Raw genomic sequence first — 114,455 nt, 5'->3', positions numbered from 1 at the left:
GCTCGGGGGTTTGAACTTGCAACCTTCCGGTTACTAGTCCAACTCTCTAACCACTAGGCTACCCTGCCGCCGGTCTGCACAGCACGACTCAAACCAGAGAAAATCGGACTTATTTTTCTCCATATCTCCGGATTACAACCGTAAATTCTGAACCTTTTCACCTGGATCATCGCAGCTAGTTGCTATCCGAGTGGCCACTCCTGGCTAACGTCTCTGTCCCGATGCAAGAACCAATTAGCCTGTAGCTAGCCTTTTCTAGGCCCATCTCCCGGCTAGCCCACTCCTTGGGCTACAATACCTATTTTGCCAATTGGCCTGGACCCCTTTTACTGCCGACACGGAGCCCCGCTGACCCATCACGACTGGACTACCGATTTAATTCGCCCGAGAGGGTTTTTCAACTGGCTCCTCCATCGCGACGTACCCTGAATGCCCATCTGCTAGCCTGCTAGCTGAAGAGGCCCATCAGACAAACTCTTTGGCCACTATACCTATTTTGCCAATTGGCCTGGACCCTTTTACTACACGGAGCCCTGCTGATCCATGATGACTGGTCTGCTGACTTAACAGCACGAGGGGGCTACAACAGACTTCTTCCATCACGACGTCCCTCTAAGGCCCTTGTGCTAGCTTGCTAGCCCCGGCCCGCTAGCTGTCTCCGGCCTCTCACTGTTGCTGCTTGCTATAGACTACCTTCTGCCCCCAGCTATGCCATATGTGAATTGATTGCCCCCATCTATCTTCAGAGCTCGTGCTGTTAGGTGACCTAAACTGGGACATGCTTAGCACCCCGGCCATCGTACAATCTAAGCTTGATGCCCTCAATCTCATACAAATTATCAATGAACCTACCAGATACAACCCCAAATCCGTAAACACGGGCACCCTCATAGATATCATCCTAACCAACCTGCCCTCCAAATACACCTCGACTGTCTTCAACCAGGATGTCAGCAATCGTAATGACCACCCCTCATCTCTGTCAAACGCTACCTAAAACACTTCAGCGAGCAGGCCTTTCTAATCGACCTGGCCGGGTATCCTGGAAATGATATTGACCTCATTCCATCAGTAGACGATGCCTGGTTATTCTTTAAAAGGGCTTTCCTCACCAACTTAAGCATGCCCCTTTTGAAAAATGTAGAACGAGAAACAGATATAGCCCGTGGTTCACTCCAGACCTGACTGCCCTTGACCAGCACAAAAACATCCTGTGGCGTACTGCATTACCATCGTATATCCCCCGCGATATGCAACTTTTCAGGGAAGTTAGGAACCAATATACACAGGCAGTTAGGAAAGCAAAGGCTAGCTTTTTCAAACAGATGTGCATCCTGTAGCACAAACTCCAAAAAGTTCTGGGACACTGTAAAGTCCATGGAGAATAAGAGCACCTCACCCCAGCTGCCCACTGCACTGAGGCTACGAAACACTGTCAACACTGATAAATCCACAATAATTGAGAATTTCAATAAGCATTTTTCTACGGCTGGACATGCTTTCCACCTGGCTACCCCTACCCCGGTCAACAGCCCTGCACCGCCACAGCAACTTGCCCAAACCTACCCCATTTCTCCTTCACCCAAATCCAAAGGGGGAGACACTCTAGACACAAACTGCTACAGACTACCCTGCCTTTCTAAGGTCTTCGAAAGCCAAGTTAACAAACAGATCACCGACCATTTCGAATCCCATCGTACCTTCTCCACTATGCAATCTGGTTTCTGAGCTGGCCATGGGTGCACCTCAGCCACGCTCAAGGTCCTAAACGATATCATAACCGCCATCAATAAGAGACAGTACTGTGCAGCTGTATTCATTGGCCTGGCCAAGGCTTTAGACTCTGTCAATCACCACATTCTTATTGGCAGACTCAACAGCCTTGGTTTCTCAAATGACTGCCTCGCCTGGTTCACCAACTACTTCTCAGACAAAGTTCAGTGTGTCAAATCGGAGGGCCTGTTGTCCGGACCTCTGGCAGTCTCTATGGGGGTGCCACAGGGTTCAATCCTCGGGCTGACTCTTTTCTCTGTATACATCAATGATCATCAATGATCACTCTCACTCAATCACTCTTGCTGCTGGTGATTCTCTGATCCACCTCTACGCAGACGACACCATTCTGTATGCTTCTGGCCCTTCTTTGGACACTGTGTTAACCAACCTCCAGACAAGCTTCAATGCCATACAACTCTCAAACTAAATACATGCTCTTCAACCGATTGCTGCCCGCACCTGCCCGCCCGTCCAGCATCACTACTCTGGACAGTTCTGACCTAGAATATGTAGACAACTACAAATACCTAGGTGTCTGGTTAGACTGCATTCTCTCCTTCCAGACTCACATTAAGCATCTCCAATCCAAAATGAAATCTAGAATCGGCTTCCTATTTCGCAACAAAGCCTCCTTCAGTCATGCTACCAAACATACCCTCATAAAACTGACCATCCTACCGATGCTTGACTTCGGCGATGTCTGTTACAAAATAGCCTCCAACACTCTACTCGGCAAATTGGATGCAGTCTATCACAGTGCCATCCGTTTTGTCACCAAAGCCCCATATACGGCAACTGCTCCGCCCTCAACCGTAAGGCTCTCCAGAGGGTAGTGAGGTCTGCACAACGCATCACCGGGGGCAAACTACCTTCCCTCCAGGACACCTACACCACCCGATGTTACAGGAAGGCCATAAAGATCATCAAGGACATCAACCACCCGAGCCACTGCCTGTTCACCCCGCTATCATCCAGAAGGCGAGGTCAGTACAGGTGCATCAAAGCTGGGACCGAGAGACTGAAAAACAGCTTCTATCTCAAGGCCATCAGACTTTTAAACAGCCACCACTAACATTGAGTGGCTGCTGCCAACACACTGACACTGACACTGACTCAACTCCAGCCACTTTAATAATGGGAATTGATGAGAAATTATGTAAATATATCACTAGCCACTTTAAACAATGCTACCTTATATAATGTTACTTACCCTACATTATTCATCTCATATGCATACGTATATACTGTACTCTATATCATTGACTGCATCCTTATGTAATACATGTATCACTAGCCACTTTAACTATGCCACTTTCTTTACATACTCATCTCATATGTAATACTGTACTCGATACCATCTACTGTATCTTGCCTATGCTGCTCTGTACCATCACTCATTCATATATCCTTATGTGCATATTCTTTATCCCCTTACACTGTGTATAAGACAGTAGTTTTGGAATTGTTAGTTAGATTACTTGTTGGTTATTACTGCATTGTCGGAACTAGAAGCACAAGCATTTCGCTACACTCGCATTAACATCTGCTAACCATGTGTATGTGACAAATAAAATTTGATTTGATTTGATATACGACCCACCACTGCGAGCCCTCGCTTCATATTCCTCGCCAAACCCACTGGCTCCAGGTCATCTATAAGTCTTTGTTAGGTAAAGCCCCGCCTTATCTCAGCTCACTGGTCACCATAGCAGCACCCACCCGTAGCACCCACTCCAGCAGGTATATTTCACTGGTCACCCCCAATGAAATTTCCTCCTTTGGCTGCCTTTCCTTCCAGTTCTATGCTTCCAATGACTGGAACGAACTGCAAAAATCACTGAGGCTGGAGACTCATATCTCCCTCACTAGCTTTAAGCACCAGCTGTCAGAGCAGCTCCCAGATCACTGCACCTGTACATAGACCATCTGTAAATAGCCCATCCAACTACCTCATCCCCATACTGTTATTAATTTATTTTTCTCCATTGCACCCCAGTTACTACTGCACATCTATCACTCCTGTGTTTAATTGCTATATTGTCATTTTTTCACCACTATGGCATATTTACTGCCTTACCTCCATTCTCCATCCTACTTCCATCCTACCTCATTTGCACATGCTGTATATAGATTTTTTCTATTGTATTATTGACTGTATGTTTGTTTGCTCCATGTGTAACTCTGTGTTGTTGTTTGTGTCTCACTGCTTTGCTTTATCTTGGCCAGGTCACAGTTGTAAATGAGAACTTGTTCTCAACTAGCCTACCTGGTTAAATAAAGGTGAAATAATCGTGCATTTTTTAATAAACGATGGAATCCCACCAGCGTAATGAATGAATAATAGATGTGAAAGGTTAGCCGTGAGGATGTGTACCTCTTACATGCTGTGACTGCTGATGTCACATCCAAGATGAGCTCTCCTCTCCTTTAACACGCTTTCAAGCTTACATATGTTTTGACAGGACCTCACTCTCACCTCGCTGTCCTCATCACAGGAAGTGGGGATGTCTGAGAAGGCATCATCTGTGTTGATTGAAGATTCAGGTCAAGGAGACCTGGGAGGAGGAGTTTTTGACATTATTGTGACCACAGAATGTGTAGTAAGAGTAATGCTTGGAATCAAATGGATATCAAAGTTCTAGATGAGCAATACAAGAATGTCATGAAAAAAGACAAGCTCAAACAAACTCAATTAATGTAAATGGAAATACTTTATTTCACTATTACACAATAACAAGCCTTGAAATAAATACAAAATGGAAAGTAATCCTACAGAGGACCACAAAATATAGACAACTTTCATCATGTGGCAAATTAAAATGAAGACTAAAACGATCACTACCTAGGATATCATTTAGAGATTAAAAGTTTAGAAATCAGCTAAATGTTTCTACGATGAGCACAGTCATGCCAGCATAATAGTATTTTACAGTGTCATGTTGCAGATGATTCGGGGGTGTTCCTCAATGCACATGGGTCACCCTGATTGGTGAGGCTGAACACAGAGAGGGGGCATGTGGGAAGGCCTACTGTAGTTCATCATCTGTGTTCTATGATACATGTTTTGTATTTGGTATAAAGAAGTTGGACAGGAGGGTGGAAAATGCAGGTTGTTTTTACATGGATAACAATGTACAGGGAGGTGCCTTCAGAGCTTCAGAAACTAAAGGCACATGGGGTCCACTGAGCAACAGATATGTCCATTCTGAAAGAGGCGGAGGAGAGAGAGTGAGTCACTGTTAGAATTCAACCACAATACAGTTCTTCTCTTTGAATTTTCTCTACTTCAGAATGAGCTATTTCTACTTTTCTCACTGAAAGGCAAATTTGGTCTGACATTTAGAACTTCGATTGAGTCATGGAGAGTTTGGTACCAACATGGAGGATAGTTGGCCGAAGTCTGCATAGATATAATAAATACCCATGGCTGTTACCTTGCACTGGCAGAGGGTGCATTCAGTGCCATGTTTGACCCAGGAGGAGCCGCTGAAGCGCTGGATGCCGTGCTCGTCCGTGCACGTCTTGGTGATGTCGTTGCGGATGGTGTCGGCCTGGCAGGGGTCGATGATGCAGCGGGCACAGCACTCGCCTTCAGGCACCACCGTGAACTCACAGTCCACTGGCGGGCACGACAAGGGCCAGCAGTCCACCTGACCCTGCTGTGGGAGGGAGAGACAGACAGATATACTGGAGTCATATCACTGGGACAGGGATAGACATTAATATATACAGTCAATTATCCCTACAATTTTATAGTTCCTGTCCCTTGTCAAATATTTCAGTATACTTATATACTACCTTGAGGCGACAGGAAATGATCATGTAAAGATAGAAATTTTGGACTCCCGACTTTCTTCTGGTTGCACATGTGACATGCTGGTAGAAATTAGGTGAAACAGATTTAAGTCTCCGGCCTCTAGGAGCGCCGCTTCTGGATGAGCCTTTTCTTGTTTGCTTATGGCCTTATACAGCTTGTTGAGTGCTGTCTTAGTGCCAGCATTGGTTTGTGGTGGTAAATAGACAGCTACGAATAATAAATACAAAATGAGTTACAAACAATGTGAAAAAACAAACTAAAATAGAAGCCTGTAAAATGTCAGCCATTCCCTCCGGCGCCATGACCAAATACACTATATATACAAAAGTATGTGGATACCCCTTCAAATTGGTGGATTCGGCTATTTTAGCTGCACCCGTTGCTGACACGTGTATGAAATCGAGCACACAGCCATACAATCTCCATAGACAAACATTGGCAGTAGAATTGCCTTACTGAAGAGCTCAGTGACCTTCAACATGTCACAGTCACAGGATGCCACCTTTCCAGCAAGTCAGTTAGTAAAATTTCTGCCATGCTAGAGCTGCCCCGGTCAAATGTAAGTGCTGTTATTGTGAAGTGGAAAGGTCTAGGAGCAACAACGGCTCAGCCAAGAAGTGGTAGGCCACACAAGCTCAGAGAAAGAGAGCACCGATTGCTGAAGCCCATAGCGCGCAAAAATAATTTGACCTCGGTTGCAACACTCACTCCCGAGTTCCAAACTGCCTCTGGAATCAACATCAGCACAAGAACCGTTCGTCGGCAGCTTCATAAAATGGGTTTCCATGGCCATCACCATGCGCATTGCCAAGCTTCACCTGGAGTGATGTAAAGCTTCCTGCCATTGAACTCTGGAGCAGTGGAAACGAGTTCTCTTGAGTGATGAATCACACTTCACCATCTGGCAGTCCGACGGACAAATCTGGGTTTGGCGGATGCCAGGAGTACGCTACTTGCCCCTACGCCATTCCAAGATGGCGTAGCAGTAAGTCGTCCTGTCCTGTCGTGTCCCTGTATTTATCGTTTCTTTTTCGTTTTTTTACATATTTTTACATATTTTCTCCACATATCTCTTTGAAAACATTTTGCTAAACCCTAAGCTTCCAAATACTCTCCTGCAACCCGACTCACCCAATGTAGCTATTTTTCCTAAATTCCTAAAGTATTATATTTACTTCGGGACCCCTCAACTGAAGCAAGCCAGCTAACCAGCGAGTATGCTAGCGGTCTTCAGCTAACCGGTCATCAGCTAACCTGTAGTTCGGAAAGCTCTCGCCTGTTCGTACAACGCGACTCTAACCAGAGCATAACGGACCTATTTATTTTTCATCCCCGGATTCATCCCCGGATTCCCACCGCAAACGGAACATCTTTCAGCTGGATTTTTCAGCAACTAGCTATCTAGCTAAACCGCAACCCCGGATTACTCCTGGCTAGCGTTTCCACCCACTTAGCTTGAAGCTAGCCCGGCCGTAGCACCTGTGCTACCACCGTAGCATACTCCTGAGCTACAATACCCGGGCCCACGACCGGTCTATCGATGTCATCGCATGAAGAGGAATAAACAGACTCACCCCATCGCGACGTCCCCCAAAGGCTAACTCTCTAGCCCTCACTATCTCCCTGCTTGCTAATTCGGCCTGCTAACTGCTAGCTTGTCCAGCTCCGGTCCGCTAACTGCTACCTTGTCTAGCCCGGGCCTACAAACTGTTAGCTTGTTAGCACAGGCCTGCTAACCGCCTGAATCGCCGCGTCCCAAACGCTCACCGGACCCATATTTACTTTCTCTCTTTTGACTTTTAATTTGTTTATACCTTCCGGAAACCTGCCTCACCCAATGTGATACGGAATCGCAATATTTTTATTTATTTTTAGAACACACTCAAGAACCTCCAGAAGCTAACCAGCTAACTAGCTACAAGCTATTTAGTCATTGTTAGTTTTTTTTTACCTGGATAACACTCGCCAGTCCAGCTTCCCTGCCCCATCCACCGCTGCCCCCTGGACACTGATCTCTTGGCTACATAGCTGATGCACGCTGGACTGTCCATTAATCACGGTACTCCATTCTGCTTGTTTGTTTTATCTGTTGGCCCCGTTGCCTAGTCTACGCCATTTTACCTGCTGTTGTTGTGCTAGCTGATTAGCTGTTGTCTCACCTACTGTTTTAGCTAGCTTTCCCAATTCAACACCTGTGATTACTGCATGCCTCGCTGTATGTTTCTCTCAAATGTCAATATGCCTTGTATACTGTTGTTCAGGTTAGTTATCATTGTTTTAGTTCACAATGGAGCCCCTAGTTCCACTCTTCATGCCCCTGATAACTCCTTTGTCCCACCTCCCACACATGCGGTGACCCCACCCATTACTACCAGCATGTCCAGAGATACAACCTCTCTCATCATCACCCAGTGCCTGGGCTTACCTCCGCTGTACCCGCACCCCACCATACCCCTGTCTGCGCATTATGCCCTGAATATATTCTACCATGCCCAGAAACCTGCTCCTCTTATTCTCTGTCCCCAACGCTCTAGGCGACCAGTTTTGATAGCCTTTAGCCGCACCCTCATACTACTCCTTCTCTGTTCCGCGGGTGATGTGGAGGTAAACCCAGGCCCTGCATGTCCCCAGGCACCCTCATTTGTTGACTTCTGTGATCGAAAAAGCCTTGGTTTCATGCATGTCAACATCAGAAGCCTCCTCCCTAAGTTTGTTTTACTCACTGCTTTAGCACACTCTGCTAACCCGGATGTCCTTGCTGTGTCTGAATCCTGGCTCAGGAAGGCCACCAAAAATTCAGAGATTTCCATACCCAACTATAACATCTTCCGTCAAGATAGAACTGCCAAAGGGGGAGGAGTTGCAGTTTACTGCAGAGATAGCCTGCAAAGTAATGTCATACTTTCCAGGTCCATACCCAAACAGTTCGAACTACTAATTTTGAAAATTACTCTCTCCAGAAATAAGTCTCTCACGGTTGCCGCCTGCTACCGACCCCCCTCAGCTCCCAGCTGTGCCCTGGACACCATTTGTGAATTGATCGCCCCCCATCTAGCTTCAGAGTTTGTTCTGTTAGGTGACCTAAACTGGGATATGCTTAACACCCCGCCAGTCCTACAATCTAAGCTAGATGCCCTCAATCTCACACAAATCATCAAGGAACCCACCAGGTACAACCCTAACTCTGTAAACAAGGGCACCCTCATAGACGTCATCCTGACCAACTGGCCCTCCAAATACACCTCCGCTGTCTTCAACCAGGATCTCAGCGATCACTGCCTCATTGCCTGTATCCGCTACGGAGCCGCAGTCAAACGACCACCCCTCATCACTGTCAAACGCTCCCTAAAACACTTCTGTGAGCAGGCCTTTCTAATCGACCTGGCCCGGGTATCCTGGAAGGACATTGACCTCATCCCGTCAGTTGAGGATGCCTGGTCATTCTTTAAAAGCAACTTCCTCACCATTTTAGATAAGCATGCTCCGTTCAAAAAATGCAGAACTAAGAACAGATACAGCCCTTGGTTCACCCCAGACCTGACTGCCCTCGACCAGCACAAAAACATCCTGTGGCGGACTGCAATAGCATCGAATAGTCCCCGTGATATGCAACTGTTCAGGGAAGTCCGGAACCAATACACGCAGTCAGTCAGGAAAGCTAAGGCCAGCTTCTTCAGGCAGAAGTTTGCATCCTGTAGCTCCAACTCCAAAAAGTTCTGGGACACCGTGAAGTCCATGGAGAACAAGAGCACCTCCTCCCAGCTGCCCACTGCTCTGAGGCTAGGTAACACGGTCACCACTGATAAATCCATGATTATCGAAAACTTCAATAAGCATTTCTCAACGGCTGGCCATGCCTTCCGCCTGGCTACTTCAACCTCGGCCAACAGCTCCGCCCCCCCCGCAGCTCCTCGCCCAAGCCTCTCCAGGTTCTCCTTTAACCAAATCCAGATAGCAGATGTTCTGAAAGAGCTGCAAAACCTGGACCCGTACAAATCAGCTGGGCTTGACAATCTGGACCCTCTATTTCTGAAACTATCTGCCACCATTGTCGCAACCCCTATTACCAGCCTGTTCAACCTCTCTTTCATATTGTCTGAGATCCCCAAGGATTGGAAAGCTGCCGCAGTCATCCCCCTCTTCAAAGGGGGAGACACCCTGGACCCAAACTGTTACAGACCTATATCCATCCTGCCCTGCCTATCTAAGGTCTTCGAAAGCCAAGTCAACAAACAGGTCACTGACCATCTCGAATCCCACCGTACCTTCTCCGCTGTGCAATCTGGTTTCCGAGCCGGTCATGGGTGCACCTCAGCCACACTCAAGGTACTCAACGATATCATAACCGCCATCGATAAAAGACAGTACTGTGCAGCCGTCTTTATCGACCTTGCCAGGTTTTTCGGATGACTGCCTTGCCTGGTTCACCAATTACTTTGCAGACAGAGTTCAGTGCGTCAAATCGGAGGGCATGCTGTCTGGTCCTCTGGCAGTCTCTATGGGGGTGCCACAGGGTTCAATTCTCGGGCCGACTCTTTTCTCTGTGTATATCAATGATGTTGCTCTTGCTGCGGGCGATTCCCTGATCCACCTCTACGCAGACGACACCATTCTATATACTTTCGGCCCGTCTTTGGACACTGTGCTATCTAACCTCCAAACAAGCTTCAATGCCATACAACACTCCTTCCGTGGCCTCCAACTGCTCTTAAACGCTAGTAAAACCAAATGCATGCTTTTCAACCGGTCGCTGCCTGCACCCGCATGCCCGACTAGCATCACCACCGTGGATGGTTCCGACCTAGAATATGTGGACGTCTATAAGTACCTAGGTGTCTGGCTAGACTGCAAACTCTCCTTCCAGACTCATATCAAACATCTCCAATCGAAAATCAAATCAAGAGTCGGCTTTCTATTCCGCAACAAAGCCTCCTTCACTCACGCCGCCAAGCTTACCCTAGTAAAACTGACTATCCTACCGATCCTCGACTTCGGCGATGTCATCTACAAAATGGCTTCCAACACTCTACTCAGCAAACTGGATGCAGTTTATCACAGTGCCATCCGTTTTGTCACTAAAGCACCTTATACCACCCACCACTGCGACTTGTATGCTCTAGTCGGCTGGCCCTCGCTACATATTCGTCGCCAGACCCACTGGCTCCAGGTCATCTACAAGTCCATGCTAGGTAAAGCTCCGCCTTATCTCAGCTCACTGGTCACGATGGCAACACCCATCCGTAGCACGCGCTCCAGCAGGTGTATCTCACTGATCATCCCTAAAGCCAACACCTCATTTGGCCGCCTTTCGTTGGAGACTTTTATCTCCCTCACCAACTTCAAACATCAGCTATCTGAGCAGCTAACCGATCGCTGCAGCTGTACATAGTCTATTGGTAAATAGCCCACCCTTTTTCACCTACCTCATCCCCATACTGTTTTTATTTATTTACTTTTCTGCTCTTTTGCACACCAATATCTCTACCTGTACATGACCATCTGATCATTCATCACTCCAGTGTTAATCTGCAAAATTTTAATTATTTGCCTACCTCCTCATGCCTTCTGCACACATTGTATATAGACTCCCCCTTTGTTCTCTACTGTGTTATTGACTTGTTAATTGTTTACTCCATGTGTAACTCTTTGTTGTCTGCTCACACTGCTATGCTTTATCTTGGCCAGGTCGCAGTTGCAAATGAGAACTGGTTCTCAACTAGCCTACCTGGTTAAATAAAGGTTAAATAAAAAAAATAAAAAAAATAAAAAATGAATAATGCCAACTGTACTGTTTGGTGGAGGAGGAATAATGGTCTGGGGTTGTTTTTCATGGTTCGTCCTATGCCCCTTAGATCCAGTGAAGGGAAATCACTGGATTTCAGCATACAATGACATTCTCAACGATTCTGTGCTTCCGACTTTGTGGCAACATTTTGGGGAAGGCTTTTTTCTGTTTCGGCATGACAATGCATAAAGCAAGGTCCTTACAGAAATGGTTTGTCAAGATCAGTGAGGAAGAACTTGACTAGCCTGAACAGAGCCCTGACCTCAACCCCATCAAACACCTTTGGGATGAATTGGAATGCCGACTGCGATCCAGGCCTAATCGCCCGACCTCATTGCCCGACCTCACTAATGCTCTTGTGGCTGAATGGAAGCAAGAGCCCGCAGCAATGTTCCAACATCTAGTGGAAATGTCACGCCCTGACCTTAGAGAGCCTTTTTATTTCTCTATTTGGTTAGGACAGGGTGTGATTTGGGTGGGCATTCTAGTTTTTCTATTTCTTCGTTGGGTATGGTTCCCAACCAGAGGCAGCTGTCTATCATTGTCTCTGATTGGGGATCATACTTAAGGCAGCCTTTTTTTCCACCTTTAGTTGTGGGATCTTGTTTGTGTGTAGTTGCTTTCAGCACGTAGAGTTACGTTCGTGTTTGTATTTTGTTGTTTTTCGGTGTCATTCTAATAAAAGTACAAATGTACGCCTACCACGCTGCACCTTGGTCCAATCCCTCTCTAAACGACCGTGACAGGAAAGCCTTCCCAGAGGAGTGGGGGCTGTTATAGCGGCAAAGAAGGGACCATCTACATATTAATGCCCATGATTTTGGAATGAGATGTTTGACAAGCAGGTCCACATACATTTGGTCATGTAGCGCATCTCTATATTGCGCGTGAGACCAATTTGGAACAGATTTCCAAAATTAAAATAGTAATAATAGTAATAACAGTAATAATAAAAAATATACTTTATTTTTTGCTCAGAAAACTTGGTGGGGGTCAAATGAAATCACCCACCAGTTGGGGAACCCTTATTGGATTTCTCCAGCAGCCGTTTCAATAAGCCAGTGAATACAGGTCATAATGTTGGCCACCTTTCTAGATATGATTCCGCATCACCCAGTTCTGATAACATTTTCATCCCTGAAGTGAGTGGTTTACACCTCTTTGGAAAATGTAAAAATCAGCATGCGCAAGAAAAACACACACACACAAACACACAGAAACTCAAAACTGCTTATGAGTTTAGTTTGCTGTAAGTCTCCCATCGGGTTATTTAATATCGCTAAAATCAGCTAGCTCTGCATTTTAGTGATATTGTAGTAAATTAGTGGGCTATAAAATACAGGGACATGCTGTGCTAATGTGTGCTCCCTGCCTTCATTTAGTGAGTAAACATTTTAAGTGTGATTCCCCTGAAGCAGAACTCTTTCCCCATTGCCAGAGGCAGTGGGTATAGCTTTAGACTATAGGTATTCATGACACAGTATGGGATGTCATTTAATCACCTTCACATGGGCCCTGGAAGGTGGGTCAGTAACTAAAACCTCTTTCTCTAGATCAGAAACTCATTTCTTCAATCTTTCCTTTTTTAGTTCAGAAACAGTATTATCAATCTCAGTACACGTCAGAGTCCGTCAAAAAAACGTCTGCGAGAATGACATTTACTGGTGACATTTGGTTTAGTGAGCCTTGTCAGAGATTTGCCTTGGCTAGACAACCTTGTGTCCTACTGCAACCATGTTTCATGTCTCCAGATCTATGGCTAAACGAGTATCCTATACCCATAGCATTCTACACCTATTGTAGCGAGTCAGAGATACACTATATGACCAAAAGTATGTGGACACCTGCTCGTTGAACGTATACTTCGATATACATATCACCAACTCCATATTAATGCCCAAAGTCATGGGCATTAATATGGAGTTGGTCACCCCTTTGCTGCTATAACAGCCTGCACTCTTCTGGGAAGGCTTTCCACTAGATGTTGGAACATTGCTGCAGGGATTTGCTTCGATTCAGCCACAAGAGCATGAGTGAGGTCAGGCACTGATGTTGGGCGATTAGGCCTGGCCGCAGTCGGCATTCCAATTCATCCCAAAGGTGAATTGGAACGTTGCTTTGTGAACGAGGGCATTGTCATGCTGAAACAGGAAAGGGCCTTCCCCAAACTGTTGCCACAAAGTTGGAAGCACAGAATCGTCTAGAATGTCACTGGAACTAAGAGGCGTAACCAGAATCATGAAAAACAGCCCCACACCATTATTCCTCCTCACCAAACTTTACAGTTGACACTATGCATTGGGGCAGGTAGCGTTCTCCTGGCATCTACCAAACACAGATTAGTCTGTCGGGCTGCCTGATGAAGAAAGCTTGATTCATCTTACCAGAGAACGCATTTCCACTGCTCCAGTCCAATGGCGGCGAGCTTTACACCACTCCAGCCGACGCTTGGCATTGTGCATAGTGATCTTAGGATTGTGTGTGGCTGCTCGGCCATAGAAACCCATTTCATGAAGCTCCCGACGAACAGCTATTGTGCTGATATTGCTTCCAGTGGCAGTTTGGAACTTGGTAGTGAGTGTTGCAACCAAGGTCAGACGATCTTAAGGCGCTATGCACTTCAGCACTCGGCGGTCCCGTTCAGTGAGCTTGTGTGGCCTACCACTTCGTGGCTGAGCCGTTGTTGCTCCTAGACATTTCCACTTCACAATAACAGCACTCACTTAGTTGATGGGGGCAGCTCTAGCAGGGCAAAGATTTGACATGCTGACTTGTTGGAAAGGTGGCATCCTATGATGGTGCCACGTTAAAAGTCAATGAGCTCTTCAGTAAGACCATTCTACTTCCAATGTTTGTCTATGGAGATTGCATGGCTGTGTGCTCGATTGTATACACCTGTCAGCAGTAGGTGTGGCTGAAATAGCCGAATCCACTAATTTGAAGGAGTGTCCACATACTTTTGTATATATAGTGTACATACGTCAAAGAACATATTCTGTCATTCGCTTGAGTGCACAAGTAAATGTAAAGTAAAAGGTGGCTTGTATCTTTGTCTAAGATTCTAAGCTTGTCCGTTTCCCTGGTGAGCGGAGCCCGTATGGTTGTGGCTCTGATAACTATGGAGGCATTCAGGGTCCATTTCACGTCCCTGTCATGCTACTGGATCCCAAGCTTATCTCTACGCACCATTCTCCTCCGCTCCTCTCTTTCAAGCGCTGCTGTTTATACCATTTTGACGTGTGTGTGTGTGTGTGTGTGTGTGTGTGTGTGTGTGTGTGTGTGTGTGTGTGTGTGTGTGTGTGTGTGTGTGTGTGTGTGTGTGTGTGTGTGTGTGTGTGTGTGTGTGTGTGTGTGTGTGTGTGTGTGTGTGTGTGTGTGTGAGTGCGTGGATATGAGTGCCTGCCTCGGGGAGGGAGAGAGGGAGCAGCCTACATCTACCTGCCTCTCCAACACTTTTCCAGCCCTATAATGGCCTGCTGTAAGTAATCCACCCAAGGCCCTTAAGGACAGCATCACAATGGGAGAAGGGAACAACATTATGCTGCCTGCTACTCTAGCTATGGATCTGACTTATGCTGTTTTTCGACTGTAACACCAGTGTATACACCCTTATGTTATATTAGGGAAATTGTGTTTCCATAGCTAGGGCTGACAGTGAGGATTTGTAATGAGCAGAATCATCAACCTCTGCATAATAAAAAACAGTTGTTTTGCGGGCAGGTATTAAGGTTACATAAATGACAGTTGAAAAGTACCAGTGGCGTGGTTTTGACCCCAAGTGAGAGCAGGTCCACCGCAGCTATGGCCCAGTGAGAGACGGGTGACGACCCGCGTAGATGGAAATAGAAAAGTCTGAGCCTTTTGGGTAAAACACAGGGTTAAATCCTGTATGGACCTGCACCATTTGTGTCCCTGTATTCATATGCTAATCACAGAAGGAGAGTGATGTGTCATGGCTGTCTGTGTGTCTGTTCTACAACACTCTGTTTGATCTGAGGGAGAAAATGACCAACGGTAATACCACTCTTCCGGAGGGGACTGGCGGGCGGCAGAGAGAGAGCGCTGACAGAACGATGATTTGTGGGTCGACGCAAAGGCATAGTGACACAAATGCAGCTAAGTGTTGCTTCTCTCTGGGAGCAGAATGGCCAGGGAGAATGCCAACCGTGACATTTGCATTTAATAAAAATATATCTGGTTGTAAAGTGCGTCTGAAAGGCGTATCGGAGGCGGTAGGTAGTGATGTTCTGTCAGATTTAGTGTGAAATCCTCATAAAAAAGCCTTCCTGTTGTTTGAGCAGCAGGGATGCGGGAACCTTAGAAAAGGTCGGCACAGTGGAGAGAGTCGATGCAAACAGTGCACATTTCTTCATGGGAGATTCAATAAAGAACGCTCTTGACACGTCATAATTCTGTTTTATATATTGCCAGGACAAGCTAACAAGCTTATCCACAACACTTCTCCGAGGCCACCCACTGTGTGGACACAGGGCCCTGCACATGCCCGTAAACACACACCTTTACTATTCCCCTGGCCACCACTCTGATGTCCAGTATCTCCCGTACATTCATTCCTAAACCGAAGTACAGTGTGTCCTATCTCTCTATAGGCTGTGTATTGTTGGTACTTACCAGACACTGGCACTGCTGGCAGTTCTCCACCCAGGACTCTCCACTGCCGTAGGTCAGCAGGCCGTTCTGGTGCAGACACTGGCTGCTGAGGCGAGGGTCACACTCTGGACAGCAGAACAGGTCAGCTGTGGGGTTCTCACAGTCACACACCATCCTCCTGCACATCACCTGGCCAGTCTGCACAGAGGGGTGGGCAGATGCATGGTCTATCAATCGACACACGACTCGAGTTCAGTCTCAAAGTACTGTCTTGAGCTCTATAACCCACAAACAATCTTTGCTAGTTGACCTTGGTTATTGGTTAATTACACACACTCAAAATTACCATTGCTCCCTACTAGCTGACCGTGACCACTCCAAAACAACAACATGTTTATGCTCTCTGTTCACTCAGCCGTTCAATACTGCTAATTTTGACAGGCAGGTTCTCAATTTTTCCAATCAATTAAAATGACTCGTTTCATTTAAGCTTAATTTCTGCCCTCCTCCTCTGTAATCAAATTAATAATGTGATGCTTGATCATTCAATACCCATACTAATCCTCTATAATCACCTGCTAACATTGCCAGACATTATCAAAAATGAAACACTAAATTACTAAACGTTTCAAGACTGTAGCCGTAGATTCATGAGGGAAAATATAGATATTAGTTTTCCAAACAACTAGTTGATGCATTTCCATGTTCAGACCTCTGGGCTAAACATATATCAAACTGAATTGATAACCAATCATCATATTGTTTAACATCAACTAATAGAACACCACTGATCTGACCATTGTTTGTGTTATACCCATGTCTCACCTGACAGGAGCAGACGGAGCACCTATCGTTGTCCAGCACCCAGATCTGCCTGTTGTGTTTGACTTTGTTGTCAAGGATACAGTCTCCAGTGCAGTTCCTCCCGTGGGGGCACCTGCAGTCATAGCCCCCCTCCAAGTTGAAGCACACTGTGTCATTGGCACAGGTGTTCCTCCCCATCTTGCATTCGTTGATATCTGTAGGGAGCAAGAGAGATGACTACACACATATGCTCAACGCAGTTCAAATACTGTAGCTTATGCATACATTCACACATCTTACTGCTTAAAAAAAGACAAATGATTCCAAACTAGAACTGAAAAGCTGTAAAAACGGATCACGTGACTCATGACGTGTCTTTGTGCTAGACCTGCTCCGTTGTCATAGAGCGATTGAGAAATCCGCAAATTGTGGATAAATTCTTTGTTTTATTGAAAGTGTATGGCCAAATGACTTACTTTTGTCAAAAGTACTATTGGTTTTGAGTCAGGAAATGTGTACTTTTCCACCTAAAACTATTGCGATTATTTGATATCATTATATTATGTGGCCGACTGCAACAACAGCGGACATGGGTAAAAACTGCGCTCTCGTGGGGCAACTCTGTGAGGTATATGCCGTTATTTGGAGCTTGATGTAACATGTGAGTTTTATAGGAGGGAGAAGGAGCAGGCGCAAAAGTTCAAAGATGTATCACAGGTAGCCTAAAGAGATCGGTCCCTGGCTGGACTTATGTAATAAATCTAGGAAAGAAGGCACATTTCACTGCTTTCCATTGAAAGATACAGACACATGCAGAAGATGGCTACTAGCGATACAAACAGGAAATACGATGTAAACTTCTACAGCCACCTGTGTGAAGCTAACCATAATAATAAATAAATAATTATATTTTGTTGGATTTAAATAACAACATTCCTACCTTGTTTAGCATTATCAAGTCCAAATATGACATGACTCCACTACTTGTATACGTTTTAAATCATTTTCAATGGAGATCATTTTCTGTACAGCACTTTGAGATATAAGCTGATGTACGAAGGGCTATATAAATACATTTGATTTGATTTGGAGGACATTTAAGGCGAACCGCAAATTCCCTTATGTGGCTCATCCTTATTGTGGCTAGCTTCACACACGTCCTCTGAGAAGAGAAAGCATCAAAGCGAGCGTGTGGACGTATGTATAGTCTAATCATTGCATTTTGAGTTGATCTTATTGTGTTGTAGTCTAGGTGTTCTACCAGTTAGCATATGTTGAGGAGCTAGACAGTAATTGTGTCATCTTACATTGTTATGGACAGTAATTCTTACTTTTTAACTCAACATTGTAGGGAAAGGGCTCCTAAGTTAGCATTTCATGCTAAAGTCTATACCTGAAGTATTCGGCGCATGTGACAAATACAATTTTATTTTATTGTGCCATTTTTCCCGAGTGGCGCAGCGGTCTAAGGCACTGCATCTCAGTGCAAGAGGCGTCACTACAGTCCCTGGTTCGATTCCAGGCTGTATCACATCTGGTCGTGATACAGCCTGGTGGGCGACGCACAATTGGCCCAGCGTCGTGGTTAGGTTAGGGTTAGGTCGTCATTGTAAATAAGAATGTGTTCTTAACTGACTTGCCTAGTTAAATAAAGGTTCAATAAAAAATCAATACATTGAAGAATAGACAGAATAGTGGCCATGAGTATCCTAACAATATAATTACTTTTAGCCCCATAGCCATAAAAAATGTATTACAGATTATAAGCATATGTTTGTAGGTTGCTGTTTTACTTCGTATAACTCATTTGTAATGCTTGGCTACTGTCTTCGCCTCTCCCCCAAAATAGAATCGGGGAAACTAGTTTCAATATATGGACTCACTTACGAAATGTTGGATTTTAGGTAAACTTCCCCTTTAATGTGCTCTTCCACTGGCTACACACTGAAACAACGTTGAATCAACGTGGAATAGACGTTGAATTGACGTCTGTGCCCAGTGGGCTGTGTCGATCAGGTAGACTTGACAGGTAAAATTAGGCTATATAGCAGGCAGACAGACAGAGCTGCAGCACTGTTACTGCTGAGGTGCACTGCTAGATTGAGGGTTTTCTTCCATTTTGACAAGCCCTTGACAGTTTGCTTTAGACTAGAGAATGTTTCAGAAAGATTCCATGAGCAGTAAAAAGCAGGCAGGGATTTGGAGGAAAATGAACCAGTAATGGTATGTCCAATAACACTATTACCTGCACCAGACAGCAAAAAAATGGCCAAAAGAAGGCCAAGGAAATTTCTATCTCTGCAATGGTTAGATATGCTGCTATAATCAATGTTAGAATACACTAGAATAATGGAAACACACAAACTAGTGTGCTAATATACTCTATGCATGGAATTTCAATAGGCATTATCATGTGACGAGCTGAATGAAGTTTGCCTACATCCACGGAGCTTCTTTTAGTATTGAGAGAAAAGGGGCGGGTCAACTCACCTATGCACGACTCCCCATTGGCCGAGAACAATCCATTGTCGTGGTAGCCATCACGACACTCGCAGTGGTACCAGCCGGGCAGGTTGACACAGATGGCTTTGTCATTACACTCCACGAACCCATCAGAACACTCATCAATGTCTATCAGGAGAGAGAGAGTGAGAGAGAGAAAGAGAGAGAGAGTGAGAGAGAGAATGAGAGAGAGAGCGACAGAAAGAGAGAGCGAGACAGAAAGAGAGAGCGACATGTATGAACATACCTCAATCTCCAATAGTTTTTTTTCTGAATCATGTCAGCAAGGAACCGCATACATAACTTAGCTTCATTCTTGCCTGATAGGATTTTCAACATTGACTGATCCATAATTGATACAAAAGCGTGTCCAGGATTTGATAGGATATGCACTCTGTATCGATCTGGCATGAAAACACAGCGAGAGATGGGTACATTCATCAATAGAAGAAATCAGTTTGTGAACATGGCAATTGTAATGAATCTTACATATTTACTTGATTTTGTTTCATTACAGCACAAAACAAATGTCCCCTGAAGAGGGGTGTTAAAAACCCTTGGAAGACCTTGGAAGCTTGTGAATCCATTCTTGCTGTAGGTCTCATTGACGGTAAAGAGCACAGGAACCAGGCCTCAACCTTGACTCTAATTATGCTCTCCACAATACAGCATTGGTCACATGCTCACAAGTCTTGTATCCCACCCTCTATCTCTCTCACTCTTCTCTTTTCTCATCACTAGCCTATTGTAAAACTATTTATTTCAACGAACAACGAAGGGAGCACCCATTTCTTACAAAGGAACGAGGTGTAAATACATTCAACATCTGAATCAACTGCACCGTATGAGAAAATGCCCTACTATTTAAACCCATATTTAATTAGATGAGAGATGCTAGTGAAAACGGGGTGGGGGCTAAAATATGAGGACCCAGGTTTTAGATTGATTAAATGTGTCTGTGTAGGCACTGATGGCTTCTTTATGATTGTGTGCATGTGTGATGCATTATCAGAGTTCCTCATTATGAAAATGGCCCTGCACTGTCAGTGACCTTCCCATTCGATTCCCCCAGACAAAACAGAACCCAGCAGGATCCCCTGGAGAGCACAGCTCAGGCCTCCTCTCCTCATCTTCCCCTCATTCTTTCCTCTCTTCTCTCTCTGGCCTCTCCCTTCTTCTTGTCCTCTTCTCCTCTCTAATCCTTCTCTCCTTTCCACCCCTCTCATCTCTCCTTCTCTCCTTTCCTCCCCTCTCCTTCTCATCTTTTAATTTTATCTTTATTTCACCTTTATTTAACCAGGTAGGTTAAATAAGTAAACTCTCATTTACAACTGTGACCTGGCTAACATTAACACAAAGCAGTGTGACAAAAACAACAACAACAGAGTTACACATAAACAACCGTACAGTCAATAACACAAAATAAAATAAAAATAGAAAAATCTATGTACAGTGTGTGCAAATATAGAAGAGTAGGGAGGTAGGCAATAAATAGGCCATAGAGGTGAAAATAATTACAATTTAGCATTAATACTGGAGTGATAGATGTGCAGATGATGATTTGCAAGTAGAGATGCTGGGGTGCAAGAGGGTAAGTAATAATATGGGGTTGAGGTAGTCCGGTGTGCCATTTACTGATTGGCTGTGTACAGGTACAGTGATCGGTAAGCTGCTCTGACAGCTGATGCTTAAAGTTAGAGAGGGAGATGTAAGACTTCAGCTTCAGAGATTTTTGCAATTCGTTCCAGTCATTGGCAGCAGAGAACTGGAAGGAAAGGCGGCCAAAGGAAGTGTTGGCTTCAGGGATGACCAGTGCAATATACCTGCTGGAGCGCATTCTACTGGTGGGTGTTGCTATGGTGACCAGTGAGCTGAGATAAGGCAGGGCTTTACCTAGCAAAGTCTTATAGATGACCTGGAGCCAGTGGGTTTGGCGACAGATATGTAGCGAGGACCAGCCAACGAGAGCATACAAGTTGCAGTGGTGGGTAGTATATGGGGCTTTGGTGATAAAACGGATGGCACTGTGATAGACTACATCCAGTTTGCTGAGTAGAGTGTTGGGGGCTATTTTGTAAATGACATCGCAGAAGTCAAGCATCGGTAGGGTAGTCAGTTTTACGAGGGTATGTTTGGCGGCATGAGTGAAGGAGGCTTTGTTGCGAAATAGGAAGCCGATTCTAGATTTAATTTTGGATTGGAGATGCTTAATGTGAGTCTGGAAGGAGAGTTTACAGTTTAACCAGACACCTAGGTATTTGTAGTTGTCCACATATTCTAGGTCAGAACCGTCCAGAGTAATGAAGCTCGTCTGGAGGTTTGTTAGCACAGTGTCCAATGAAGGGCCAGATGTATACAGAATGGTGTCGTCTGCGTAGAGGTGGATCAGAGAATCACCAGCAGCAAGAGCGACATCATTGATATATACAGAGAAAAGAGTCAGCCTGAGAATTGAACCCTGTGGCACCCCCATAGAGACTGCCAGAGATCCGGACAACAGGCCCTCCAATTTGACACACTGAACTCTATCTGAGAAGTAGTTGGTGAACCAGGCGAGGCAGTCACTTGAGAAGCAAAAGCTATTGAGTCTGCCGATAAGAATGCGGTGATTGACAGAGTCAAAAGCCTTGGCCAGGTCGATGAAGACGGCTGCACAGTACTGTCTTTTATCGATGGAAGTTATGATATCGTTTAGGACCTTGAGCGTGGCTGAGGTGCACCCATAACCAGCTCGGAAACCAGATTGCATAGTGGAGAAGGTATGGTGGGATTCGAAATGGTCGGTGATCTGTTTATTAACTTGGCTTTCGAAGATTTTAGAAAGGCAGGGCAGGATGGATATAGGTCTATAACAGTTTGGGTCTAGAGTGTCTCCCCCTTTGAAGAGGGGGATGATCTCGGCAGCTTTCCAATCTTTGGGGATCTCAGACGACATGAAAGAGAGGTTGAATAGGCTAGTAAAAGGGGTTGCAACAATTTTGGCGGATAATTTTAGAAAGAGAGGGTCCAGATTGTCTTGCCCAGCTGATTTGTAGGATCCAGATTTTGCATCTCTCCTCTCTCCTTTCCTTTCCTTTCCTCCCCTCTCATCTCTCCTTCTCTCCTTTCCTCCCCTATCATCTCTCCTCTCATCTTTCCTTTCCTTTCCTTTCCTCCCCTCTCATCTCTCCCCGTGTCTTCTCCCTCTGCCACAGCAGTAATAGGATTCAGATCTATCGGCTAATGAGCCTTCAACCCTTTAATAGAATTTCTCCAGCAGATTAACCATTGATCAAATGTCGTGGAGATTAGGCCCTTATCTATTTAAGAGATGTGAACGTTTGTCTAAGTCAAACACAGCAGGTTTTCTGTGCTCCTATACATGACAAATTTCAACATGGCTTTATGGGAACTATATGCATTCATGCTGGGACTCAAAAAGGTGGTTAAACGTTACATGTATACAGTCCTACAGCAGGTAGAGAGATGATGATGTTCTTCCTTCAGGAAATAAGTATTTTGGTCAACTGTGTTTTCTGGATAAAAGCATATAATTTGGTTACACCAAAAGGAATAACTATGCTTGAAATTAAGCATATTCTCTATTCTCTCAGTCATAGTGAAATCTCTCATGCTCTTTGTTGTCAGTGAATGTCAGTTGACAGAGCTTCACACGCTTTGAAATAGAGAAGCGGCATGTGGTCTCGAGCCAAGAAGGGGAAAAAAGCTGAATCTATTTAAAGGCCCAATGCAGCCGTTTTAAATCAATATCAAATCATTTCTCTGTAACAATTAAGTACCTTACTGTAATAGATTTCCATTAAAATGGGCAAAAATAGCTTTTTAGCAAAAAACTATTTCTCAAGCAAGAATTTTGCTAGGACTGGCAGGGAGTGGTCTGAGTGGGGAGGGGGAAACTGAAAACCAGCTGTTATTGGTAGAGAGGTTTGGAACTCTCTTTGTTATTGGCCTATTAACCAATTTACTGCATGGTGATGTCACCATGGAACGCTGAAACTCCCGCCCATACAAACCTGCACATTAGAAGGTCCTATGTAGATTGTATTTTCAACCAGCAACTATAAAGGAAATAACACTGCTAAAAAGCAGCTGTTGCCCCATATGATACAAAATACAGGAAAAACTGAATGTTTACTGCACTGGGCCTTTAAATCATAGTTTATCCAATCTGACTGCATGGAATTGTTCACAGAAAGACAGAGCGGTTAGTCACTACTTATAAACTAGAGGCAATGCAGTTCTAAATATACACAAATGGAACTATTTTCAGCGTATATTCATTAAAACTGTTCTGTTGTTAAGCTTACATGCCCAGGAGGTTACGTTTCCAATGAAACGTTTCACCCTCTACTTCCTTTATGTGACACAGCTGTTGATCACAATTACAGCAAAGTACTTCTGAGGCCTTTGGCAAATTGACAGTGGCTTTAAATATACCTTCTAAAACAGCAAACGCTTCTTCTTTAACTGCTTCCTGTCACATCTGAATTGAGATGTCATCACAAATGCAAGGCACGTATTCACAACTACATCTTTCAATTTTCTATTTACCATTAAGAGCAAAAACAACATGGTGGCTGTGTGTGTAAATTGAATGTACACTGAGTATACCAAACATTAGGAACATCTTCCTAATATTGAGTTGCACCCCCCCCCCCCTTTGCCCTCAGAACAGCCTCAATTCATCGGGGCATGGACTCTAAAAGGTACCGAAGCGTCCCACAGGGGACCATATTGACTCCAATGCTTCCCGCAGTTGTGCCAAGTTGGCTGGATGTCCTCTGGGTGGTGGAACATTCTTGATACACACAGGAAGTTGTTGAGCGTGAAAAACCCAGCAGCATTGCGATTCTTGACACAAACTGGTGCGCCTGGCACCTCCTACCTCCTACCATACCACGTTCAAAGGCACTTCAATATTTTGTCTTGCCCATTCACCCTCTGAATGGCACACACACACAATCCATGTCTCATTTGTCTTGAGGCTTAAAAATCCTTCTTTAAACTGTCTCCTCCCCTTCATCTACACTGATTGAAGTGGATTGAACAAATGACATAAATAAGGGATCATAGCTTTCACCTGGATTAACCTAGTCAGTCTACATACATGTATGTCATGGAAAGAGTAGGTTTTCTTAATGTTTTGTATACTCACTGTATAAGAAAGCGTGAGGAATTATGACTGTGAATCCCAATAAGCAGCCTGATTCCAGTCTAAAAATCACATTCTATTTCAGCTTGTCCGTGAATTGTATAATATGTTATTTTCAGTGAAAAACAGCAACACATAACAGAGAGCTGAGAGTTCCATCTCTCTCTCCAAGCAGGTCAAGGCCAAACACAGGTCTCCTTGGCTACTGAGAGAGAGATAGTGGTGGAGACAGAGAAACAGGGGGAGAGATGGGGATAAAGAAAGAGAGAGGAGAGAGAGGCAGGGAGAGAAAGAGCGAGAGGGATGAAGAAGCGAGAGAGAGAGGGGGAATAAAGAAAGAGAGCGGAAGGGAGGTGGAGAGGGCTGATTGGACAGACATGGTTATTTCGCTCGTTATGGTGAGCGACAGGCTGGAAATAAAGGCTCTATTAAAACTGCTCTCCAAGGACACTCAAATAGTGGGTTGACGTCTTCCCTTCCCTCCTTCTGCTTGTCCTCCTTCTCACCCTCCCTCTCCATCTCTCTCCCTCTCTTTCTTTCTCTCTCTCCTCTCTCTCTATTGCTCTCTTTTCTCACCATCTCTCTCTCTCTCTATATGTGCAGAGGCAGATACAGAGATAGAGGCTCTCTCCTCTCGTCTTGACTGACAGCAGTACCTCAGGGCCTGGACAGTCCTCTATAGGATTATATCACCCAGAGCACCAGCTGCAGACAGAAGATCTCACATACTGTTCAATATAATTACAATATTCTATTTTTCACAGGGAAATGAAGGATAATCCTGATCTGCTGAACTTGGAGTACATATTATTTGTTACACGTCACTTCCTAATCCCTTTTCAAATATGATTCTGCTGTCGTCTCCTGTTTTGGTGTTAAGTGGATTTCAAATTTGGTGTTGACTTGAAAGATTACTGATCCAGGCGAGGTGTCGGGAGAATAGAGTGGTGCGTTAAAGTAGTCTGTACGTACAACGCAACAACAGTAACATCCAGTGGAGGCTGGTGGGAGGGGCTATAGGAGGACGGGCTCATTACTCGGTAACAGGAAAAGCATGGCGAAGTGAAGTCTATAGATAGATTTCCAGTTCATTATCTGACTGAACACTAACTAGACTTTTTTTTTAAATGGTGAAATTGACCAACTTTAAAAAAATTCTGGTTCTGATTGTCTGAGTGCTATGACTGTGTCTGTGCTGAGAAATGATGCTAGGCTTATAGCACTGACAGATCAGCTGCTTCTGCAGAAGACAGTGCACTCGCGGTAAGGAGAAAAAATAAAAAGTCACACACTCTGACACAGATTTAGTCTGCTGCTGCCAGTTCATATTTTGGCTGTATATCATATGAAATAGTAGGCTAATTAACACTCGGGGGAACTCATATGACAGGAACTAACTTGCAATAGCCCAAAAATGATTTCGATCGGCTTTTATAACACATAAGCCAATAGCCATCTATTATTAGACATTAAATACAGTGCTACTGCTTTTTATTAAATTACAAGTCATGTATTACAATGAAACACTGAATTAATGCATAATAATTTCTAAGTAATCCTCTGTTAAAGGTCAATTTGGGGACTGTCTGTGTATTTGAATTGTTTTTATCAATGTTTATTCACTTCTAATTTCTAAATCTCAGTCTCTTTAGCCAGTCTTAGTTTATGAGCTGTAGTAACGAGTGACTCTGTTGTCGGATTACATTGCATAGCCACCGCCACTGGAGGCTGGAAAGCCCCGCCTATTTCATTCGCTGGAACAAGTTGGCACGCCACTGGATGGCCGCCGTTTTGCTCCGGCACAACTTTGCTGTTTTGTGATTATGTTGTTGTTTATTTTTACTCTATTTTCACAAAATGTATCCGCTATTATTTCTTACAACCGACAACAACTCTTGAACATCAGATCAGCTGTTACTTACCCCAATAACGGCTTTTACTTCAACTCATCTGCTCTGCTCTCTCTCTCTCTCTCTCTGTAATACCAACCCAATTTTTGGGCTACCCAAGAGGAAACGGCGGCGTTACAGAGGCAAGCGAGGGGTCATCCTGGTGAGATTAAGGCGAAGTGAAAACCGGCCACCTCTTTCCTCCATTCTACCGGCTGATGTACAATCACTTGATAATAAAATGGATGATCTCCGACCAACGGAGCCTTCGGAACTGCTATATTCTTTGCTTTTCTGAAACATGGCTCTCAGACAAGATACCCCCCACGGCTATCCAACTCAATGGATTCTCCGTTCACCGGGCGGACAGGACAGTGGAGTCGGGGATATCGATGGGGGGAGGGGTTTGCGTATTCATCAACTCCAACTGGTGTGCTAATTCCAGCGCGGTGGGAGTGTCAACCCACTGTTCACCTATCTTGAAATATCTATGGTCAAAAGCTGACCCTTCTACCTCCCAAAGAAGTTTTCAGCTGTTATCGTGACTAGGGCTGTGGCGGTCACAACATTTAGTCAGCCGGTGATCGTCAAGCAAGTAACTGTCGGTCTCACGGTAATTGACCGTTAATTAATTAGCATAAACACATTTAGCATCTCCTGGCTTCCACACATTTTAAAAAGTTGAATAAATCCATGTAATATAGCCTACACCTTCACAATAAATCCATATTTATTTTAGACAGGTCTAAAGAAGAATGATACGAAGAAAATGTAGTATATTTCAGAAGAAAAGAATAGCATACTCTGAGTTGTCCTTATGTTAGGTCCCGATGTGGTTATGCCAAATGGCTGTGGGCTACAATAGTTGCAGACAACATTTGCTTATAATTTCCGTGGCATTATTTTATATTATTTTATAGTATGAAGAATACAATTGAACAAAGCTGAATAAATATTTAATATAAATATTTTCACCAAACGATTTGAGGGAGTGCGCACATGTGGCTATTCTATGTTGAGCGGTTAAAGAAATAGGTACTCCTCGATAATTAATTTAGAATTATTAATGTAACTTTAGTTGTTCCATAAATGGTGGGCTATATGTTTTGATGTTTAATACATTATAAGGCTGCATGATGAGACTCCAATGATGATTTTAAAAAAGTTGCTTGAAAGGCATGAGCTCTGCTTAGTTTTTTTGCACAGGCTGTACACACTCCAATCGTCTCTCATTCACAATTTGACAAGCACTTGATACTGCCTCGACTTTTACAGCAGCATCCCCTTTGTGGTCGTAATGCACCCTAAAAATATCCATGCCTTTTTCGGCCTGGAGTGCTGCGTTGTGCCCTTCTTCCTGAGTGTGCTGCGCAATCCGAAGTGCGACCCACTCACATGGCTCTCATACACATGATCAAGTCTTTCTCACAGGCTACAAGTGAAGACAGACATGTTGGGGACGCAACTGCATGCATCCTAATCCAAGAACTGTCCAAATATACTTTTCGTCAGCCAAAAAGATTTGTAGGCCTAACGAACAGCAAAAGCACTAGCCTATGTCAATCTACTATCCCCGATAGTCCAAAAGACTATTAGACTATTTCTTCACATTATAAGCGCAGCAATGCGCACATGGTAGTAGGCTATAAGCGCAAATGCTCCATAAATGGAAAACACCATTCTCAAAAGTGACCGCAAATGCATTCATGAATGTAAATGCTTTTATTATAAAGGTGCATTTTTATGGTGAAAATGATCTTCCCCAAACTTGAAACTTATTAGTTGTGATACAAACCTTATTAAAACATATAGGCCTATAGGCTAGGCTACATGAGGTGTGCAACTATGATTAGGAAAAGTCACACAAAAAAAGGCATTTCTTCTTATGCTGGGCATCATTCACAAGTGATAATATATATTTCACAATTGATAGGCTAATATTGTCACCCATCAGACTATTCTTGATTTAATCTTGTCTTTACATGTACTAAATAATATATGCGTGACAGTTTTATTCATTTAGACTGACCCATTATAACGCACCTATATTGAAACAGGGGTAGCATCTCATCTATGCACTTAAATAGCGAATGGAGGACGCTTTTCCCGTGGTCTATTTTCATGCCAGCCAGGTAGGCTATATTCCTGTTGCAAATATAAGCCATGTGCTTAATATATAGAAAGCTGATGGGATCCTCCTCTTTTTATTAGTGGCCATCACTCTGTTTTCTCACTCAATAGCATAGTCTCTCAAGTGTTTGACTAGATTTTTGAATACATTTTCAGTGATGTCAGAGTGATTAGAGGGACAATGGAGTGCTGATTACCGGGCAGTTAGCATGTTTGGCAGGCTACTAATGACCATCAGCAGCATCAGAGCTTGGAGAAGCCTAATTATAGTGAGTATTTGACTGCCTTCATGACTCGTGACCGCCGGTGTGGCGGTAATACTGTCACCGCAACAGCCCTAATAGTGACTTCTCTATACATTCCACCTCAGGACAATAAAAATAAGAAACTGCCGCATAACAAACTGTACAATGCACTGTACAATGCTATTGTACAGTTTGTTATTCGCCAGATTATTATTTTTATTGTCCTGGAGTGTAATGTATAGAGCAGTTACAATTCGTTGTTGTCTATTGTTCCTTCCAATATGTTATCATCATTTCCAGTCACAACTTGTAGACTTGTTTACGTGCTTCTGTGCGGTGTGTTGCTTTGCTACCTGCCAACTTTACGGTTTTTACTTTTAAATTACCGTTTTATATATATATATATTTTTTCCCCTCGCTCAACTTTTTCACCCCGGACGCTTTACCTGGACATGGTTCTACACGACCTCCACCAACCGAAGCTAAGTAGTAACATTAACATTATGCCTTCTAATTGCAGGGCCTGTACTCATAATATACCGGAGAACATTTGCCTTATGGCGAGGATAGCTGTGCTGCAAGCCCAGCTTCAGACACAATCGTTAGTCGAGGGTAATTTAAGTTTAGGAAAGGATGAAACAGAGTCTGTGTCACCAATAAGTACAGATAGTGGTAGAAATCCTCTCACACAGTCCCTGTTGCCGGACAATTTTCTCATGGCTTCTGGAAGGAAATGCTGTAGGAATGCTCAACTGGTGTCGCTCATACAGCCGACAGAAACTTTCAACCGGTTCTCCCCATTAAGCAACGAGTCGGAGTCAGAGTCAGAGTCTTCTCTGGTCTCTCCTCCACCTGTTACAGGGTCATAGACGCCAAAACCTCCCACCATTAGCTCTGACAAATTGAACACCCCATGTCATTGGCGACCTCATTACCCGTAGTATTAGACTTTTAAAAAATCATTCAGCAATCATACACTGTTTACCAGAGGGTAGTGCTACCGACGTGAAGGCTAATCTGAAGATGGTGCTGGCTAAGGCTAAAATTGGGGACATTGTTATCCACGTCGGCACCAACGATGTTAGGATGAAACAGTCAGAGGTCACCAAGCGCAACATAGCTTCAGCATGTAAATCAGCTAGAAAGATGTGTCTGCATCGAGTAATTGTCTCTGGCCCCCTTCCAGTTAGGGGGAGTGATGAGCTCTACAGCAGAGTCTCACAACTCAATCGCTGGTTGAAAACTGTTGTTTTCTTCCCTTCCCAAAAGATAGAATTTGTAGATAATTGGCCCTCTTTCTAGGACTCACCCACAAACAGGACCAAGCCTGGCCTGCTGAGGAGTGACGGACTCCATCCTACCTGGAGGGGTGCTCTCATCTTATCTATGAACATAGACATGGCTCTAACTCCTCTAGCTCTACAATGAGATGGGGTGCAGGCCAACCAGCAGGCTGTTAGCCACCCTGCCAGTTTAGTGGAGTCTGCACTAGCATAATCAGTGTAGTCAGCTCAGCTATCCCCATTGAGACCGTGTCTGTGCCTCGATCTAGGTTGGGCAAAACTAAACATGGCAGTGTTCGCATTAGTAATCTCCCTGGAATAAAGACCTCCACCATTCCTGTCATTATTGACAGAGATTGTGATATTTCACATTTCAAAATAGGGCTACTTAATGTTAGATCCCTCACTTCCAAGGTAGTTATAGTCAATGAACGAATCACTGATAATAATCATGATGTGATTGACTTGACTGAAACATGGTTTAAGCCTGATGAATTTACTGTGTTAAATGAGCCCTCTCCTCCTGGTTACACTAGTGACCATATCCCCGTGCATCCCGCAAAGGTAGAGGTGTTCCTAACATTTACGATAGCATATTTCAATTTACAAAAAAATTGCTGTGTTGTCGTCTTTTAAGCTTCTAGTCATGAAATCTATGCAGCCTAGTCAATCACTTTTTATAGCTACTGTTTACAGGCCTTCTGGGCCGTATACAGCGTTCCTCACTGAGTTCCCTGAATTCCTATCGGACCTTGTAGTCATGGCAGATAATATTCACATTTTTGGTGACTTTAATATTCACATGGAAAAGTCCACAGAACCACTCCAAAAGGCTTTCGGAGCCATCATCGACTGAGTGGGTTTTGTCTAGCATGTCTCAGGAACTACTCACTGCCACAGTCATACTCTGGACCAAGTTTTGTCCTGTGGAATAAATATTGTGGATCTTAATGTTTTGCCTCATAATCCTGGACTATCGGACCACCATTTTATTACATTTGTAATCGCAACAAATAATCTGCTCTGACCCCAACCAAGGATCATCAAAAGCCGTGCTATAAATTCTTGGACAACCCTAATATTCCTAGATGCCCTTCCAGGCTCCCTCCACCTACCCAAGGACGTCAGAGGACAAAAATTGGTTAAACACCTAACTGAGGAATTAAATGTAACCTTGCGTAATACCCTAGATGCAGTCGCACCCCTAAAAACAAAAAACATTTGTCATAAGAAACTAGCTCCCTGGTATACAGAAAATACCAGAGCCCTGAAGCAAGCTTCCAGAAAATTGGAACGGAAATGGCGCCACACCAAACTGGATGTCTTCCGACTAGCTTGGAAAGACAGTACCATGCAGCTTCGTAGAGCCCTCACTGCTGCTCGATCATCCTATTTTTCCCATTTAATTGAGGAGAATAAGAACAATCCAAAATGTGTGTTTGATACTGTCGCAAAGCTAACTAAAAAGCAGCATTCCCCAAGAGAGGATGGCTTTCACTTCAGCAGTGATAAATTCATGAACTTAGAAAGCAAGTTACGGACTCCTCTTCAAATCTGCGTATTTCTCCAAAGCTCAGTTGTCCTGAGTCTGCACAACACTGCCAGGATCTAGGATCAAGGGAGATACTCAAGTTTTTTAATACTATATCTCTTGACACATTGATGAAAATAGTCTTGGCCTCTAAACCTTCAAGCTGCATACTGGATCCTATTCCAACTAAACTACGGAAAGAGCTGCTTCCTGTGCTTGGCCCTCCTACGTTGAACATAATAAACGGTTCCCTATCCACCGGATGTGTACCAAACTCACTAAAAGTGGCAGTAATAAAGCCTCTCTTGAAAAAGCCAAACCTTGACCCAGAAAATATAAAAAACTATTGGCCTATATCGAATCTACCATTCCTCTGAAAAATGTTGGAAAAAAACGCTTCAGTCTGGTTTTAGAGCTCATCATAGCACTGAGACTGCACTCGTGAAGGTGGTAAATTACCTTTTAATGGCGTCAGACCAAGGCTCTGCATCTGTCCTTGTGCTTCTGGACCTTAGTGCTGCTTTTGATATCATCGATCACCACATTCTTTTGGAGAGATTGGAAACCCAAATTGGTCTACACGGACAAGTTCTGGCCTGGTTTAGATCTTATCTGCCGGAAAGATATCAGTTTGTCTCTGTGGATTGTTTGTCTTCTGACATATCAACTGTACATTTCGGTGTTCCTCAAGGTTCCATTTTAGGACTACTATTGTTTTCACTATATATTTTACGTCTTGGTGATGTCATTCGGAAACATAATGTTAACTTCCATTGCTATGCGGACGATACACAGCTGTACATTTCGACGAAACATGGGGAAGCCACAAAATTGCCCGTCTTGGAAGCCTGTATTTCAGACATAAGGAAGTGGATGGCTGCAAATGTTTTACTTTTAAACTCAGACAAAACAGAGATGCTAGTTCTAGGTCCCAAGAAACAAAGAGATCTTTTGGATCTGCCAATTTATCTGGATGGTTGTACAGTCGTCTCAAATAAAACTGTGAAGGACCTCTGCGTTACTCTGGACCCTGATCTCTCTTTTGACGAACATATCAAGAATATTTAAAGGACAGCTGTTTTCCTTCTTCGTAACATTGCAAAAATAAAAAACTTTCTGTCAGAAAATGATGCAGAAAAATGTATCCATGCTTTTGTCACTTCTAGATTAGAGTACTGCAATGCTCTACTTTCCGGAAACCCAGATAAAGCACTAAATAAACTTCAGTTAGTGCTAAACACGGCTGCTAGAATCTTGAATAGAACCCCCAAATTTGATCATATTACTCCAATGCTAGCCTCTCTACACTGGCTTCCTGGTAAGGCTAGGCCTGATTTCAAGGTTTTACTGCTAACCTACAACGCATTTCATGGGCTTGCTCCTATCTATCTTTCCGATCTGGTCCTGCCGTACATACCTACAGGTACGCTATGGTCACAAGACACATGCCTCCTTACTGTCCCTAGAATTTCTTAGCAGCTGGAGGCAGGGCTTTCTCCTATAGAGTTCCATTTTTATGGAATGCTCTGCCTATCTATGTGAGAGATACAGACTCGGTCTCGATCTTTAAGTCTTTATTGAAGACTCATCTCTTCAGTAGGTCCTATGATTGAGAGTAGTCTGGCCCAGGGGTGTGGAGGTGAACGGAAAGGCACTGGAGCGACAAACCACCCTTCATGTCTCTGCCTGGCCGGTTCCCCTCTCTCCACTGGGATTCTCTGCCTCTAACCCTATTGCGGAGGCTGAGTCATTGGCTTACTGATGCTCTTCCATGCCGTCCCTAGGAGGGGTGCGTCGTTTGAGTGGGTTGAGTCACTGACGTGATCTTCCTGTCCGGGTTGACGCCACACTCGGGTTTGTGCCGTGGGGGAGATCTTCGTGGGCTATACTCGGCCTTGTCTCAGGGTAGTAGGTTGGTGGTTGAAGATATCCCTCAGGTGGGGTGGGGGCTGTGCTTTGGCAAAGTGGATGGGGTTATATCCTGCCTGGTTGGCCCTGTCCGGGGTTATCGTCGAACAGGGCCACAGTGTCTCTCAACCCCTCCTGTCTCAGCCTCCAGTATTTATGCTGCAATAGTTTATGTGTCGGAGCGCTATGGTCAGTCTGTTATATCTGGAATATTTCTTATCCGGTGTCCTGTGTGAATTTAAGTATGCTCCCTCTAATTCTCTCTTTTTCTCTTTCTCCTTCTCTCTCTCTTTCTCTCTCTTCCTCTCTCACTTCTCTCAGAGGACCTGAGCTAGGACCATGCCTCAGGACTACCTGGCTTGATGATTTCTTGCTGTCCCCAGTCCACCTGGTCATGCTGCTGCTCCAGTTTCAACTGTTCTGCCTGTGGCTGTGGAACCCTGACCTGTTCACTAGATTTGCTACCTTGTCCCGGACCTGCTGTTTTGGACTCTCTCTTTACCACACCTGCTGTCTCTAACTCTGAAAAGCCAACTGACATTTACTCCTGAGGTGCTGACCTGATGCACCCTCTACAACCACTGTGATTATTATTATTATTTGCTGGTCATCTATGAACATTTGAACATATTGGCCATGTTCTGTTATAATCTCTACCCGGCACAGCCAGAAGAGGAGTTTTTCCTAGCCACTGTGCTTCTACATCTGCATTGCTTGCTGTTTGGGGTTTTAGGATGCATTTCTGTTTAGCACTTTGTGACATCGGCTGATGTAAAAATGACTTTATAAATACATTTGATTGAATGATATAAACAAGCAAGAAACTTGTTCCTGTTTACAAGCAGAAGCTGAAACAGGAAGTACCCGCGATTCACTCGGTTGAGAAATGGTCACCAGAATCAGAGGGTATGCTACAGGGATGCTTAGCTAGCGCTGATTGGAATATGTTTTTTAGACTCCGACCATGACGTTGACGAGCTAACCACCTTCTTGACCGGCTTCATTAGAAAATGCATCGACGACGTTGTACCCATGGTGAGGGTTCGCTGCTTCCCCAATCAAAAGCCCTTGATTAACACTGAGGTTGGCACTGACCTAAAGAGCAGAGCTATTGCACACAAAGCTATCGCAGACAACCCTGATGCTATGGCCGAAGACCGGAATAAGTACAAGAAGGCCAACTATGACCTCTGCAGAGTCATCAAACGAGCTAAAGGACAATATAGGAATAAGGTGGAATCATATTACACAGGCTCTGACTCCCGCCGTATGTGACAGGGGCTACAGTCCATTACGGATTACAAAGGAAGACCCAACCATGATCTGCCCAACGATGCTCCTCTACCAGATGAACTCAATGCATTTTATTCTGCTTTGACAACAACAGCATCGCGCTGGGTGAGGGCCGTCACAGAGGACTGGGTGACCTCGAATGTCCGAAGCCGATGTGGGTCTTTAATCATGTCAACACCCACAAGGTCGCGGGCCCCGACGGTATTCCAGGGCACGTTCTCAGAGCATGCAGAAAACAGTTGGCAGGCATAATCACGGTCATTTTAAACCTCTCCTTGTTCCCAGTCTGTAACCCCCACATGTTTTAAGATGACCACCATCATCCCTGATCCTAAGAACTCTTAAGGCTTCATGCCACAATGATTACCGCCCTGTACCACTCACTTCTGTAATCATTAAGTGCTTCGAGAGGCTGGTTATGGCACACATTAACGTCACCTTCCCAGCCACCCTAGACCCACTCCAATTTGCATACCTCCCCAACAGATCCAGAGATGACCCAATCTCAATTGCTCTCCACACTGCCCTTACCCACCTAGATAAGAGGAATACCTATGTGAGAATGCTGTTCATTGACTAGAGCTCAGTGTTCATCACCATTATCCCATCCAAGCTCGTCACCAAGCATAGGACTATGGGTCTGAACACCTCCCTCTGCAACTGGGTCCTGGACTTCCTGATGGGCTGACCCCAGGTGGTGAGGGTAGGCAACATCCCCTCCACCACTCTGACCCTTAACACAGGGGCCCCACAGAGGTGTGTGCTCAGTCCCCTCCTGTACTCCCTGCTCCCCCACGACTGTGTGGACAACCACAACTCCAACACCATTATCAAGTTCGCTGACGACACAATGGTGGTAGGCCTGATCACTGGCGACGATGAGTCAGTCTACAGGGAGGGGGTCAGTGACCTGGTAGTGTGGTGCCGGAGCAACAACCTCTCAACGTCAGTAAGACCAAGGAGCTGATCGTGGACTACATTACTGCTTGGTAGGGCAATAGCACCGCCCTCGATCACATGGCACTACAGATGGTTGTGTGGACAGCCCAGTACATCACTTGGGCCAAGCTCCCTGCCATCCAGGATCTCTATATCAGGCGGTGTGAAAAGAAGGCCTGGAAAATCGTCAAAGACCCCAACCACCCAAGCCATAGACTATTTTCTCTGCTGCTTCACACCAAGAAGTACCGGTACATCAAGTCTGACACCAACAGGCTCTTGAACAGCTTCTATCCCCAAGCAATACGACTGATAAATAGCTTATTAAAGAGCTACACGGACCAAGTTTACCTTGTATCTTTACTGACCTTTTATTCCAATATTTGCACTGTCTCTATGCCCACTCACAGGGCCCTACACACTCACACACACGGTCACTCCAACACACACACACACACACACACACACACACACACACACACACACACACACACACACACACACACACACACACACACACACACACACACACACACATACACACACACACAAACACTCCATCATTTGCTCACTAACACATAATATGCACATACATTTACACTGACTCTATACACCCACTCACATGCAAGCTGCTGCTACTCTGTATATCTTATATCCTGTTGCCCAGTCCTCTTAACCCTGTACATATCTACCTCCCTCACTCCAGTATCCCTACACATGTAAATACGCTATTGGAACTGACTATTGGAATTTCCTGTATATATAATGCTTACATATTTATTTTATTGTGTATTTCATATTTCTTATTCCTCGTGTGTTTTTTTTCTAGTAATATATTGTTATTGATTATTGCATTGTTGGGTTTTGAGCTTGCAAGAAAGGTATTTCACTGTACTTGTGATATTTAAGCTTGAAATTTGAAAGGCGTCACTTCTTGACAGAAGGATTTGCATACTGTCAAATGAAGCACAACGCTGGAAATCAATCCATCAGTCTATATGTAATATAGGGGGGGGGGGTGCAACTCAATATTACAAATGTGTTCCTAATGTTTGGTAGAGTCCATGCCCCGGCGAATTGAGGGCTGAGAGCAAAACGGGGTGCATCTCAATATTAGGAAGGCATTCCTAATGTTTTATACACTCAGTATATATTTGCAATATAAGTAGTTAGGCTTTCATAAGGTATTATGAGCCAAGGGTAATCTATTAGGCATTTATTCTGTATCTAATAAATGTGTTTCATCATTCACAACTAGGATGTTGCTGGGGCCAGCACAGGCAGTGTGGTCCCCTGGTCTTCTGGTACCAGTGCTGTGGGAAAGGATGCTAGTCTTAGCAGAGACAGATCAGAGGTGAGTGTAGTAGAGGTAGGAAGAAAACAGAGAGACAGGTGTACGTCCAGTTCCTTAATATGTTGGCAGACAGACAGACAGACAGACAGAAACACAGACAGAAACACAGACAGACAGACAGACAGAAACACAGACAGACAGACAGACTCACAGACAGACAGACAGACTCACAGACAGACAGACAGACTCACAGACAGACTCACAGACTCACAGACAGACAACAGAGGAGAACAGAGGAGAGGAGAACAATAGGAAGCACAGACAGAAGACCGAGTAAAAGAATGAGAATGGAACCAGGGACCTTGTATTTCAGTACAGTACAGAGGTGCAGTACAGATGTTTCACAGTGTGAGTACATGCTAATGTCAGCTCAGAAACAGAACAGAACCTGATATCTAAAGGCTTACAGTATAGGACAGTACAGTAAGTGCAGCTGTGCTTTCCACAGTGCGAGTTGGTAAAAGCTATCAGCTCGAAGCCAAAAACGTACAGTACAGTGATGCTTTCCACAGTACAGTGTTCACAGTATTTGTGTTCTCCCCAGCTCTCCCCCTGTGAGATATGTCATTTAGCCAGCAGCAGCAGCAGGTTGTGCTTAGCTAAACGACAACTCATCAGACCATTAGTAGGCAGCCTAATTAAAGACGTGCTAATTAACCGTGATGGAGTACTCTTTCATAAGGCTCTAAATAAATAATGAATACAAACAACCCGTTTGAGATCAACTAGAGTGGCACCCCTGAGTCACATGGATACTCATGGGGAGGGAGGGAAGGAGGGAGGGAGGTAAGGGAGGGAGGGAGGGAGGGAGGGAGGGAGGGAGGGAGGGAGGGAGGGAGGGAGGGAGGGAGGGAGGGAGGGAGGGAGGGAGGGAGGGGAGAGAGAGCTTCATGGGGGCTATTATAGGGATAGTTCACCCAAATTACAAAATAAAACTTCGCTTTGCTTACCCTGTAAGAAGTCTATGGACAAGGTATGAAAGCAATCCATGCTTTGGTTAATTTTCCTTAGCACTGTTTCCCCATGCAAACGTCTGCTTATACGGTAAGGAAACCAATATGTCATTTGGATGAACTATGCCTTTAAGGGAGGAAAAGCAATCACTGCCATACTGTTCCAACACTCCCTCCCTTCTTCAGGAAACAGTGACATGACTAGAAGAGACTACCCAGCAAACCATAATTGGTTCTGTGAAGGTTCCCAGAACATCCGTTAGGTCGCGGCAAATGTTCTCATAACACAAAAACTGTCCATTGATGATGGTAGAATGTTGGTACAAAACCATTCCCCTGATGTTGGAAGAACGTCCCTAGAACACGTTTGATGTGTTGTGTAGAGGTTCATGGAATGTTGACGGTTGAACTAAATTTGACAACCAATTTTAAATTAAATTAAACATGAATTTTGTTTGGCATATATTATCATCTCAACCAATGCCATTTAGTAAAATTATCATGTGGTTTCCATTATCAGACTCCAATATGTTTTTTAAACACGCATTCAAAGATGGTTCAAGCGAGGAGCAAAACCACACCTCTACCACTTTTGTACTAACTGTGTATAAAATGGGATATGACAACAATGTACAAATGTTGTTGACCTTTCAAACATCCTTTCAGAATGATTAAATGACTAATATGTTGTTGTTTTACAATTTCAGGAACTCTTGCTCTACCAGTCGGTTGAGTTGCCCATTAAAGAAATCAAATCAAATCAAACATGTACTTGTCACATGCTTCGTAAACAACAGGTGTAGACTAACAGTGACATGCTTACTTACGGTCCCTTCCCAACAATGCAGAGATAATAAATAAATAATATATATATACAAATTATAAGCTTAGGAAAAAATTCACAATGAGTAACAATAACTTGGCTATATACATGGCGTACCAGTCCCGAGTCCATGTGCAAGGGTACGAGGTAATTGAGGTAACGTTCTTTCAACATCAGGCAAATGTTTTATACAAACATGGAGAATGTTCTGTGGTGGTTGTTACAGATGTTGTGCACAACATTTTTGTGAATGTCTGTCTGTCTGTCTGTCTGTCTGTCTGTCTGTCTGTCTGTCTGTCTGTCTGTCTGTCTGTCTGTCTGTCTGTCTGTCTGTCTGTCTGTCTGTCTGTCTGTCTGTCTGTCTGTCTGTCTGTCTGTCTGTCTGTCTGTCTGTCTGTCTGTCTGTCTGTCTGTCTGTCTGTCTGTCTGTCTGTCTGTCTGTCTGTCTGTCTGTCTGTCTGTCTGTCTGTCTGTCTGTCTGTCTGTCTGTCTGTCTGTCTGTCTGTCTACCTACCTGCCTGCCTGTCTGTCTGTCTGTCTGTCTGTCTGTCTGTCTGTCTGTCTGTCCTCCATGCTAATGAGGTCTGCAGTAACAAATTGTTGGTCTAATTGTCTGCATACATCCACCCACCCACTCCTCTTCCTCCTGGTCGATGTGTCGGAGTGGGCCCTGGGCTCCGGCTATTTTCTCACCGTGTTCAAAGAGGGTTCTAGTCTGGTACAGAGCTGTACTTTATCCTCTCTTCTCTTTCTTTAGCCAGGCAACAAATTGTGTCTGTCATATAAAACAGTGGAGCTGTTGGGAGAACTATGAGGGATTTCCTTGATTAAAAGGGGTTGGTTGCAGGACACTGACAAGAGCAAGGCTACACAGCCCTAATATGAGAAATGGCATTGAGATGAATAACTTGCAACCTTTCGTAATTGAAATGTAGACAGGAGAATGTCAAGCTCTTATAACCAGATACAGTACATTATATCCTCTTATGGTCAATAGTACATCTAGATACTGTGGATCAAACATGATCACTGTGGAAAACACTACAGTAAAATGAATCTTGGTTAACCCAGAACTAAAGTCTTGCCTAATTGGTCAGATGCTCGATTAAGTTCCGGGTCCATATATGTAAGAAAAGAGATATAGCGAGGATCGGGAACCGGAACAAAGTGCTCCACCCTTTCTCTTTGCATGTTACAGGCAAGTCTATGAGCGTAATGTCCCCTCATCTTCCGAAATTCTAAACATGCTAACACCTGCCAAATTGTGATTTGTCCAAATAAGTGACAAAAAAAACTAGCCTTGAATAGTTAAATGCTTTTCAAAGCTACCTACCAAGTTGTTCTCCACATAATTAACATCTAAAATAAGTCCTTATTTCTGCATCCTTGAAGCACATTCTTAAGAGTAGCCTGACTACTTTTTTTGTGTGTGAAGATGAGTCACAAACAGTAGGAATGAGACAAGTACCAAGACCACTCTTCTTCTGGCTGCTTTCATTGTCTTATTGTATCCACAGAAAACTGCCGCCAAGGGCAACAACGGGTTGCCATTAGCGACTGAAGGCACAGTTGGCAATCTGAGAAGAGAACAATACAACAATAAAGCCTAACAAGCTTGGAATTACTTTCAACAGAAATTAAAGGAGAATAAAATGAGCTGAAAACAAAATAAAGATTCATCACAATGGAACACCTCAGCAAAGTTAGCACATCAATTAAAATGGGCATATTTTATAGGAATAGGTCATGCCTTTAATTAAATAGCAGAAAACGAATCATTCAGTTGACAATGGCGATATTGTCTATATAAATGCAGCTGCCACAGTATTGAAGCCATTGGATTCGGTTTATCATACTACCCTACACTAACAACGCCAACAGTGAAACTGAGAAACGTGGCTTTAAAGTTATTTTGAATAGCCAGACAAATATGTTGTAGGTAGACAAGTGATAATGCTCTGATGTATAATCTTATTATTAAGTAATTTATGCATCAACCATGACCACTGACTTGAGGGCCACACTGTAAAACTTTACCTTGTAAATGTACAGCATTGTACAAGAAGCTACGCTAAATACTGTAATTTTGCATTACAGCAGGGATGCTGTAAAATTTTTACAGTAAGAAAAATAGTGCTGTATTATACAATATTGCATTATACTGTAAATGATGCTACTGTAATCATTACAGCAACACAGCTGTATTATATAATGTCAGTAATTTTCTGGCAACTCTGCTGCCAGTATAATGCTGGTCGATCTTCAAGGCATTCCTAGTCGATCACCAAATATTTCTGTCGAAAAGCCAACGAACATTAAAGGTTTGCGCTACTTTTTTTAAAAATCGCGTTGAGCTGTTGCCGGTAGGTGCACTTGATTCAAAAGACCCGGGCGCGGAGCAATCAAAGTGTTCCCATGAGACATACTCCACCTACCTGGCGGACCGGCAAATCTGTGACTAAATCGAGTGCACCTACTGCGCTGCCCAATCGGATAGCTCAAATCCCTGTGGCTACAGAGCTTCCATGACCTTGGCAACAACAGGCTACTAGCCTACGTAAGATTTAATAACTTTTAAAACCATGACTACAGATAGACTGTCAACGAATACAGCAAAGAGCTGCTGTTTTTATGAATGAGTTCATGTTTAAGTTTATATTCAGCACTGTCACTGTTTTTATTCAACACTATTACAAAACACGCTTCTCCGTACTTCCGCTCGGGCTGCAATGAGTGAGGAGCCAAGTATTGATAGCCCTGCGTTTTATTATTATTAGCAGCTCATCGTGTTGATTTTAATATTAAGGAATATTTAACTTTCTCTGGTCATAGGAACAACATGAACTTGTGCATGAGGCAGATGCGGTGCGACTCGAGTTGCGCCATCAGGTGGAGACGGTGTCCCCTCTCTGGTCAGTCTCACCGGAGGAAAGGAAGGAGAGAGCAGGGACCATGAGAGGCGGTTGGGAAAAATTGTTTTGAAAAGTCATCCAACTCTGAATTCCAAGTCGGAAACTCAGGCATCTTTCCAGAGCTCTGACTTTTCGACCTGAAGATCACTGACATTGTGATTTGACCTCGTTGACCATCCGATGCAGGTACCATCAGTCCAGTAAAATAAAAATAAAAATAATTTCAATTCATGCTCCTCACAAGTGCTAAACCAACTGATCTATTTTGTTATCAAAGCTCGAGTTTTGAAATATAATATGGTCTGATTAACAATATTGGCAGGCAAATCATATAGCCAATATGCTGTGATAATGTATTAGGCCTACTTCCCAAACATCATTTCTACAAAACTGTTTGTGTGAGGTTAACGTTAAAAAAAATATATGAGCAGTAGATTTTAGCTTGCTTTTTGACTGCGAAAGTGGTCTTGACTCAGAAAAGGTTGGTGACCACTGATATAGCATGTTACTGTAATCAGTTTTGCTGTACCAATAATGTAATCTTTATATGGTAATTGTCATGAATAAATTACATTTACTGAGGAGAGACTGGGTTTGTATTACCACAATTGCATGGGATTGGTGCAAGCAGGTTGGCACCAACATAAAGTATCTTAATAGTGTCTTGGGCCACCAAAAGCCTGAACAGCTTCAATGCATCGTGGCATAGATTCTACAAGTGTCTGGGACTCTATTGGAGGGATGCGAGCAGGTTGGCACCAACATAAAGTATCTTAATAGTGTCTTGGGCCACCAAAAGCCTGAACAGCTTCAATGCATCGTGGCATAGATTCTACAAGTGTCTGGGACTCTATTGGAGGGATGCTTCTTCCACAAGAAATTCCATAATTTGGTTTTGTTGATGATTTGGTTTTGTTGTTTTGTTGATGGTGGTAGAAAATGCGGTCTCATGCTTCACTCCAGAAGCTCCCACACGTGTTCAATTGGGTTGATGCTCATCAAATCCATTTATTGACCACTCGTGGATGGGTGCATTGTCCTTCTATGGGGGCATAGCCAAAGTGGCCAAAATAATAGCCTGCCTAAGCATTTTTATTCATGACCCTAAGCATGATGGGATGTTAAATGTTTAAGTAACTCAGGAACCACAACTGTGTGGAAGCACCTGCTTTCAGTATACCTTGTATCCCTCATTTACTAAATTCTTTACATTATTTTGGCAGTTACATACAGCACCAGTCAAAAGTTTGGACACACCTACTCATTCAAGGGTTTTTCTTTATTTTTACTGTTTTCTACATTGTAGAATAATAGCGAAGACATCAAAACTATGAAATAACACATATGGAATCATGTAGTAACCAAAAAAAGTGTTCAACAAATCAAAATATATTTGAGATTCTTCAAAGTAGCCACCCTTTGCCTTAATGACAGCTTTGTACACTCTTGGCATTCTCTCAACCAGCTTCACATGGAATGCTTTTCCAACAGTCTTGAAGGAGTTCCCACATATGCTGAGCACTTGTTGGGTGCTTTCCCTTCACTCTGCGGTCCGACTCATCCCAAACAATCTCAATTTGGTTGAGGTCGGGTATTTGATATTTGTGGAGGCCAGGTCTTCTGATGCAGCACTCCATCACTCTCCTTCTTGGTCAAATAGCCCTTACACAGCCTGGAGGTGTGTTTTGGGTCATTGGCTTGTTGAAAAACAAATAATAATCCAACTAATTGCAAACCAGATGCAGAATGCTGTGGTAGCCATGTTGGTTAAGCATGCCTTGAAAATGTAATGGCGCCGGAGGAGATGGCTGGGCTCTTAACCAATTGTGATCTTGTGTGTGTTATTTTTCTCACTTTATTTGTAACTTATTTTTACCGAAAAGAGCTTCTGGATATCAGGACAGCGATTACTCCCTTCGTACTGGATGAAGATCTTTTCTTTAACCTCTCTCAGGTATGTGGGACGCTAGCGTCAAATTGAGATGTTTCTACAACTTGATTGGAGTCCACCTGTGGTAAATTCAATTGATTGGACATGATTTGGAAAGGCACACACCTGTCTATGTAAGGTAACACAGTTGACAGTGCATTTCAGAGCAAGAACCAAGCCAGGTCGAAGGAATTGTGTTGAGGCACAGATCTGGTGAATGGTGCCAAAAACGTCTGCAGCATTGAAGGTCCCTAAGAACACAGTGGCCTCCATAATTCTTAAATGGAAGAAGTTTGAAACCACCAAGACTAGAGCTGGCCACCCGGCCACACTGAGCAATTGGGGGAGAAGGTTCTTGGTTAGGGAGGTGACCAAGAACCCGATGGTCACTCTGACAGAGCTTTAGAGTTCCTCTGTGGAGATGTGAAAACCTTCCAAAAGGACAACCATCTCTGCAGCACTCCACCAATCAAGCCTTTATGGTAGATTGGCCAGACGGAAGCCACTCCTCAGTAAAAGGCACATGAAGGCCCACTTGGCACGTAAAGACTCTCAGACCATGAGAAACAAGATTCTTCGATCTCATGAAACCAAGGTTGAGCTCTTTGGCCTGAATGCCAAGTCCGGAGGACACCTGGCACCATCCCTATGGTAAAGCATGGTGGTGGCAGAATCATGCTGTGGGGACGTTTTTCAGGGACTGGGACACTAGTCAGGATTGAGGGAAAGATGAACAGAGAAAAGTACAGAGAGATCCTTGATGAAAACCTGCTCCAGAGCACTCAGGATCTCAGATGGGGGTGAAGGTTCACCTTCCACAGGACAACGACCATAAGCATACAGCCAAGACAATGCAGGAGTGGCTTCGGGACAAGTCTCTGAATGTCTTTGAGTGGCCCAGCCAGAGCCTGGACATGAACCTGATCGAACATCTCTGGAGAGACCTGAAAATAGCTGTGCAGCGACGCTCCCCATCCAACCTGACAGAGCTTGAGAGGATCTGTAGAGAAGAATGGGAGAAACTCCCCAAATACAGGTGTGCCAAGTTGTAGAGTAATACTCAAGAAGACTCAATGCTGTAATCGCTGCCAAAGGTGCTTCAACAAAGTACATAAAGGGTCTGAATACTTATTTAAATGTTATATCTGTTTTTTATCTAGAATTTTTGTCATTATGGGGTATTGTGTGTAGATTGATGCGGGAATAAATAAAACATCTATTTCAGAATAAGGCTGTAACATAAAATGTACTGGGCATAACAGACCAAGGACATGGCACATACTCCACTATTAAATGTTTTCGACTCACTTCCACTCCAATCTGTCCCCTATACACATTTACTGTTGGCGCCACATACCAGTTAACTTGGTACAGCACTCTCACTCACGGGTAAAACAAATGTAGCCTCTTACAAGGCACTCCTCAAAATATGTTAATAAGCCCGAAACAACAATAGCATGCAAACACTAGTGGTCAAATGGTTTTTGGTGCTCCAAAAATACGGTAGGGTACTGTATTCTGTGGGCTGGAATTACTGTACTATTTCAAATCCAGTACTTCTCTAAAGTAATGTTCTGTTAAACCAACATTTCATTGAAATTTACTCTATAATTTACCAGTTACATCTAAAATCACCCAGAGTGCATTACGATTTAGGTCAATTTACTGAAATGAATTATATGGTACATTGCTGTTAGTTTTATTGTATAATAGTCCACTGTAAAAACAACAAGATTTTTTAACAGTGTTGCCATAGAATGAAAAAATGTTGCTCCTGTATTATGGGTCATACCTTTTGAACTGTTTGGGCTATAAACAAGCCATTTTCTCTATAGCAATGGTGCAAACATAACTGTCACTGATCTGATATAAATCCGTTTTTTTTTCTCACTATGGCACCTAGAAGCTGCAGTACATCAAAGCCTAATCATTACAACAATTTATTATCTAGGTGATTTAAAAAAAAAACTAAAATGGACTGAGTTCACCTGACAGCACGAGATTGACGCCTTAAACTGAAAATGTTAATCGATGTAGGCATAAACTATTACTGTAAAGAAATAAAGTATGTTAGAGTCATTTTTACAATGCATATTTTACCCATAATGCAATGTGATCTATAGCATTATTTCTGTAAAAGACATTTAAGGTATTTTACAGTGATTTCTACCGTGTGTTACTGTTAAATTACAGAAAAGTTTTACAGTGCATATCAACCAACTATGCAATATGCCAGCCAATATGCCATGGTCACTCCTGTACATCCCTAGCTGTAAGTAGCCTCCCCATAGCAGCCATATGCTGAATAATGCATGATGTGTCAGAGTTGTCAGTCTGTTGCTGTCTGTCAGTGCAATGTGCCACCGGCCATCACTTTGTTGTACAGGGATGATATGCCACAGAGACACACACACACACACACACACACTAGTGATGCATGGGTTATATTCGCGAGGGCGGTCGAGTTTAGTGTCATGAAATATTGTGTGGGTGGCGGGCGGGTTGAATAAAGGGAAAACAATACATAAAAAAACATGAATGTATCAATCTTGTGCAAAATCTATTGGCTACATTGAGGTTTCTTTTCATTCTTTTGAAGATATCTGGCCTTAGTGCATAAGCCTAAGCTTTAGGGCCTGACTGTATGCCTGTCAAATAACCTACACGTGAATAGCCAATGCTTTTGGGAATGGGCTGAAAAAGTAAGGACAATGTCAGAGCTGATTTCAATAAGAGAAAAGCTGTGAAATGGAGATTTGACAATAAAGAGAAGGGAGGGCCAGAAAAGTCATGTTTGGGAAAGATTTGGTGAAGTTGTAAAAGAGGATGCTGTGTGTGATGATTGTGAGGCGCTGTATAAATCCCACAGTCACAAGACGGGACTTCAAATAGGCCTATGGCACGTCAAGGGAACTGTTCAGATGGGTTAAATGGAAACTGAAATCTGGACATAGTCTGTAGATCTATAACCTCTCACATAGCCTTAAGATGAACTCCTGCAGAATGAAGCATTTCTTGCAATAAAATGATAAACCAAATGTACACTTTCCCTCTGGAACAGGAATGGAGAAATATGACTTATTTCTTTCAGCATCTTGAGAGAACGCAAAGGCACAGTTATGCAGAGGTGCTCTCTTTATCAGCATCATAAACGGTGATAGTATTTCAACCACATCAAATATGAAACCAAGCTGAATTGAAATCTTATCAGAGACATGTTGGGTCATTTTCTCAGCTTTCAATTTCCATTCAACCGGTCACTTGGACATTTTGTACAATACATTTTTTTTGTCTTTTTTTTGTTGTGCATTTTCTGACCGGTCCCTAAATGTCTTTGCTCTGCGAAAGAAGCAGAGATGACAGAGAAAACTTTACCGATGTCAACTAAATTGAAGCATTGATTTCATTCTAGTGATTTATTACATTATTCTGGTGAGCAAGGGTTTAATTTGTTTTCTAGGGCAACATACACGAGAAGCTGCATGTATCTAATAATAGGCAAGTTGACTAACAAACAGCCTACCAAAATGTCAGAAACATCTTATTTGGCAAAGAATCGTTCTGCCATTTTTGACTGTAGTTTCAGCGCATTTGTTCTATATTTGCAGGTGAGAGTCGGGTGCGGGCCTCAGATTTTCACTTTATCACATGTAGTTGGGCGGTTGAGGATGGATTATTAGAAATTATGGGAAGGTGCAGGTGAACAAACAGCTGACCCATGCACCACTAACACACACAAAGGTGACATCATGGGCTCTGAGGACTCCAGCTCTTGGCTGTAAGATGTTTGTTTGTGTGTGTGTGTGTGTGTGTGTGTGTGTGTGTGTGTGTGTGTGTGTGTGTGTGTGTGTGTGTGTGTGTGTGTGTGTGTGTGTGTGTGTGTGTGTGTGTGCAAGCGTCCGTGTGTGTGTGTATGTGTGTGTCTATACTCACTCTGTGTTTTAGGACCTCTCAGCTGTCATAGGCAGGCAGCCTACCACTGTTCTTGAGTCAGTGTGTGTCCCAGGGGGGAACTAAAAGCAGCACAGTGGGTCGGTGGGGGGGAGCGGGCCGCTGTGAAAGCTTTTCCATGTTCCGACACCGCCTTACTCGACCTCGCCTCGCCCTCCAGGCAGGATGAAGGGAGCTAACCCTAGCCCCACCTCTCCCTAGTCTCTCTCTCCCTCTTTCTCAGTTTCTCCCCCTTTCTCCCTCACGCTCTCTCTTTCCACCACTCTCTCTTTCTCTGTTTCTACCCCTCTTTGTTCTTTCGCTCTCTCTGCTCTCTCTCCATCCCTCTATTTCTCTCCCAGAGTGAGTACTGGGGAGTTTTACATTAGGAGTGGGAACAGTGTGAACTCCAGTATGAACTGCTCCTATCCAGCAGAGTGAGTTCTCTCTGGGAGCACGTCACTGCGTTAAGAGACACATGGCGACTCGGACTGACTCCTCCAGTCTATCCACGGACTGACTGCCCGGTGAGGTCTCCGCAGTACAGTAGCAGTGGCTAGAGGCCTCCAGAGGTGGCTCCAGCTCTGTGTTGAGGGCACTCAGGGCAAGAGCTGTCACAAGCCTGACGGGGCTGGAGACAGAGTGGAAAGGCGGGAAAGACTATCGGAGGGGAAATGCACAGCTCTGGAGATAGAAGAGAAAGACAGCTGCAGAAGTGGTGACAAACGCCTTGTCAACTGAGGCACCCTCTCTGGGAATCTTTTTGAGTATGTTTGTGTTCTCAAACCTTTACTGTTTGAATTATAATCAACGTTGATGATTAACTGTTGGGAAGATAGGAGCCCAAAATAAACAGAGGCCTGAGCTCAACAACATCGTCACAGTTTCCCCTCATTCTGTGATTAGACTGACAGTCATTCTGCTCCACAACTGTTTGTTTGTCACAAATTACACTCTGAGAATTCCATTCTAAATGGTTCTATTAAGCAAAAAAATAACATCTCACAATTTCCCCTTTTAGCAGCTGTTCCTTGTCCACAGTACAGAATGTTCCAGATTCTATAGAGAAAAAATTGTGAAGGCGAAGCCCAGCCTAGTGAAGGTAATGAAATGGTTGAGAGCTCTGACCGTATCATTACTAGGATACATGGTCATCAGAGCTGGTCCACTGCAGAGGTGGATAAGAGATCATGGTTATTATGCTCCTAACACCAGCCAGCTTTCCAGCATTCCATTCAGCCATCCTCAGCATCACAGAACAGGACAGAACAGCACCTTGAGAAAAGTAATTTGCTTTAAGACAGGCAGTAAAATGGTACGCCTCATAAAGGTCCTTTATGTGCAATCAATACCTGCAGCTCAGCAGCTCTCTGTTTCTGCCGTGTCTGGGAGCTTGAGAAACAGAGTCTCAAACTGTCATGCCTCTGATTTCTATTAGCTTTCACTGTTGTCTTGTTCTGACAGCTATTCTCCTATGTACGACATGCTGAAAGCAAAGTATCTGTTGTATAGATCAGGTATAAGGAGCTGCTATATGAGCCCCTTTCCCATGATGCTCCCACATAAGCCACTGCAGATGGAAATATCTACGAAAACAGAATACAATCAATGGATATAGGATGAGTTGTTTGCATAGCGGTACATCTGTACATCCTTGAGAGAGTTCTGTATGGTGAATCCATGATAACAATGACGGAGAAATCTCAACATGAGACCTGGATGGAGTCTGAGGACAAAGTAAGGGAAATAATCTCGGAGAAACTGAATATGGACCACAGGAAGATTGAGGTGGAGCGCGCACACAGGACTGGAAAACCCACCACCGGCCCAGGAGACAGGCCCAGGACGATAGTGGTCAAGGTCCTGAAGTTCAAGGACAATGTAGATGTTCTGGAAAGAGCCAAGAACTTGAGAGGAATGTACATCTTCCTCAATGAGGACTATCTTGAAGCTGTGAGCCAGAAGAGGAAAAAACTTATCCCAGCAATGAAAGCTGCTTGAGCGTGTGGGGACATGGCTACATCCTCAATGACAGGCTCATTGTCCACCATCCCTCCCAAAAGCCTTGAAGAGATGAGCGAGCCAAGCCTATGGGTTCGTAGCTTCAACCCCACAGCACACACACATACTTACACACACCAACTGATTAATGGACTGCTGAATGTATATATTTTCTTCTCTTACTTTGTTTGCTCTTTTGCATATTATCATAAGGTACCCAGGAAAGGGCTGAAAATAGCTCATATTGTATGTAGCTTTAGAAATAAGGTTCATGAAATCAATAACTTGCTAAGATCAGATACAGTAACATTCATATATTAGCGATTTATGAGACTCACTGAGATAATCATTTGATGATACAGCAGTAGCAATACAAGGATATAACATCTATAGAAGTGACAGAAATGCTTATGGGGAGGTGTTACTGTATACAGTGCCTTTGGAAAGTATTAAGACCCCTTGACTTTTTCTACATTTTGTTAAGTTACAGCCTCATTATAAACTGATAATCTTTTTTTTCACTCATCAATCTATACACAATGCCCCACAATGCCAAAGCAAAAATAGTTTTTTTGAAATTTTGCTAATTTATTAAAAATAAAAACTGAAAAATCACATTTATTTAAGTATTCAGGCCCTTTACTCAGTACTTTGTTGAAGCACCATTGGCAGCGATTACAGCATCGAGTCTTCTTGGTTATGACACTTACAAGCTTGTCACACATGTATTCGGAGAGTTTCTCCCATTCTTCTCTGCAGATCCTCTCAAGCTCTGTCAGGTTGGATGGGGAGCGTCGCTGCACAGCTATTTTCAGGTCTCTCCAAAAATTTTCAAACGGGTTCAAGTCTGGGCTCTGGCTGGGCCCCTCAAGGACATTCAGAGACTTGTCCCGAAGCCAGTCCTGTGTTGTGTTGGCTGTGTGCTTAGCGCCATTGTCCTGTTGGAAGGTGAACCTTCACCTTGGTATTCAGGCTAAAGAGTTGAATCTTCGTTTCATCAGACCAGATTATCTTATTTCACATGGTCTGAGAGTTTTTAGCCTAGTGGTTAGAGCGTTGGACTAGTAACCGAAAGGTTGCAAGATAGAATCCTGACAAGGTACAAAATCTGTCTTTCTGCCCCTGAACAAGGCAGTTAGACCCACTGTTCCTAGGTCTACATTGAAAATAAGAATTTGTTCTTAACTGACTTGCCTAGTTAAATAAAGGTAAAATAAAAAATGAGGTGCCTTTTGGCATACTCCAAGCGGGCTGTCATATGCCTTTCACTGAGGAGTGGCTTCCGTCTGGCCACTCTACCGTAAAGGCCTGATTGTTGGAGTGCTGGTTGTCCTGAGGTCCTGAGTGCTCTGGAGCAGGTTTTCATTAAGGAGCTCTCTGTATTTTGCTCCGTTCATCTTTGCCTCAATCCTGACAAGTCTCCCAGTCCCTGCCGCTGAAAAACATGATGCTGACACCACCATGCTTCACCGTAGGGATAGTGCAAGGTTTCCTCCAGATGTGAAGCTTGGTATTCAGGCTAAAGAGTAAAATCTTGGTTTCACCAGACCAGATAATCTTATTTCACATGGTCTGAGAGTTTTTAGGTTTCTTTTGGCAAACTCCAAGCGGGCTGTCATATGCCTTTCACTGAGGAGTGGCTTCCGTCTGGCCACTCTACCGTAAAGGCCTGATTGGTGGAGTGCTGCAGAGATGGTTGTCCTTCTGGAAGGTTCTCCTATCTCCATAGAGGAGCTCTGTCAGAGTGACCATCAGGTTCTTGATCACCTCCCTGAACAAGGCCATTTTCCCCTGATTGCTCAGTTTGGCTGGGCGGCCAGCTCTAGGAAGTCTTGATTCCAAACTTCTTCCATTTAAGAATGATGGAGGCCACTGTGTTCTTTGGGAACTTCAATGCTGCATGTTTTGGTACCCTTCCCCAGATCTGTGCCTCGACACAATCCTAACGCAGAGCTCTAGGGACAATTCCTTCGACCTCATGGCTTGGTTTTGCTCTGACATGCACTTTCAACTGTGGGAACTTATATAGACAGGTGTGTGCTGTTTCTGTTTTTAATTTCTAAAAACTTGTTTTTTCTTTGTCATTATGGGGTATTGTGTATAGATTGCTGAGGATTTTTAAAAATGTAATCCATTTTAGAATAAGGCTGACAGTCAGTATCAAAATAATATGTGTGAAATGCCTGTAAACAGAGAGGTCTACTTTCTTAGGGACCTGAATATTGACTGGTTTACATCAAGCTGTCCGCTCAAGAGGAAGCTTCTCACTGTAAACAATGCCTGTAATCTGGTTCAGGTTATTAATCAAACTCACAGGGTGTTTACAAACATTACTAATATTGTAAAACTTTGTTCTAAAGCTGTATCCGTACCCATTGGATGCAGTGATTACAATATAGTGGCTATTTCCAGGAAAGCCAAAGTTCCAAAAGCTGTGACTCTTACGTGGAAGATGTAAAAAATATTTATGAAATTGCTTCTTCCAATTATTGATAAACATGCACATCTTAAGAAACTGACTGTTAGAACTGTTTTAATGCCCCATAGATTGATGAGGAATTTAAAAACTGTATATTTGAAAGAGATGGGGCAAAAGAAGTGGCTAATAAGTCTGGCTGCACATCTGACTGGCCAACTTACTGCGAATTGAGAAATGTTGTGACTGAACTAAACCAACAGAAAAATAAACTGTATTATATAGTCAAGGTCAATGACATAAAGAATGATGGAAAACAACTTTAGAGTACTTTAATTGCAATAATGGGCAGAAGGACAAAGAGAAAATGAGAAAATGTACATTTGAGAAAATGGTATGTGTTATGGCTTTTCAACCTCTGCCATATCGTGGATTCAGAGCTGTCTATCTAATAAAACTCAGATGGTTGTCTTTAATGGAAGCTTCCCTAATGTCACAAATGTAAAGTGTGGTGTACCACAGGGCAGCTCTCTTGGCCCTCTACTCTTTTCTATTTTTACCAATGACCTGCCACTGGCATAAAAAAATTCACGGGTGTCCATGTATGCTGATGATTCAACCATATACACATCAGCAACCACAGCTATTGAAGTCACTGAAATCCTTAACAAAGAGTTTGTCTGTTTTGTAATGGGTGGCCAGTAATAAAATGATTCTGAACATCTCTAAAACTAAGAGCATTGTATGTGGTACAAATCATTCCCTAAGATCTAGACCTCAGCTGAATCTGGTAATAAATTGTGTGGCTGTTGAACAAGTTGAGGAGACTAAATTACTTAGTGATAACTTAGATTGTAAACAATCATATAGGTTCAATGGTTGTAAAGATGGGGAGAGGTCTGTCTGTAATAAAGAGATGCTCTGCTTTTTTGACACCACACTCCACAAAGCAAGTCCTACTGGCTCTTATCTTGATTATTGTCCAGTCATATAGTCAAGTGCTGCAAAGAAAGACAAGTTGCAGCTGGCCCAGAACAGAATTGCACGTCTTGCTCTTCATTGCAATCAGAGGGCTAATATTAATACTATGCATGCCAGTCTCTCTTGGCTAATAGTTGAGGAAAGACTGGTTGCGTCACTTCTTGTTTTTATAAGAAAAATTAATGTTTTGGAAATTCCAAATGGTTTGCATACTCAACTTACACACACCGCTGACACACACACCAGACATGCCACCAGGGGTCTTTTCACAGTCCCCAGATCCAGAACAAATTCAAGGAAACGTACAGTATTATTCAGAGCCATGAGAGCATGGAACTCCCATCTTATATAGCGCAAGTGAACAGAACCTGGTTTCAAAAAACAAATAAAGCAACACCTCACGGCACAATGACTCTCCCCCATGTGACCTACTTATTGTGTGCATGTACTGGCGTGTATGTGTAACTGATAGATACACACACTACATGGTAATGATTTTAAATGTCACATGTATGTGAAATGTAAAGTATTTTGTCTGTAATGTATTTTTCGTTATGTGTCAGACCCCAGTAAGACTAGCTGTCGCTATTGGCGTCGGCTATTGGGGATCCTAATAAATCAAATATAATGCTTGGCCAAGACAAATGTAAAAATTATGCACTATAACGCACAGTGCATCAGTGTCAGTGTGCTATTGTAATTAATATCAGGTGTGATGCAGACAGAGTCATTCCCATAGTGCTACAACTGCAGTTCAAATCCTCAAATGGCCCATTAGAACAGGAACTAGCTCATTAGTCACCGCAGAACAGAACCCAGCCACACAGGGGATAAAGGAGGATGAACAGGCGAAATGGGGAAAGTAAGAGCCATATATTTATGGATAATGGTTCTGGGGAAACTGAACACTGGTGCTTTTTGTGAAAACAACAGCTGGTGAATAGTGGAAATAGCTCAGTAACACTTTAGTTATACACTCTAAATATTAGCGGTTCAACAAGATTTCTTCTAAAATCTAAAAAGTTCTTCAAAGAACCTTAGGGTACTTGGCACTGAAAATTGCCCCCAAAAGGTTTTTCCAAGAACCCAATAGGAGGTGGGGTTCATCGAGGAACCTCCTAAGTTGGTGGTGGTTCTTGCAGGAACCTAACTGCCCAACTGAAACATTTGTATTTTAATTTGAAAGGACTGAAAAATGTAAAGATCTCCTCAATTTAAGGTAAGGGTTGTCCCTTGTATGAACTAAATTAAAGGGTTATTCAAATAACTTATTTCAATTTGAAGAACCTCTAAAGGATACTCCTTTATTCCATGTCATTTTTACAGTGAGCGTTTAAAGACGGTCAGTAAGGGCCAACACTTACAATGGAAATCAGTCTCATTTGATGTCTCGGTCAAATGCCTTCCAATAGAACACAAGACAATTGCAAGTTGCTACAATAAGTATTTTAAACAAGCATGCGCCATGACATCATGGGCTCTGAGGATCCGAGCTCAGGCTGCTCTATTGAGAGAACTAAATCAATTCTGACACCAAAGTGATGATAACACTGAAAGTATCATCTTAAGATGTATTTTTTAGCAAACAACGTCTCATCTTGAGTCATCCCTTCTTCAAATACAAATCAAATCTATCTGAAGAACTCCACAGCTCACCTCTTCCCTCCTACTTTATATTCTGTGTAGTCTTGATGCAGTGTTTTAATTAGAGGACTGCAGACTAGACAGAGAGGAAGTCTTACCTGTCTCACACCTCTTCCCTGTGAAGCCTTGCTGGCAGATGCAGTTGTTTGGGGAGATGCAGGTTCCTCCATTCTGGCACAGGCCATCGCACATCGCTAGAGGACCACAGGTATCACACAGCCATTATTCAATATTAACTTAGATAGATTACAATTTTAATTAGGACTGTAGTATGTATTTGGATACAGTTGATAGGCTCATTTACTAATGTGATTTAATATATCATTACAGTTCTTAAACATTTTTCTTAGTAATGATTAATGTAATTGAGAGAGATAAAATAATTACATACTTTTTGGACGTTAGTAATGGTCTACAAGAGACTATCTGTACTTTATCTGTCTGTGTGTGGTTCTGGTCAGTGGAGCTTACCTTTGCAGACGGTGCCGTTACCAGTGTATCCTGGCTTACAGGAGCAACTGTGCCCTCCCACCTTGTTGAAACAGAGGGCATTCTGGTCACAGCTGTGTAGTCCACTCACACACTCATCATGCTCTGGAACAGAAAAACAAACAGACAGAACAGCACCTTTAAGACCAAAACAAAACTTCACCTTACACAGGTCAATCACACCATAACAGCACCTGAGCCAAACTAAATGTCACCTTACACAAGTCAATAACACCATAACAGCACCTTTAAGACCAAAACAAAACCTTACCTGGCCCTCTATTTTACAGAGGCCAATCACACCTTAACAGCACCTGAGCCAAACTAAATGTCACCTTACACAAGTCAATAACACCATAACAGCACCTTTATGACCAAAACAAAACCTTACCTGGCCCTCTATTTTACAGAGGCCAATCACACCTTAACAGCACCTTTGAGACCAAAACAAAAACCCTGTAGAAAGGTGAATCACACCTTAGCAGCACCTTTAAGACCAAAACTAAACTTCACCAGGCTATCTTTATGTGACTCGTTTCAGAAAACTAGGTGTATTTTGCACGTCACTACTTCACAGAAGCGGCATTTGAACGTAAACATGTATTCTTTTATAAAAATGCGTGTTTGGCATAAATGCCTTCTGGAACATGTGAACTTTCATGTGCCTTAACAACAAACATGTATTCCATCCATAAAAACGATTCAAATTGTTAAATTACGAGGCTAGTTGGTTTAGCCACAGGAAAAGACAGGAACCTTCCCGCTAGCAATGATTGGCTGAGATAATGGATGGGCTGGACATTGCCCATCTGGAGATGAGTTTGGATTGGTCTTCCATGTTCCATGTTTCTGTCTGTAATGTGAGCTGTTCAGTATGTGTTGACAGTCCTTTCTACCGTGACGTTTTTGAAAGATATAACGTTAGACATCGAGAACTACAAAAGTTTAGCTAATTTTCCCAACAACATTGATGCCATGAATTTAGCAGGCTCTATCGAAAGATCAGTTACTTTCTGAACACGCCACGGTCAGTGTGAACTGGAGTGGCTTGACACAATGCTGGCCAAACAAGATGTATCTAGAAACAAAAAATGGTGCCAGTCTGCCATGAAGCATTCATCCATGTATATGGGTAAGAGTCTAGCTACATTTTCAGACATAATCTTTTAATTTTGACAGAAAGTCATTTTTATTGCAAGTTAAAGCATACTGTTAGTTAGTTAGCAAACATTAGCTTGCTGGCTCGCTAGCTAAAATTACGTGTATGATCTGTGTAGTAATATTATTCAAATCAGAAACCTATTTGCCTTGCTAGTTATAGCCTAATGTTAGCTAGCTAACATTGAACCTAGTTTGTTAGCTTTAGCTACCTGCAGATTCATACTACAGCTATGAAAATGTTTGTATTGGTAGTAGTATGAGTTGGGATTATAACAGTTCATTGTTTAGCTAGCTAGCGACATGTCTAAACAAAAGACTCCACTTCGGCCGAATTATTACATGACCCAGCAAATTATAGCCAGGTGTGTCTGGGGGTGATTTACAGCCATCTATTATATTCATGAACATGTGTACATGTCTGGACATTAGTGACCCATCCACTTAGTTGATGTGGCTGGAGGGTGGTTATAGCATTTCCTTCACATGACCCATCAATAGAGACAAGTGTGTCGGGTAAGTGTCATCTAATAATGATAAAATATTTTATCTGGACACTTTCTGTTTTTGATATTGCTAATATATAAGTAACCACTTCACTGTACTGTTTACAACTTCTGTATCCTGTTCATGTGACAAGTAAACTTTTATTTTATTTGATATAGCGTGTGCTTACCACATAGCCTCACCTGTGAATCCAAAGAGATGGGTGGGGCTAAGGCTTAAGAGGGTGTGAACAATGCTGAATGGGTGTTGACAAAGAAGAGCTTTCCAGTCGGTGTACCAAAATATTCAAGGGCCATTTTCTCAAAAGTGGGGTTACAAGTTGATCAACTTTCAAAGTATAATTACTTTCCCATTGTTCCTCAATCGCAGTGTATGATATACAATTTTCTAGCTCTGATTCTCTACTTTTATCCAATGTTAAAAACACCATTTCAAATGTGGCTACATAAGATTGAATCGAGGTGGTCGGTCACATTTTGCAGAGGCCAATCACACCTTAACAGCACCTTGGAGACAAAAACAAAAACTTCACACTTCCCCTCTATCCAGAGACCAATCACATGTTAACAGCAGGAGACAGAGGCAGACAAACCTGTATCTGACTCCCACCCACGCAAACCTATCTCGGGAATCTATCTATCCTCCCTCACTCACATTGCAAAGTTGAACAAGCAATTTCTGCTGCATGCCCTCAAACTGACCATGAACACACAGTGAGATGTTTATACCACGGGCACAGGAATACATCTATTCTGTGTGGAGCTTTGCAGAGGTTTTATAATTGCTTCTTCGTGATAGGTATTTGTTTACTGTTTACTACTTAAGGCAGTTGGTTACTAAACTTTTTGGCATTGTGACTTTCCAAAAACTACTGGAAACTTCATGTCAACCATTATTCCATGAACAAAACTAAACTTAGATGACTCAGTCTCTAGAATGACACAAAAAAAGTTAGGTCCGAAAGGACGCAAACCTGGCATTAGTTATCCATCTCCTTTTGGCAGAGAGAATGTTCTAATCCTGATTGAGTCTGCTCTGCAGTGTGAAATGACATAATACTAGAGGAAAACCTATGGGACATAACATTGTATTGCTTATCTCTGGGTAACACTTTGTCCTCTTTCCACATGTGTTAGTGGATTTCTGGGCCATCCTAAGCCTGGCAGGGGACTAAAATATCACATTCAGCTCTCTCTCCTGTGCTCACACATGGACTAGCTCTCATGAATCTTACTAAACAATGAGAATAAAGAACAGTATGCATATATTTTGCAGCCCTTTACACTCGTACCCCTATATACGGCTGAAGTCGGAAGTTTACATGCACTTAGGTTTTTCAACCACTTCACAAATTTCTTGTTGACAAACTATTATTTTGGCAAGTTGGTTAGGACATCTACTTTGTGCATGACACAAGTAATGTTTCCAACTATTGTTTACAGACAGAATATTTCACTTATAATTCACCGTATCACAATTCCAGTGGGTCAGAAGTTTACATAAGCCAAGTTGACTGTGCCTTTAAACTGCTTGGAAAATTCCCGAAAATTATGTCGGGGCTTTAGAAGCTTCTGACAGGCAAATTTACATCATTTGAGTCAATTGGAGGTGTACCTGTGGATGTATTTCAAGGCCTACCTTCAAACTCAGTGCCTCTTTGCTTGACATCATGGGAAAATCTAAAGAAATCAGCCATCGTTATGTTTAATGTACAGTTACAAGATGACATGGCGTCACACCCTGGGTTGTTCATAACAGAATAAGCCTGTGTTTGTCAATTGTGATGGAAGTTTGCCAGGGCACACGCAGCTGAATGAACTCATGCCTCCTTTCTATGCGTACCAAAATGTGGATCTGTTTTCCTCAATTACATTGTGAAAGCTATTGTGAATTTTCCAGCACAATACTCCGGTATTTGTGAAATACGATATAACCACGACAAAGCCTAACACTGTAACATCAGATTTTAAAACCTAGCTAGTCATGTTGGAAATAGAATAGGCTTTCAAATTATGCCCACCTGACCCAGATTGCGATTTATAATGGACCGTTTTTGTATTTACGTAAACAACAACAGTAATTGTCTGATGTCGGAGATGCAGCGCTGTGTTCCAAACAAAACAATTACAAGTGTGCTCTAGTTCCTCAACGGCACAGCTAGAAGAGAAAAAATACATGTGTATGTGTTACACCTGTGCTGGCTTGTCCATCTCGTTAGTTGGAAGGTGTTTCACCTGTTCTGGCCCAGGTGATATTTCAGAGTGGCTGGCCCAGTGTTCCAGTTGTCTTGAAAGATGTGGAGAGTCTTTTAGCTCCCTAGTTGATTGCTAGAAAAGCATTCCTTTGTCTAACGGTCCCTGTTTTTGTTTTCCTGAACATTTTTTGTTTACTTCCTGTCTCTAAGTTTGGTGTGGGTTTATCTTTTGTTTGGCTCTTAGGGGCAAATTTGATGGGTGCCCATGGTGGGTGTCTTTTAGGTCCCAGTTGTTGTTGCTATGCAACTTTCAGTGGACACCCCAATTACTGTCTTTCAGAACCCCTCCTAAAACCCCACCTGTTTCGTTTTGCCTGTTGTCAGTGACTCTTTGTTAGTTCACCCTTCTGTTTGAGTGACATTTTTGGTTTTCTTACTGGTCTTCGTTGAAGACTCTTCTTTAAGTCATAACAGTGCATTGAAATTACTTAGGAACTGTGCACACTTTGGAGAGGTGTGTGGCCACTTGGAGACACCAGTTAGTCCTCCCACTCAAACTCTTGTCATTTTTTTTATTTTAGGGAGTGGTTGAAATGTACATAATTGTTATCCGGAGGAAAATGGAGAGGGTCATGCTTTTTCAATTTCAGTCATGGAGAGGGTATATTTTTATTTTATTTTATTTTGTCCAGGGGAGAGTCATGTAATTTGTAATCGATTAAATGTCATATTGCTCAGTGTTTGAGAATTAGTTGCTCATTATATCTTCATGTGTGCCTGATGCTGCCCTTCACCCCTGATGCTCCAATGGGCACGCAACAATCAAGTGTGTCTAGTATGATCTCAATCAAATGATCCATAGCCTATACTATAGACCTGGGCTATACGAAGAGCATGCTCGGGGAGAAGCACAGGGCAAAGTTATATTTTTACGAAAATGCCATTCCTTTGAGATTTTGCGCTGCTGGGATGGTGTATATAAAACTAGACTACACTACATTACACTGCAATGGATAGGCTATCCCAATCATAAGCCCTGCTCTTGCTGATGTAAATAAACCCTTTGACTCGCTTCTTTAGGCAGCACAAAAGGCTTTTTCCCACCCACCCCAAAAAATAAATATATTAAGTTTGAGAGGGAGCGCCCGAAGATGAGGACCTGCGGTAAGCCTGCTAGTGCTATAATAGAGTTGAATAAAAACAATGTTTCGGTACCCACAATGAAGCTCTTTATCAGAGTTATTGACCTCACAATAAGATATATTCAAGTAATTTACATAGCTATGAAGTGGCAGCCATGGAGATGGACAGCACATAGGTGCTGAAAGTAGGCTAATTTGATAAGGCCTAATTCATTTAAAAATTCATAAATTGACTTTAGGCTACTAACAACAAGAGCACTTTGTACTGGAATCTATTTCTTCCTACTCAAGACATAAGAGGTGGGCCGACCTGTTTGACAGACAAAATCAGTCTGCTATCCATAGATCCATCCATAGATCCATTTATCAGCCAATTATTTCAGTCACCATGCACTCCTTAAATACTTCCCGTGTCAGTGAAGGGCTTGGTTGTGTTAAGTTAAAACCAGGGCTCAAATTGAAGGGGTATGCGAGGGTATTGTGGCTTTTGTGAAAGAAAATGTCTAAAAGCATAGGCTACCCCTTGTTAGCTTACAAGTTAGTGATAGTGATTCGGGTCACTATCAACTGACGTTCAATGCTTTCAAAGGCTATTAAACAACATACTTAACTCTCAATCAGTCAGGAGCAAGCCAGGTCGCCTAAGGAGGAATGTGTGGCAAGAACTGCAACGCTGCTGGATTTTTCACGCTCAACAGTTTTCCGTGTGTATCGAGAATGGTCAACCACCCAACAGACATCCAGAAAACTTGACACAACTGTGGGAAGCTATGGAGTCAACATGGGCCAGCATCCCTGTGGAACACTTGACACCTTGTAGGGTCCATGCCCTGACGAATTGAGGCTGTTATGAGGGCCAAAGGGTGTGCAACTCAATATTAGAAAGGGGTTCCTAATGTTTTGTACACTCAGTGTAGGCCTACCCGATATCTGGCTGCTGAGTAAACAAAGTAGCCAGGTAGCCTATAAAGTATAATATTGGGATGTGGGAAACTTGAACATCTTGTATGTGAGAAGGATGGATGGGATGTGAGTCAGAATGCGTGCCACGGGAGAGACCTGAGCTCCATCCATTTCATTGTCATCATCCCATCCATTACATCTCCTGAACAGTATCGGGCTCAAACAAATTGAAAGTGACATGGTGATGAGCTCCTCCTTTGAGCATATGATGTATATATGACAGAGTGAAGGACGTGGAGGAAGACTGGTCCTGCTGTTGCACTATATCACACCTGCTGATGTCCTGAATTAAAACCTGCCTGTTGTGACTCCCAAATGACACCCTATTCCCAATATAGCACACTATTTGCACATTTACCCTGGTCAAAAGGAGTGTACTATAAAGGGAGTAGGGTGCCATTTGGGATGCATCCCTGGTCTGAGTCCCCACCGAGACAGGCAGCATATAAAACTGTAATATAAGAGGGGAGTAAAAAGAGAGAGGAGATTTGCCCAAGGTCACATCTGTCTATGCCTGCCGGGCCCAGTAGAGCAGCGTGCCATCACTCTGAATCGTCAGGACAGAGGGATTGGCAGACAAGGTGTGTGTGTGTGTGTGTGTGTGTGTGTGTGTGTCTCTGTGTAAGGTTTTTCTTCCTGACTTGTGCTGCTCATGCTGCAGACAGATAAACAATCAATTATTTACAGGCTGTCACCAGGGATCCCTTGGTAGCGTGCTGCTGTCCTCTTCTCCATCTCCTGCTGCTACAGCACACTGGCTGGCTGGCTGGCTGACTGGCTGGCTGGGTGGCTGACTAGAGCCTCAGCCCAGCCCAGCCCGGAGCCTACTCAGCCTTTGTCCAACAAACTGACTGACACACTGTCTCTAAAACTGCATCAGGCCGTGGGAAAACAGTCACTGTAACAGTTAATCGAGATACTTACAAACCCATGGACAACTCTGCGAGAGACTCATTGATCTTTATGCAAAATGTAGATATTCTGGGGCCTTGACAGGCACATCATAATAACATGTCTAAATGTGAAGGCTGTGTTGAAACAGTGTTCATTTGTTTTCCATATTTGAGAGAGTATCAAATTCATCATTAGATTCCCTATCTGAGATGGAATAGATTGTGAACAAAGCGTGAAAGGACAGAGAAGAGAGACAGGGGCCAAGGCACACTATTTTCCCATAATCCTCTGCCAGGCCCTTTGACTTCACACAGTGGATGTCATCCTCTCTAATCTTCGCTGCCCACCGATCCCCACCTCCGCCCTTCCTCCATCCCCCCTCCGCCCTCCTTTTCTCATTCCCTCCCTCCCTTTCTTCTAGCTTTGAGGCCAGAGCTGGTCTGGTTATCATAGGATTAGAGTGGGGGCACATACACACCCCTCACACCCCTCCACACACAACTCAGGACAGCAGCACTCTAATAACATTCAAAGGCCGCAGCACACAGCCAATCTGCCACCTTTCATGGATAAGCCACTAATCTTTAGGAGCGAGGGGCACGCTCCAGGCACTTTGGGGAGGGAGGAAGAGAGAAGGGCTATCTTGACCTTCAACATCAAGGGTAAAATGCTAGTCAAAGAGCAGGGGAACGTTGGATGCTCCTTTCTTTCATGGTTCTATTGGACTTGGAGGAAAGGGGTTGTGTTGAGGCTTTGGTAATACATATTTCATTTGGAGAAGAACATGAAGTCAGTGTGGCTGCGGAGTGAGTCTGTCGCAGGCTGGGAATTGAAATAGTGACCTCCTTCACTGCAGGGTGTATTATGTAAATTTAATGTCCACTTCATCCCACTGGCTCCAAAGACCCAGGGACATGTGAACCCAGAACCTTATGCTGTTACTGTAGAACATCTCCTGGGTTTAGCCTTGTAGGCAGTTTAGGCTTTCCTGCAGTCAAATGATCAAATCGCCCTCTAGTGGCCTCATGGGTGGAATGTTATTCATATTTTTCGTAATTTCATAATTAATAAACATGTATTTATTTTGTACCCTGAAAATATGGTGTTTCTACGTCAGTGTAATATTCAGATTCAAGCTCAAAATTGAATACATTTCAACTCTATATGTGACAGTACGGATGCCTTCTTCTTTTTTAAGCCCATAACAATGTGTGTGAGGTGTATACTTTGGTTTCAAAGTAGATTTGTTTAAGACTACCAAGAAACACTCTGTGTGACCCTGATTCATCCCACTGTAGTAAAATGTTATTCCAGAATTACTGTTAAAATTGTAGAGTAACTAAATTAAACAAGTGTCGTCTTTCTTACTCACTATACCTGTATGTGTAAATGTAATATATTCTTTCTCAATGTGCGGACTAGTATAGCTACACTAGTATATATACATGCACTTATGGAGAAATAAGGGTGTCGTTAGGCAACTTGTACATTATTTATGCTGAGTGTGCAATCTATTAATTGCTAAAAATCCATGGAGAATAAGAAAGATCCTCATATTTCATCCAAATGAGTTATTATAATGGACGTGGGAGATATATGGTTAGTTTAGTGTTTTGTTGAGCTGGTGCAATATTTATTTTCTAAGCCACTTGGGGAATAGCCCATTACCTATGGACCTTGTTCAAACAGAAACAGATGTTTGATTGCCATTAATAACGAACAGAACCCTCTGGCTAGCTTAGAGCACAACCCTATCTCAAATATATCACTGAACAACAGGAATGGGGGAGATAGCCTACTCTGGATCTAAACATGAATCTATTGTAGGATGGAGTGCCTTTTGTGTATGTTCTCTAACGTTATCAAATATCAGTTCGATTTGATTTAGACAAAGTGTCCTCGGACACTTTTTGAATTAAGTCCAATTTAACCATAATTCATCTTTTTAATATTGGAATAAGAGGTGGAGAGTAGCTCTATATGAACGATTCTATATCATGCGCTGAGGCAATGATTGTGAATGTACACTGATAGTCCAATAACTCAGAGAGATTACGACAATAACTTTACTGTAGTAGGCAGAAAGTCATTACATCAGCCCCCCTGAATACGCCTCAGTTTAATCATGAAATTGGCTTTTATAGGGAAATGCACAACTGAATTTTGACTTGAAGGCATTTTAATAAGAATCTATGTGTAATACATAGTTACAAAAATATATCCACTGGGCTATGGTATTAATCATCCTTGTAAATCGGTGAAACAAATGGGTTGCAGAAGAGGAGACATATTACTTAGACAATAACATTTGCATCCGGCTCATAGATACATAGAAATATAACTGTGAGTGGAATATAAATTCCGGGTGTGTCTAAGGAAAACACATGGAAAAAGACTGAGTAGGCAAGGTGTGTCTCTTCTTCACTGAATAAATCAGAGAACAAAAGATGAGTGAGAATTCTCCTGATTATTCCTTCTGAAACATTTCTGAAATACACAGACAGCCTCAACCCCCCTATTAACATATCCTCTTCTCATTCCCATTCCCATTGACGAGGGAAAAACTCACCAGAGGTATGGATAGATGGCAGGCAGGAAATGTAAAAACTCTGCCGTGTTGTTGCATTGTCTTGGTGGGACTTAGACTCTTACTGCTTCAGTCAAAGCCAGAAGCTCAGCGGGGAGGGGTGGCTGGGGGGAGGGAAGCAGCCCTGCAGCGGGCCTGAATCCTCTCTCTCTGCATCCCAAATGGCACCATTGGTACTACGGTACTCTAGTAAAAAGTAGCACATTATAAAAGGAATACGGTGCCATCTAGGACCAGCCCTTCTCTCTGGCATGTCTCAACCCATGCAGGCAGCTCCTCGCATTCTGCCTCCTTCCTTCTCTTCATTTCTCCCCCTTGCTGAGTTAGTGTGCATTAGTGCAAATTGCTTTTTTTAATTACAGATGGAGAAGGAATGTGTTGTGCAGCCTCCTCTTCAGAGATGGCACACACAGGGATCTACTTAGCCTAGTAACTCACACTGTAAGAAACTCCCAGAAATCATGACGACCACACCCCATGCTGTACCTACAGTGGCAAGAAAAAGTAAGTGAACCCTTTGGAATGACCTGAATTTCTGCATAAATTGGTCATAAAATTTGATCTGATCTTCATCTAAGTCACAACAGTAGAAAAACACTGTGTGCAAACTTAGTAAATCTGGCCTAACACAGCAAAAGGCCATGCACTTTTAACTCCTTCTAGAACTTTCAGAGGACAAAAGTAAACCGCAGAAAATGAACCACACTTGGAGCGTTTTTAACAGCGAATCATGACATTGTTATCAACTCTATATACGACATAACAGAAGAGAAAAGCCGCCAAAATAGGCGGAATGAACACAAAGATAATTGTAGATTTTGTCAGTATAATCATGGTCAGATGCACATTAATGCTGAGTTCTCGCTCAATCTACCATTGGAATTGAATGGTGTAATTGCGGCGTTTCTCAACCATTCAGTTATTACATTACGCAATGTATTCAGCAATCTGCTTTGTAATCAGCACAGAGCAAACGCAGCCAATAGCTTCCCAAAATCAATACTAATTCATACCAGTATTCATCTAAGATGCACCGGCCCGGGCTAATGCCAACTAATTCTACCACACTATAAAGCAGCAAAGTGGACAGAATTACAAACATTCCTTTTTGATTTCTGTGCATATGCCTCTCATGTGGCCTGCGGTAATCGGACCAAATCCAATAGGAGCGACTCAAACCCTGACATTAATTTCTATACATGAGCATTAAATGAATGAGCTATGCATAATTACTGTAGCCTACTGAGGCAACAGATTCCGTCACTGATAGCGTCCGTGGCTATGCAGTGTTTCAAGTGTTTCTCACATGATATGTTCTGCAGGTGTTATAAAAAGCCTCACAATCATGAGTCACACGCAAACACACCCGCGCACACACGCAAACACACACACACACACACTCCCTCCCAATGCCACTTTCAACAGTTTAGTGTGAAGCCATAAACATGAAACAAGTACAGTATGTGTTTCTGGTAGCAGCTATAAGACAGTCTGCCAGAAGAAAGAACTCACCTGTGCAGGAGTAGTCATCGATCCTGATGTATCCCCTGTGACAGATGCACATGAAGGATCCGGGGGTGTTGACACACACGGTGTTCTCCCTGCAGTAGTGTTTCCCCTCCGCACACTCGTCGATATCTACAGTGAGGAGAGAGGGAGAACGGGGTGAGCAGGTCACGCATGGTCAACACTAGGCTCCTCTAACTGGGGCTCCACTAAAGACCTTGTTCAGACCCCAGTTCAGCCTTTAACGCCTCATAGAGGGAGACAGGGAGAGCCCATGGATAGTTTATCTTTATCAGTGGAGACCCTGGGAGAAATAAGGGGGAGGAGAGGGAAACACTGGAGGCAGCTGTGGTTCTACTGTAGATGTTCCATGTACTCAAAGAAGAACATCCTTTACTCTTACTGTGGTCTACGTACTGTGTTTAATGGGGTAGTCAGGTAGTCAATTTCCATTTGGTCCAACCTCCCAAAACTCTATATATCTTTTACTTATGCATCATGACACTCCACAAGGCAGTAGATTCAATATTTTATTCATTTATTCATAATCCCATTAGCTGCTAACCTTTAGTAACAGCAATCCTTCGTGGTCCACGAAGAAACAGCATCTTACACGAGACGCAGTATCTCCATGAAACTGACGGGGCTAAACAGACGTTCACATGGTGATGCAACGTAGTGCAATGCAAACAGAGCTCAACTGTATTAATATGGCAGTGGTGCTGTAGATTGCAATACGGCAAATGTAAATAGAGCAACTGTGAAAACCCAACTGGAGTTGAGATAGAGGTCCTTGACCTGAAGTAATTTATTCACTCTGTAGTTAAACACATGTGCACCTTAGGCTACTCACTCTCTGCTTCCTTGCCAACCATATTTGAAAACATCATCACTTGATATGAAAATGCATTGTATATGCATCTCATTCACCCGCTTACATGTCCTTGGTTGCCTCTTCCAACCACCACAGCATACACCATCTCTGGCTGTGCTGTATTCAAATCCACTCTACTTGACACTCTGCTTTGCCCCCCAGCTCTTGATCATTCCTTCTATTCAACCATCCACTGAATACCAGATAAAACACAATGAATCCCACCAATTATTGAACACGTCGCCCACTAAATGAGTTGGCCTTCACTAAATGAACCATGTTACTGGCTGTGAGAGGGGGATGGAGAGTGAGATGAGGGGGGGAGAGAGAGAGAGGTACGGACTGTTTCTCCACAGCGGGCAGCTATAGCGGGCGGTAACCTTGAGCGGGGGCCCTAGGTGACACTTGTTCGGGCTTGCGATTGGCTGTCTATGCGGCGGCTTTGATTTAGAGCCTATTAACTGTAGGACGTCATCCGTCTTCCCCCCCGTGACACGCATAACGCTCGATGAAACAATATGTTGGAACGTGCCTGCGTAGTGGACGACGGGGCTCGCTGGCCAAGCGGCCAGCAAGGGAGCATGAACAATCTCCATCTCCATTAGTCCAGTCCATTTCCTTGATTGGCCTGTCACTGCAGCGACATGCGAAGTGCCACCCTAAAAGAATGGCAGAGTCACCGGCGGCTTTTATCTCTCAATGGAACGATCTGGATCAAGTCATTGGCACGCTGGATGGATGGGCAGAGAATGACTTTCATTTATCTCACCCCCCCACCCCTCCCACCCCCTCTCTACAAAGGCTGAATCCATCACAGTCATACGTAGATGAGTCAGAGGTTCATTTGTTTAAGAGGACAGTCTTATATACTCGTATGTACAGGATACATATGGCATACACTGTTCAAGCAAATGCTTACTGGCAGGTTCCTTCGCGACAATGCAACAACAATAAAAAAATAGCAAAGATAAGAATACGAAACATAATTGTAATCAGTATCATTTCAACTCAATAGCCGGAGTAGTTTATTTGTCATTACATTAAAACATAACAGTGGCAGACATAATATGTAGACTCAGTCATATCAATTCAGATAGAAATCATATTCCAGTTGTTGCACATCCTGGTCATTCCAGAGCCATAAAACGCCCCTGTGGATTCCTAATGTGGAGCGGCCTCCTATCTGTGAACCATACTGCTGTGTGGAAGTCTGGGAGTCAGGAGATAACAGTGGCGTCCCTGTTGGAGGGCCGACAAAGACTCCCAGACCACCCCATGCTGCCAACAGCCTCTCTCTGCTGCCTGGGCTCATTTACCCAAACAGTTGATGTAAAATCTCTGCTACTGCTACTGAAATGGGCTGCCAGATTGTTTGCTGATATTCTCACACAGTTCCCAGAGTCCCCCACCACGGCAGGGCTAGTAGTCAGAGTTAAAGACAACAGACTGAGCAGACTGAGCAGTAAAGCAACTCAATGAAATTCACCACAGCACAGTTAGCTAGCCCTCGACTGTGAACGGAGTATAAAGACAGGCTTCTCTGTTTGGAGAGATTTTAAGTAGACATTTCTGTCTTTCAGACAATTCACTACGTGCTTACTGTATGTATTATGTTCCTAACGATTCTATGTATTATGATAACAAAAGAGGTGCTCAATATGTCTAGGCAGTACCCCACTTATTGTGATACTATTGCCTCAACAGTAGGAGGTAGAGTCAATGTAACTCCATTTTCTTTATTTAGCAAAGTCTGCTGCTCTAATTGATAAAGGAGTGAACCATTTTTTAATCCGCTTGTTTCTTTATTGTTAAAACCCTCAGAGCCTCCGATTATTTCCAAACGACATGTTTTATTCACTCTACCCAAACGGGCCTCTCAGTAAAACAACTAGGAGGCCATTACTATCTCTTCAGAACAATTACCTAAACATTGGTAGGGAGATGATATGCTTTGCTGCTTGTGTTTTAATGGGCAAGATACAAGAAAATGTGATGCTCAACATCTCTTCATCTCTTCCAAACACCAGGTAATTATTTCCTCAATGAGTGATCTTTTAAAAAGACCAAAACAAACATGGAAAAGCCTCAAACTGTTTTGGGAAGCGAGACAATTAACACAATGGATTGAAAAGAAGCACATTAGGATGCAACAACAGATCCGTCTCCTCTTAAAAAGCAGAGGCATTGTCTTTTTAGCAGGGCAATAACCACAAGTGATAAATCACAGGGCAAATGAAGTGAGAGGAATTAGCCCAGTACAGTACCTGGGTTTAGAATAATGGACTGGTATGAACAAACTCACCAGACAATGAGGAATGCAGTGTGTATGTGTGTGTGTGTGTGTGTGTGTGTGTGTGTGCATGTGTGTGTGTGTGTGTGTGTGTGTGTGCCACAACAAGCTAGATTAATGCTAATGTGTTTTATGGAATAAACTCCTTGCTTAGGCTATCAAACATCCCCCTAGGCAAAAACTGGTTGAATGAACATTGTTTCCACGTCATTTCAACAACAAAAATCCTATGTGATGACGGTGAATCAATGTGGGAAATTGATTGGACTTGCAAAACGTCAACAACTTAAGAGAATTTAGTATTTTTGTCACCCACACTTTAACCTAAATACATAGTCATTGTTTTTGTTGGATTCACATTCGTTGACAACTCAACCAAATGTAAATCAAAACTATCTGTGACCAGTGGGATGTTAGGAAATGATGGTGACATTTGGCTGACGGAGTGAGTGGGCTTACTCTTCTTCCTGACACGCATTAATCTTGAGGAGATTTGCCTCTTTGCATGAATCAATGAATCCCCACCATCATCTGTCATCCTTCTCTCTGCGTCCCAGAGAAGGGGCAGAGGTCTAACCAATGAATAAGGTTCTAGTAGCGCTAGGTAATGCTGACAAACAGAGGGAAGTGTCTCTGCCTGGTGATTTTTGAGGGATAGGAGCGCTGTTGTTGTCGTGTACTGTTGCTATTTCCACACTGGCCTGGTTTTCAGCACGGCAGGGTTTTTGTCAGCTCTTGTGGTGTTTGCACGCTCACACACAGAGAGTGTTTGGTGTTGCTTGCACACAGCGGGTTCGGGATGGTGGAGTTTGTGTGTGTGTGTGTGTCAGACCTCAGGCTCATCCCAGCAGTGATTGTGATGTGGGATGAGCCATCCCACTGGGTATACACTGGTTGAATCAATGTTGTTCCCACGTTTCAATGAAATGACGTTGAATCAACTTTGAAAAGACGTTTAATTGGCGCCTGTGCCTAGTAGGATGCTCTTTGGTAAATGCCAATTAGCCCCCCTCCATCTTGTGACATTACAACAAACAGCAACATGCCACAGGCTACCTAGTTATCACTGGATGGGATACAACCAGTGCTTCATTTAATCCGTCACTTCTCAGTTTTGACCTGTTTTGTCTCTGGTAGCTCTCATGGCATGAAAATTAATTGTCCCTGTTTGCAATGGTTAACATTATAACTAAAGCAATCAGAGTTAATTCGAGTTGCCTCCTCTGTAATTCTCCTGTCTAATGTGAAAACATAGCTTTTCAGCCCACGCCTGATATTCTAAGTATTGATTCGGGTTGGGCCAGCCCAGGTTTATGGTTTCCGCAACATTGTAGCCTAGAGACCAACGTGTGGCCGTTGCTGTGGTGAGAGAGAAGCGCGCCTGTATCTCACAGAACTAGAATGAGATTCACTGTCTATGATCTCTCTCTGCTCTGATAGACATGAGCCTGCAACTCTCATCTCTCCAGTGTTGCGCTTCATCATTTATTTCCTTATAGAATCAGAGCTACTGGAAGGATGCTGGAGGTGCTGCAGCATCCCAGATGAGTTGAAATGTATTTGCCCGAAGTTATAGAATTACAGTACTATTGTCTGTTCAGAAATAAATGAAATAATTCAGAATAGTACTAGACCTATAATTTAACCACAGAGGATCAATAGCTTAACAAAAAAAATTGCCTAGCTGTAGATTGTGTGTGGCCCAATCACAAAACGTAGCGTATAGTCGAGAGCACACAGCAAATCTATCAGTGAACAAGCCTTTCGCAATTTTTTCAGATAAAATCGAGGGAAAACACCGCTTGGAAAGCAACTGGCTCCTGCTGAAAAGAGAAGACTCTAATCTGTCTGTAAGGCTATCAAAATAGTGTATCAACTTCCAAATAGGCCTATTGAGTGAACAACATGGTTTTAGACAGTAAAACAAGAGATAGGCTTTTGGCATGAGCGCATCGGCCATCAACGGTGAGGGAGCTGCACATCATTGGGTGAGTCAGTGAAACTGCAGAGCTTTTTTAGGACTATAATTTCCTCCTCATATTGTATATTATATATGTGTCTCCACACACCTAGCCTACACTATTGATGGATTCAAGACAAGGTCGTTTTAGTTGACCTCGGGAGCTCAGTTTGTCGGTGTCAAAGTAGCCTGTCATTTCGATCATTTGTGCGATATTAAAAAAGATTCTGCCGAAGTCTCCAGTCAAGTAAAATGACTTAGAATTGCATGGAATTCGTTTATAAAAAGGCCACTTTTTCCCCCAGACCCCAGCCTAAAAATGTGTCCATGTGTGCAACCCATGCAAGCGCCCGACTCTACTACTCTATGCCGCTCCACGAATGCAATGATATGCATGCAAAACATACACCAGTTGAACCAATGTGATTTGGTTTGCATTTGAATGCCACCAATGTGCAAATAGCAATAGTCAAAACGGAGAAGCATTTAGAACGATGTCCTTTTGATCTCGGGACAAAATTGTGTGAGTGAATCATCTGAATAAAGGAGGTCTTTGAAGAAAAGAGACACTATACTCATTTTCAGATACGCCAGAAAATAATATGAAAACAATTATTTGAGTATAAGAAAACAATGCGAGCTGCTCCGTCCCTTTTCTCCTGTGGTACTAGAGTACTAATATTAGCTTCAACCTTGGGCGCTTTACAGATGACTCAATCTAGAGCCAATCACAGTCTGCCACTTGGCCACAGCAGCTTGGCTTTCACTCTAATAGAGATGTTTAATACACTACCCATCACATGGATCTGTGTTGGAAAATACGCCTTCTACATGACTGCCTTCTGAGGGGATGGGGCCCTGTGCTTTTCTGTCTGAGAGAACAGCACTCTATGAGCAGAGAGAGGCTGGGAGAGGAGAGTCTCCCCCTGAGGCTCTGCTACCACTGCTTCTATGAAACATTTACACAGGAGTGATCTCATAGGCTATGTTCAGCACATCAGTGACCTAGGACTGTTTTAAGGAGCCAGTGTATGTATTTTCCTGAGATACCACACCGATCTGATGCCAACCAGATGGCTGAAGGGATTTGTACGTGTACACGGCGTACTTTATTTACATTATGTATATTGTGTACATTATGTATATTGTGTACATTATGTATATTGTGTACATTATGTATATTGTGTGTAGCACATGAGCCTGTCTATTGGAATCCATCTCATGTGTTCTGTGGTCTGATACTGAGGCTGACAAACAGCTATTCCATCTGTATACTGATGCATACCAACCCTCAACAGCAAAATGGTGTAGCTACCTTTGTCTCGACTATTATAGGAACACCAACATTCTCTCAGACACTTGTGTGATCCTCAAAACAACTATGTTGGCGGTTCTGATTCTTTTTGCAGGGCACAATACTCATAGTGTAAATGATTTCCAGAAGCCCCTCAAAAAAATCAATTGCTTTTGTGAGAACATCAGAAAATTGAGTCAATTTTGTCCCTCCGCAGTTTCAGAAGTAACCCTCTTCACACCCCCATCCAATTTCATACAGGGACCTGGGTCGCTCTCGAGATGAGTCTGGTTCTAACCACCACTGTGTTGAATGGAATGGCTGGCATTGAAACAACTATAGATCTTATTCATTTCCAAACATGTCACAATACTGCTGTTGGGTGTTTCAGCATCTTCTCTCAGGGGATACTGGATTCAACTACATGTAAGTGAAATAGAGCCAAAACCTATATTGAAATAGGCACACAACTTCGACCTTCATGTTTACCCTGGGTGTACAGGAACTTGGATACGTCTTCCTCCTAGATTTACAAGTATTTACCAAACTTCTTCCCTCCAACTTAGAGTGGGCAAAAGCACCAGTCTCTGCTGGCTTGAGAAGTGGTGCAGCCAGTACGCAGCGGAGGGAGGTGGAGGTGGTGAGTTTAGGTGGTGAGTTTAGGTGGTGAGTTGAGGTGGTGAGTTGAGGTGGTGAGTTGAGGTGGTGAGTTGAGGTGGAGGTGGTGAGTTTAGGTGGAGGTGGTGAGTTTAGGTGGTGAGTTTAGGTGGTGAGTTGAGGTGGTGAGTTTAGGTGGAGGTGGTGAGTTGAGGTGGTGAGTTTAGGTGGTGAGTTGAGGTGGAGGTGGTGAGTTTAGGTGGTGAGTTGAGGTGGAGGTGGTGAGTTTAGGTGGTGAGTTGAGGTGGAGGTGGAGGTGGTGAGTTTAGATGGTGAGTTGAGGTGGAGGTGGTGAGTTTAGATGGTGAGTTGAGGTGGAGGTGGTGAGTTTAGGTGGTGAGTTGAGGTGGTGAGTTGAGGTGGTGAGTTGAGGTGGAGGTGGTGAGTTGAGGTGGTGAGTTTAGGTGGTGAGTTGAGGTGGAGGTGGTGAGTTTAGGTGGTGAGTTGAGGTAGAGGTGGTGAGTTGAGGTGGTGAGTGTAGGTGGTGAGTTGAGGTGGAGGTGGTGAGTTGAGGTGGAGGTGGTCAATTTAGGTGGTGAGTTGAGGTGGAGGTGGTGAGTTTAGGTGGAGGTGGTGAGTTTAGGTGGAGGTGGTGAGTTGAGGTGGAGGTGGTGCCATGCGGCAGGAGCTTAACCTGCAGCCCAGAGACCTTTATACTCCATTAATTGGTGACAGGGGGCTGATAGCATCTTCAATTATGCAAATTCCCTGAGACATTATAATTACCTGACCAACTGATCATATTTAGCATGTTAAAACAGACTGAGAGGAGGTCAGGAATGGCTGTTATCTTCTTAACACATGCCTTTCCCCTCCTGATTATTAGAGCCAATGAACATGTAACCAAAGACATCGCACTGATTGCTGGTGAAGGTGACAGAAGAGAGAAGTTGGAGGGAATTCATCAGCTTGGTAAAAGTAGGGCATGTATGCATACAGGCACGGAGTGAAGCAACGAGGATGAAAGTCGAGATTTGATGGCTTATTTGCGCTTGTCATCAACGTCATCCATAGATTTAGCTCCCGGAACCCCACATGTATTACTATGAGTTGGGTGAACATTGTAGATTTTACAGCACCGCAGATGGAGAAGTCACTTCTCTGATCATCCCAGGAAGATTCCGTAGAGTAAGAAGCAAAGACGTATGTGGGAATTTCCACTGAAGAAGGGAAGGACCAGCGAAGACATCTATATTCACAATTTGTTTATATAATGTTTTTTTTGCATGTATTTTAGTAGGCAGTCCATGTGATTAAATGTCCTTGAAGTATTGACACATTTTCCAAATCGGCATAGAGTATAAAACATATCAGCATCTGTTATATAAGAAAACAATCATGAAAAGATCAAACGCATTGGGTGTATGGCAACCAACAGGCGGAACGTAGCGATGTGCTACGCATTACAGCTGGATTTCTTCAAACGCTAATAACAGGGGGATTACATGCACTAGTGTGTTAAAGCAGACTTGCTTGCAACCAAAAACCCACGAGAAAAAACCAGCGCAGATCATTTGATCTCTTGTTGTTTCCGTGTCAAGTGATTATGATACCAGACAGCTGCGTCTGCTCTCTACTCCCGCCCCCAGTGAAATATCGACCTATCAGGAGCACCGGAAACCGTAAGGCTGATGAATGTAAACAAAATCGCATTTGAGTATAAGAATATAGACATAATAGGTCTTATTCATTCAAACGTTTCACCTTAAATGGCTAAATAATATAATATATATTCATTTAAATAACTATTAGCCTGCATTTTTCATTTGATTAAAAAAATACAGATTATAAAACTCAATCGACTTGATTTAGTTACACATTTCAAATAGTCCCGGCATATTTTATCTTGATAAAACAGTTGCATTTAATGGATCACATTAATTGAAAACAAATAAAAATAACATGAGCTACACCAGCATTAGTTTTCCATTCATACAATGTGTTGGTACATTGCCACAGCTAATAAGGAAATACTTTATTTCATTTGTATGAAATGTTTGTATGATTGTCAAATAGATCAACTGCCCTTCTCAAAAAGTAGGTCCCAAGTTGTTTTTGATGATAACACCCACAAGAGGGTGAAAATATCTCAAAAGTCTTTGGTAGCACGCAAGACTAAGTTAACGCCGACATCATCTTTCAGGGAGCGATAATGTGGCAACCAATAATGGTTGCAAATAAGATCAGCTGTGCGGGTGAATTTAGCGCGTATTGATGGTTTAACGAGAGATCAACTGGGAATAATATAGTAGCCGTCGATGGCTGCAATTGGCCCCGTTTGTTTTACTAGAGTTAACACCATGGCCTGAAACATCAGTGTGACATGCAATCAGCAATGAATATTCCCGCATTCATGATGAATAGCACTACTTATGAGGGTCTCTGCTCATCATGCGTTCTTGGCAGTGAGACAAACACAGCTAGGGAGCGTTCTGTATGTTCATGTCAATACACAGTAGAGACTGACCGAAAGCAGACAAAAGCATACAGTGATTTGACTGTCGGTGAAAGTAAGTCCCTGGATCGGACACTTTCCGACTTGCTAACTGGTTGAACGCAGCACATACTGTATATAAACTACAATCACTTAGCAAGTCGGAAATTTCAGAGTGTCCTAGTTCCAAATAGCACGTGAACGCACAATCCGTACCTATGACTAATACCTCTACACAAATTACAGCAGACAGTCTGTCCAACAGTATGTCATCTCTCAATGTGTTGGAAGACTTTCTTCTTTAAATTTTTGCAACCCCAAAATGATGCTGTCACAAAGCCCTTGCAGTTCGACCTAAGTTCCCAAAATGAAAAGAGATTCTGCCACTCTTGGGGAGAAACAGTTCAATCGAAGGTGTTTTATCAATTCTAGTGTTATTCTACTAGAATCCTTTGTGTACCTTCGCAGTATGCGTTGTCATCTCGGAGCGGGCGGAAGCCATCCTTGCAGCTGCAGCGGGCCCCAGCCTCCAAGTTAATACAGTCAGAGTGCTCCACACAGCCGTGGCCCTCCGCACAGAAATCATGACCTAGGGCACAGAGGTCAGAGGTTACACACAGGGCACTCCTCTCAGACTGAGTCCAGGTGTTTTTTTGTTGTTGCAATGATTCCTGTAATGATTTGCTGATTCTTTTTAGGTTTGTAATCTGTTTTGTAGAGCAGTGATTCCCAACCTTATTCGGTTACTGTACCACCAACTGAATATTGCCTATAGTCTCATGAGTTTTATTAAGTACCCCCTGTTGCTAAGCCAAGTACCCCCAGGGGTCCTAGTACCTCTGGTTGGAAACCACTGATATAGAGTTTCACGTTTTAATGTACAGTGAAATGCCTTTATAGGCAGGAGTGTGTGTTTTCCCATACCTCTGCAGACTTTGCAGCACCTGTCGGTGAGGTTGACTTGCTCGGACTCTGGACAGTTGAGCTCAGGACAGGGGGTAGTCATGACGACCCGATGCATAGCCGTCTCCTAGTAACAGGGAAACAATGAGAAACAATATGAGACACAACCTCATTAGGGTTAGATTAACTCAGCTGCTGGTTTCCCACAGATTTGATAAGGCACAAATTTAATCAGAGGCAATTAGGCATCCATGGTGTGCTTCCCTCTCTACTGTGCACAACTTCCCAACTAAAATGACATAATGATGGTCAATTGCAGTAATGTATACATATTTCAGGTTAGTGTTAAGCGCTGCTGCGCTGTAGTAAGACTCTGCATGTTGATTCTCTTATCTAGTGAGGTTTATGATAACAAATTGAACAGAGAAGGATATGAAACCAGTGCAATTGTCCCCGATTGTGTGATTAGACGGAGTAAATGTAATTAGGGGGCTCCCTCTCCCACCATCTCTTTAACAGCCATCTTTAATGACCTGACTCCTCTCCACTCTGTCTACCTGACTGATGCTGATTCATGATCCTTAATAACATCATTAACACACAACCCGAGAAACACTCAGCCAGAGAAATACCAATCAAACAAACCAACTCAGAACACATCTATGACTAGCTACGTTCCACACAGGGTGAGGTCAGCCACTAGAAAGATAAATCAAATAGTTGTGTCCCTATGTTTGTCACCCCCCCCCCCCAAACAACAACAAAAACTCCCAAAAGCAGCAGCACACTGCAAAAAGTTACATCTAATTAAGACTAAATATCTTAAATTGAGTGATAATTCACTTAAAGTATTTTTTTTAGCTAAATGATCTAACGTCATTGGCAGATTAAGGCTTTTTTTAGGTCAACATTAGCAAAATGAAGACAGGTAATTCATTTTTCGCCCAGATATTTTTAAAGATATTTTACCTCAATCATGTTATTTAACCTTAAACATCTTGTTAGGTAAAATATCTAGAAGAATATGATGAAATAAGATATATTACTTGTATTAGGTCATTGTCAGGTTAATATAAAAGCAAAATGATGTGCCAATGATAATTTAGCTTGGTAAGAAAAATGAAAGAAAAACAATTATCACTAAATTTAAGATACTTAGGCTTGCTTACCCAGACGGCCATCCAGACAGCCATTTGATCTGCAGCCTATGTCTGGGACTGCTTCCGTGTCCGTCTGTGCCTATGTGTCTATACGTGTCTGTAGCTATGTCAGTGCCTGTGTCTGTATAAGACAGCAGTTGCAGTCAGAAAGCAAGGGCTGCCAATGGGCCAGGTGTCTGATCTCACCATACAGCCATCAGTCTCACACTGCACAATCTATATGGTCATACAAGGAATATAGGAGCTATATTTGATGATGATTGATCGAAACAGTGATTGTCATGCTGTGACGGTTTGGGCCCCTCCTGGAAACTCAATTACTCAGTTCTGCCCATTTACTTTCCCCATAGAGCGCATAGGAAAAAACAGATCAATAAATTTAGCTGATGTTGACGGCCGACTGCAGTCTCTCATTCAGGCTTGATTTAGCCTCTGGCCTGATGAGAGCAACTCTAGTCTGGAATCACTATTTAACGAGGCTGTCCTACACCTTGTGATGAAAATTAATACACTGTAAGTGCCTGGTTGCTTGAATTATTGTATTTTCGTGGCAGTTGTGGGAGTTTGTTTAAACCAAGTAGTGATGTAGGTAGGAAAACACCAATAGCATGCTTTCATACGGGCTGTGTACTCACCCTGCACTCGGACAGCTGGCATCTGCCGGAGTTGTCGCGTACAGCTTTCTGAGCTCCCTCCACCAACTCTTCTTTTTTGAACAGGCATACCACTGGAAATAGACGCACACACACACACATACACACACACACACACAAACGGCAGCGCACAAAAAAAGGTGATATTCACTATACTGTGGCAGTCTGTGGCAACCTACTGCGGTGAAGCCACATAAGAAAGATTTTCATGTCTGTCCCTATCTGAAAACAGAGTGGGAGCATTGGACTTCAACGTGACACAGTATGACTGGGGGAAAGGCGATGATCTTACTTGGGCAGAAAATCCTATTAAATATGTCAGTTTGATGTGGAGGTTTGAGTGGATAGGCTACCTGATTATCAGAATTGCTAGAGGAAAACGTATATAGGCCAAACCATAACCCCCAAGCCATTTCACCCGTCAATCAAACTGTGAATTATTATATCGACACAAGAACCAGTAAAACAAACTAAATTGATTACCAGGAAAAGCATTGATGAAGTTTTGAAAAAGCTATTAAAAACATTGTGCTTGACAAGTCATCCGAACCAGAACCTAGCTCCCTGCCTCCCGCTCCGTGAGGAGGTAATGTACAGTAGGTGAACAGATAAGGTTTGCATTTGGAGAGGGAGTCTTCCTTTGAGTCTCTAACACCAAAGCAAGCTTAATGAGCCCTGTCTTTGTCTACCTCAGTGCTGTACACAGAGACACAGAGGTGGCAGAGTTAAGGAGGATTTATACCAGTGTGTTGATGTCAGATTAGGATGCTTAAAGGCCTTTCAACCCCCTGCGCCTGTCACAGCGCAGTGCAGAGTTGGGTAGGGAGAGGGAGTGTTTATGCCAACACAGCATGATTAGCGAGCTAAGCTAATGGATTCCCTTTGATAAAGAGTCAAACCGAATGTGGTATGAATAGTTTGACTGAGTCTGATTCCCATGGATCAGCTTGCGTGTGTTTACGTGTGTGTTGATGGTGTGTGTGTGTGAGTATGGCAGTGAGTTTAAATTGAATTCAATTTACACTTGAAAAGATGTACTGTGTAACCCAGGCCTCTAAAAATATATAGTCTGCCATACGTTATATAATTGAACTAGCTCTTCTTAGTAATAACAAGAGGCTTATTGAGACCAAACACAATGTTGAGAGAACCTTGGAATGTTGTGCCGTACAGCATGCATGTTTAAGAGGAATGTCATCTCAGGAACTATACTGCTTCTATTGCTTTTGAAAGGTAAACACATCACTCACTATGGAGCTAATATTCTCTGAAATCCATCTCTATGTTGAAAACAGAAATGGAGGAAATATAAGTGGTAAGGCCCTGTATATAGGAGGATAATAGCGCTGCTTTCCTCCTATCTTCCGAGTCTGCTAGAAAAAACCTCTCTGTGTAGATACGTGATGAAACAGAATTATTTATCTGAAAAGAACACATCCACGGGCTAAGCGGTTATTGATCAAATAAAACAGACAGACATTTATCTTAATGTTTCATGGTCTGCTCAGCCAGACACAAGGCTACTCCAACGGCATCCTGCATCCATCTCATAATTCCGTTTTCCTTCTCCAGATAAACATGTTTTTCATGTTGTTTTTCCTCAACTTCAAATACGTTTTTTTTTGTTTTTTTATTTGATTTGAAAGTCCATGATGAGCTCCCCCGCCTCATACAGTAGCATCATCCTGTCTAGTGTAAACAGGAACTAGTTCATCTCACATCCTGCGGAACCTGTTTCCCGTTTGTGTCAATGTAGCCACCTGTGTTGATAAGCTGGCTGTTAAATAATTGGCCCATGTATATGCAAAAGGACGGAGCATCTCAGGGAGCAGTTTAGCAATGCAGAGCTGTGGTCAGTTGTCAGGCAGCCTTTATGGAGTGTTTTTGTGTGTGCATGCGCATGTGTCCGTGTGTGTGTGTGTGTGTGTGTTTGTCCATCTGTGTTTGTACGTCCATCTGTGTGTACGTCGATCTGTGCATGTGTATGTGTGTGTGTTAAGACATTTCACTCACGTTGGCACTCCATGCAGCAGGCGCCCTTCACGTAGGCAGGCGTGGTGCCCGCTGGGCACTGAGGGGATGGGCAGGAGATGGTCTCACACTGCACTGTGCCATTCTGTGGGAGAGAGAAATGACAGGAAGTCACTGAAACTGACAGGCAACAGTATTAAACACAACCTTCTTCTACTGACCTCAATTGGGAGTTGCGGATGCCTGGGAGAGGAAGGAAGGCTGTTTGTAATGTCCGGCTCGCTTTATGGAGAGCAGAAATCTGCATATAATGACGAGATGCTCATGTCTCCGCCCTAACAATGGAAGTCGTTGTCCCAAAGGCGGGAAGGCAAGGCGACAAGCTTAGGACCAAAATAAGCCCATAGAAATGCATTGGGCTTATTTTGGACAGTTTTGGGCGAGAATGAAACCTTTCGCTTCACATCTTCCTCTCTGTGGGAAAGCACATGGACACAGCTGCAAGGACCAGCAGGACTTTTCCTCGACACATTGCAGAGGTAAAGATGGCTGTAGTTAGAAGGCTTTGGCTAAGGGAACTGCTGTTTGACTAGACATGAAACTAAACTAAAGTTGTAATCCCGGTGCTGAGCTAGTGCATAAGCAGGCAGCTGTTTGTAGAATGTTCAGTCCCCTATTGGTGAATAGAGGTGAATAGAGCTACAGCTACTGTACACAGTGATAATGGATGGAGTCCATTTTGCTTGTTTTTGTGGCTCTCCAAATAGCATTTAAGAGTTTTTAAATTGTGTAGAAATGCAGTAAATGAGCGTAAAAAAATGTTTGCCATAACCTAGGTTAAGATGAAATTATGCCCCGGCCTTCTTCCCCTAGAGTCTCTATAAGATATTCAGTCTTAAGAATTGAATAAGTACGAGGTGCTTCTACCTCTGTAACTCACCCACATTCCTCCCTGAGAACTGAACTCTACTTAAAGAAACATGGACTGACTCATCCACTATATTTGATACCATCTTAATGCTGTGACCTTTTCGTTTGAAAGGTTGCGGCTAATTGCCACACGTAACGTAACGAACATGTCTATCTAATGGCGTAATTGCAGTCTTCATTGAGGACACGACAAGTCTATGAGCGCCGACGATTCATTGGACGAGTGGGTGAAACAAATCGCTGTTGATAATGATCATCTGTGGAGAGTAATTAGGTGAAAGATATGTACATTCACAGTGTTCCTGAGTGGCGCAGCGGTCTAAGACACTCCATCTCAGTGCAAGAGGTGTCACTACAGTAGCTGGTTCAAATCCAAGCTACATCACATCTGGCTGGGATCGGGAGTTCCATAGGGTGGCACACAATAGGCCATCATTGTAAATAAGAATTGGTTCTTAATGGACTTGCCTAGTTGAATAAAAAATGATACTCACATTATACCAATATAATGTACTAAGCAATACGGGATCTCATCAGCTGGCGCAGATCCGCTCATTTGAGGAGATTGTAGGGATATTCACAGTTCCTTTTCGAATATCCGAACGGACGTTAGTATTCGAATACTGAATATTGTATTCATTTATGCCTATTTTAAAGGCCCAGTGCAGTCAAAAAACATGATTTCCCTGGGTTTTAGATTTATTTACACACTGAGGAGGGAATAATACTGTGAAATTGTGAACAAGCTGTTGGAAAAGACATCCTGAAATGTTAGCCTGTTTTGGTGGCATGGAGTTTTGGCCTGCCTGATGACATCACGAGGCGGTAAATGAGTTGATAGAACAATAATAAAGAGAGTTCTAAACGTCTCTGCCAATAACAGCTAGTTTTCAGTTTTCCCTCACAACTCAGACCACTCCCAGACAGTCCTAGAAAAATTGTGTGAGAAATAAACAATCACATTAAGGTACTTAATTGCTATATATATTGAGATAAAAACAGCTGCATTGGACCTTTAACGTAAATAAAAAATATCCATGTGACATTGTTACATACAAGGATATAACATTACATTTCAAATTATTCATTTAATAAAACAAAAAACTTTTCAATGTAGTTTTTATGATGTGCGCCCCATAAAAAGACCGGTAGCCCACAGGTAGCCTTCACGTGTGTTGATTGTTGTTTATGTTGGTCAGTCAAAGTGGCTCCATGTGTAGCAAGTGGAGTGAGAGTTCACTAATGCAATGCAAGATGGAATAAAATTTTGGAATTAAAGGTTTGTGAAATGAGGAGTAGGCTCCAATGAGCAAGCAATAGCTAGGCTGTTGTTTTATCTGAATGGGGTTGGGGTGAAAGGGCAGCATTTGGCCTCAATTAGCCTAGCTAGCTATAGCTGGCTAACTTAGCTAGCTGGCTGGCTTCTCTAGTCTACTCCAGCCAAGACAGGCACTGTAATATGGGATGATAAATAACATTGTGGCTGCTACAAGTTAGTTAGCCTTGGCTGTAACCGAGTCGGCTACTGCGTCTCTCTCTCTCTCCCTTCGTCGCTCCCACACACACAGCCCCTCCACAGCTGCAGGAATAGAGCGCCAACCTCTCTCCCTTGCCAACCTCTCTCCCTTGCGCAGCAGTGCTCAAGTTAAAAACGTAAAAAATATATACTTTCTAAAATATCAGGATATCTGACAAAAAATGATATTACTCGAATGGTGAAATTATTTCAAACCCCCATCCCTAGTTCAGTGGCATAGAGAGGAATTGGTGTCTTATAGCTGGTAGAATGACAGGGGGTGAAATAAGTCTGTTGATGTGGTATATAGTTATGCTCATAACTTCATTTTCTAATCATTCTTGCTTGGTGAAGAGGAAAGTAGACCCTAGAGAGGGTATGTCCAGCATGGCTGTCCTGCAGCTCTATCTGTATAATCCAAGTTACTGCGTACATTTTCTATCCTTCTTGTTTTCTGTCCTGTTTTATTTGGGAATCTAGGGCAACACTCCTTTCAATCCAATGCAGTAATGAGAACATAAGCCATCAACAATGGGGTATGGCCCCGCCTCCCCACCAACACTTGATGAACTGAAGCCCAAAACAAAGGCAGGGTCTACAATGGGGCCATTGAAACACACACACACACACACACACACACACACACACACACACACACACACACACACACACACACACACACACACACACACACACACACACACACACACACACACACACACACACACACACACACACACACACATAGCCCACCGTGCAAGTGCAGTTCCTGCAGCCATCTGTCCAGGACTCGTCCTCTCTGTAGACGACCCCCTTGACACTGCAGGTCCTCTCACAATAGCATCCATCCAGACCATTCATCTTCTCCTCCGCCCTGGACAGCTGGCCACGCCAAGCCCAGATACAAAGGGAGGAAGGGGGAGGGAGAGGGGGGAGTGAGCCTCAGATCGGTGCATATCATCCATCTCTATACACATGAAACAAGTCCTACTTCAAGCCCTGCTACAGTCGACCATGCACTAAAGGAGATCTTCACAGTATAACATTATCAAAGTAGATTCATATAAGAAGGTAGACCATAGCCAGTATGGTTGCATCTTTGATGGTGAAGGAAACATGTTGAAGCAGAAACGAATAGCCCAAGCTATCACCCTTGACAACAAAGGTGTATAACCAGGATACATCCCAGTACCTTGCTGGATGTCTTGGCTAAGATATCCTGCAGTTCCATGATCTTCTGCACCAGTCCGTGGAAGTCATTGCAGGTTGGGCATGCTAGAAAAGAACCGACCACAGATCCAACATGTGTAGACATGCCTTAATGTTACAGGTGAATAACATTACAATACAATAGGTGTGGACTCACTCCGGTTGAGATCTGGGCACTGAGAGATGAATCCCTGAGGCAGGACTAGTATCTGAACATCCTGCATTACACCCTGCAGACACAAACCCACACAGAAAAAACCCAGACTTAGTTACAGCCAGCACAGAGCATACTGTCTCTTCAGACTAAATGTGTCCTACTTGATCACAGATAGCACCTGAAATGAGAGGATAGCCATCATCAATGCAGTGGATGGTGTTATATAAAGAGAAGCTAAGGAAACTAATGCGCAATAGGTTGAGGAGAGATAACAGAGATGAAACATGGTCTAGTTTATTGTTCATTTACTGTGGCATGCAGGCACATACGCACGCACGCACACATACACATACACACACACACACACACACACACACACGCAATTTATCATCTTCAAATCTTGCACAACCTCAATAAATACTGTTATCAGAAAACAAATGTATGAAATATTTAGTGAATGTTACTGGAAATGTGTGTTTCAATATCGGGAGGCAGTCTGACAAGTTTATTCTGAGTTATGTGTTCTCTGGACTGGTACAGTCTGTGTGGTGAGATAATTGGACTGAAATTGGATGCAAAGTGAACCAATGATACGGGAGTCATGAATGTAATAGCGATTTCTGTTTTCTCCTGATTCCCTTTGATAAGCATAACTATGAGATACAGTTTCAATTTGATTCATAGGTCTCTTAATTTGATAGCCTTTCGTCCTGTGGCCGAACCGCAGATCCAGACACTCGGTAACCATGGAAACCTGGCCCCTTCCATTCCTTGAGTGGATTTTTTGGAGCTGCGCAACTTATGAGAAATTGTTTTTTTAAATTGTCTTGCTACTTCAATTTACTGGCCATACATTCAAATCGAAAGAACCCAATTCGCTGATTCCTCATGGCAACATCAGGTCAGATGGAAGCAGGCATGAGTCATGTTTGGTTAAACATGTTTCCATCTCCCGGTAATTTAGACTCTGACTCAGTGGAAGGCTGAAAAACCGCCAGACTAGGGAAGATAACGCATGTACGTATCACTGATGAATGTATGCATGACGTGTTAAATGTTATTGAGCGGATGATTACTGTCAAAACGAGCTGCTTCCCAGACGTAGCCTACAGGGGTAAACCGTTCAAAGTGTCTGGTAATGAAAGATTAGGATCTAAGTGCAACTTAATTAGTCGTCAATTGTGAGTCATCTTAAGGAGGTGTTCCTGATGTTTGGTATACTCAGTGTATGAAGGATGTATAATATTGAACTTCTGAATGGGCATCATCCATTTCTGTGATAAAAGTCTCTGCCACTAGACTGTTATGGAAGCAACTTTTTTTTTGGTTCCTCTAAACCCCTATACAAACAGAGACAAAGAGAGAGTGTCTGATATGTTAATTAAGGTTTTTTTTTTTCGTTAGAAGAGATGTGGCTTTCCTTTCCCAGGACTAATCAGGGAGGGAAAGGTGTGTTGGGCACACGACAAGACTAGTTGGTGACCTCCAAGTCTTCTTTCATCTGCCAATTAACGCTGAGGGAAATGCAACAGCCAGAAGCGACACACACACACACACACACACACACAGACCGATACACAAAGAGGCAGTCGTACCTACACAGACGGAGGCAATATGTACACAGACACAGACACACACACACACGCACAGACACACATTCTGGTGATCAGTTTGTCCCGACGGCAGACACAAAGCACCACCAGTGTCATTAAAAGCAGATGAGAGGACAATATACTCTAACTTATCCCTGTGGGAAGGTGTTCCTGGGGGGATTAAACCTGTGTGAGGGGCGATACATCTTCTAGTCTGATATAACAATGGGGCATGTTTAGTGAGCACGGTCCATTCCAAAGGCCTTTACAGGCCTTTCTGGGATAATTACGCCAGCTATGCACAGCAGCAGTAAACAAGGGGGGGGGGACAATATATGGGACAAACATGTCAATTCATTCTTAATATGAGGGAGGGGAGAGAAAGAATGTAACATTTACATTGGCAAACTTGAGAAATGTGACCAATTCAATTCCCAGATTCCCAGATAAATAAAGTCAATGGTTAAACAGCCAAGGATGGGAAGTGGGTGTGGAGTACGTGGATTGTGGGAAAACAAGGTCCATGAGCCAACGCGCTTCATTTTCTCCTCAATGATTTGAATAATTTATCAAGCAGCATCATCACAGGCCACCGTGAAGAGTTTTCAGCTTTACAAAACATTATTTACCTTGAAGAAGCCATGGGCGCTGTTCCTCTGTCCCAGCCAGAAAGTTGCGTCATCAGGTATGTCCATGAACGGGATCTCCACCACCCTCTCATAGATCCTACAAAGACAGAAAGACAGAAACAGGTCAAAACAACACAGAGGGTCAGCAAAAAATGATTACCGCTAATCATTAAACATAATTGCCAACGACACCACACCTTCTCTTACTACTACCATTAAAACAATAATATTTGAATAAACGGAATAGTAATAATGCCCCTAACACTAAAAACACCCTGTTCTGTCATCTTACTTAGCCTCAGGGCTGGGCGATATGGCCAAAATATCATATCACCGATTTCTTTCTAATTTTTGACCATATTTTATGTTTCTGAATAATACAAGTTCTAAATATGCTTTATGGGTAGTGCATGGCAACAAATAAATTCTAAGTGGTTTTATTGGCCTTTCTCCATGCTGACTGTTTTACTGTTCAAACAAAAAGAATAAAAGGACAAAACTAACAGTGAAGTATTCCTATTAGTAGAATGTTGCATAGGAATCAAAATCCTATTTTGTAGCCTCTCGTTCAATTTCAGAATTCAGTTAGAGAATTTTCATAAATGTCTTAATATCGTGCACTAATTTGTTATCATTTACACATTGTGTCACATTTCTTTTGTCTTAGTATGGCTCTATTTCATCAAACAAACGTTTCCTTTATGAGAAGAATGCTTCTCCTCTTTGACTGACACGGTTGCACTTTTTACTTTCGCCACTAGGGCTAGTCAGATTTCTCTGGATCTATTTTGCAAGCTTGCCCTCCCGAAGTGTGCTGGAAAGTTAGCTAGCAGTTCTCAACTTAGCAGTTGTTTTACAACAATAAAAACTGATGTTTTCCATAATTGTTTTGAGTAATTAAGGAATTATTTATTGCAAACAAATCAAACAGTAAAATATTGTTATAGAAGGTAAAGTAAAAATCCTAAACGGACAATGAATGAACACTGATACTGATACTGGAATAAATGAAACCTGATTAGTTTCATTATTATGGCACTGTTTATGAAGCGTACCTGTTGCAGTCAACGTGCAATATGATGTGGGAGGCGCTGACTGCCACAGAGACCTTGTGCCACTGTCCGTCTGCCAGGCTGTAGGGAAACACCTCAGTGTGGGCCTGCTGACCCTTGGTGCGGTAGTGGAGACGCACCTCACTGCGTTGCCCACTGCTCTCCAACTCCAGGAACCTGAATGGACAAGTGGACAGAATATGGAGAAAGGAATTAATTTAGACATACAGTACCAGTCAAAAGGTTTGGACAAACCTATTCATTCAAGGGTCTTTCTTTACTTTTACTATTTTTTACACTGTAGAATAATAGTGAAGACGTCAAAACTATGAAATTACACATATGGAATCATGTAGTAACCAAAAAAGTGTTAAACAAATCAAATTATATTTAATATTTGAGAATCTTCAAAGTAGCCACCCTTTGCCTTGATGACAGCTTTTCACACTCTTAGCATTCTCTCAACCAGCTTCATGAGGTAGTCACCTGGAATGCAATTAAAAGGTGTGCCTTGTTAAAAGTTCATTTTCTTTCCTCCTTAATGCGTTTGAGCCAATCAGCTGTGTTGACAAGGTAGAGGTGGTATACAGAAGACAGCCCTATTTTGTAAAAGACCAAGTCCATATTATGGCAAGAACAACTCAAATAAGCAAAGAGAAATGACAGTCCATCATTACTTTAATTAAGACATGAAGGTCAGTCAATCCGGAAAATTTCAAATACTTTGAAAGTTTCTTCAAGTGCAGTCGCAAAACTCAACAAGTGCTATGATGAAACTGGCTCTCATGAGGACTGCCACAGGAAAGGAAGACCCAGAATTACCTCTGCTCTAGAGGATAAGTTCATTAGAGTTAACTACACCTCAGATTGCAACCCAAATAAATGCTTCACAGAGTACAAGTAATAGACACATCTCAAAATCAACTGTTCAGAGGAAACTATATGAATCAGGCCTTCATGGTCGAATTGCTGCAAAGAAACCACTACTAAAGGACACAAATAAGAAGAATAGACTTACTTGTGCCAAGAAATACGAGCAAAACATATTTGACCGGTGGAAATCTGTCCTTTGGTCTGATGAGTCCAAATTTTAGATTTTTGGTTCCAACCGCTGTGTCTTTGTGAGATGCAGAGTAGGTGAACGGATGATCTCCACATGTGTGGTTCCCACCGGAGGAGAAGGTGTGATGGTGTGGGGGTGCTTTGCTGGTGACATTGTCTGTGTTATTTAGAATTCAAGGCACACTTAACCAGCATGGCTACCACAGCATTCTGCAGCAATACGCCATCCCAACTATTTTCTGCTTAGTGGGACTAAAATTTGTTTCTCAACGGGATAATGATCTAAAACATATTTTGATTTGTTTAAACACTTTTTTGGTTATTACATGATTCCATATTTGTTATTGTTGAAAATAGCAAAAATAAAGAAAAACCCTTGAATGAGTGTGTCCAAACCTTTGACTGGAACTTTGAGTTTGTCTCGTGTGGAACCAGGAATAATGAGCAGATGGAATATGGAGAGGGGAATTGCTATTCGCACACACACACACACACACACACACACACACACACACACACACACACACACACACACACACACACACACACACACACACACACACACACACACACACACACACACACACACACACACACACACACACACACACATCCCTTTCTACCCAATTCAACATCTCTAACATAGGTAATAGGCAGTACAATAGAGTACTGACCACACCCATAGTTCTACAGACAGCTGAACAGTTCCTCTTCATTCCCAGAATCCTTTCAGTAAAGTAGATCTCTCACCTCACACCCCATGGTGAAATATAACTGCCTCACCCTGTTTCAAAGAATCATGGTCTCTCTAGGTCTGATAACCCTTTCAAGATTCAATCCCAGGAATATGTGCAAGCTTAATGCTACTCGATGGCTGTTAATGAGAGCTTCAGTGAGCCACAACACCAAACACTAGTACAACCATGTGATGTGAGTGAGAGGAGTAAACTCATGGGGACAGGGGTACATTGGTATTTCAGGAAACCCCTGCTTTCCATCTATCCAGTCCATAGAGATTCCCTATATGAAGTGACACTAAATGGAAAGAGCTGCCCGAGTTGCCAATAAAGAGTCATCAGCTCTGGCTTTAAAGACAGAGATTTCTTTGGAGCTACTCGCTTCAAAGTGTTATTCAAAAGAAAAACAACCACTTAGAAGAGGAACTGTACTGAAGAGGAACTGGAGTTGATTTGTCTACAAACCGATATAACGAGTTATTCTGCCCCAGCCATGCACAATATACCAGCTGCACAAATCCAGTAACTCTGCCTGCCGGGATCACTCAGCAAACCATTTCTAAACCAAATGAAACAGTGAAGCGAGCCTGTAGCGTGCAGTGAACACACAGCCTGGATGGGCTTATCAGAGCTGGGGAAAGTCATTAACATTGCAGTGAGGTCTTTACTTTGCGCTGACTTTAATGTACACAGTTCAATCAACACATTATGTGGCATTCTGATTACCAGTCTGATCTGCTGGCTGCACAGCTAGCTAATGGAAAACAGATCAGCATGCTAACTAACTGGGAAGGGGAGCTCTGAAGCTGCACTAGGAATAAAATGTGATCGTGCCATACACTGTCATTTGCTAAGTCTGGTCTTGTCACGATTTTCGCCGAAGTCGGTCCCTCTCCTTGTTCGGGCGGTCGAAGTCACCAGCCTTCTAGCCATCACTGATCCATTTTTCATTTCCCATTGGTTTTGTCTTGTCTTCCTTCACACCTGGTTCCAATCCCCTCAATTACATGTTGTGTATTTAACCGTCTGTTTCCCCTCATGTCCTTGTCGGAGATTGTTTGCTTGTATGTGATGGTCATGTATTATGTTGGTGTGTGACGGGTTTTGTACCCACTTTTGTTATTTTGTACATTTTGGTTTTTGGAGTTTTAAACAACTCCGTTTTTACCAGGTTCGTTCTCCTACGCCTGACTTCCCTGCCACCAACACGCACCCATTACAGGTCTGTTAGTGCTGCAGGTAACAAATCAGTATATATTTTTTTTATTTTATTTTTTATTAGGACCCCCCCATTAGCCGACGCCAGTAGCGACAGCTAGTCTTACTGGGGTCCGACACAACGGAAAATACATTAAAGACAAAATACTTTAAAATGTACATACATTTAAACAAATTAATGTGTGTGTGTGTGTGTGTGTGTGTGTGTGTGTGTGTGTGTGTGTGTGTGTGTGTGTGTGTGTGTGTGTGTGTGTGTGTGTGTGTGTGTGTGTGTGTGTGTGTGTGTGCATCAGTTACACAAAAACACAAACATACTGTATGTACCCTCAACACATTCTACACACAAATGACACTCCCATATTTTAAGAAGACTTCACTGCAAAGGTGAGCCATTCATACTCTGATTAGTGTGTTTTGTGAGATCTCTGACATTGGGTTTGGTGTGTATTGTGAGGACTCCAGCATTGTATTCAGTAAGTATTGTAAGGAATCTGGCCGTACCTCTGTTCAGAGTGGTGGATGGAGAGGATGACCCCAGAGTTGAGGTGCTCCTGTTTCAGGGTGACCAGCACGGTGAACTCAGTCCGGCCCCTCAACTTCTGGAGCATCCGCACAGACACATCCTCAGGGGCCTTCACCTCCCTGGACGAACCTGGGAAAAGAACAAGTGGCAGTTTGATCATTAAAAAGACAATATTGTAGTAGCACTTGAGAATTCAAATACATTAGCATTATTAATTTACGCATTTCATTTCCATATGTTTCCATTCATTAGAGGTTATCTATCATTGTTGCAGATTGGTTATCCTTGATATTATTACCTCATTGCATGTTACATACAGATGCAGGAACTTAATTTGACCAGTTTCTCCCACAGCAGGAAAATTATTCTGCAGCAACCGGAAATGTGAATTATTGTGTGGATTATAATTAATGGACATTTTTGGAGGGGTTGATACATGTTTCGTTAGGGCAAATCAATTCTGAAAGTGGAAATTACAAACTTTAGAAGCCTTTTTAAACCAGCATTTCCTGCTGTGCAGGACATTTCCTGCAACAACAGGGTGACCAGATTAAGATCCTACATCTGAGCAAAGAATGTTCATGATAGCTCAACCGTAATGCTATCTCAGATATGTCTATTATTTCTGGCATAATGTGTATTAATGACAGGGAGACCGGTGTTACTCTGTCACTGAAACCTTACAGCTTCGGAGCTGCACCTTTGGATTGCAGCTTCATCTGCCAGCCAAGACAAATATTATATATATATATAACACAGAGCCGCTGCGTTCTTCTTCTTCTTCACTTCCATGTCTTTCTATCGATTTGTCTCGGCTGGCAGATAAAGCTGAAACCCGAAGGTGGAGCTCTGAAGCTGCCTGTCGGAGATTGATCAGAGGTTTTGAGGAGCTGAAATAGCCAGCTGTGTTCTGCTGTAATTTCAAGAGTGGATTGTTTCTTTTTCCTGTCTGTACCAACAACTGAGGCATCGTGAATTGTTTGTAGTTTGTTTAATTTTCCTGCATCCTACTGTCTTTATGTAAAGTTTCAGTGACAGAGTAACACCGGTCTCCCTGTCATTAATACACATTATACCAGAAATAATGGATATATCTGAGATAGCATTACGGTTGAGCAAACATGAACATTCTTTGCTCAGATGTAGGATCTTAATCTGGTCACCCTGTTGTTGAAGGAAATGTCCTGTGAAATGCAAAATTATATATATATACACTGCATGACCAAGAGTATGTGGACACCTGGTTGTCAAATATCTCATTCCAAAATCACGGGCATTAATATGGAGTTGGTCCTCCTTTGCTGCTATAACAGCCTCCACTCTTCTGGGAAGGCTTTCCACTAGATGTTGGAACATTGCTGCGGGGACTTGCTGCGGGCACTGATGTTGGGTGATTAGGCTTGGCTTGCAGTCGGCGTCCCAATTCATCCCAAATGTGTTTTATGGGGTTGAGGTCAGAGCTCTGCACAGGCCAGTCAAGTTCTTCTACACCGATCTCAACAAACCATTTCTGTATGGACCTCGCTTTTTGCACAGGGGCATTGTCATACTGAAACAGGTAAGGGTCTTCCCCAAACTGTTGCCACATTTGGAAGCCCAAAATCGTCTAGAATGTCATTGTATGCTGTAGCGTTATTATTTCCCTTCACTGGAATTAAGGGGCCTAGCCCAAACCATGAAAACAGCCCCAGACCATTATTCCTCCTCCACCAAACTTTACAGTCGGCACTAAGAATTGGGGCGGGTAGCGTTCTCCTTCACCAGATGGTGAAGTGTGATTCGTCACTCCAGAGAACGCGTTTCTACTGCAACAGAATCCAATGGCTGCGAGTTTTACACCCCTCCAGCAGACGCTTGGCATTGTGCATGGTGATCTGCATGGCTACCGCAGTATTCTGCAGCAAAATGCCATCCCATCTGGTTTACACTTAGTGGGACTATCATTTGTTTTTCAACAGGACACAGACCCAACACACCTCCAGGCTGTGTAAGGGCTATTTGACCAAGAAGGAGAGTGATGGAGTGCTGCATCAGATGACCTTGCCTCCACAATCACCCAACCTCAACCCAATTGAGATGATTTGGGATGAGTTGGACCGCAGAGTGAAGAAAAAGCAGCCATCAAGTGCTTAGCATATGTGGGAACTCCTTCAAGACTGTTGGAAAAGCATTCCAGGTGAAGTTGGTTGAGAGAATGCCAAGAGTCTGCAAAGCTGTCATGAAGGCAAAGGGTAGCTACTTTGAAGAATCTAAATCTAAAATCAATTTTGATTTGTTAAACAATTTTTTGGTTACAACATGATGTGTTATTTCATAGTTTTGATGTATGCACTATTTTTTGACAATATAGAAAATAGTAAAAATAAACCCTTGAATGAGTAAGTGTGTCCAAACTTTTGACTGGTACTGTATATATACAGTATATTACATATTATTTTCAGATCTCTGTGTAGCCTAGCTAGTCTTCTGTAGCTAGTCTTCAGTTCTCCAGTCCCACCAGTGTGCCACCCTCTCCCCTGACTCTCCCCAAACGTCTATGCTACTTTAATGGAAGCATCAATAAATGATGACATTTCTCAGAAGCGATCACATCAAAGGGTTCACTCCCAGCCAGGGGACGCATGCAGGATGGCATTCTTTAGCACTACGGGAAGCTAAGTTAGCATCGCTGCCTCTCCTCAGCGCATAAACATTTAACTTCCAGCTGGTGGGAGTAGACAATTAACACAATGCAATCTGCAAACACTACCAAGGCCACGATGAAGCCTGGCACTGTGCAGGGAGAGCATGTAGAGTAGTCGACGATGCGTGTGATAGGAGACAAGCACGTTATACAGTCTTCAGGGAAGGAGTGTAACGTGTGCTGCTAGCATTAGCATCTGTCGGATGCTGGCTAGGCTACTCCATGGGGATGCCATGTTTTGAGTCGTTTCTGTCAACAACAAAAAAGGTTGTCTGGTTTTTAGGTCCACTAGACAGATGCAACGCTAGACTGCGTCCTCTCACCACAGCTGGTGTCATTAAAGTGTCATTGGCTGAGGTGGGACAGATGCAACGGTGACATGTACCAGATTAGTCTGCCCAGCAGTAACCTGATGGTAGCAACAGAAAGCCTCTGAATGAATAATTAAATCTAAGTGGCCACTCTTCATAATAATGTAGGACATTGGGGAAATTATTAATGCTTTGAGGTGTCTTAGTGGACTACCTCATTGAATCGTAATTACAGATCAAATAGGGTGACGCATAATGGTTTAGTGACTTTTCCCTACAACCGAAATACAATGAGCCATTTGTCAGACTTGAAAAACAAAACTGAACCCAAGCAAAAGGCTCTGGCCCGCAGATGGTACAGTGCTGTGCTTGTCAGTCACGTGCCAGACCTCAGCATGGCGGGTGTGACAGACCAAGACAAGGGTACCACACTGATATCTCAATCCCAGGCACAATGGAGGGGCAGAATGAAGGTGAGGTTGGGGATAGTTTGGGCCGAGGGGCCGAGGGACTGAGCCCGGGGTTCCACAGCAAGCCAACAGCCTGTGATCTGGTGGTAACCTCTCCTCTTCAGAACACATCCTGCTTCCCCATGGGGGGTGGGGAGTGTCAAATGGGGGGAGGGACTGGTTGGGTAGGATGGGGTAGGGTGTGGCTTTAGGGAGCTAGATGGACCCCTCTCTCAGACTTACTGATGAGCACGGCTGTGTTTGGAGATGCCCGCATCAAAAGCATAGAGATAGGGCCTCTGCGTCGGTACTGCTCACTCAGGGCATAAGATTAGCCCCAGACAGTACCCTACCAGTAACCCTCCCAAAAACCCTCTACATGAAAGAGGAGTGGATGAAAGGGCCAGATTCCCCCGCTCTCTGCCAAATCAATACCCTAGGCCCCATCCCCATGCACTGCACTGCAAGGCAGGAGCCATCAGAAGCCATCAGTCGATTAGGTATTGGCAGGCGCCTGCATGGGGCGACCACCTGCTTTTAATGACCACTCTAACATGGGCAAAACAGACATTAAGTAGCCTGGAAAGGAACATCCATGTCATAACTTATCTCACATCGGCATCGCTTTCAATGCTGTCATTGAACTAACGGACACAGATGAATTACGGGGGAAAAACACTCATTTTCAGGCATCAAGAAATGCATTGACAGAGTGAGATGTTCAAAGCATCAGGCTCAGAAAGGGTTCCTGGAAAGCAGAGCTTTGTGGTAGCCTAGCCAGCACACTAATCTTATCTGCAGAATGTATACAGCGTTAATGGTTTCACACCAGGTGATTGACTCTAATCTGTAACTGAGTAATGCTACTTTTTTCTATCAGTCTGAACTCCAAGTTTGTGCACAACGTTGAATGCTCCCCTCCAATTGTATAAGAAATATTATTATTATGAGGCTAATCAAATCCCATTTTATTCGTCACATACTTCGTATGGCTAATGATAACTCGGCTATATACACAGGGTACCTGTACTGAGTCGATCTCCGATCTACAGGGATGCGTGAGGTTGATACATACATATAGCCAGGGGTAAAGTGACTAGGCAACAGGACAGATAATAAGCGGTACCAGCAGCGTATGTGATGAGTCAAAAGAGTTAGTGCAAAAAGGGTCAATGCAGATAGTCCGGGTAGCTATTTGGTTAACTATTTAGAAACGTATGGGGGTAATGCCAATCTAATCAATGGTTCATAGGTTTACCATTTGGAACAGGTGCCTTTAGAGCTCCAAACCTGGCCTAACTATCACACAATCCTTTCACACTGCTCCCATATCTTCCAGTATTTTCAGAATGAACTCCTACGCCGTACACATGTACACCGTACACTGTGACTCCTTAAGTGTACACTGTACAGGGATGTAAAACAGCCTCTCAAGGACAAGATTCATTCACTGGGTAACATCTATAGATTACATAGATCATATAGATATTTATTTTTTATCATTCCGTAAGAGTTGCGCGGGCCCTAATATACAATGATGAAGATGCATGACTTGACCCAGAACAGAGGCCAACAATAATAGCAAGTTAAAGATCACAGCTAGGGATGCACGATATATCGATGAGCATATCGGAATCGGACGATATTAGCTAAAAATGCCGGCATCGGCCCAATGTCTAATTTAACGCTGATGTGCAAAACTGTCAAAGCTGACGTGCATACCTATATAACGTAGGTAGATGACGTGCATACCTATATAACGTAGGTAGATGACGTGCATACCTATATAACGTAGGTAGATTACGTGCATACCTATATAACGTAGGTAGATGACGTGCATACCTATATAACGTAGGTAGATGACGTGCATACCTATATAGCGTAGGTAGATGACGTGCATACCTATATAACGTAGGTAGATGACGTGCATACCTATATAACGTAGGTAGATGACGTGCATACCTATATAGCGTAGGTAGATGACGTGCATACCTATATAACGTAGGTAGATGACGTGCATACCTATATAACGTAGGTAGATGACGTGCATACCTATATAACGTAGGTAGATGACGTGCATACCTATATAACGTAGGTAGATGACGTAATGATGCCACAAAAAATACAGCGCTACACAGAACAAAAGCAGAAAAATACTAAGCGCACACTTCCAACAACTAAACCAGTTCAAGTTCAGCAGTCATTTGAAAGAGTAAGAACATTTCAGCGAGACAACTCAAAGGTAAAATCCATTAACGCCCAGATAATGGCATTCATTGCCCTTGACAATCAACTGTCCTCTGTCGTGGATGATGTTGGCTTTTGCCGACTGGTTGAGCCCCGGTACACACTATTTTTCAGATGTTGCCCTACCGGAGTTACATAGTATTGTTGAAATGTACATCTATGAGCCACTTGCTATGGGTGTTACTGCTATTAGCTTCACAACTGACATTTTGAACAGCGATGTCAGCCCCATGAGCATGCTGAGTCTGACAGCACAGTGTGTGGACGAGGATTTCGTACTGAGGAAAGATGTATTGCATGCTCAGGAATGTGCTGGTTCTCATACCGCTGCTACCATTTCAATGGCAATTGAGAACATGTTAGAAACTTGGCTTGGAAACATGAACACACTCCTAGCGCCATTCGAACAACAGATTCGAGAAATAAGTTAATCAACTGCAACTGTAGCAGATGTGATACCCTCTGTCATGGTATTGAAACGCCTGCTCAACAAAACTGCTGACAGAGACCGTGGGTTTAAAACTTACAAAAGTACTCGAGGCTGTGAACAAGCAAATTGGTTGCCTTCTCTCTGAGCCTCTTTACTGTGTCGCCACCATGCTTAATACTAGGTACGAGGACCACTACTTCGATGCAGACAAGAAACAGGGTTTACGTGAAATGTTACATACACAGCTGGAAAAGATGAAAATGGACACAGTGACTGTGCTCACCGAGGAAGAGAGGCCACGGTTGAAACTTCACTGTTTGTCATGTATGATGAAATCCTGGTTGAGAATTAAACGACTGAACAAATGAACAACCAAACAGCACAGCAAGTAAGTGAAAGAAGTAGGTTTTGATTATGCTTTACTGGTAATGAGGACATACGTGAACGCCAACAAAATAACATTTTGGTCAGTGGTGTGTGTGTAACCTTTAACTAGGCAAGTCAGTTAAGAACAAATTCTTATTTACAATGACGCACTCCCCCGGGCCAAACACGGACGATGCTGGGCCAATTGTGCGCCGCCCTATGGGACTTCCAATCACGGCCGGATGTGATTCAACGAGGATTCGAACCAGGGATGCTTCTTGCACTGAGATGCAGTGCCGTAGACCGCTGCGTCCATGTGTGTGTGTTAACTATTTAATTGTACTAGAATGCTTAAAAAGACGCTAAATGTTAAATATCGGTTATCGGAATTGTGTTTTTTTGACAAGAAAAATATTGGATATCGGTATCGGCCAAAAATGTCAAATCGGTGCATCACTAATCACAGCGATGTTTTGATCTAAATAATGAGGATATTGTTAACTTTATCAAATGGACTACTGGAACAAAATAGCACCACGTATTTAAAACAACTCCTCTCTAACATTTCACAAATATGCAATCTCTTCAGCTCTCAAAATTTAACCATGCATAAAATATGTTTAGCACAGAATGACCAAGTGGGACCAGTCAGTCCAAACATCTAAAAATCCCCAAACAAAGAGAACAAATAAGGAAATATACCACAGATAAAGATATAGCAGATAAATACATTCCTGCCTCACTCAACATTGCGTAACACCGCCAGTTAGAAAATGACATAGAATTTTCCCCAAACACTCTTTGTTTTAAACATTGGAGGTGAGGCTGAGGTATCTGCGTGGGAGGGTTGGACCCGAGAACGTCTCTTTTGGGAGATAACAGTAATGATAAACTCAACAGCAACTCCAAACCCTCCATTACCCCCCTTTGGCTAGCAAGCTTCTAACTGAATAATCCAATACCAACGCCGGCTCCGGCCGGCTCAGGCAATCTGCATTCGGAAGATGGTCTATCCCTCTACTGTGTGTCCGCTCTACTGGAACAAACACTAAACTGAGCCAAGGGCACCTCCAGGACTGCTGGGGCAGCACTGTCTCCAAAACTCTCTGATCGACTCTGCACTGCCGTCAGTCCGCCAGCCACTGACTGTCTGACATTCAGAGTCTTTGAGCTGGTGTTAGCCAGCCACCAGTCCTTTATCTATGTAAATGTATGGTGTATGGTGGCCCGGAGGTGACAGAAATAACCCCCAACCACCATCAGCACTTCTGGAACAAAGGATCAGGTTGGCTTGACAGGGCTAAAAACACCTTGATTTGTGGGCCAAGTTACTATCACAAGTCCTTCCACATAGAAACAGTCAGGTGCGAATGCTGTGTTTCTGCCGGAATAGCTTTAGTAGCTGTCTGTAGCCCCAGAGGTTAGCCTATTAGATGCCTCCTGTTTGGTTGGTAGACACACACACACACACACAGAGAGAGTGACAAAGACACACACAGGGAGTGCTGCTCTATAATAAATGAGTCTCTTCCATCCCACAAGAACTAATGCCTCTCTGACACAGCTCTGGCTGGCTGGTGACACAAAAGCATCACACGGCACGCAGGGCTATGGGTTCACACGCATGCAGCATTGTGGATAGAACATCGCTCGCTGACCGCTTACTGTCGTGACCATGGCAGGCTGCTTTTCCAGCATCAGTTACTGTAGTAAGACTGTGTCCAATAGGAGTTCAGTGCTGTTTGTGGGTGTGCTTCGTATGTAGCACAGAGGGATCTACTCTGAACCCTATTTTAATCATGAAGATGTCTTGTTTGCAACCAAAACATAGGATGAACAAAGTTCCTTCTGCAGGGTGCCACCTGCCCCAATTAGGTGCGACTGATATAGCCAGGGGCATTCCTTCCTCCAGCTTTACCATACCAGTCCCTGAGGCATGCCTCTCTATCTGAATTGCGCTTTGCTGTACTGCTGACATATACCTTCAAAGACGATCCACTGCAGGGGGGGGTCGTTCTAAAATGCAATCCCATCCTCCCTCTCTCTCTCTCTCTCTCTCTCTCTCTCTCTCTCTCTCTCTCTCTCTCTCTCTCTCTCTCTCTCTCTCTCTCTCTCTCTCTCACATACACACGTGCATGCAAGCTAGCACACACACATTCCCTACCTTCCTCCCCTCCTTTACCACCTCCAGAATCCTCTCTTCTCCTCGCCTTCGCCCACCTCCTAGAGATACCAGCCATCCCCATGGGCAGGCAGGCAGAGAAACAGGCAGCCACAGCCCTGTATACATTCAGATTGGTTTCTAATGAGCGTAGGAATGACCCCGTGCAGCCATGTTAGCCGAGCCAGAGCCACACATCTGGATTACAGTCTATCAGCCCCAATCAGACAGACAGCTCTATATCCAGTGAATACACTACAGAGGCCAGAAGGTTTGGCTGCCGCTCCGCACCGCGCCTCCACCCAGCATCACTTACTTAACAGAGACATCCTAAATGAATGATGTCAGCAGGCAGAAGCAGCCATAAATAACGCAGCGCTTTCCTTTCTGCTGGGTGGGTAATTGAATGTGCTTAAACTCTGCTCAAAGGTAATCCAGAGAAATAAGGGCTGTATTGACAGAGGCACACTGAAGAATGTACGGGGGAGTCTGAGTCATGTTTCCATTTTGTGACACCAATGGCGAACTGGAGGAGAGAGGGTGGCATAGTAGAGGATGGGACGTTATAAAGAGGAGAAGGGGCTCTAGCTGCAGACATTGATGCACTGTGCGTAAATGTGCTGGCAGGGTCATGGTTAGAAGGGATACAGCTAATTAACCCGTTTCCTAACCTTAACCTAATTCTCCTAACCTGCTACGTTAATTCTCCTAACATGATGAATACGTTATCCTAACCTGCTACGAAAAGTCAAATCTGATGTGAATTTGACAAAAGCTGGATCCCTTTTAGCCATGACCTGCTGGGCAGGGCTACAGAGCAGTAGATTTAAATGAGAGGATAGACATGAGGTATGTGTAGTAGAAGGATTTGGAAATGAGGTATTCCTATAACATCAATGTTCATCCTTTTTGAATTGGATGATATGCTATAAGATGCCGAAGGTTCCTTTTGAAGGCATAACTCCACATTTTGTAGACATTGATCTGGATGCATAGAGCTTTATCTGTTCATGTGTACGTACGGGTTGATATTCTTCTCCAGAGAACTTTACCATGGAAACACCTATGGGTGAATCCATTTGAATTCAATCATTTTTTTGACAGCATTCCTTTTGATTTAAGGAATTCTTTCCATGTATGTTTGCACATGGTAGAAGTGGCCAGAAAGGGACCTTTTGGAGCCGAATGCCAAAACCTTCAGAAGATAAAGGTGTTCAATGTTGACCCATTATGCATTCCCCACCATCCATGTTTTTGCCACTGGAAAATATAAACGGCTGAGTTCGATGTCATTTAAAAGCTTTTTAAAAAGTGTTGTCAAACAATTTGATTATTTCTTGAAAAAAAAAAGTTTTTTTAAATAAAAATAAAAATGTAATGTCAATTATCTAAAAACGCGTAAACTCTGATTTTTGTTGTTGTTGTAGCTTCGACCCTATTTCACATCATCAGAGGTTTCTGTGTTGTGCCCGCCATCAGCTGAGACACAACATGCTCTTGAACACAGGTTGGGTGTCATTTCAATCATAGAAACATATTTCACCTATCCCTTCAGCCTACTGCAATTTAGCTGGTACACGACCACAAATATGACAGCAAATGATCTATTGGGGGATTGACAGTATAATTTAAAACAACAGATATTCCCATTCAAGTCAACATTCTCTGACGTGTGGATCTACAATCATCTTTGTGGTACCACTTGAAAGTTGAAAAAAAAATCCCATTTTAGTACATTTATCAGCCAAAACATGACACCCACCCTGTACTGAAGAGCATGTTTTGTCTCAACCGGGGGCGGACACAACACAAACACCTTAGATGATGTAAAACAGGGGCTAAGCTACAACATACGTGAATATGACAACAATGGGAGTTTGTGCGTTTTTAGATCATTAGCAACAACACCCCGGGTGGGTCAAAAAATGGGTCAAAATCGTGTACCTTTACATCTTAACTGCTTTGGCATTCAGGTCCAAAAAGTCACTTTCTTAGCACTTCTACAATGGCCAAATGGGTATGGAAGGTTTTGTTCGAAACAAAATAGGTGCTGTCAAAAAGTGATTGAATTCAAATGGATTTACCCTCATTTAAAATGATGTATTATTTAGTGCTATTTTAAAAGGTGCGAGGGCAGAGCAGTAAAACCTACAACTAGAGCGCAACACCAGCAGAACTCCTGTGACAAATGGCATTTCTCTGTCCAATACACCACCACTTTGCCAGTCAGATGATCAAGACTAGCATGTTAAGACGGGACAAACGTGGAGATTGCTTCTAGTGATATTCTTACTAATGGCTCCTATCTCTGACAAACTAATACAGGTTCAGACTAGACAACCCATAATCAAATCAAATATAATCAAATATACTTCAGACACCGGGGGGGGATCATTGAAGGATCAGTCTGACTAGGGTCCATAGAGCGGCCAATTCACCGTTGTCCACGCTCCATACATCTCCACGAGCCCGGGGTGTTGTTGCTGACTAATCTCATTATGCCGTCTTTCCATCATTATTTGCATGTCTGTGTCTGCCCCGCTCTGTGTGTCCCCCCCCCCCCCTCTATTATGGGAACCATTGCCTTTGTTATAGGCAGGTGGCATCCTGGGCCCCTGGCCTGACTCAAGGAGAAAATGACAACACAACACTACTGTATGTCAAAAGAGATGATTGTGCAAACAGGTTGTATTGTGGAGAAGATGCATAAATTGAATGGTTGCATTTTTTTGTGAGAGCTTCTAAGAGCATCAACGCCCATTTACCATTAGTCAATCTAATATTATATAGTACAAAACAAGTGTTTTCCCTTACCATGTTTGGTGAGTATGGACTTCATTCTTATGAGGAAAAAACTGCAAACAATCATTGTTGCCCTGTCTCCTTCAGCCCAACACAGCATATTGGATGTCTTTATAGCAGCATCTTACCTTGAAAGTGGAACGCCCGAGACTCGCTGTGAAAGCCCTGGACTTGAGTAACTCCATCAAAACCCTCTCCAAGCGTCAATTCATCGAACACGTTGATGCGTAGAGCAGGATCAACCCCGAAACCTAAAACTTATTGATAGAAAAACAAACACAATAGGCTACGCATGAAGGACAAAATTCATAGCATATTCCGTGACCTGTCCTGAAAGGTTATTGATGCTGGGTAGATGCGCATCTAAGTGTTCAGAAATATATCTGACATTTACAACTGCAATTTTTAATAATAGCTGAAAGTGGATCGGATAAATAGTAAATTACACGACAATGACAACCCAGTTAGATGATAGCCTACAATCATGTGTGTTGTAAAGTGGGTGTCTCAAGTCGTTGACATTAATTAGCTACGAGACATTATGATCAATGGCAAATGTGTGTCCTACCTGAGGTGACGCAGAATAAACCGAGGACAAGAAATAGTTTTAATCCCATTGTGAATCAAAATTAGTCCATGTTTTGTCCACTTCCAAGAGGCAGTACTGTTCAATCCAACGATGTCACAACAGCTCAGTAGCCTTTTACAAATCCCACATTTGTGATAACCGGATCACCAAGAGATATTATTCCATTCAGTGCGAGCTACCTTATATGTATGTTGTACTACTGGCATCGGTCAGTCGGCGACACAGGTGGGTAGGCAATAGAGGTTGTAACAAAGCAATCTTCCCAGTCCCTGAAACGCTCCTCTGTTCAGCAGTCTGCACGAGTGCGACAGAGGAGAGGAGAGGAGAGAGACGGTACCCGCTTTCAGGGTGTGAAGGAAAGCAGAACGAAGCGAATGGATCAATAAACCCCCTTGTGGTCTTGGTTGAAAATGCCTTGATATAATCCCAAACGCGCACTGAAATACTGTAGTCGTTATTCACAGTATACAAAACATTAACAAGAACACCAAACAAACACTGTATAGCCTCAAAACATAGTTAAATCTATCATTTTTATATCATGGACGGTTGGTCCTTGTATCTAATGTACTATGACTTTGATTGTGGGTACATTTCTCCAGCCCTATACCTCCGTTTTTTACCAAACAAAGTGGTGTGCCGTCGCATTGTTATGGTTTCAACTGCGGATAGACCCTTTAATGACAGGGATACTTGTTGTGTGTGTTGATTCCTCCATCAATCCACTCGAACCTTATTTTCCAAGGTTACTGTAGTTTCTCGCATGTGACCCATCATCGTGTGGAGAAGTGGAATGCTCGGCTCTGACAGGAATCTGTTGTTAATTTTCATAGACCACCACAGATGCTTTGTGTTCCACAAATGTGTTGATAGCACTTAGCTCTTTCTCCTCCGTGGGAGCAATCGCAATATGAAACACTTAGTATACAGAGAGCTGTGCCAGTGAATACAGTGCCTTGCAAAAGTATTCCGACTCTGGATGTCTTCACATTTTATTGTGTTACAAAGTGGGATTAAATGGATTTAATTGTCATTTGTTTCTTAACAATAGACACAACATACTCTAATGTGAAAGTGGAATATGTTTCTATGAAAAATAAAAGCTGAAAAAAAACATATTCAGCCCCTTTGTTTAGGAAATACTAAATTAGTTCAGGAGTACATTTTGGCTTAACAAATGACATAAAAAGTTACATGGACTCACTCTGTGTGAAATAATAGGGGTTGACATTATTTTTAAATTAATAACCCTCCCTCTGTCACACCCTGACCATAGTTTGCTTTGTATGTTTCTATGTTTTGGTTGGTCAGGGTGTGATCTGAGTGGGCATTCTATGTTGGATGTCTTGTTTGTCTATTTCTATGTCTGGCCTGATATGGTTCTCAATCAGAGGCAGGTGTTAGTCATTGTCTCTGATTGGGAACCATATTTAGGTAGCCTGGGTTTCACTGTGTGATTGTTCCTTTCTCTGTGTTTTGCACCAGATAGGACTGTTTTAGGTTTTCCACGTTTGTTGTTTTGTTAGTTTATTCGTGTACAGTTTCTTTATTAAAGTACAATGAATAACAACCACGCTGCATTTTGGTCCGCCTCTACTTCACCTAAAGAAAACCGTTACACCCCGTGTATACTACATCTGTAAGATCCCTCAGTCATCAAGTATTGAATTTCAAGCACAGATTCAAACAGCCTCATAAAAAAAGGTTAGTAATTGTTAGTAATTGGTAGATGGGTAACAATAACAAATCAGACATTAAATATCTATTTAAACGTGGTCTAGTTAATAATTATGCCGTGCATTATGTATTAAACCACCCAGATGCCTCAAAGATACAGTCATACTTCTGAACTGAGCTGCAGGAGAGGAAGGAAACTGGTCAGCGATGTTACAGAGTTCAATGGCTGTGATGAGATAGAACTGTGGATGGCTCAGCAACAGTGTATTGACTCCACTATAATGACCTAAATGACAGTGAAAAGAAGAACACAAATATACAAAATATTCCAAAACATGCATCTTGTATGCAACAAGGCACTAAAGTAGTACTGCAAAAAAACATAACAAAGAAATACATTTTTTTGACCTAAATGTAAAAGCTCTATGTTTGTGGTAAATCCAAGACATGGAGGTGGCAGCATCATCGTATGAGTAGGCTTGACAAATACTGGGGAGATTTTCAGGATAAACATTTATTTTCTTTCACTTTGACATTAGTGCAGTTTGTTGACAGAAATGTTTCAATTAAATTCCTTTTAATCCAACTTTCTAACACAATAACGTGAAAGAAATCCAAGGGGGCTGAATAATTTTGCAAGGCACTGTATGTTAATTCTCCCCAAATCTGGATAAACACTGTTTTGAGTTGCAAAGAATCCGAATAAACCGGCTGCCAGATGGACATTAATAAAATAATTTTTTCAACAGACAGTTCTGATTCTTAAGCTATCTCAACTGCAAGACGGTTTGGCCAAACGTCGGATCTCAGTGAAAATCTCTTGGATTACTGTGTGTCTAGCTGGGCTGACTGGAAGAGGACAGTCACAGGATAGTGTTGCTATCCAAGAGCCAGAAGATTCTATTCTGGGGACATTCCCAAAACCAATCCCAGATATTCCCACATGAAAGTATACTACTATGGTTAAATACTACAGTATAAATACATGTATATAATATATTCACTGTAATGTTTTTGCGTACGTCTGTAGTATTCTATGGTATTTCATTTAGTGCTTTTGCAGACTTTAATGTAGTCTTTTTGCATTTTTGACTGTAGTATACTGTAAATCAAATCAAAGTTTGTTTGATTACACAGATTTGCAGATGTAGCAAAATGCTTGTGTTTCATGAAAACAGCCCCAGACCAATATTCCTCCACCAAACTTTACTGTTGGCACTATGCATTGGGGCAGGTAGCATTCTCCTGGCATCTACCAAACCCAGATTCATCCGTTGGACTGCCAAATGGTGATGCGTGATTCATCACTCCAAAGAACACATTTCCACCACAGGAGGTTGGTGACACCTTAATTGGGGAGGACGGGATCTTAGTAATGGCTGCAATGGAAAAATGGAATGGTATCCAACTCATCAAAAGCATGGTTTTCATGTGTTTGATACCATTCCATTCACTCCATTCCAGTCATTATACAAGCTGTCATCCCCTCAGCGGCCTCCTGTGTTTTCCACTGCTCCAATGGCGGCGAGCTTTTACACCACTCCAGCCGAGGCTTGGCATTGTGTATGGTGATCTTAGGCTTGTGTGCGTCTGCTCGGCCATGGAAACCCATTTCTTGAAGCTCCTGATGAACAGTTATTGTGCTGATGTTGCTTTCAGAGGCAGTTTGGAACTTGGTATTGAGTGTTGCAACCGAGGACAGACAATTTTTACATGCTTCAGCACTCGGCGGTCCAGTTCTGTGAGCTTGTGTGGCCTACCACTTTTGCGGCTGATCCATTGTTGTTCCTAGACGTTTCCACTTCACAATAACAGCACTTACAGTTGCCCGGGGCAGCTCTAGCAGGGCAAAATTTGACAAACTAACTTGTTGGAAAGGAGGCATCCTATGACGGTGCCATGTTGAAAGTCGCTGAGCTACTGCCAATGTTTGTCTATGGAGATTGCATGGCTGTGCCCGATTTTATTCACCTATCACCTTTATACACCTGGCTGGCTGAAACAGCCAAATCCACAAAATCGCACAATTGATCATGACCTGGGGCTGTATATCCACAGCCTATTACGGCTGAACGCATTTCATGTAATAGTAAAAACAGCATCCAAAGAAGAGTCAACAGTATCCCTTTTCTGATCCACATTAACATGAGGATTTAAAACCTCACACCTGCATTGCTTATATACTTAATCCAAAGTAACCCCACTGTGTACCCTACCAAATGTCTTCCCCAATAAGTCAGCTTTTTCTTTTATCAGTTACAGACATTTTTAACCCACAACCAAAACTGAAATTCGAGTGGACTTCCTTCTTCAAGACAGCATGGTCACAAAATGGTTGCGTACAGAAATAAACCAACATCCCCAACACTGTACAGCCTATACACACAAAGGCCCTTCCAAGTAGAACGCTCTCACCTGAACATGACAAAGGCGTGCCTTTATACATTCCCTGCATGTCCTCCCCTAATAAAGGGAAACTGACCAAAACTTTGGTTCCTAGCCTGTCACAATACTCTTCAGTTACACGATTGTAACTGATTGAAGTTTAGCTGAGGGTTATGGTGATGCCCATCTACCGTGGGACTCCTGTTAAAGAGCAGGTGGAGGCAGAGATGCAGTTCAGTTTAAAAGTCTTTATAGATTCAGGTAATGGAGATGATACAGGGCAGAGAATGATTGACCGTCGTTGACATGAGACTTGTCTTGAATGGAGACTTGGTTGGCTTTGTATAGAGTATGGTTTATCTAAAAGGAGACAGAAAGGTGCAAACAATAACGGACAATAACAGCAATGAACATACACAATTAATAGGCTGTTAATGGCAATAATCAATGAAAATATAAATGCAATAAGCATATAAATTGGTAACCCTATGCATAAATATAGCAGCAGTTAACAATGAATGGCCAGAAAGGGGGTTCAATAGCATGCTGCAGCAGGCTAATTTATCAATGGCTACATAGCATAGCATGGCAAGTAAGTAAGCAAAATAAAGCAAACAAAAGTAGCAAGCATAGCAATAAAACAAGCCTAGTTAGCATTAACAGGTGTCCATTAACAGTACAAGTGCCAAGTAGAACAGATCAATAGACTCAAAATGGCTGCTTGACTGAGCCCCTAGCATTTCACAGTCATTAGGAGACAATATCAATTATACAAAAAAACTGGTGAGAGTCCTCTTCTTCTCCTCTTTTATACAAAATATAAAAGCAACATGTAAAGTGTGGGTCCCATGATTTAAAAGATCCCCTGAAATAAAAGATTGCAGAAATGTTCCATATGCACAAAAAGCATATTTATCTATTTTTTTTCAGAAATGTGTTTACATCCCTGTTAGTGAGCATTTCTCCGTTGCCAAGATAATCCATCCACCTGACAGGTGTGGCATATCAAGAAGCTGATTAAACAGCATGATCATTACACAGGTGCACCTTGTGCTGGGGATACACCAGCCCCTCCAGTGGTTAGAGTGTTGGGCCAGTAACCGAAAGGTTGCTGGATCGAATCCCCGAGCTGACAAGATAAAAATCTGTAATTTTGCCCCTGAGCAAGGCAGTTAACCCACTGTTCCCCGGGTGCCGAAGATGTGGATGTTGATTAAGGCAGCCCCCCGCACTTCTCTGATTCGGAGGGGTTGGGTAAAAAGTGGAAGACACATTTCATTTGAAGGCATTCAGTTGTACAACTGACTAGGTATCCCCCTTTCCCTTTCCACATCCGGGCCTAATTTATTCATTTAAATTGACTGATTTCTTTCTATGAACTGTAACTCAATCAAATCTTTTAAATTGTTGCATGTTGCGTTTATATTTTTGTTCAGTGCAAATATAGTTATACTACAGTATTTAGACCATAATATAGTAGTTTTTCATGTGGGTAACATGTTTGAACTGGGACTACAATGGAAATATATTTGTTAAACTTTTTTGTGTTGTTCTCATTATTCTTTGCGGTTGTATTGTGTTTTTAAATAGTTAAATTAAATGTAATCAATCAAGGGATACTACAGTGTTGAGTATAGTATTCTACAGTATACTACAACGTTCTATAGTAAGCACTATACTGTAATGAAACAGCATTCGAGCCCGAGGTCCGGCGCGCTATCGACTGTGCTGCAAAAGCACGCTCAAGCGGCAGCGCCGATGTCCGCGCTTATAAACCCAGGTTCGTCACAATACTATGATTGGGGAACTTCAGAGGAAATCCCCGACATGAGCTCCCCAAGGACAGCACGTTCAAATCAAAACAGCATCGACAAAGCTAGCAGATAGCAGTAAAGTTAGCTAACAATCCAATACCGATTTAAAAATTCTAAATTATTTCCCTGTAACGCACTGTATATTTGCCCGGTAGAATTCAATGGCTATAGTTCATTTTTACATGTTTTGCTTGATCTGCTTTTGACAGCAACAGTTTTTAAAACAGTATTGGTATTTTTGAATTCGATTTTCACACTAGCAAGCTAGGACTAATGGTTTGGTTAGCTACACTAGCAAGCTAGGACTAATGGTTTGGTTAGCTACACTAGCAAGGTTTCCCTCGTTGATTATCCCTTAGTTGTTGTATAGTATTCTGCACAGTATACTAAAACACTCTAAAGTGATCATTACATGATTAAGGGCAGTGGTGAAAAAAAGTACGCAAATATCATACTTGAGTAAAAGTAAAGATACCAATAGAAAGAAACTCAAGTTAAAGTTAAAGTGAAAGTCACCCAATAAAATAATACTAGAAGTCTTAAAGTATTTGGTTTTAAATATACTTACGTATCAAAACTAAATGTAATTGAGAAAATATACTTAAGTGTCAAAAGTTAAAGTATAAATAATTTCAAATTCCTTATATTAAGCAAACCAGACTACAATTTGTCTTTCCTTTTATTGACGGATAGCCAGGGACACACTCCAACACACAGGAATAATTTACAAACAAAGCATTTGTGTTTAGTGAGTCCGCCAGATCAGAGGCAGTAGGGATGACCAGGGATGTTCTCTTGATAAGTGTGCAAATTGGACCATTTTCCTGTCCTGCTAAGCATTCAAAATGTAACAAATACTTTGGGGTGTCAGGGAAAATGTATGGAGTAAAATGGGGAAGTAAAAGTTCAAATAATCAAAAATATAAATAGTAAAGTAAAGTACAGATACCCCCCAAAACGTCTTAAGTAGAACTTTAAAGTAGTTTTACTTAAGTACTTTACACCACTGATCAAGAGATCAAGGCATCAGTGGCAGTCGGTGTCGTTTATGATTAGAGAGGATGATTTTTAAATTTTTATGAGCATGACCTTATTTCTATTAGCTACAGCATATTGGATGACTGGCATTAATATTCCATTCACCCAGTTCAATGTAACATCGATAGGTTTAGGCAACTACATGATACTCAAATTTGCCCTATACCCATCATGAGGTTGCTACAACCTAGCCGACAAATGAAAGTTTACAATGTAGGTGCACAGGTTGATATAATTTATTTTGTAATCAAGGTGACAGACAGTGACACATTGAATACCGTCTTGCACACCCATGCCTACATTTAGCTGATGCATTAGTCCAACAGTTGCAAATAAGAGTTTCTATTAGACAAATTCAGTTATGTTTATCTCCGTTTCGTTCCCGTTTGCTTCTGCTTAAGATACATTTTTCAACAGAATCGGCGGAATGAATACACCCCTGATCATCTGCAAACCCAGTTCACTTTCATAGCAGCCACATACAGTGTCTTGCGAAAGTATTCGGCCCCCTTGAACTTTGCGACCTTTTGCCACATTTCAGGCTTCAAACATAAAGATATAAAACTGTATTTTTTTGTGAAGAATCAACAACAAGCTACACAATCATGAAGTGGAACGACATTTATTGGATATTTCAAACTTTTTTAACAAATCAAAAACTGAAAAATTGGGCGTGCAAAATTATTCAGCCCCGCAGCAAACTCTCTCCAGAAGTTCAGTGAGGATCTCTGAATGATCCAATGTTGACCTAAATGACTAATGATGATAAATACAATCCACCTGTGTGTAATCAAGTCTCTGTATAAATGCACCTGCACTGTGATAATCTCAGAGGTCCGTTAAAAGCGCAGAGAGCATCATGAAGAACAAGGAACACACCAGGCAGGTCCGAGATACTGTTGTGAAGAAGTTTAAAGCCGGATTTGGATACAAAAAGATTTCCCAAGCTTTATACATCCCAAGGAGCACTGTGCAAGCGATAATATTGAAATGGAAGGAGTATCAGACCACTGCAAATCTACCAAGACCTGGCCGTCCCTCTAAACTTTCAGCTCATACAAGGAGAAGACTGATCAGAGATGCAGCCAAGAGGCCCATGATCACTCTGGATGAACTGCAGAGATCTACAGCTGAGGTGGGAGACTCTGTCCATAGGACAACAATCAGTCGTATATTGCACAAATCTGGCCTTTATGGAAGAGTGGCAAGAAGAAAGCCATTTCTTAAAGATATCCATAAAAAGTGTCGTTTAAAGTTTGCCACAAGCCACCTGGGAGACACACCAAACATGTGGAAGAAGGTGCTCTGGTCAGATGAAACCAAAATTTAACCTTTTGGCAACAATGCAAAATGTTATGTTTGGCGTAAAAGCAACACAGCCCATCACCCTGAACCCACCATCCCCACTGTCAAACATGGTGGTGGCAGCATCATGGTTTGGGCCTGCTTTTCTTCAGCAGGGACAGGGAAGATGGTTAAAATTGATGGGAAGATGGATGGAGCCAAATACAGGACCATTCTGGAAGAAAACCTGATGGAGTCTGCAAAAGACCTGAGACTGGGATGGAGATTTGTCTTCCAACAAGACAATGATCCAAAACATAAAGCAAAATCTACAATGGAATGGTTAAAAAATAAACATATCCAGGTGTTAGAATGGCCAAGTCAAAGTCCAGACCTGAATCCAATCGAGAATCTGTGGAAAGAACTGAAAACTGCTGTTCACAAATGCTCTCCATCCAACCTCACTGAGCTGGAGCTGTTTTGCAAGGAGGAATGGGAAAAAATTTCAGTCTCTCGATGTGCTAAACTGATAGATACATACCCCAAGCGACTTACAGCTGTAATCGCAGCAAAAGGTGGCGCTACAAAGTATTAACTTAAGGGGGCTGAATAATGTTGCACGCACAATCTTTTAGTTTTTGATTTGTTAAAAAAGTTTGAAATATCCAATAAATGTCGTTCCACTTCATGATTGTGTCCCACTTGTTGTTGATTCTTCACCAAAAAATACAGTTTTATATCTTTATGTTTGAAGCCTGAAATGTGGCAAAAGGTTGCAAAGTTCAAGGGGGCCGAATACTTTCGCAAGGCACTGTACAAACGGCCTCATCACTTTGCTCATTGTATAATTCCTTCTCGCTCTTCTCCTCTCACCTTATCCCTTTGCTTGTGGACTTCAGTTCACAACACAAAAGCTGTCTGTGACCAGGCAAAAAAAACTTTCCAAACCAAACCTTCATACCATAACCACTAACTGCTACACTCAGCCTACATCGTTGTCAGCATATTAGCTAACGTCATAGTCAACATACAGTAGCTACTAGTCATAGTCAACATAGCAACTAGAACTAGCACGTTAGTAAACCCGCTACAGTCATGCAGTACAGTGTACAGCTAGCAGTTACACAGACGGGCCCCAGTGGCAATAAATTAATAAAACCAAAAGTTTTCCTTGACTTGGAAGAGTTCCAGTGTTGGATAGCCATAGCCAGCTAGCTAACATAGCAACCCTCTCTATTTAAGACGGGTGTTTTGAGTAGGCTAAACTAGCTAGCTGCATTCACTAGCTAAGTAAGTGAAAGTGAAAAAAATACAATGAAATATAGCTCTCTCTCTCTCCCTCTCTCCCCCTCTTACTTCTCCTTCATTTTTGAATAAACATTTTCTAAACTATTGTCTTTCTCTCTCTTTGACTCAACTACTCACCACATTTTATGCACTGCAGTGTTGCTAGCTGTAGCTTATGCTTTCAGAACTAGATTCATCCTCTGATCCTTTGATTGGGTGGACAACATGTTAGTTCATGCTGCAAGAGCTCTGATAGGTTTGAGGACGTCCTCCGGAAGTTGTCGTAGTTACTGAGTAAGTCTATGGAAGGGGGTGAGAACCATAAGCCGGAAACTAGCTGTCCTCCGGCTACACCATGGTGCTACCCCAGAGAGTGCTGTTGGGGCTACTGTAGACCTTCATTGCAAAACACTGTTTTAATCAATTATTTGGTGACGTGAAGATATTTTGTAGAGTTTTATCTAAAAAAGATAACTGTTTCAATGTTTCACTATTTAAATGTTTCACTATTTAAATGTTTCAGAAATTCACTGAGGATGGTCCTCGCCTTCCTCCTGTTAGGAGCCTCCACTGCAAGTGATAATACAGTGTGTTATCTATAACGCTAAAGCTTTGACGGGAATTTAACGCACCCTCTCGACACTTAGGCTACATCACAATAAAGAGAAGAAAGATCGTTTTGATGGTGTTCATTTATTTGCGGAATTAAAAATGTGTATAATTTAATACAGTTGAAATGTTTACAAATTAGATGCGCTGAAATCAAACTTCTGAAAATGCACACTTGGATTATAGTGATATAATGTTTGATCGCACAAACAATGTAAAGGTGTGTTTAGATAGGTGTAATCTAGAGCCAGGCGTGTTGATTTTTAATCAGAGGGTATCCTGCTATTGATACATTTGGCGAGTTATACACGAGAATGTGACAACAACAGGCAGTCCAGACAGCACAGTGAGTGCAGGTAGGGTGGACAGAGCAGGTAGGCTAGACAGAGCGGGTAGAGTAGATATAGCAGGTAGGGTAGACAGAGCGGGAGGGTAGACAGAGCAGGTAGGGTAGACAGAGCAGGTAGGGTGGACTGAGCAGGTAGGGTAGACAGAGCGGGTAGGGTAGACAGATCAGGTAGGGTAGACAGAGCAGGTAGGGTAGACAGAGCAGGGAGGGTAGACAGAGCAGGGAGGGTAGACAGAGCAGGTAGGGTAGACAGAGCGGGTAGGGTAGACAGAGCGGGTAGGGTAGACAGCGGGTAGGGTAGACAGAGAAGGTAGGGTAGACAGAGAAGGGAGGGTAGACAGAGCAAATGTTTGGTGTTTGCAGCCCTGCTCCACCCCTCTATTCTTTATTGATTCATATATGCAAATACACCTGCAATATTTAGCATTTATTTAAAATAATACCTGATTCAATAATAACGTGTGTAGTACCTTCTAAGAAAATGTCACGTCCTGACCTTAGTTCCTTTTTTTATGTCTCTTATTTTAGGTTGGTCAGGGCGTGAGTTGGGGTGGGCATTCTATGTTTTGTTCTATGTTTGTATTTCTATGTGTTTGGCCTGGTATGGTTCCCAATCACAGGCAGCTGTCAATCGTTGTCTCTGATTGAGAACCATACTTAGGCAGCCTGTTTTCGCCCTTGAGTTGTGGGTAGTTGTTTTCTGTCTCTGTCTCTGACAGGACTGTTTCGTTTGTTCCATTTTGTTATATTTGTTCTAGTGTTCAGTGTAATTAAAAGATCATGAACATGTACCACGCTGCACCTTGGTTCTCTCCTTCTTCCACCTACGACAGCCGTTATAGAAAAAAGTTTCATACCTGAATTCCCACCAAAATCCCTGAACTCCATTCATGAATTGTCTGCGCCAGAAAAATGTTTTATGTGCTATAATTTAGTCAATATCTGATGGATTATAAAACTTTTAAAAATGTGGGCTATCTTCATCCATTGTCCAACTGTTGTATTTATTAGAATTGTTTTAACACTTCATTGTTACTGTCTTGATTGGAATTGTTTTAACACTTCATTGCTACTGTCTTGATTGGAATTGTTTTAACACTTCAT

The 114,455-nt window shown here is 42.8% G+C and overlaps 1 protein-coding gene across 1 annotated transcript; it reads right to left on the bottom strand.

The window, feature by feature from the left end:
* Positions 1–4,468: 4,468 nt before the first annotated feature.
* On the bottom strand, positions 4,469–103,314 carry nell2a (neural EGFL like 2a). The gene is made up of 20 exons (XM_020457001.2): positions 102,888–103,314; positions 102,448–102,576; positions 90,849–90,999; positions 87,334–87,507; positions 86,279–86,375; positions 84,058–84,130; positions 83,884–83,966; positions 83,445–83,573; positions 80,288–80,390; positions 78,257–78,348; positions 76,483–76,588; positions 76,019–76,147; positions 66,056–66,181; positions 55,081–55,203; positions 54,708–54,803; positions 19,284–19,424; positions 16,815–17,008; positions 16,011–16,187; positions 5,211–5,435; positions 4,469–4,981 (listed from the first exon to the last, which is right to left on the bottom strand). The coding sequence occupies exons 1-20, from the start codon at positions 102,934–102,936 to the stop codon at positions 4,940–4,942; spliced, it is 2,439 nt and encodes an 812-aa protein (XP_020312590.2). The 5' UTR covers positions 102,937–103,314; the 3' UTR covers positions 4,469–4,939.
* Positions 103,315–114,455: the final 11,141 nt, after the last annotated feature.

Source organism: Oncorhynchus kisutch, linkage group LG22 (assembly GCF_002021735.2).
Source record: "Oncorhynchus kisutch isolate 150728-3 linkage group LG22, Okis_V2, whole genome shotgun sequence".
In the NCBI taxonomy this organism is placed as follows: domain Eukaryota; kingdom Metazoa; phylum Chordata; class Actinopteri; order Salmoniformes; family Salmonidae; genus Oncorhynchus; species Oncorhynchus kisutch.
This window is presented reverse-complemented; position numbering and strand designations above follow the sequence as displayed.

Coding starts and splice junctions, on each gene's coding strand:
- nell2a (XM_020457001.2), bottom strand. CDS start 102,936: ATGGGATTAAAACTATTTCTTGTCCTCGGTTTATTCTGCGTCACCTCA. Junction 102,577..102,887: donor TTTATTCTGCGTCACCTCAG/GTAGGACACACA, acceptor TCTATCAATAAG/TTTTAGGTTTCGGGGTTGAT. Junction 66,182..76,018: donor TGACAACGCATACTGCGAAG/GTACACAAAGGA, acceptor TCCTCACTGTAG/ATATCGACGAGTGTGCGGAG.